Here is a 124,013-nt window from a genome sequence, read left to right on the forward strand (position 1 = left end):
GATAAATCCTAGTAACTGAACAGAGTGTGTACAGACAATGTTATTGTGTCATTCTGAGAGAGAGAGAGAGAGAGAGAGAGAGAGAGAGAGAGAGAGAGAGAGAGAGAGAGAGAGAGAGTCGCATTGAACTGAGGTATTTCTAGTTCTTTTGTACTTGCACTTAACAAGAGCAATAAACACCAAAAACAAAATACAATATTTATTTTTTTGCATTTGCGTTCTTGCATTACAGAAAGTCACTCCCACACAATCTGCAATATTCAACATCAATATTCTGCAATATTCAACATCAACCACATCTGAAAACTTCTGAAATTTTCATTTGACAAGCAGCTTGTCATACATTTGCTTAAGAGCACATTACCATAATACCGGTATACATGTACTCAATAAGAACCTTATCAAGCACTGATTACCACAACCATACACTTTAAACATTCCCGTGCAAAGTTTGAACTCCAGAATGAATACATATCGAACACAACTTACATACAAAACCTTAAGCCCCGCCCCTATCTCTAATTGGCGTTTCCACAAAAGAAAATAATTTTATTCTAATTCACCGAGTTCAACCGAAATAAATTATATTTGTACATGTATGTGCATATGGCCTACTAGTATATTGAAAAGTTAAACCAAAAATGGAAACTAATTAAAAATTTGCCAGCCATATGAATTGTCACATGGAAATGTATGGTTTTCAAAAAATGAGATTAGGTTTTGATTTTCATTAATTGACGTAATCGATAACATATTATTAAGTGTAATTATACAATAAAACGTTTAAATATTAGAAAAATTTCTTCATTAGCAAAACAGAATGCTGACTCGCTTATTATAGTTGAGCAAGGAAAGAATTTTTTGTCTGATGTAAGTTTTGTTTTGTTCTGATTTAAATCGTTGAAAATATTTAATGTCAATTTTGTTTATTTAATTTTTTTTCTGGTAAAAAATGTCAAAATTATACGATTTGATGATAAGTTTTTTTCCAAATGAATCGATCCTTAATTATTATTTTGAAAAACAAATGTTCTGTGTTGTTGGAGGCCTTTGGATTAGTTTGATGACCGGAAAAGGTTTCAGTCATTCAGGAATCTTTATACTATTAGACCACTCTTGCTTTTATTGCACTTGATACACCTCGAAAATACCAAAGATGATCGACTGTCTTATTTATACGTTGACAGAATATTTGGCACTTTTCGCATAATACAACACTTTTAGTTAATATTAACACCGACGATTGTTGCTTCCGATGATCGTTGAGCAAAGTCTAAACAATGAGGAAACATTCTTGGTTATAACTTATAAATTATTTTTTCAATTCTGCAATGACCAATAAGGAGTCATTTGATGTTGCCAAAGGTCATATTTAATAATATGTTTGTCCTGTCTGTTCTTCTGTCTGATATCCCTCGTCTGTCAGTTTGTCAGACAGAACCGTGCAGTCATGCCGCACTGTGTTGTTCGAAGCTTCGCACGATCTTTAATTGTCTGACAGAGCTACTTTGGGGGTTTCAACATCAAACGAGTTTCCTTATGGCCTAATTTTGTCATAATCTTGTAACAAATCTTACGGATAAGTTTGAGGTTAACCTGAAAACAACAGACAATTCCTTGTTTGGGCAAATTTACTAAAAATAGAGACAATCAAGGAATCCATTGAGGGAAATTTGCATTTCTTCCCCTAAGTAGGTCGGATTCGCATGCCATATCTTACTAGATGTATGTGGAGAAGTTTTGAAAGGAAGACTCAAAGGTCACCGATCCTCTGTAGTCATTACGGACGTCTGCTCCGATCGAGACGGACCTGGCTGCAGGTGTCCGTCCGTTGACAGTAACTCCGCAGAGGCTCTGCGCTAATGCTCTGCCAGTCTGATTCGGTCTGTGAAGGCGTTGTGCCCCTAGGAAGGTACTCTGTATGGTGTTCCGATGAGGCCACTTCGAACTTCGCACTTTCGCCTATAGGGCGAGAATGCAAAGTTGCGAAGGCGATGACGCGACGGCGAAGCGCGAAGATGCAAAGGCGAAAGTGAGAAGGTGCGATACTACAATCGCTCCCTCGCCTTCGCAGTCTCAGCTTCGCACTTTCGCCTTTTTAGTTTAAACAATATTTTATTGATATTTTACAAAAGCAGGTACATGTATTTGGCATAAAGTACAATACGATTGGGAAACATACAAATCCCTCTCTTAGATAAGAAAAAATATGAGAGGTGCAAATTACATGTATGTATGATTAAATAAACAATCAGAAAGCTTATATAAAAGAGGAGATGAAGACATCCAGTATATGTATCAATCAAGACTAGACATTTTGACATATGCATGAGTTTGAGAGTTGAAATTACAAGTGTATTTATTTTTAAACTAGTGACCTAATCGACCCACGAACGTATAACTTTATGTTATACTATAAGGAAAACAATACAATTATGTTCAGAACAATTTGAACAACACAAAGGAAATACATGTATGAAATACATCCCTGTATAAATATATCCTAGATGCTTTTACATACGGGTTTTCAACTTTTATGTAAATTGACGTATCATCAGCAAACAGTTTAATATTACAATCGATATTGACCACTAGGTCGTTCATGTAGATAAGAAAAAGGAGTGGACTTAAAATACTTCCTTGCGGAACACCAGCTTGCACGTTTTTCAGGTATGATTTGGTACCGTTAATAACGACACATTGTTTTCTATTATGAAGGTAACTATGAAACCATTTTAATAAATTGCCACATATTCCCAAATTACTAAGTTTATATAGGAGACCTTTATGCCATACCTTGTCGAACGCTTTGTTTATATCAAAAAACACTACCCTTATCTCTTTGCCTTGATCAATAGCTTGATAAAAATCACTAGATATACTAAGCAGTTGTTTGACAGTAGAATCATTAGGCCGGAAGCCGGTGTAATGAAGAATAATGACCTCCGTAGAATAATGACCGGGGGTCATTTTTCGACGTAGAATAATGACCCCCCTAGCTGAAGAATAATTGGATTTTTCTGTAGAAAAAAGACCCTGGGGTTATTTTTCTTCATGTTAAACATGAAGAAAAATGACCCCCCCCCCCCCCCTCCCATAAATAGAAATTGGTTACACCTTATCCGAGATATGACTTTGAAATTACTTAATTTTTCACTCTGTTCAACTGATTTTGAAGTTATAACACCGAATTTGTAAATACATCGCTGTATATAGTTTTTCATATCCGTAGCAGGCACACACATACATTGCCACAAATTGATTGTTAAACCTGGTTTTCCAACGGAAAAATCCGGTTATTAAAATGGTGAAAATGGCGGGCGGGCGGGCGGGCGGGCGGGCGGCTGCCAAAAGGGTATCCTCATTGTACGGATAACTCCTCCTACAGTTTTCAATATAGGAAGTTGTTCTTTTGCAGATCAATTATACATATATCAGAAGTGTGCATATTGCAAGGATTTTGAATTCTGATAATTTATCGAAAACATACCAGGTTTTGAACTTAGTCATTTTTTGGCAAAATTGTGCATATAGGATACCCTCATTGTACAGATAACTCCTCCTACAGTTTTTAAAATAGGAAGTTGTTCTTTTGCTGATCAATTGTACATATATCAGAGGTGTGCATATTGCTAGGATTTTGATTTCTGATAATTTATGAAAAAAATACCAGCTTTTGAACTTCGTCATTTTTTGGCAAAATATTGCATATAGGGTACCCTCATTGTACGGATAACTCCTCCTACAGTTCTCAATATACGAAGTTGTTCTTTTGCAGATCACTTGTACATATATTAAAGGTGTGCATATTGCTAGGATTTTGATTTCTGATAATTTATGAAAAAAATACCAGATTTTGAACTTAGTTATTTTGCAAAATTTTGCATATAGGGTACCCTCATTGTACAGATATCTCCTCCTACAGTTTTTAAAATAGGAAGTTGTTCTTTTGCTGATTAATTGTACATATATCAAAGGTGTGTATATTGCTAGGATTTTGATTTCTGATAATTTATGAAAAAAATACTAGCTTTTGAACTTAGTCATTTTTTGGCAAAATTGTGCATATAGGGTACCCTCATTGTACGGATAACTCCTCCTACAGTTCTCAAGATAGGAAGTTGTTCTTTTGCAGATCAATTGTTCATATATCAGAGGTGTGCATATTGCTAGAAGTTTGATTTCTGATAAATGAAAAAAATACTAGCTTTTGAACTTGGTCATTTTTTTGCAAAATGTTGCATATAGGGTACTCCATTTCACTGGATACGTGTTGACATGGATTATGGATACAGTTCACATAAAAGAAAACCCGGTTTGCTGTCACATTGACAGCTTTTCTCTTGTTAATAGTTACGTCACTTCTCTCATTGACATACGACGGGAAATGACGCAAATAAAGAAATATTCATACACAATGAGGATATTGTGTTATAATTAACAAACAATAATCATGAAAAAATAATTGTTGTAATAATATTAGCAATATTCATTGGTGTATGAATTGTCAATCTTAGAATGATACATGTATATATCTTTATGGAAAAAGACTAAGGGGACAGGTAACGTAAGAATATGAATTCTTATTTACATTTCTTGAGGAAAGTGATTTTTAAAATATCATTTTGCGTTAGTTTTTTTTCTTCTACGTAATACATGAACATCAATATTTTAAACATTTGTTGTAATGTTGTATTTGTAATCATGAATAGACTTTATTCTTTTAGAGCAAATGTGTGAAGAGTACCTGACTATAGTAAATCTTAATAGATGATAAACACTGATCGATTATAATAAGAAAAGATTGTTTCTAAAAGCGTTGATAAGAGGTTAGGGCCCATGTTAGGGGTTTATATCCCCCTTGATTTTGATCACACGATCTTTATTGTATCCAAAGTTATTAATGCTCATACAAACTATTGATGCATTATTCATCTTGATATTAACTAAACTTACTAAAGTATGCCGACGATAAAGTAAAGTATATTTTCTGTACGAGTACTCTCAGTACTTTGAAATATTCATTAAATTATTTCTTATTAATCTACTATCGCTTCTTCGCCTTTGCAACTTAACACTCTCGCCTTCGAATCTTCGCGCTTTCGCCTTTTTAGCTCACCGAGACGAAGTCAAGGGGAGCTTATGCTATACTCCCAGCGTCGGCGTCCGGAGCTGGTGAAAGTTTTTGGTGCAGATCACGTATCTAAGCTATTACTTGTCCTATCTTCACCAAACTTGCTAACTTCACCTAACCTGAATGGGTGATGAGTCTTATGATACAGATGCACCTGACAGGCATGGATGCTGAATCAGAGCCATAGGTTTGGGATGCTTGAGGAGGTAAAGATTTTAATTGCTGGTGCCCTCTCATGATGATATCTTACTAGTTATTACTGGTCCTAACTTCACCAAACTTGCATGGATGGTGCGTCTTATGATACAGGTGTACCTGACAGGCTTGAATGCTGAATCTGAGCCATAGGTTTTTGATGCTTGATGAGGTTTAGTTTTTCTGAACAGGTCACATGTTTTATAGATGATAGCTTGCATAGTTGATTTAACTATATTATAAATGAAACGCAGATGTTGCTTCAGCTGCAGAGCCTAATCTCCATTATCAAGGATGTTAAGAAATCTCCTACCTCACTCAAACCTGCTTGATAGATAGATGTTGTTGTTGTTAAATGATATAACACGATTCCTATGCAATATTATTGTATGCTATGAAACACTATTGTTTAATATGATACAATATAATACCATATGTTATATTGTAAAACATTATATGATTCGATATAATATTGCATCATTTTTTTTTATTTTATTAAAATTCGCCTCGCCATCTATGAGATTGATCAACCAAATATATTTCCGTAGTGAGTCAGTAACTAACCTAATAAGTAATAATATTGTTTATTCTATGATATTGTATCATACAGTATTGTATGATATACTGGTTTATAGGATATATTAGCATATCACATGAAATTGTATTTTATGATGTTGTAATATATATTATTGTATCATATGATACAATATGTATAATATAACTGTATTGTATAATATTTCATGTTATCCAATGATATTGTATCATTTGATATTATACAATGTTGTGTCAAATTATATTGTATCATATAATACAATATCATATTATTTATCAAATATGATAGAGTATCATACAATACAATATCATACTATATTATACAATATAATAACACATGTGTCAATGTTATGATGTATTATTGCAATATGATATTGTTTCATATAATACTATATTTTATTATGTTTAATGATATTGTATTATACGTTACAATATCATATCTCACAATTTTTGTACGGTATTTTATGGAATTATATAATATATATTGTAAGTATGTTAGGATGCAATTTTTAATTTTATATTATTGTATTGATTAACATATGATCATATGATTTTAATACAATTTTTAACAGATGATATACGATAATGTGTCAAAACAGAATCCATGAATATCCAAGATCATAAAGGATGGTTTTCATATAATATGATAAAGGTGGTCTCATAAAGGCGATGCCTTATAAAGGTGATGCCTCGTCTCGGTGAGCTTTTACTGCTTGAAATTATCAATATTGAATTTTCCCGGGGGACGGACCCCCTCTCCCCCCTCTAGATCCATGCATGAGCAAGAAGTGTCACATAATGAAATTAGAATGTTACTGTGCTTGGTCCACGGTAAACAGACGGCTGGTAAGTGACATGAGTCTGGATATGCATATGTACACATTATGGTGGACATTAAAGTTTGTGTGGAGTATATAATGATTAGGCATAGCCAGCACAGCGAGCTACAGCATATATGTCACATGTACACATTAAAATATTTATAAACATTCATAGTTAGCTCGATGGCCTAGCGTACCAATAATAACCTGGATTAATCGAAAACCTTGGCGAGTACGGTGCCTGCATTAAATTCTATGTAATCGACCGAGACTTGCTGAATGCAATCAAAAAAGGCGAAGGCGAAAGTGCAAAGATGCGAAGGCTAGAGTGCGAATTTGGGAAGGAGCGATAGTAGTATCGCTCCTTAGCCTTCGCACTTTAAGCATCACATCTTCGCCCTTCGTCGTCGCATCTTCGCACTTTTGCTCATTCGCCTTCGCACTATCGCCTTTGTAACTTCGCATTTTCGCCCTAAGGTCGGAGTGGCCCTATCGGAACACCATAGATATATGTAAATGTAATTGTTAAAGGGGCATGGTCACGATTTTGGTCAAATTCTATTTTTCTGTTTTCATTATTTACAGTGCTTAAGGAAAGCATTTCTACTGATCAAATGGAATTATTAAATGAAGTTATGAGCAAGATAATTCTTTGTCACGTAAACAAGGCTCGTGCCCTGTTGTTGTTTACATAGGTTTAATATACCAGTAAAAGATCTTTTTCAAGCTGATTTGTCTATCTTCTTATTCATTTTAAGCATAAATAAACAGTTTCTTATGTTTAACACATTCATTATGTCTAAAATTAGAATGTTCACTTCAACATTCAAAATGTAAACAAAGGCTTTGTTTACATAGCAAAGAATTGCAAGCTCTTTAATTTTAACTCAACGAGTAACACTCAAATTTTGGTTGCCTATTAAAAATGCCTTACTAAAGCATTGTGAACATTAAGATCGGAAAACATTTTTGGACAAAAATCGTGACCATGCCCCTTTAAGATGACAACCATACCCCTGTGCAATACGTCAGTGGAAGGATTTTTATTTTCTAAGCAATACCCCTTCTTTCACTTTAAGTTTATTTGAATATGAATTATCATTTCTGTTATTTTCTGTAAACTGCAGCAGTAAAAATTACAATAGTGTAAAGACTATTTCACATATACTAAAAATATACTGAAAAACTTTAATGTACAAGGGGGTCATTATTCTACAGGGGTCACTTTTCTTCATGTGGAGTGTGCTCATTTTTATGAAAATGACACTAATTCTTCAGGCAAAGGGGTCATTTTTCGACGTAGAATAATGACCGGGGGTCATTTTTCTGCGTAGACTAATGACCGAGGGTCATTATTCTACGTCGAAAAATGACCCCCGGTCATTATTCTACGGGGGTCATTATTCTTCATTACACCGGATTGAGATGGAGTTAATATGTTGTTTGAGTGGAGAAAATTGTATAGGTATTTAAAAATACATCTTTCCATACACTTCCCAAAACACTAAGCAGGGATATTATTGGTCTATAGTTGTTCACTGTGTATGCTGAGCCTTTCTTGTATACAGGAGTTACATTTGCGATTTTCCATTTATTAGGAGTCGAACTTTGCAGAGAAAGATTTAATAGTTTTGTTAGAGGGTAAGCAAGTTCTGATGAAGCTTGTTTGAGGAGCATAGGATTTAAATTATCGGGACCAGTAGCTTTATTAGTATTTAGGATTTGCAAGTTGTCTTTTACATCTTGAACAGAAATAATGATACTGTCTAGGTTACAATACGGGTCATTATTATCTTAGTTTACGGGTAAATCGATATTGTCATCATCTACTTGCGATTGTTGACAGAAGTAGTCATTGAATATTAGAATATATTTGCTTTCTCAAAGTTTTCTTTCACAAGTGTGCTGTTATCATTTAATTTAATTGGGCGATAAGTAGATTTATTACATTTTTTTTAAATTTGTAACTTTTTTCAACAATGACCACCATTCCTTTTGTGATAAATTGTTTGATTTTAGTTGATTAGCTAGTTTTAAGTAGAACGTTTGCTTTGCATTCCTTACTTTATTTACGCATTCATTTCTTGCCTTTCGATAATTAGCCCAGTCCACTGAGGATTGGGATTTTTTAGCCTTCGAGTGCAGACGTTTGCCTTGCCTTATAGCTCGGATGACAGCATTATGCATCCAAGGGGGATCATTAGGTCGAGAAGTGATGAACTTGTTTGGTATATTTTTGGTGGCAGCCTCTAATATTTTATTTGTAATTTCGTTACATGCTTGACTGATTTCATTAGAGATTTTCATATCCCGATTTTGTTTACGTAGGCAAATTTTATAATCATAAAAGTTGGTTTCCGAAAATGACCAAACTTTTCTAGTGAAAGTTCGAGCGTATAATTTGGGCAATTTTAGGACGCAGTAGATGGGACAGTGGTAGCGTGTGTTACTTGGAAGAATGTTGTCGCCCACCCCAGAAAAATCGATGTTTTCTATATTGTTTACTATTAACAAATCTAGTAATGTTTCAGAGTTTTCCGTAAAATGCGTAGGGTCTGTGATAAGTTGTGTCATTCCTAGATCTTTAATGATATCATTGATTTTGGAAGTTCTTAAATTGATAAGGTTGTCATTGAAATCCCCTGTAATAATAAAATTTGATATGTTTGTATCTTTAGCCTTCTCCATAGAATACGCTATTAAGTTCCATTTTCTGTTTCAGAATTAGGAGGGCGGTAGAACGTTCCAATAAGAAATTTCTTTTTATATATAATACATTCCACCCATATGCATTCTACCTGGGTAATTTCTAAGTCGGTTCTGCGCTTGCACACGATATTACTATTGACGTATATCATCACGCCCCCGTATCTATTGTCACCTCTATCGCGCCTCATTGGTTTTTGAAAACCCTGAATTATCAAATCTTCGGAGTCAGTATTGTGGTCCAGCCACGTTTCATTCAGTGTTATGAAGTCAACCCCCCCCCCCCCAGTTCTGCTTGAATAATATCAATTTTATTACTAACACTTTGGACATTGAGATGTACTAAAGTAATCGATTTCTCCAAAAATTGATCGAGTGAGTTTAGAGAACTTTCATGTAGGTCTTGATTAAGCGCCGCGCAATTATCATAAGGGCCTGGGTTTTGTTCTATATCGCCGCTTGATAAAAGAAGATGATGATTATCAATAGGATGATTGTTGTCATTACGTTAGCTATCGGGCGTACTAGTAGAGACGTATAAGTTGAGGACCATTGAGCATGTACTTTGTCCGTATAGTAGGTGTAATCTCTGTGTGGTGTAATTAATGTTTTAGGATTGCTTGATATTTTGGATGTATTTGTAGAAAAAAGTGAGATTAATATTAATAATGACAACGATTTTGGACCATAGTTAAGCAATAGGTTGACCATAAGTATAGTAAGAAGGTTTATGCAGCCTTTGCTTTTAAGAGAAACGTGGTGTAACCCTATCCGGATCCTGTGAGTCATATTACTCACTGGCATTGTTTAAGTTATTGGCGTGTGAAATAAGTACAAGAACATAAGGACAGGGTTACACAGGAACTTAAACAATAGTAAATAAAGATATAGTGGATTTGGAAAATACAAAAAATAAAATATTCTAAAAGTTCCGCTTTTCAAATTCTTTGGTTCCAGCTCAGTAGGTAAGGTAAAATGTGATGGTTGAACATACTGCAATGTCAAAAAGAACATATAGACAAAAATGAGTGAGATATACATTGTAATATTTGGAATGAGAGTATGAAGGGTTATTTTAGATAACCGATGGATACTTGATATTTTACAGTTTGTGTTTACTTACAAGCACCTTTTAATCAGTCGATAAGATGCCTTGGCGATGAGATCAATACTCGTGGACAAGTCCAGAAAAAAAATGGTCAAATGGTATTCAATAATGGTTCGCCTGTTTATGTTTGTGGAACTCTCTATCGTTTTAAGATAATTTTAGCTATATAAAATGACAAATGTGGCAGAGGACGAACTTTTAAGAATTTATTTTCAACAGTCTGCGCAGTTTCATAATTTTTTCGAGGAGAGGGATCCGAGGAATAATTGTATTTGCTTTGGGAAAGGGGAGGTTCTGAGGCATATTTTTGGTAATTTACAGTATGAAATTAATATTCAATTTTCCAGGGCGGCCCTGGCCCCCTCACCTCCTTTACTGTTTGAAATAAATTAATAATATTGAATTTACAAGACGCTGGGGGGAGGGGGTGCGGACCGCCTCTCATCCTCTAGATCCGTGAATGAACAGGGAAGGTCGCATACTGAAATTAAAATATTACAGTGGATTTTATTATGAATAGGCATAGCCAGCACTGGTAAACATATACAAGGTATGTCACATAACAAAGTAAATATAAATAAGCATTCATAGTAAGTACGATGGCCTAGCGCATGCGTACCAATAAGATCCGAGAGTGTTCTGTAAATATCGGGCTTGTACGTTACCTGCATCAATTTCTATATAATCGACCGATAAAGTGCGAATTTTCTATGTAATCAACCGAAACTTGTTATGCAATCAAAAAAGGCGAAGGCGATAAGCGCAAAGTTGCGAAGGCGAGAGCGCGAAGGCGAGGGAGCGATAGTAGTATGAATCTTGAGAGAGAGAGAGAGAGAGAGAGAGAGAAAGAGAGAATGTTCTTCCACTTCTAAATTGATGCATTAAAACGAGCTACGGGATCTTCAACCTAATAACAATTAGGTTTTCATTATTTTTACTTGAAGGGCATGGGAACAATTTGATATGAAATTAAAATTTTAATACTAGTATTTTCTTCTTTTTTGCATTGCTTTGATAAGGTATTTTTGTAAAGGTAAACCAAAAATTGAAATGCAGCTATTCTTGTTATGCAAGCAAACCTCGGCATATGTCTACATGTAAATCAATGTAAAAAAAATCTGCACTTGCATGATTAATGGGTAGAATAAAAAACGGAATACATATTCAAAGCAAAGCAACACGGATCTCTAGATAGATAGAGGTAGGATCAGGTGCCTAGGAGGAGTAAGCATCCTCTGTTGACAAAATATGTAAATTAACTAAATATGTACATGTAGTGCAATATTCTCACGCCAAGTTCCAAATAGATTAGATAAATAGTTCAAATAATTAATAAATGTGTGACAATTTTCTATTGCAGAGGCGTCAACATGTTTGTTTCTTTTTTACTTCATCAGTACTAGTAATATGCCTAATAGCCTCCTGAATGCTCAAATGAGCTTTTCTTATCATCTATGTCCGGCGTCCTTCTGTCTGTAAACTTTTCACATTTAACATTTTCTGAAGAACCACGAAGCCAATTTCGAACAAACTTAACACAAAAAGGGACAAGCTGTTTGTATTTGTAGAATTCTGTTTAAACAAGATCGTCTTTATTGGATTTTCCAGAATATATGAAGAATTCACGTACACTTTATTCATGAGCTAAATTCGACGTGACACTGTTCTCATTAATATTCATTTCTTCAAATTGTGTCTCTTACGAATGAATATTACAGACCTTAATTTTAATGTAATTTGCGTGATTACATCAAAACTTTCATTTTAAAAAAAATGAGAACTCGTGTTAGGGCAATGCATAGATTATCTGTGTATATTTTTGCAAGACAATCAGTGAATCACACTTCAAATTTACTTTAAATGCCTGCCTATTTAACCATAAGATTGTCTAAAAGTAGGACTATACCGGCTAATATGAGTAACTAAATAAAGAAACAGTTAAAAAAGTCAGCTTGGAATAAAATAGAATTATAACCTGAAAAATCTCATTCGATTTATAATGATAATTCTTATAGAAATATGCGATACTGATTCAATATAAAGCCTAATTGCCTAGTTGCACGTCACATAGCATACGGAAAAAATCTTGAAAAATGCTAAATTAAAAATTAAAAGGAACCGACAAGACTTTTTTAATTTGAGTCAAGATTTCTGATACAATTATTTTGCACTTAAAAAATTAATAAATATATGAAGAACAGCTTTACCTATAAATGGCATGTATTTTAAAAACAATTACAAAATTGATGACGTCTTTCATCAATAAAACACACATTATTCAAACAACGCCCCTGCTTCGATTTTTCAGATTCAAAAGAAACTGCCATCTTAACATCTCATGTAAACAAAACAAACACATTCCGATCCCGGAGGTAGTAAATGACAAAACCAAATGAGGCGAAAATATTTCCTAAATACTTTTTAAAAATTCATTATTTTTCTCATTCCTTTCTACATGACTGTATATATTCTATTTTACTGAAAATCGTCATTGTGATAACAATGTGGCCGCTTTGCTAATTAGTAAAATGTACATCATGTTTTTCATAATGTATTTTGTATTTGATAGCACTAGGCAAAGAACCTTATTCGATAAGGTCTAATGTCTGTCCCAATTTTTTTTTTCAAATTTGTTTAAAAAAAACCCCTTCATTTTGATAAGACATAAATAAACTGATTATGCTAGTTACTTATAAATTAATGCATATCTTCTTCTGCAGAAGAGAAACGATGGATATTCTTCTCTCTCTTTTTTCTCTCTCTTTTTCTCTCTTCAATCACTATTGTTTAGAATAGTCCACATATTATCATATCAAATATAAATTCTCCAATGGATCTAATGATACCTTGAATAATTGTTTTGGCGAAATCAATATTCATTTACATAATAACATTATTTTTTGCTGGCCTATGCGTTTATGAAGGTACACGTGGTTTTTATTGTAGATTATTGTAACCAAAAAAAATGTATGATCGCTGCCTTCAAAATTAAATCTGTATAAGACCACACTAACGTATATAACAGAAAATTTTATTTTAATGTTTTCACCTCCATGCCATTCTGCCTGAGTATTTTCTTAGTTTATAAGTATACTAGTAGGTTGAATATCCAATGGTCACAAATTGCTGCTTATTTTTCGTGAAATTAAAATGAAAGAAAGTTTTTAATTTTATGACATGTTTATAATAATCAATTGTGAAAGATATTGTTTTATCAACCAACCAAAATATTATTTACAGATGGAATTGACTTTTCTACTATTTATACTTCAATTTTTCATCATTTTCAAATTAATTGAAGGTAAGATAGATTTAACCATTAATAATTTAGAATTTCATAGTTGAGTTTAATACACAAATTATCAATTACAAGAAAGGTACATGTACAATCAAAGTACATGTAAGTGCATTGGTTTTTAAATCTAAAAAAAATGCATAACAATTTTATTTTAGCTTAAGTTTTACATAAACTATTTTTGTATGCATTTTCATGTCGTGTAAAACAAATTTATAAAAGGGATATTGTTTACAAATCGCATGTTTTTGCTGCTTTTTTTGAGTGTTTGATTTCTAATTAGGTCAATGTATTAGCAATGGGACATGTGTCTGTCACTGTGAAAACTGTACTAACGGATGTACCGCTTGTTTACCTGGATGGAGCGGATCTACAACAAATTATTGTCAAAAATGTAGGGTTCACTTATAAGATATAATAATATTATCAAATTCATAATATTGTGTATGTTGATAAATACTATGATTTAAAAATATGAGTATAAGTTTAATAACGAAAATGTCAAAAATATTTTTGTAAAATATTACGTTTTCTTTCAGCGAACACATTCTTTCAATTACTTGCAATGGATGAACTTTTCGACGGTGATTCAAAAACTTACAAAATGTTCAAAGGTCATGATCCATATGTTCGATTTCAATTTAATACTTCTGCAAAAATTGATCAACTTGACATAACCCTTGTGCTAGGTAGGTATGCATAAAATATTTATACTGAAGTGAATATTATTAGAAACCTAATCGCATTCTATTTAGTAAATGCAATTTACATATTTTGGTAGAATATGGGATAACCTACACAGTTTCTGTAAAACAAAATCCATATATATATCTTGAATCGGAGATTTGCGACGAATTCACACACAGCGATGTTAGTACCGAGAGAACTGTTACAGTGACATGTAACCGACCATTGCAAGGAACATACATTGAAATTGTTGCATCGAGTCCCTCAGAAACAACTCTAAAAGTGCTTGAAATTGAGCGGTTCGGTATGTTCACAACTTCTAATTTTTTTCGTTATATTTATGGTAAACTATACGATCCCTAATACCGTTTTATTTATAAATATCTGTATTTATAATTTTTAGATGTATTTTCATAAACATGAAAGATATATGTGATTTTATCAACATGAAAGATATATGGCTAAAGCACACTTACTTGGTTCATTTTAGTTTTTAGAACTCTAAGCATTTTTTATATGTTAATTTGTTATTTTTTCAATCGTAGAATGTTCAAATGGTACCTACGGAGAAAATTGCAGTAAAATTTGTCCAGACGGATGTAACAATCAGTGTGATAAAAATACGGGCGACTGTATTTGTAACAGCGGTCGTTGGGGAAACTCTTGTAATCAGACATGTCCTTCGTTCTGTGATAAAAATACATGTAATTCTATCACAGGCGATTGTTATAAATGTGTGATTGGATATTATGGAGGAAAATGTGACAAAGAATGTTCTTTTGGGTGTCAAAATATTTGTAACATGACATCGGGAATATGTTCATGTAAATCAGGGTTCTATTTGTCAAATTGTTCATTGACGTGTGCATCAAAGTGTTTAAATAATGAGTGTCATCAAGAAAAAGGAACTTGCCTGGCATGTCATAATGGAACATATGGCGATTTTTGCGACCTGAATTGTTTAGGTGATTGCAACGGTCAGTGTAATAAAGAAGGCATATGTGGAATCTGTGCTAACAATAAATATGGTACTTATTGTAATCAAACATGTCCTAAAAATTGTGAAGCAGGTGTTTGTAAAAGAGACACTGGTTATTGTGAAAATTGTAAGAAAGGTTATATGGGAGAAAAATGTGATAAAAGCTGTCCGGGACACTGTGAGGATTGCAGTCAAAACGGTTACGAATGCAAATTATGTGTTGATAAATGGTATGGTGTTAAATGTGAGTTAAAATGTCCCCCCGGTTGTGGTGAAAACGGGTCCTGTAATATTGAATCAGGTATATGCAATGGATGTCCTGCTGGATATTATGGGAATAAATGCACTCAGAAATGTAGTAATAATTGTGCCTCGAACAAAATTTGTGATCAGAGCACGGGGAACTGTCAAACCTGTAAAGCTGGTTGGTATGGACTGAACTGTTCAGAACACTGTAACAGTAATTGTATGAATTCAACATGTTTTAGCAATCAATCATGTGCGTTTGGTTGTAAAGATGGATGGTTTGGTGCACAGTGTGATTCTAAATGTGGCAGCGCTATTCGAAACTGTGGGCAATGTGATTTGATAGAAAATGTTCCGGTTTGTCGACATTGCAGCGATAGATGGTACCTGATGGAGACAAATTGTTTCGAATGTCCTGAAAATTGCTCATCTTGTATGTCAGATGAAGAATGCTTGGAGTGTAAAAACAATTTTTACCATGGCAAGACTTGCAACTCAACATGTAACAAAGCCTGTATAAATAAGACATGTGACATGACAGGGTATTGTAAAGAGGGATGTGAAGACGGTAGCTATGGCGTCAGATGTGACCAAAATTGTTTGGAACATTGTAAGACTTATCACAATTCAACAATGTGTTTGCAATGTGAAGATGGCTATTTTGGAGAATCGTGTCAAATGTGTCCTGAAAATTGTAATTGTGAAAATTATTTACCTTGCACCCAGTGTAAAAGCGGTAGGACTTATAATAATGGTAATGTTGAAGAAAACAATGCTGATGGAAGTAATTGTAATACTCAACGTACGTATCATATTTTGTGTTAAACATCTATCATGAGAAAATGAGTATTTATTTACTCTACTGAGATCAATATATCATTTTTATTCTAATTCATTTAAATTTATATTTCAGTGCAATCAACTACATTGATAGCTTCCGTTGTTCCGATTCTTTTAATGATTGTAATATTAAGTTCAGTGTTTGGCTTGATAGTTGGACAATTGAAGCAAAAATGGTACTTGTCATCACATTCATGAGTTTTTATCTTAGTTAATTATAGGTGTATTGTTGAAGATAGTTTATCAATGCTGATTTTATTTAGGAAAAACAGAAGAAGTTTAATACTCCAACACACAATAGAACCACTTCTTAAAAGAACAGGTAAAAAAAACGAAAACACAATTTAACAATTAAATTACACCAGAGATATAAATAACAGAGATTGGCAACTCCGCCATTAGGGTGTTTGTTGTTGAAAAATGTTACGGGACCAACCTTACTTTGAGAGCAACTTTTTAGTAAACCGGGAAAATGATTTTAAACCCAAAGTATACTGTTTTTCATGAAAAATAGGCATAGGTTTTAGATATTTTTAAAACAAAAATTTGAAAAATAAGATTAATATATAAAAAATATATTAGCCAGCTATAAAACATCAGCGAAATCTCGGACGACGGGTAGCCAACTGCCTCCTACAACTCCTCTTTTAATATTGTTTATATGACATCAACTCGATAATATATAATTTTTTGAATGTTTTGGTAATAGTTTTTAGCTGTTAATTATTCGATATAAATGTTTATTTGAAAGATATACTGATTTAAACTGGGAATACTTTACTATTGGGACCGCGAGATTTTGATCAGTTTTCAATCTGTGTTATTTATGTCTTTGATTACGCACTGACTTTATTTTCTAAAACCTGCATTTTTTTAATACTGAAGGACACTGTTATGAAAATGCTGGGATATCTGTTTATAACACTCGTGGATCGCAGGCACTTCTTGAAGAAATAGATCCTGATGAAAACTCTAACAACACTGACATAGATGAGTCATAACTACGTAAATGTGACCATGACACGCATTTCTGTACAACGTCTGTGGGAATACAAGTTGCAAAATACAGCAAACGATTCAATAAATACAGAATTTAACGTTCATTGAAATTGTGTATGCAGTTAGCAATTGTAACAACTGATGTAATACAAATGGCTTTTATTCTTTATTTTACGGTATTTCCTGAAAAAGTTTTTTTTTTATTCAGAATCAGCCAACAGGACTACTTTTGAAGTGTAAGGAAGCCAAGAAATCTGAAAACAAAAAAAGAAATAGATACAAATACGTATACCCCTGTAAGTACTGTTGTTCATTATAGTTTTCTTTTACAATATACTGTTACAAAGATTAATAGAAGCAAATGTAAAATAAATAACGCCTTGTACTTTTTTGTGTGGTAAGATGAGAGTAACCTTATTTAATTAATATATGCGCTTAAATTAAATTAATTTTTATTGATATAACATCTATTATAGACTGAAAGTTTTATCTTAATTATTAACTTCAAAATACTTGAACCAATATCATTCTAAAAAGCAGAAAAATATGCATTGTATCACCATACAAGGAGCTTCGAATTCTTTCTTGACGCTGTAGTTTAGGTCGTCATTAATTTGTATGATTAACAGTTTTTTAAAACCTCTCAAATAAACATTGAGAACTACAGAGATAAGATGCACACCGTTTTTTCAACTATTAAAATTTCAAGTAGAGGTACTAGAAACTATGCTTGTACGGTTAAACACGCTTATAACGAAGTGCTAGAGACGAGCGATTTTGCTTCGTTTTAAGCGTAATTCGTTATAGCCGCTAGTTTTAAACATGTTTAAAGCCCAGCAGGAATGAAAATCACTTCACTATAAGCATCAGTTTATTATAACTGTGTTTGCTATAAGCGTGGTTTATTGTATAATGAAAAGTAAACAGAGTAGTAAAACTGATTTACAAGTTGTTTCAATATTTAAGAAGGCTATGTCTCGTTTATTTATGAAGAGAGTCGGTAGACAAAGATTAAAACTAGAGTCTGATCGAAAAAGATTTCACTTAAAACGTCATTTGTGTTCTGTTTCAATAAATATCAATTGTTTTTCCGAAAATATCCTGATTGAGGAGGCCGGATGGTTAGCGAATTAACCATCAGTTCTGCCTAAAATTTTCAGAGAAGATTTGTTAAGCTATAAACTGTTCTGTAGTGAAGAATAATTGTATAGTTTTAGGTTTTATATTTAAGTATGTATATCTTTATACAGATCTCTTCCTCTAAAGGACATCAATACAATCTAACAATGGCCGGGACCAATCAGCCCTATTAAACATCTATACTAAATCTGTACTATTTTGAAATAATAGACTTAATAATATAATTTTTGGGCTTTAATACTGTGAAATCGGAAGAGTACTGACTTTTGTTTTTTATATTTTGAACATTATAAGTACTTGAAGATTACCAATTTGTTTTTATTTTTTTCTCAATCAAGCTTCGCTAATCATTAATCAATGAAAATTCCTTAGAAAAATCCGGAAATCATCTGGATTTTTTGGATTTTACAATCTTGCGCATGTGCATTACATTCACGCTAAAACACGGGAGGCTTTTCCACAATATCACATTTGCATAGATACTCAGAAACAATAATACAATACGTTTAAATTTTCATTGAAAATTTGCTATATTCCAAGAGTTCCGAATGTCAACAATATGAATTAAATTATTAGATGAAAGGTATTTACAGCCTCGGAATAGTTTGTTGTGAATTTGACTGTTATTTGCAATGCAGCTTCGATAATTTTCTCCAAAATCGTTTCGGAGCGATTCTGCAATTTTTTGCTACAGTACTGGTATATGAGAGGCATTTTACGTTTGTAACTGTGGTGAAGGCCTGTCTCGAGACACAATTAGATTATTCTAACTGAGCAGAGTGTAGTGACATTAATAGAATTATTGTAGGCTTAAAGCTTGGTTATGTAAATGTCAACAATACGGTGTGTCGATGTATCTATTTCGTGAATGTCCGATATCATATGCAATATGTCAACTTGTGCACGCACGGGTCAAAGTCTAGTATTTCTTATTTTTAATATTTTTTTTATAATATTACCCCATACATGTATATCCATGGATTTTCTGCACGAGTAGACGACTTTTTCTAACATTAGGTTAACCGTTGTTTCCACCAGGTGAAAAATGTAACAACAGCTATATCAATGCTAGTTACATAAATGTAAGTATGATTTATTTCTTCAATACTATTGTAAAAGTATGTGTATTCAATTTTTATAATAAGATACAATTTTAGAATACATTTATCTTAAAAACAATACTTTGTATAATTTTTATGAGCTGATTTTGTACAACATGGTACAAATACATGTATGTATTCAATATAGACAACGAATAGATATACATGTACAATGTGTTAGAGACAAAAAATATATTTTCAGGGATTTGAAGCCCTTAAAGAATATATAGCATCTCAAGGCAAGTTTATGTTTGAATAAAATTTATTTCATTTTCATACAATGCATAATGGGATATTTGTTGTTTGATCTTAGTGTTACTTATTTGTTTTGTTAAGAATCAATCAACATGCTTATAAGTGTATTTCGTTCTTCCTGCTAATTTGTATAAATAGTTTAGGTTAACCGATGTCACATTGGCACATTTTCCAAATAATATGTATTCCCTTGGGTATCAGAACCTCAATTTATAAAGAACTGTTTTAATATTGAAAATCGAAGTCCCGGTTTTATTGTGGTTCTGTCAGTGCGTATATATATATATATATATATATATATATATATATATATATATATATATATATATATATATATATATTTATATATATATATATATATATATATATATATATATATATATATATATATATATATATATATATATATATATATATATATGGACCTCATTTCTAACTGACAGGTCCATTTACTGATGAAACAGTTACGGATTTTTGGAGAATGGTTTGGAATGAGAACGTTAATACAATTGTTGTCCTGACTAATTTGGAAGAGAATGGTGTCGTAAGTACATTCATATCCCAAACGCAATAACTGGTGTCTATATGTTCCTTATTATGAACATTAATATAGTCATTTTTTTAAGAAAAAGTGTAGAAAGTACTGGCCAACTACTGAAACGATGTATGGAGACATACAAGTGAAGACATTATCCTCGGATTCCTCTTCTTGTTACAAAGTGCGTCGCTTCCAAATTACATTGGTAAGAATATACATTAAAATGAAATTTAATATACATAAAATGTAGTTATATTCAGTAGAATATTCTCACTATATAACTCTATATAGACGAATAGTCATTAATTGTAATATTAGCTCGTCCGAAAAATATTGACCAGTCAATATTTTTTTGATATTGACCGGCTAGGAATAATATCTAATAAACATTCCCTCTGTTTCAAATAATCGCCTCTGATTTGTTGATTTGTAAACGATGACGTAAATAACCTTTCGCGACTCCAAAACAAGGTGACGTCATAATAGAGAGTCAGTCAAGGCAAGTAAACAACGGACGCGCAATGCAACGGTTTGCTATCATAACGGATATAAGGATTTGCAAATTTCTGAGAAGGAAAATCAGGTAGAACATCTGTATGTTAATTCTTACAGTCGGCGGAATATCACTAGTCACCGTTTGATGCGGAGGATATTTTGAAAATGAACTTTGCACAAAATTGAATTCGTGAATTCTTTGTTGAGCTGAGAAAATTACGGCGATCTGTTTTCGATTACTTTCTTAAATTTTGATTTGTTTCTTCATATAACAAAACAAATACTGACTGTGTTTTCGGGCAACATTGATTATATTAGCCCCCGAGGGACGAAATATTGCCCGACGCGAAGCGTCGGGCAATATTTCGTCCCTCGGGGGCTAATATAATCAATGTTGCCCTCAACCCCAGTCAATATTTGTATAATAACAGTTCTTTGAGATTTAAAAAAGAAATAGTTTCACTTTTCACAAGTAAAGACAAAACTCTCTCTCTCTCTCTCTCTCTCTCTCTCTCTCTCTCTCTCTCTCAACTTAACATGTTTATTTTCGAACAGGACAATGAAGTTCGGACCGTAAAGCAGTTTCATTTTACTGCCTGGCCAGATAAAGGTGTGCCTAGTTCTGTCAATTGTATACTAGATTTCAGGAGAAAAATCAGACGCTAGGCAGACATAACAAGTCCTATTGTTGTACACTGCAGGTACATGTAGCTATCAATACTTTTGTGCATAAAGAGAAAAACGGAAAGGGTCCCCGTTTAGCTGATTTTTAAAAGTTGCTGAAATTTTCATTTTGATTCTGTGATTTTGTTTTTAACTCAAAGTTTTATTTCTGTCTGAACATCATTATGATTACAACTATATTAGTTGGAAATCTGACACTAACAAAGCTTCCCTGTGATATCACGCTCTACTCAGCTGAAAAAAAAAGTTGGCACGATACGGAAAGAGAAACATGAGTGTTTTTCCTTTTTCCTTTTTCCGAGCCAGCTTGTAACATGTATACGTCAATTGTATATGATACTTACTAACGCGCGTTATTCAATTTGTATGCACACACCGTTGCAGTTATGAGACTATATCTTTAAAAAAATAAGGATTCAATACTTAAATGATTTGCATCCCCTTTGACTAATGTAAGAAGAAATGTACGTTAACTAACGATGTACTTATATCCCAGGGATGGAGCTAAAAAAAGTGGGTTATTCTGTGTGTTGGCTAATCTAGTGGAACAATTACAACTCTCTGGTTCTGTGGACATTCTACAAACAGTGCTGAATGTTCGCCACCGGCGTCCGCAGATCGTCCCTTGTTTGGTAACTGAATGGTTATATTTCATGCTTAATATACATGTAAACGTGATGATGCAATCGGATATTAATATTTACCATTAATATCTCATGCTTATAATTTTAAGCAATTGTTTTAGAAGCCGATTCTACTGAAAAGTATACTCTTTTTCATAATTATGCATTTTCAGGAACAGCTGGAATATATTTACGATTTTATAAAGAAATATCTTGAGTCTGGAAACAAAGTTTAGACATCATATTTTTCTTTTTTCTTATTATATAGCATTTAAAAAGTTACATACAATAAATGTTTACGACACTTTTTGAGGTTTCTTACGTTTATGGCTTGTTTTGAGTCTTGAGATTTTTGTATTATTATTATGATGTTGAATTTTGTTTAATATTATGTCACTTATTTAGTTTGTCTCACATATACGTGTGTTCAGCTAAAAATGCAAAACAGTGATAATTTTATATTTTTATAACATTTTTATTTTTGTTTTCTATTAACTTGACAATGTATAGTGGGTGTCGTTTTTCATTTATCATTATTTCTGTAGTTACATAATGATATTAAAGTTTATGTTGCATAGGATTTTAGCTGGACAATACTCTTCTCAGTCATATAAAAATATTCCAGAAAATTAATTTAATTAATATATATAGATATTGTCATCCTCCTAACTCCTTGAGATCATAGTCCACCTCGTGACCATGAACGTCTCACGGCCACGAGAGTACTAAGGACGTCTGACGTTGTTAGGATATAATATCAGTAAAAAACGGGTAATCAAAATTAAGGAATATTATTACATTTTGACAAACCTTGTTGATTGTAAATGTGTTTTCACAATACCGGTAACTTTCTATCATAATGCTTGGTTATGTCATACATGTATGCATTCGAGACATTTCCTAAGCATGCCAATTCAACAAAAACAAATGAAGAATTATAATAGTTCCTTAACAAGCTTTTTTGAATTAGAGTTAACAATCTGTTTATTTATTAAGGAGTCTTGTAAGAAATTAATAATCTGAGACAATAATTTTTGTTAATATCCAATACACATTAATAGTTTTAATTTTTCTTCGTAAAGATAAACTAAATTTTATTTTTTTTCCATATGTCAAATGTACCTTAAGATGAAATTACACATCGTCACAAAATGGCTGACCTCTGATCGAAACGATATTTCGTTTCATTAAAATATTTTGATAGAAACATGTCACTTACTCCGAAGCCGAGTGGATAAAAACTCGGTCTTGTGATTTGTACATCCCGAGTTCGAATCCCTCAGGGCTTTTTGTTGTTATTTACTGAATTTATTTTATTAGATAATCATTTTTTTATCCCAGACTGCAATTTGTACGCTTATTTGACATATTTTTAGTTTATGTATCATTATATCTTTCATAATTAAAAAAATACTGTAAATATGAGTGATTTTTCTAGGTGTGTTATTCCACTTTAAGTTGAAAAAATTTAAAATTTCTGACGCAAAGTATGCACGTCGCCGCAAAATCAGCTTCATTTGCAAGAAGATGGATAACTCATACTTGGATTTTACTGGGTAATATGTCGGGATTATCTTAACTATGAAAAAAACTTTTAAACTGTACATACATGTTCATGTCATTAAGGATGCTGGTGGATAATGTTTATCTTTATTTTTTTATTTTTTTTTTTTTATTTTTTTTTTTTTTTTTTTACATATTTTGAATGTAAAATAACTATAATTACCCGGTGGAATTATGTGTCTGTTATCATTATTGTATTATTTTTTATAATATTATAATTATCATTGTTTTTATTACCATCATTAATAATATTATTATAATAACTTGATTTGATTCATTTTTGATAAGCATTGATTTCACAGAGACAAATTAGTTTTCTTTAACTTTACTGTGTGAACCGTTGGATTTAAATCAAAATCAAACATTTCTGAAAATGATAATCATATTTTGCTCTATATTTATGAAATATCACCCTTTTCTTTCACATTTCTATATGTTTAATACAGATTGTTTTTTATTTCATAAACGACATATTGAATTCCTACTTTTGTTGTTTATTTCTAGCTCAATCAGCTGTCTAGTGTTGGCTGTGGAATTGAAACCCGCCTGGGTGAAAATAGTATAGCCAACAGACTTAACAAAATTTGCACAATTATACTCTGTCCCGAGTTTTTGCTTCCACCACTTTTCTCTTGATGTTTAGATAATCATAAATACCTTTGTACTCAAACTACGTTCATCCACTATTATAAAAAAAGACCAGGCCCCGAGGTTATAAAACTTTTTTCATACTCGTACTCATACTCATACTCCGTACTCCGAGTATTTGCTCCACAGAGTACGACTTTAAAAACCGAGGTTATAAAAGTTTTGGAGTACGTTCTCCGCTGAGTACTATTTGGAGTATGCTCCAAAAGCCGATCGATTAAATTTTACGTCTCTGAAGAAAGACAGAGAACGGTAATTCATGTAAATAGTCCTGGCATGCAAACTGTACATGTATTCAGATTATTTATTTATCAACAAAATGTAACACATTATTTACATGTACATATTACCTTCTCCATCTGCAAGCATGGAGATGTGTCTGCATCTATAACTTATAAATTTTTGAGCAACAGAGACGATAAATCCAGTGTAATTGGTAAAATTATCAACAAATTGTGTTTATGTCAAATCTCTCTCTCTCTCTCTCTCTCTCTCTCTCTCTCTCTCATGAGAGTCAGATAGTGATTCATGCATGTGATGATTAAGTATAACTATGTTGTAAGGAACGATATGAATATAAAAGAAAGAAGAAAGAATTTACACGGATATGAAGAGAGTATTTCAACATAGAATTTAGTTCGATATATCTTAAGTTTTCCTGGCTTTTATACGATTTTGATATTTTACATGCCAGGAAAAGGTAAAAAACGACGCCAATACAAAACTGGAAAGTCACTGCCCCCAAGTGGGTATCTCTTAAGATATTTAGTGAGCAGTCCCTGTATTAGGGAAAACAGGGAAGAGTTTAATTCAAAAATAGAAACATATACTTGGGAAAATCACAAAAATACTGAGAAATCCGTTTATTTTCACACTCATATAGTATACACTAAGGAAATTATATGGGTATTCCAATTTAATTGCAACATACTTAGTACTATATTTGCCTTTTAAAATTCTTGTGAGAAAAAAACATCTAATATCTTGAAGGGGTGGGGTGGGGTTGGGTGTTGGAATTGCATCAATGAACATATGCCAAAAGCCAAGGACACACGTAAAGTTTTTCATTTTAATATTTTTGGGAATGTGCTTGAGAGTTTAAGAAAATTCACTAATTGAAATATTTTTGAAATTTCCAATTTGAGGACCACGTTAAACCGAAACAACGTTTTCAAGGAAACTGTGAACTAAAGTTGCTGTACCCCTTTTTGTGGGGTTTTATTGATGGTTCAAGTTTTTATCACTTAATTAGTCAAGGCTTGAAAATGTGTGTTTAGAATTTATATATATTTACATTAATGTACATATACATGTATAACTACGTACAAAATACTACCGTTGAATAGCTCGACTTTTTAAGAATTCTGTTTTTTGTCAAATACGACCCATACACCCCATCATTTAAAACACAGAAATCAATGTACATGTATCGTTATTAATCAATTTCAATCAGATGTACTTGCTGGGTCCATATTTTGATTATAGTGAAAATGTAGGTTAGTTCTAAACATTACAAAGGATGGGGGATGCATAAAAGTCTAACGCTTTCTATTACTTACTTATTAATCAATTATCATTTATGTTGCATGCCACAAAACTTGGAAAGGGAAACATTTTATAGAATAAGCGGTAAATCAGTGGCGGAGTAAAGGAGGTCGCACCCGGCATCCCCCCCCCCCCCAGCCCTAAAAAAAATTGTCCAAATAAAGTTAAATCATACTCCTTCTGGCAAAGAAAATGTACAACTTGCGAGTCTTAATTATCTTTTTTTTTTTACTTGGGGGATTTCTCTACATTAGACTGTTTCAATGGTGCAATATGAAGAAAACGCGTGTGTTCAATGGTGTAACTAATAAAACCCAGGAAAAAACATTTTGGTTACGCTGTCCTTGGGTTCAAATATGACCAGTCACCCATATACCCAAGTTTAAGTAATTGGTTATACTAACTAGTGTTTTAACGACTCTTCCATTGTTATTATAATATAAGCTGGTATATATAGTTATCTTTTATTAAAACTTCATTAATTTACATTGTCCCATTGAACTTGGTTTTTAAACTGATTAATTTACAGTCATTCGAAAGAAAAAAAATAAAAGGATATGTTTCTTGGATTTCTACAAGACAGAGGAATTTGATGACTGTAGGTCTTAAATCTACAAACCTTTAAAAATTGTAAAATTTTTTATTACTTTAAGTATACCGGTAATCACGAGAAGAAATATCTCAAACGTCTATATAAAGACTTCCTTTTTACCCTACAAAATCTCTAGAATCCTGGAGCTTCTGGGGCCGGCTTTGCCCCCTGGGTCACCAACAGGACTTTGCCCTGGACCATCTGGAGGCCACAAAGCGGCCTCTCCAGACTCCCTGTCTTATACTGACGCCCCCTCTAACTTCACATTCTGGATCTACCCCTGGAACTAAATATTTTTAAGAGTAGTTGGTGTTGGTGTGTGTGAGTGGGGGGGGGGCGTATCCTACTTCCTGTGGTTTATCTATACGATTGTTGGTGTTTTGTTACTGTCTGCATGTGGAAAATATTGGCTTATAAATCGCCTTTCCTCTGTAGTGTCAAAAACGCTGTGAAATTTAGAGTAATTTTGAACAAGGTTATTTCTTTTTATCTCGAAATATCCATAATAAAAACCTATTTTGAAAGTTAACAAAAAGCAATCTTACTTGGAAATATAGAAAGTAATCATGAATCAGCAGTAAGACAAGTACTTAGTAATTAAAACGCAGGTTAAAGGGCGTTAGATGTAAACATAAAGATAATATTTCGAATTTTTAAGTTTTGTATTGGCAATATTTTTAAAAATTATGACGTACATATTTGGCTTCCTAGGTGACCATACATACTACATGTAGCTGCAGAGATCTAGATGTGTTCTTTGTCTAATATAGGCCGCAACTTCTTTTTAATTTTACTGCGGGAAGGAAGAGTATCCATTCCGAACCATCTACCAGTATTTGATTTTTATTCTCCAAATATTAAAGAAATTTTACCATGGAACATCACCTACCTTACGATCTTTATTATTTATTTCGAATTAAAACATCGAGAGCATAGACATGTCTAAGTATACGTAAGGTGAAATGCATTGTTTGGTTTAACATTTGATTATAAACGCTCGAATATAAGGATGGTGGGTCCCGGTGACCCCATAGTCTTAAGTATTATATTAGTATCTTTCTACAAATAAAATTTGGTGTTATGACATCAAATTTTATTCTTAAATACACAGTTATGGAAAAACATTAAGTATGATCGACGTATATATTCTGCTTGAGAATTCGGGTAATTTACAGTTAATTAAAAGCTTGTTTATGTAAAAAAAAAAAAGAAAAAAAAAAAAAAGATAACACTTAAATTAATCATAACCCGCATGATAAAAGCTAGAATTTATGAGAGAGAGAGAGAGAGAGAGAGAGAGAGAGAGAGAGAGAGAGAGAGACAGAGATAGAGACAAAGACAGAGAGAGAGAGAGAGAGAGAGAGAGAGAAAGAGAGAGATTTGAAGGGGATTATTGTTATTCTATGCAATCGATTGAAAATACATGTACTACTTAAAATAGCTTCTTCGCATTTTCATGCGAGAGATTTTTCTCTATATAGCTTACTGTGGTTTCATCAATATTCGTTGAATACCAATTTTCGTTGATTTCGTTGTTAAGTTTATCCTTGAAATTAAATATTCATTGAACTGCAATTTCTACTAATATTTTGTATTAATAGGTTCATTGGCCACGAATTTACGTATCCTTGAAACTGTGATTTTCACTTTATACACGAAAATTGATACCCTTGAATATTAATGAAACCACAGTAGATAATTCATATAGCTATTCCTTTTTTATCTAAAGTAACCAAATATCTATGTCAAATGCATCAAAATTAACACATGTATTTCGAATTTTAAAGATGAATAGGAAAAGACTTGCTCAAAAATATCAATGGACGTTACTTAAGATTAAAAATGACACAGTATGTATATATAAATTCTAAACACACATTTTCAAGCCTTGACTAAGTAAGAAAACTTGAACCATAAATAAAACCCCACAAAAAGGGGTACAGCAACTTTAGTACACAGTTTCCTTCAACACGTTGTTTCGGTTTAACGTGGTCCTCAAATTGGAAATTTCAAAAATATTTCAATTAGTGAATTTTCTTAAACTCTCGTGCACATTCCCAAAAATATTAAAATGAGAAACTTTACGTGTGTCCTTGGCTTTTGGCATATGTTCATTGATGCAATTCCAACACCCACCCCCACCCCACCCCTTCAAGATATTAGATGTTTTTTTCTCACAAGAATTTTAAAAGGCAAATATAGTACTAAGTATGTTGCAATTAAATTGGAATACCCATATAATTTCCTTAGTGTATACTATATGAGTGTGAAAATAAACGGATTTCTCAGTATTTTTGTGATTTTCCCAAGTATATGTTTCTATTTTTGAATTAAACTCTTCCCTGTTTTCCCTAATACAGGGACTGCTCACTAAATATCTTAAGAGATATCCACTTGGGAGCAGTGACTTTCCAGTTTTGTATTGGCGTCGTTTCTGACCTTTTCCTGGCATGTAAAATATCAAAATCGTATAAAAGCCAGGAAAACTTAAGATATATCGAACTAAATTCTATGTTGAAATACTCTCTTCATATCCGTGTAAATTCTTACTTCTTTCTTTTATATTCATATCGTTCCTTACAGCATAATTATACTTAATCATCACATGCATGAATCACTATCTGAGTCTCATGAGAGAGAGAGAGAGAGAGAGAGAGAGAGAGAGAGAGAGAGAGAGATTTGACATAAACACAATTTGTTGATAATTTTACCAATTACACTGGATTTATCGTCTCTGTTGCTCAAAAATTCATAAGTTATAGATGCAGACACATCTCCATGCTTGCAGATGGAGAAGGTAATATGTACATGTAAATAATGTGTTACATTTTGTTGATAAATAATTTATCTGAATATATGTACAGTTTGCCTACATGCCAGGACTATTTACATGAATTACCGTTCTCTGTCTTTCTTCAGAGACGTAAAATTTCATCGATCGGCGGATCAGCGGAGAACGTACTCCAAAACTTTTATAACCTCGGTTTTTAAAGTCGTACTCAGTGGAGCACATACTCGGAGTACGGAGTACGAGTATGAGTACGAGTATGAAAAAAGTTATAAAATTTTTTGAGTACGATCTCATACTCCAAATCGTACTCCGTGCTCCAAATCGTACTCGTACTCAAGGTATCGAGGTTATAAAATGTTTTCACACTCGTACTCATACTCCGGCTGAGTACAAAACAGCGATTTTCTGAGTAAGCTATGGAGTTTTCTCAAAGTTGTACTCAAGACACTTAATCTAAATAAAATGTTGTGCAAACAAATAATATTGTTACATATTGTAATGCTGCTGTATTATACGCTATAATTTAATCATAATTACATGTACATATATAAATTAAAGTGGAAAGTTTTTACCATTTTATCAATGAAATATCTAGATATAATGGAGGTGAATTTAAGAGTAAGGGAAAGTGGCAACCAAGATTATCAAAATAACTTTTAGATAGTTTGCTTCATTAATGAATGTACATATACATGTACTTGTACATACAAAATAATGTCATTGAATAGCTCGACTTTTTCAGAATTCTGTATTTAGTCAAATACGACTCATACTCCCCACATTTAAAACCAAGAAATCAATGTACATGTATCGTTATTAATCAATATTAATCAGATGCACTTGAGGGGTTCCTTTTTTTTTTTATCATAGTGAGAATGTAGGTTAGTTCTGAACATTACAAAGGATGGCGGATGCATAAGTACAACACTTTCTATTACTTACTTATTATTCATTTATCATTTATATTACATGCCACAGACCTTTGACAGCTTGGGAAAATTTTTATAGAATGAGCGGTAAATCAATGGCGGATTCAAGGAGGGCGCACCCGACCGCCCCCTCTAGAATTGTCAAAATAAAGTTAAATCATACTCCTTCTAGCAAAACAAAATGTACGAATTGCGAGTCTTAATTATCTTTTTATTGGAAACTCGTGTGATTTTTCTCCATTGGTGTGGTATGAAGAAAACCCGTGCGTTCAGTGGTGTAACGTAGTAACGTACATAGAAAATCCATTTTGCATTTTGGTTACGCTGTCCTTGTGTTCAAATGTGACCAGATTTAACGAATCTTCCATGGCTTTTTTAATACTATCAGGCATATCTATCTTTTTTAAAAATTAATTTACATTGTCCCACCCATTAAACTTTATTTTTATAGTAATTCGAAAGAAAAACTATGAAAGGAAATGTTTCTTATATTTCTACAAGGCACAGGGATTTGATAACTGCAGTTAACTGGAGTACGAGTATGGAAAAAGTTTTATAACCTCGGGGCCAGATTAAATTATCTGTTTTATCCTCTACCGCTTCAGGCTTCAATACACAACTCAAAATAGAAAGTCTACGGGGATTTTGCATTGCATCAGCCATGAAATAGCCCGGATGATAACGTTGAAAAATTGTGCGATTTTTATGAATTTTTATGATTGAAAAATAATAAAATAAATGTGTCAATGAAGATATCTTGGATATTTTTCACTTTTATCGATTCCATTTGTATTTCTTTCACAGGTATGTGTATTTATTTTTTTTATTAAAAATCATCAAAAAGTGGTGGAAGCAATAACTTGGGAAAGACTATAAATGGTGTTATTTTTCATTTAGTTTGCAGACATCAAATATCTTTCCCCCCTCTGTTTTACGTGTGTTCAGGACTACAGATTAATTGATTTGGTCCTGATGTTGTGTTTTGTTTGAAAAAAATGATTTAATCAAAAATAGATGCATATAAATTTAAATTTGTTTTCCTTTGAACTAAAATATGATACTTTCATTGGTTTAAACATAGCACGTGACTGCCTGATATATATCTATGTCCGTTCATTGATAAATATATTCGGCAATATGGCCGTCAATGGCCAACGCTTCGCCTGCTCATTTCAACATTTCATATTATTTTAATTCAGAAACCGCATGACGTAAGTTTTAAATTATTTGGAGTAGTTGCCCTGTGAAATTCTTTAGTTGCCCTATGAATATTGACGTCACATTGTTGTGTCTGGAGCAAAACAAAATAGCAGAGTCGAAATTTGCGCAAATCTCTGCAGAGAAATCGTTATAAATTTAATAGCAACAAAACGTAACAAGTAAACATGGGTTAAGCGAAGATTTTCAAAGAGAATTTGAAAGGTGAGATTGATAATTATGAAGAGTTTAAATTAGACGAGAATGATGTTAGGCAACTTGTACATAGGGTTTGCTTCGCCTCGCCATCTATGAGATTGATCAACATGATATATTTCTGTAGTCAATCAGTAACAAACCTAATAAGACAATTTAGGAATAAATATAATGGGGAAAATATGTACAGACAATTGCGGTTACGCCGCTTTAGCTTTGTTGTATAATGGTTGTAAAAGAAGAAATATTTTCTGCATTTTTTTTACTGTATTCATTTCTTATTTTACATTATTTGGGTGTGGGTTCTTCCGTAGTTGTTCAAATTCAAGGACATACCATTTTTAAGGCACTTACTTGTCATTTTACAAATAAATACAAATAGTGTGTATTTGGTATGTCAAAACGGACAAACTTAAATGTTCAAAATTACACTTTTTCAAAGTACTAAACTTGCATATGATATCGGACATTTTCGAAATAGATACATCGACACACTGTATTATTGACATTTACATAACCAAGCTTTAAGTCTACAATAATGCTATTAATTTCACTACACTCTGCTTAGTTAGAATAATCTGTGTCTCGGGACAGGCCTTCACCATGGTTAAAACGCCTCTCATATACCCGTTATGTAGCAAAAATTTGCAGAATCGCTCCGACACGACTCTGCAGAAATGAAGCTGCACTGAAAATATATAACACTCAAATTATTCATAACAAACAATTTTAAGGCTGTGAATAGCTTTCATCTAAAAATTTAATTCATATTAATGAAGAATTCAACACTTCTTCACAAACGTTTTTTACTCGCTTCGAATTTACACACTAAGTTGACATTCGAAACTCTCGCGATTTTTCATATTACATTTTGTAAATGCACTAAGTTAAAGTTATCACGTGTGTTTCCTTTGATGAACAGAATATATGACAAATTTTCGATGAAAATTTACACGTATTTGTAATATCATTTCTGAGTTTGAGTTTATCCTACAAATATGATATTGTGGAAACATAAACTATAAAGCCTCCCGTGATTTAGCGTGAATGCAATGCGCATGCGCAAGATTGTAAAATAAAAAAAAATCCAGACGATTCCCGGATTTTGAAAATAAATATTCGTTGAATATTAATTAGCGAACCTTTATTGAGAAAAAATAAACACAAATTGGTAATCCTCAAGTACCAATGATGTTTAAAATATATGAAACAAAAGACAGTACTCTTCCGATTTCTCTGTATTGAAGCCCCAAAATTCGAGTCTATTATTTTAATAAAGTAGTTTAGAATTAGCAAACTGAGGTAAATAGCTATGTAAGTGTTTGATGATACACACAATACCGTTGTGTTAAATTCCTTAGAAACCGATGTCAATAAGAAGTTTTACTGAATAATTTAATTTTTACTTACATGTACAGATAGATCTATTATCCTCATCCTATCCTAATATATTTATACGGGTTTTTGGGGTTTTTTTTCTCATATCTCGAGTGTTAGATTAATATTACAAATATTAAAGCATTTTATTTGCAGTTTAATGCATGATATGCCCTGTTTCAAAGCATGATTTCTGTACTACAAAATGAAATGGTCATGGTATTTTTAAAGATTTCAATTCGCAGAGTTAAAAATCATATTCAAAATGCAATGTCGTTAACCATGCTATCATTACGGTTTGAACGCATCTCATGGAACAAAAGAGATTCAAAAAAAATATTTTTTTCGGCAAAAACTCGAAACAAAGAAACGGAAACAATGTTATAGCTATAATGATTATTCTATCTAAAGTGGGCATTTGTTTTAAAACATTATTGATAATTAAATGTGACATGTACCTAAGCCTGTGTACTTGTTATGGTTTTATCATCTGTTGCATTTAAAGTACATAAATTATTAATGAATCCGGGGCATACGTAAAACATTAGAAGTTGGAATTGCCAAGAGCCATTCAAATTATTTATCAACTGTGTAAGTTGGTATGTCCATCATTCTGTACATTTCTCTCTCTCTCTCTCTCTCTCTCTCTCTCTCTCTCTCTCTCTCTCTCTCTCCTTTTCTCTCTCTCGATATCTATTGTTAAAAGAACTATGTGCGGTTTTATGAATTTTTTGCCCCCAAAATCAAAGTTTTAGAAAGAGCTTTAATAATAATGTGAAAGATAGTTAAAATCATATTGAAAATAAAGGTGAAAAAGTTATCACCACAGTGACGTCATAATATAGAAATGACGTCATGATGATTGCATTATTTTGATAAATTGATGTTTTGTAGCGAAATATGGGTGTTTTCCGATAGTTTTTCGACTGGGAAACATCGAGCGCAGGCTTGCTCAAGTACCATATTTTAGCATAATGTGTATAACTATCTGAAGAAAAACATATGTTAAAATCGCACGTGAGCAGACCTGCGCTCTGTACTTCCGAATGCAAAATATATAGCAAAAATGAGAATATTTTCATTTGTCTGCGCGGGATTTGGGCCATTTAGGTGACATCATAGATACAAAGCGAATGAGCAATGATGACTAAAATCATTATAAGAGTTATAGGCATCCTCTATACAATGATTTCTGAAGATTTAATTTTTATGCGATACTATTTAAAAATTGATTGAAATCGGGAGCAGATATTTGACCATACGGCACATAGTCCTTTCTTTATTAAAATCAAATTATGAGTGAAGATGCAATGTGCAAAATGTGAAATATTTTCATAACTATTTTGCAGGTTGAAAAAACACACTGTAAACGTTATCGACAACAATTGTACAGAACATTTACAAGCCCCTTCAGTGGGCAATTTCTTTGAAAGTTACGTTTGACTTAGGCTTTCGATTATTCAAAACGTTTAAGAGACAAACTGAAAACTTTTCTTATTGCAAATTAAAGAGCACTGGTTTCTTCTTTTTTTTCCCTGCGTGTAGATCCTACAGATCAATACATGTGCATGAATTGTCCTTGCATCTTTATTATAACCAATAAGTAGTAGTGATTCCTTTTCATATTGCTGCCTAAGTGCACATATCTAATGAATGTGGTCATATTTACACCAGATAGGGTTAAATCAATGTCATGATGAAGCTGAGTATTGTCTAAATAATGACATACCATCATATTTTAGTTGATGCTAAAGTTTACAGTTCATTTCAATAATACATATGGAAGAGATAAATAAATGAAGTAAACATTTTAATTTCTGAATTCAATGCAATTAATAGTTTTTGTTAAATAACTTTTTGATTAAAATAGATTTCATTTTAATTGGTACAGATAGAAAATGAATGCTATGCTCAGAATTATAAGACTTGCTTTGTTCTTGGTCCGTTTTCTTGCCTGACGTTGTGTGCAGATTTTATGGGGAAAATGTTGGGTTTGTATATATATAACCCAAACTATGAATCAAACACAGAGCAAACATTATTGGTGGATAGTGTAAGGAAAGTGAACACAACCATAAATAGATTCCATTGTTCTATTCATACGTAGAATGTAACTGAAATATTGTATTATTGTACTAAATATATAAATCACATTCGCTATCGGTGCGAGTTTTTCACGCCTGATACTACAGATAAAGGCTTCGATACAGAGAATTTATTATTCGCGATATATAAATAGTACTCGATTTTATTTACAAATTTATCAGAATATTTATAATTATGACGTTGCCTAACCTGCCGTATATGTGTTTCTACGTTATTTTTGTTATATGAAGCATGTTAAACAGTCTTGATTTCCTCAAAGGTTTAAATGAATATCTTTTAAATGTTTTTGTTTAATAAATGTATGCTGTTTTTATTACGCTTTTGACTGAACAACATCGTTCGAGGGGTGATATATGATTGATTCCTGCATTAGGCAAAATTTCCAGTTTTGATATCGATATCTACCATTTCCAGGTATTTTACTCCATGCATTCACCACTTGTCATTCAACAGAAATATTTCAAGTACATTAGTGTGTATGTGTCGAATGAATAAATTGATTAAATTTTGCCTATAATGGTTGAGATTTTGCATAAATTTATAAATTGTAGATTGCAATAAGCATATGTTAACATGAGAAAGATTTTATAGTCCAAACTGCTGTTGTTCACTAAGTGTAGAGGACTGTTATCACAGACAGCATTGACATAGAAATAATGATGGGATTAATGTGTCCACAACATACACGTCAAATTATTAAGACGATTCGTTTACATCGATTTCCATCATTTGTACTGAAGGACAATACACTACTTCCTGTTAATGTCAGAGGCATACATATACATAGTTTGATACTACCAAGGCTCTATTCAAAAATCTTATTTGTTTGATTCTTTCCTCAACTGTATTGGCGGCGTTCAAAGAAAAGGTTGATTTTAGTGGACCTATTAGTGTTCTTAATAAGTAAGTATTACATCAATCCGATTGTTATATAAATATACCATGAGCTCAACTTATATTTTGCTTCATTCCGTTTTTATCGAATTCTAAAGTTCATTTAAGGCATTTATGACTTTTAATTATTTTCTAATAAAACACATTTTCTACAAAGTGAAGAATAACATATGGTTGCAAGGGATTGGTAGTTTCCATTACAATTTCACATACTTTAACGCAATATTAAAAAGCATGTTACAAAATTAATCATTTGACATTGTTATGTTTGTTACATGCCAACTATATTTCTTGCTGTATTTTAGTAAGAAACCCCCAAATAACATAAGATTACGTCAAGGTTGTTCAGAATCTTCATGTAAAATCTTTGAACTCTAGTTCGGGTCGTGTTTTATTACTACTGAAGTTGATAATGTTATATACGAAAGCCGAGATGGATCATTCGAGATTCGAAATTCAAAATACGAGATTCGAAATACGAGATTCAAGATTCGAAATTCGAGATTCAATATCCAAATTAACCAATCAAATCAAGGATCTGAAAATATGTGTCCTAGCGACATCAAACTGTTCTAAATAAAGATCATCCGTACATGCTCTTATATACAAATACATGCTATGTTCACTTCTCCCTACCTAACTAAATAATTATTTGTATTTACTTTTACACAGAATATCTAAGTAGATTAGAAATAATGCAGTATGCTTCGCGGATCTGAGTGATTTTGTTTGTCCTGGTGCATTTCCACCTAATGCGTTTGAACCCTGGGGTATTTCACTACCAGTAATAGTTTAAACCCCGGGTTTATTCACCCCTTTTGTGTACGAATGCGGTTATGGTAGAGAACTTCATAAGCGTAGCTAATTTTTTTCTGTAGGGGGGCCTAGGCCAATTTTAACTAATTTTACTATGTAAATTTAATAAGCTCCAATTTTCCGAGGAGGGGGTCCAAATCCCCTGACCCCCTCCTTTCTAGATCCGCGCATGAAGATTAGTACATGTATCTAAATAATCTAAATATAAATAATCAGTCCGGTTTCACCAATAAATATAAGCATTACTTATCGTTTTTATGTATGCACACAGCCATACACTAGTAATATAATTATAAACAAATCATTGAGATATTATGACATCATACAGAATTATTAATTAATACAATTTCTTTTTCCTTTTCCTCAGTAAACAACTTATTACGAGTCTTACTTTTGGAATTGTTTTCAATACTCTCTACAATTAAAGGTAGGAATGATAGGGTGCCAATTTGTTCACATTGCCGATTTCTTGTGCAGAGAACAGTAAAAGTAACTTTTTAAAAATTTGATTTTGCATGAATATTTCAAAATTAATTGTTGTATTTTGTTATAATTCATTCATTAATATATCAACAAGAAAGAATAAAAGGTATAGACAAGCCAAGTTAAGTTTCTCTGTAGTTTCCTTACCCCCCCCCCCCCGCACCAAAATTGACAATAATTACATATAAATCATACAAATGTTTACTTTGTATGTAAGTAAATCTCTAAAGATGTAAATAAGCACTGCAAACAAAGATGTGTATTTAATATACTACTACACTTAGCCAGATAAAATGTAATCAGGGTGAAGCTACAAGGGGCGAATGGTGCAAATTTACCAATTTGTCGCCATACACACAGAACACCAAATAAAGAAACTGTGAGTGGTGTGTGGAATGCATACAAGATGGCGGCAAATTATCTCAAAAAATCAGTGAAAAAACCAACAAATAGGCTGTTATTTATTACATATCCTGCAAAAACATCGATAAAAAATGTTATCGTCACATAATATAGCCGATTAAGTTAATGTGTACATATGGTCAACGTACATGTAATTCTAATATACAAGAAGGCGGACGTATCAGGCGGGGATCCAGAAAAAAATAAATTTCAAAAATGATCGGTTGAATTATATTAAATGCTTTGAAAATTGTTTTAAAATATTGTACGGGTCAAAATGCATGATAGAAGCTATATACAGTGTAATTGGAAACTTTCATTTTATATCAATATGTAGAATTACCTATTATAACAAATGAGAGTATACAAATGTAGCAAAACTGCCACAAGCAATACATGTCCTTTACCGGCACCACCTCCCTCCCCATAAAAAAATGAAACAATTGTCGTTTTATTTGCTAAAATGTGTGTTGTTCAAGATTTTTCTAGAGGACATACCCAATTAGAATTGAAAAATGAGTCGTACGTTTAAAACTAATTTTGTCAAAGTTTTTAGATTCATTTGGTTATGATTTGCTCCATTTGGGTAAATAGATGCACCAGCGCAGCTCTAATTTATATATAATCAGGCCATAAATTCAAAATATTTTCAAAAATTAATAGCTTTAAATCCAGTGGATAAAAAAAGGAAAGCAAGTCGAACTCGATGAGCGCTAATACCTGTAATGAATGAATGGTGCAGTAGGATATGGGCAAAAGAGTCCCGTCTATTCTTTCCTACCCTTTATTTATTGGAATATTGAATCCGATTATAAGAGTCAAATTAAAATTCAAGTACGGATATGTACCTGTTTATCAAAAGTAAAACTACTCATAATTTATCTACAGTGCATCGTTATGGAGCTACACAGAAAGTTTTATATTAATTTGCCGAGCCAAAAAAAAAGCCTGGAAAACGAAGGCAAAACAAAGTGGGGACAGAAAACTGACAAATTAATTAGGACTATATAGCCCCCCCCCCCCCCTTGAAATGTATATACTGAAAACAGATTATTGAGTACAACATCCGCACACAATTTCAAGAAAATTTCATGTGTTTTTATCATTTTCGCTAGCTAATGTAAGACATCACAAATACCCCAAACCCCCTCGCGGAAAAGAAATGCTAGGTGATGAGAGAGAGAGAGAGAGAGAGAGAGAGAGAGAGAGAGAGAGAGAGAGAGAGAGAGAGAGAGAGAGGGAGTCGATGTAAATCACAGTGCGCTAACACCGTAAAAATAAACTTGCTAGTTGGTCTGCCCTACCCTAGCTACCTCCTCTCTTTTCTCCTTTTAGAGGCCTAATTATTGTCTATATATGCTTGTATCAAATCAAATCAATTTCAAATTCTAAATCAAAATTGAATTTGACACTACAAAACTTTCTCTCTCTCTCTCTCTCTCTCTCTCTCTCTCTTTCTCTCTGTCTGTCTCTTTCTCTCTGTCTCTCTCATATCGACAATGGCATTGCCATACCCTACAATACACTATTCCTATCTGGATTGTTGTCTTTGAGGTTGAATTTCGTTTCATAGCTAAAACCACACTCAGTTTTAATTATTTACATGTAGATTAAACAGATCTTTCTTTGCGAGCCGATTTTTACACAGTTGGGGCGAATACACTTCGGGTTAAAATTGTTCGGGGGGGAAAACATACAGGGCAAACAAAACCACTTAGATTCGCAAAGCCAACAGTGTTATTACTAATTTAATTGTTTATACTGTGTGGGGTTAATTTATCAATGTTAATTTAACCATTTTATAACCACTATATAAGAGCTATTAAGACATTTATTTGTAGGAAAGAGCATGTACGAATGATCTTTATTTAGAGCAGTTTGATGTTGCTAGGATACAGGTTTCAGATCCATGATTTGATTGGTTAATTTAGATATTGAATCTCGAATTTCGAATCTTGAATCTCGTATATCGAATCTCGTATTTTGAATCTCGAATCTCGAATGATCCTTCTCGGCTTCCGTAGTTATATCATATTAATAAGTTTTATAGTTTTTCGGTTTTGTAAATGAGTGGTCCCAAATGACCTCGATTTATATGTCTCACTAAATATCAAGTTTTCACTGGCAAATTTATGCAATTATACTGAGGCTTTAAAGGGCTTGCGAATATGTCTTCTACAAAAAATTTCCCTTTTATTTTTTTCCCGCATTCCATGCTCGATTACTTTTATTGGAATATCATACAAGATTTTATGGGACAAGAAAACAGGGATATCGGTATATTGATTCTTGCACACCCAATGAAACAACAAATTACCTAAACATAGTTTGTGTTCGTTGCATTAGAAACCACACGTTGATTAACAATAATTGATTAATTAATATTTTGATACTGAGGAATTTCTTCGTCTTGACCTACTTTCATATGATTGTCACATTCCACATTTGTTGAAGCTGGAAAAAACACTTTCATAATCGGAAAAATACAATGCGTTATAGGGTATGGGAATATTTTTGTCTCATTTGAATATGATTTTATGTAGAACAATGAATTCTTTCCATCAACACATTTACCCATTATATCGATGTAAGATTAATCAGATTTTATATTTTAAAATTGGTCCATGTTTTAATTTTTAGGACAAAATTGAATCCATTTCAAAAAAGTTTCTTTTATCAATCCAATGATTACCGTCTGAGGACATGATACAGTTTGAAAGTGTTAAAAGGGCACGGCAATCGGTTTTTAGAACGCAGTTCGCAGTTTGCAGTTCGCAATTGAATAGTGAACTGCGTTCTATAGAACGCAGTTCGCAATTCAAAATTTAGTGCGATTGAATAGTGAACTGCGTTCTATCTAGAACGCAGTTCGCAATTCAAAATTTAGAATTCATATTTTGGGCCCGCTTGCCTTATATGTAATTGAATAGTGAACTGCGTTCTATCTAGAACGCAGTTCGCAATTCAAATTGTTGATTAGTGAACTGCGTTCTATCTAAAACGCAGTTCGCAATTCAAAATTTAGAATTCATATTTGAGGCCCGCTTGCCTTATATGCAATTGAATAGTGAACTGCGTTCTATCTAGAACGCAGTTCGCAATTCAAATTTAGAATTCATATTTGGATAGTTTTTAGCTCACCGAAACTAAGTCGGGGGGAGCTTATGCTATACCCTCGGCGTCGGCGTCGGAACCTGGTTAAAGTTTTTGTTGCAGGTCCTGTATCTAAGTTATTACTTGTCCTATCTTCACCAAACTTGCATGGATGATGCATCTTGACCTACTCATGGACTTGAAAGACCTGAATGCTGAATCAGGGCCATGAGTTTCAGATGCTGGAGGAGGTTAAGGTTTTTGGAGCAAGTTAAAGTTTTTGGTGCAGGTGCCCTTTGATAGCAATTTATAGGTTACTACTGGTCCTAACTTTACCAAACTTGCATGGATGGTGCATCTTATGATACTGATGCATCAGACATGCTTTAATGCTGAATCTAAGCCTTAGGTTTCAGATGCTGGATGAGGTTAAGGTTTTTAGAGCTGGTTAAAGTTTTTGGAGCAGGTGCCCTTTGATGATTATATCTTAGTTATTACTGGTCCTAACATCACTAAATTTGCATAGATGGTGCGTCTTATGATACTGATATACCTGGCAGGTGTGACGGGGGTCCTCCCAGTCACCGGCACTGATTGATAACTATTGTTTATATTTACAAGTTTATTTACATATTTACAACAAACACGAATTACACAATATATAGGAAACACAGGTTATATCACAAATGCGTCCTCACTCTTTAACATCCAAACTCATTCTATCTTGTCTCCCCTGTGTTCCCTGGGTATGGCCATACCAATTATCTCTCACTCCTCAGACTCACCCATAACTCAATCAACTGCTCACTTTCATCTCTCAGAACTTGTTCATGCACAATAAACAAATGACAACTACAGATATTAAATCAGAAATTATAGACTCATGTTCGCTCTCTCTCACTTGCCTAACGAGCTAAAATGATACTCTTGGGAAACAGGGCTACAACGCCTGCGTCGCGCACCTGCAACCTTATCAAACCTTTCATATGACATTTTTCATCCGTCACTTATTAAAGATAATTAACCCAAGGGGATGGCCCTGTAACATACCTCCCCTCCTAAGTGTGGCATCCCGACACACTATAATAATTAGCCGACAGACTTTCATTATACATGTAACTAAATAAAATAATTGCATTACACATACGTAGCACAAACAATAATACAATACTTTTTACGTGCACTTTACAACTTTCCTTTTTTTTTCTTTTTTTTTTTATATCTTTAATTTTTTTTTTCGTCATTTTTTTTATGTAAGTTTTCTCCTGCTACATATATACACGCGTTTGTTTCTTATATATATACACACGTTTATTTCTTAGATTTAATAAAGTCTTCTATAATTTTAAAATTCCCAATTTCTTTTTTGTTGATCCACTGGGTTTTGCCGTTTTTAAATTGGACTAAGTAAAATTTCTCTAATCGCCTGGAGTCGTTTCTTTGTCTCATTAGATCCAGAATTTTTACTATTTCTTGATCATCACCGGTTTCTAACTGTGACGGCGTTTGATCGGGGTCATCATTGTGGTCGTCCGGGCGATCGTTCGGATTGACGTAACTTTTCATCCTGTTTACATGCGACGTTAAAGTCTTTGATTTGTTGTCTGGGTCTTGCAGCTTGTACGTCACATCGGACAATTTCGTTAGAACTTTGTATGGCCCGTGCCAGTGATGTGTTAATTTCGCGGACAGTCCTGGTTTGGTTACCAGAGTGTATAACCAGATTTTGTCCCCTTCGGTGTAATGGGTTTCTTTAGAGGCATCGTCGTAATGTTCTTTTTGCTTTTGTTGGTTCTTTTGTAAATTTTCATTCACTAAGGTATATGCCTCTTGAAGACGGACTTTGGCTTCTTCCTTATAGTCGTCTGCTATGGCATAGGAGAATGTCGGCGGGCAAAGTGCAGCTTCAATAGGTAAAACAGCATCTCGTAGGTGCATAAGGTAAAATGGTGATTCTTTTGTAGACTCGTGGATGGCGGTCCTATATGCAAACAGGATGTACGGTATGAACGTGTCCCAGTCACGTTGATGACCTGACACATACATTGACAACATCGTTGTGAGGGTGCCGTTAAAGCGTTCAACCAAGCCGTTGGTTTCTGGGTGATAAGCAGTAGTAAATGTTTTCTTGGTGTTTGTCAACTTGCAGATTTCCTTCATCAGATTTGATCTGAAGTTTTTACCATTATCTGATAGTAGCTCACGAGGTGCTCCGTGACGACACACTATTTCCTCCACAAAAAGTCGCGCAGTAGTTTCTGCGTCTGCATTGTTTACTGCGAAGACCTCAGGCCAAGGGGTTAAGTAGTCACTAAACACAATAATATACTTATTTGACTTGTAAGTCGTGGGAAATGGCCCAATGACATCTACAGCTACTCTGTCAAATGGTCCATTAACGGTTGGTAGCGGGTTCAGTGGAAACTTTGGCCTGTTCTTTGGTGACTTCTTGGTCGCACAATCTACACATGATTAACACCAGAATTCTATATCCGAGTACATTCCTTTCCAATAGAATCTTTCTTGAACTTTATCATAGGTTTTTTGGAATGAAAGGTGACCTGCTATCGTCATGACAAGCGTACATCACTTCATCAATGAGGCTCCTTGGAATAGCAATTTGGCGTCTAATTGCTTGGCGTCGTCTGTGAGATCCGGGCTGCCAAAGATGGTACAGCAGACCATCATGTCCGAGTTCATAATCACCAGATAAGATAACTGTTTCACGAGCTTTTGAAGACAGTTCAGGTAATTCCCCTAGCTCTAAGTATTGGATGATAGCTGCAAGAGAAGGGTCGTTTTTCTGACGGTCGCGAATGTCCTGATACGACCTCTTTGGTATGATATCTGTTTCAGCTTTCGCACAGGTGGTCGCCACTGAAGGTTCTGCAGGAATTCGAGATAGAGCATCTGCGTTTTGATGAGCTTTTCCCGGACGGTGTTTAATGGTTATGTCATACTCTTGAAGAGTTAATGACCAGCGTGCGAGACGACCAGCGGGATTCTTGATGTCCATAAGCCACCGTAATGGATTATGGTCAGTAATCACAGTGAATATACGGCCAAATAGATAGTGTCTAAAGTATTTCACACCCCACACAATCGCAAGCGCCTCCTTTTCGATTACTGCATAATTCTGCTCGTTTGGTTTTAAACTCTTACTTGCGTAGGCTATAGTCCTCTCGCCATCGGGTCCATCTTGCGCTAGCACTGCACCAATACCGGTGTCGCACGCATCAGTGTACAGAACAAATGGAAGCGAGAAATCGGGGTATCTTAATATAGGATAGCTGGTCAAGGCCTCCTTGAATGTTTTGAATGCACTTTCACAGTTACTATCCCATATAAATTCAACTCCTTTTCTTAAAAGTTTGTGTAAGGGTGCAGCCTTACTAGCAAAGTCTTTTACAAACTTCCGGTAGTAAGAAATAAGCCCAAGGAAGCTTCTGAGTTCACTAACATTTGAAGGTTCGGGAAAGTTGTGAATTGATTTTACCTTGTCTGTGTCCGGCGATATTCCCGTTGCTGAGATCTTATGTCCAAGGAACGCAACTTCGGTTTTCCCGAATGAGCATTTCTGGGCTTTAAGCTTTAACCCCGAGTCCTCAAATCTCTTTAGCACTTCCTCGAGTCTTTTGACGTGGTCACTGATGGTTTCAGAGAAAACGATTACATCGTCTATGTACACAAGGCACGTGTTCCACAGTAATCCTGAAAGTACAGAGTCCATAAGTCTCTGGAAAGTAGGAGCACTGTTGCACAGCCCGAATGGCATATAATTATATTCGTAATGCCCTCCGAAAAAGGAAAACGCAGTCTTTTCTTTGTCGCTCTCCTTAATTGGAACTTGGTGGTATCCTTGACACAGATCTAAGACACTGAAGTACTTAGAATTGTTAAGCTCATCTAACATATCGTCTATCCTCGGAAGAGGGTATACATCCTTTTTGGTGACCTCATTTAGTTTACGAAAGTCGATGCACATGCGAACTTTGCCATCTTTCTTCGGCACTAGGACGATTGGAGCTGAATACGGGCTCTTGGACGGTCGTACGATTCCGTTAGCACACATTGTTTCTATCTGAGACTCCAGTAATTTTCGCTGGCTGTGGGGAATTCTGTACGGCCGCAAGTGGATGGGTTTGCAGTCCCCTGTATATATCGAATGGTCAACTAAATTGGTCCTGCCTAATTCGTTGTCATTAAATGCAAAAACTTTTCGGAACTTATTTAACACCTTCATAATTGACTCACGCTCCGTTTGATCTAAATTTTCTGTTACATAGAGATCGTTAACTGTAATATCTTTCTCGCCAGGCTTCACACACTCACTGACTTCAATTCCGTTTAAACTTTCACCCTGATATGCACCTTCCAAACTCTCACTGACTAGATTCGCACCAGAACTGAATGAAACGCGGTCACCATTTATATACAAAGAATCATTTGCAACATCAATATAACATGCACAATCTTTGAGAATATCTAGTCCTTAAATACAGTTATATGGGAAATTCTTAGCAACAAATGCATTGTAAACAATGTCAGTCTTTTTGCCAATTCTAATTCGAAAGTCACATTTTCCAATTATATCGACTCGGTTGCCCGTAGCCGATGTAATGCTCACCCCTCCAGCCGGCGCCATGGTACCCTGGTCTGCGAATTCTTCACTCACAATTGTGACACTGGATCCGGTGTCGATCAACATTGAAGCACTTTTATCATTCACATCTCCTAAAATTTTGGCGGTACCAAATTTAGGGTTCAACTGACATGATACAATATTTTCACATACATATTTCACAATTATATTATTTCCACTATTCCCGGAGGAATCGAATTCTTTCACTTCGCGCAACCGGCTCTCTTTCGGAGGATGTTTAACTTCCGCTAATCCTTTACCTCCACACAAAGGGGCGGTCTTTAGTTTCCCGAATTGGTGGTTCTTTGTTCCTTACATCGAGCTGCGATATGTCCTACCCGCTGACAGTTGTTGCAGATTGGCCTTCCATCCGTTGTCCTAAGGTTCCGGTCAGACCTGGGCTGAAGTTCACGGCCTCTTCCTCGCCAGGATCCTCGGAAGTTCTGTCCCCGGGTATTTGAGGCATATTGTCGCTGGGAAGAAATGCGCCCTATCTCGGTAGCCATCACTGATACTTGGGCTGTGAGGTCTGCGATGGATTTTTCCAGCTCATCTGTTCTCTTAGGTTCGTGTGACATAGCTGCCACTCTTGTCCTCGAGTTGTCCACAAGAGAGTTGTTACATTCCTCTCTTTTCGCATGACGAAAAGCTTCCTCAAAAGTCTTTGGGTTTGAAAGTAAAACAAACCTTTTTATTTCAGGTCTTAACCCTTGAATGAAATGTTCTTTGGTAAGAGTTTCTTTTTGTCGTCTTGGCATGTCCATGTACGCACGTGTGGCTAGCTTTGTTATATTTGCGGCATAGTCGTCAACAGTTTGGATCTCTGCTTGTCTGTATCCAAAGAGGTTTGAGTAATACAATGACTGTAGCTCTTTTGGGATGAACCTTTCCCGGAGAGAGTCACAAACAGAGCGATAATCATCTTTTAAATCATCGTCTAACGATTCGTAATAATCTGCTGCCTGGTCTCGGAAGCGCCGGTATTGTGACACACTTCCTGCCGTCACTCCAGAAATTTGCTCTGGAGGTCCGGTCAAAGTCTTTTATCCAAGAATCTTCGTCTAACTTTCCGTAAAAAGGAACGGGCCTAACTAGAGTCGCTGACTTCGGCTCTGGTGTAACTTCATTCACAATTATTTCTTCGATAGGCTCTTGCCTCTTTTTCTTTGGCATTTTGTTCCTTTGTCCTTTAGTTATCCCACCGCTGCCACCATAATATGTGACGGGGGTCCTCCCTGTCACCGGCACTGATTGATAACTATTGTTTATATTTACAAGTTTATTTACATATTTACAACAAACACGAATTACACAATATATAGGAAACACAGGTTATATCACAAATGCGTCCTCACTCTTTAACATCCAAACTCATTCTATCTTGTCTCCCCTGTGTTCCCTGGGTATAGCCATACCAATTATCTCTCACTCCTCAGACTCACCCATAACTCAATCAACTGCTCACTTTCATCTCTCAGAACTTTATCATGCACAATAAACAAATGACAACTACAGATATTAACTCAGAAATTATAGACTCATGTTCGCTCTCTCTCACTTGCCTAACGAGCTAAAATGATACTCTTGGGAAACAGGGCTACAACGCCTGCGTCGCGCACCTGCAACCTTATCAAACCTTTCATATGACATTTTTCATCCGACACTTATTAAAGATAATTAACCCAAGGGGATGGCCCTGTAACACAGGCTTGAATGCTGAATCTGAGCCATAGGTTTCAGATGCTGGATGAGGTTAAGGTTTTTAGAGCTGGTTAAAGTTTTTGGAGCAGGTGCCCTTTGATGATTATATCTTAGTTATTACTGGTCCTAACTTCACCAAACTTGCTTAGATGGTGTGTCGTATGATACTGATGCCTCTGACACGAAGGAATGCCGAATCTGAGCCATAGGTTTCGGATGCTGGATGAGGTTAAGGTTTATAGAGCTGGTTAAAGTTTTTGGAGCAGGTGCCCTTTGATGATTTTAACTTAGTTATCACTAGTCTTAACTTCACCAAACTTATATGGATGGTGCGTCTTATAATACTGATGCACCTGACAGGCATGAATACTGAATCTGAGCCATAGGTTTCGGATGCTGAAGGAGGTTAAGGTTTTAAGAGTTTGTTAAAGTTTTTGGAGCAGGTGCCCTCTGATGATTATATCTTAGTTATTACTGGTCCTAACTTCATAAAACTTGCATGGATGATACGCCTTATGATACTGATGCACCTGGCAGGCTTGAATGCTGAATCTGAGGCGTATGTTTCTGATGCTGGATGAGATTTGTTTTTTTGGAACAGGTCACATATTTTTTATAGATAATAGCTTGCATAGTTGATTTAACTATAATATTAATGAACTGCAGAGGTAGCTTCAGATGCAGATCTCCATTATCAAGGATGCTAAAAAAATTATCCTATCTAAAACCTGCTTGATAGATGTGTTCGTTGTTAAATGATATAATATTATTCCTATGATATAGTATTGAATGATATGATACACTATTGTTTTATATGATACAATATTATATCATATATTATATTGTAAAAAATTATATGATACGATATGATATTGTATCATTTTTTTGTACATTATGATATGATATTGTATTGTGATATTGTTATGTATAGTATTGTTTAATATGATACAATATTGTATAATATGATATTGTATAATATCACATATATTATATTTTATCACATGCTATTTCATATGATATTGCAACATAATATAGTATCATATGATATGATATTGCATAATATATATCATATCATATCATATCATATGATACGATATTGTATTAAATGAGATTGGTTTATATAATATATTATTATATCAATATATGAAAATGTATTATATGATATTGTATAATGTGATATTGTATCATATAATACAATAAAGTATACTATGATATTGTATGATATAATTTAGTACTATATCACATGATATTGTTTCAATTGATATGATACAATGTTGTAGCTAATTTTATTGTATCATATGATACAATATCCTACATTGTATCAAATATGATACAATATCATATAATGCAATATCATGCTATAATATTATACAGTATAACATTGTGATGCATTATGTGATATGATATTGTATCATATATTATTATAATGTATCATATCATATCATTATCATAATATATTATGATATTGTATTATGTGATCAAATACAATAATGTATAACAAGATACAATGTCATATCATATGTTACAATATCATATTTCATCGTTATTTATTACAGTATTTTATTGTAATATATGATATATATTGTACTGGTATCATAGGATGCAATATAGTATTTTATATTATCGTATTGATAAACATTGAATCATATAATACCCTATGAAATGAACATATGATTATTATACAATTTTTATTATATGATATTGTTATACGATATTTTGTCAAAACAGTATCCATGTATATCCAAGATCATTAACTATGATTTTCAAATAATATGATAAAGGTGGTCTCATAAAGGTGATTCCTCAAAAAGGTGATCCCTCGTCTCGGTGAGCTTTGTAATTTGTTATTGTCTATGTTTAAGAATCGGGCTTATATGCAATTGAATAGTGAACTGCGTTCTATCTAGAAAGCAATTCGCAATTCAAAATTTAAAATTCATATTTGGGACCTGAATTTATCAGGGGCATCTACTAGTGGTATTTCACTACCACTGTGAAAATATGGTGATGCAGTTATCTATAGTTTCTGAGAATCGGGCTTATATGCAATTGAATACTGTGGTTTCATTAATATTCAAGGGCATCAATTTTCGTGGATAAAGTGAAAATCACAATATGAAGTATACGTAAATTAGTGGCCAATGAACCTATCAATACAAAATGTTAATTAAAATTGCACTTCAATGAATATTTAATTTCGTGGATCAACTAAACAATGATCCACGAAATTCATATCCTTATCTAGTGACACACTAGTAACTATATTTTTATTCATATGCACTGATAATAAATGAAAATAATATATATATTTCAAAGTACATTTTATTTATTTTTTATCCATGCTTGAGTGCATGCATATTTCAGCATGCGCAGTCTAATATTTCCGGACACGACTTCCTACTAGACTGTGAAACTTGCAAAGTTGCGTTAGCGCGACGGCGTGTTGTGCAAAGTTGTGTTAGCGCGACGGCGTGTTGTGCAAAGTTGCGTTAGCGCGACGGTGTGTTGTGTACATGTGTTAGCGCAATGTCTCATTTATCTGAACGCGATGTCGCGCTAATGCAAATGGCCCTATCCGGACACCATACAGATCTCAAAAACTATAGATTACTGCATCACCAAATTTCACAGTGGTAGTGAAATACCACTAGTAGATGCCCCTGAAAATTTCGGGCCCCAAAAATGAATCGCGAACTGCGTTCTAGAACGCAGTTCACTATTCAATTGCATAAAGGCAATCGGGCCCCAAATATAAATTCTAAATTTTGAATCGCGAACTGCATTCTAGATAGAACGCAGTTCACTATTCGATTGCATATAAGGCAATCGGGCCCCAAATATGAATTCTAGATTTTGAATTGCGAACTGCGTTCTAGATAGAACGCAGTTCACTATTCAATTGCATATAAGGCAAGCGGGCCCCAAATATGAATTATAAATTTTGAATTGCGAACTGCGTTCTAGATAGAACGCAGTTCACTATTCAATCGCACTAAATTTTGAATTGCGAACTGCGTTCTATAGAACGCAGTTCACTATTCAATTGCGAACTGCGAACTGCGTTCTAAAAAACCGATTGCCCCATACGTGAAGTGTTAAAACAAGTTATACATGTACATGTATTACATGCACAATACTATTAAAATTATTATAACTTTAGAGATATTCAACAATCGCGAGTGCATATTCCTGCAAAAAAGTATACCATGTATCGTAGGGCAAAATCCCAAGGCTGACATGACAAGGGGATGTATTAAATTGAAAATTAAAATTGAAGTGGGGACAATATATTTGATGTTAAAATAGTTTCACTCTTCCAAAAGGAGTTTAGCTCTACTGGAAAATTTAGGTCTGTCAAACCGAATTCTCATGTTGAGGTACAGATCCGAGCTAACGTTCATATTAAATTAATACCCCACCCAACTCTCAATCAATGTTAGATGCATGGATACGAGTATTTTGAATACATTTTTTCAGATTACCATGTCTAAATTTTAGATAATCCACAATAACGCTATGAAACATCCATATTTCCATCATTCAGTAATTTCGTTTAATTGCATGATTAGTAAATTGCAATGCTGTGGATATTTTACGGTTATATCATTCTCAGGTGACCATTAAGGCATTTGGGCCTCTTGTTAAAAGAATGGTTTTAATATTCAAACTGTTGATTTTCTTTCCTCTGTTTTCATGCACCGCCTGACTAAACAATATAGGGCACTCACATTATTCTCCTTTGAGATTATCTCGTTGTTTTATTATTCGGAGACTGTGCTTTCGTGTCAAGCTTAATACTATATTGAGTAATTGGCTGAACAAAATATGCCCGTCATATACAAAATTCTTAATGAACTAACTGATTGTGCATTAAATCTAAAACGGGGCTCATTATTTTAATAGCTTATACCCACTAACCTCTCAACTGCTAGGCGCTTCTTTGGTGTTGCTAAAAAATACATTGTGCTCATTTAATAGCAGTGATTAAGCAACCTACAGCATCTCTAGGATAGAACACATCTTTCATGTCCAGAATTGCTTCCTCGTACTTTTTTCTATCCACCCTTTTCTCGTCATTTTTAATAACCTTGTTCGATTCTCTGATTATAAAATAATAAATCATATGGTCGAATTAGAAAAATCAACGGAGAGTTCAAATAATTACTTTAGAATAGGGCACAGGTTGTCAGACGTAAAGAACAATACAAAGTAAGTACATGTTTATAATTAGGAATATTTTTTTTCAATGATATACAAGTATGACATCTTTTTTTATAAAATGTTTTGCAATATATGATGCGTAAGCATGTTTCTCGTGTGACATATGTAAAACCTAAATAAATAATCTACATACTGAACAATCTTAAATCAGGCAAACATCAGGATAAAGATTATGATATTGCATATTATGAACGTCTTCTTTTTAAATAAAGTCGAGCTTCAGCAGAAGCACGTGTATGAATGCATTTATAAAAAAAGTATTTTTATAAGTCGTCGTCCTATACGCGAAATATTTTGGATGGTCGTCTTACATTGCAGATCCTTGGGGGAAAAATCATTAAAAAGTCGAGAGTCCCTGACACAGATGTTGACAAACTTTGAATATTCATTGTGTCCTAAACTTAGAACGGATCTATGGTGGATCCCTACTTTTCTATACTGGAAAGCTTTAAGCAGTTGACTTAAAAACTAATACGTTTCCTTAGGCATTCCCTAGACACATCATAGTCCTAAGATAGTTTCCTTTACATGTCCACAGGTCCCGCTTGCGGTCAAATGATAGACAGTAAGTCAATTGAATCAAACTCTAAGTTCATGACATGGAGCGGGTCTAGCTACTGTAAGAGTTAATAAACATTGCTGACCAATATTATCAGTGATTGGGAATTATTTTCTTTCTGTAGATAGGGCATGCCGCCGTAAAATGTCCAATTTTTTGTTATAATCACAAAAATTGAATATAAATAGACAAAAGGATGTGCTTTGAAGCATGTTATTTAGAGGTTATTGATCAGAAAAGAAGTCTTAAGACTACGAGGCTGGCAACGTGATGTAGATTTCGTTGCAACCTGTGGTTCCATGAAATGATATTTGATCAGACAGAACAGTTTGTTCATTTCTGAGCTGCAACTATTATTTATAAACCATATTTATTGCTTGTTTTTATATAGAAATTTATCACATTTCTTTCAGATGAAATACCAATTTTTTTTCACTTATTGCATAAGACATCAATGAAGTTGGTTAGATATTATTAAATGCGTCTTGCTCATTATATGCACTGTGAATCTTTATATTTCACTCCAAGTGTTTCTGAAATTGAATTGCTGCATTTGGCAAAAACTTTTATTGATATTGCAAAAAAAGTTAACTTTTGCCAGGCTACTACAATAATCAATTTGTGAAAATAAACCCATAAGGAACCGCGTTGAAACTGAAATAATACATCATAGCACCCGATCGCGACAGAGTATAATTTGATTCGATTGAGGTTTCATGGTCCTTTACATTGCCGTGAATTCAAATCAATATTCGTCAGTCAATAAAAATAACGGTAACTGTCAAAGACGATTGACAGAATAAGGTTGAAGTTATTATAGTGTTATAAAGGGTTGTCAAATCTGAATCGTTTGTGGATAAACAGCCCCATTTAAAAATTCATGTTCAAATGATATGAATGTTTCATTCCAAACATCTTTTTTTTTTTTTTTTTATCTTTGGAGGAGTTTATAACGAGTCAACCCTTTAATACAATCATAGAAAATTCTATTGAAATATTACAAATATCATCAACCAAATGTTTGCTTAACTTTTAACCTTAGATTCCATTTGAACAAAATTATATTGCATATACATATGTAACGTCCACGATTTTGATTTTTGGTATTGTTCACAGGGGCCGAGCCCGTTTTAACATTAATTTCAATGTAACCATAGATAAAGAAAGGGGTCGAACTCCGGATCCGACCCAGATAAAAAACGACAATAAGTACCAGCTCGCTCCAAAAGCCTAATAAATCAATTAATTTATATAAAATTTGCAATATGCATACAGTTTTAAGAAAAGTGATGTCTGAGATACACTCATATCGAGTTTCAAGTTGATGGCTCTTAAAAAAGCTGGGATATACGTCATTATTCTCTCGAAGTCGCCGGTTTTTTTTTACTCGGACATTTACCGGTCCAGGGCAAAACATATGTATTATTAATCTTATTTAGCTACTTGTTTGGAATCACATTTTCAATATCATAAACGGTGTTTATAATTAGGCCCGGTAGGTTCTTTTTGTATCATTTTCATTATTTAATCAAATCGTGTATGAACATACTATATGTGCTATGTTGCAGCAGTGCTATCATAAATTCATGTCCTATATATTGCTTTGATACAAGGAAATTGTTATTCACAATAAGTGTAGGAATGAGGAAATTTCTATGTGCATAATTCCTAATAAACGTGTCATTTACTTCCTTTTCAACAGAATCCCTCAACAAACAAAAATTAATTTAAAACTTCAAGCACATTACAAATTTCAATCCGTAACATGTGATGTGTAGAATCTGAATGCTAAAATTTTTAAAATTTAAATTAAAGGGATTATGGAATGTATTTGTATTATATTATACAACTAATAAACTACTTTTCCAATGTTTGAATAAGCGCGTGCCTCTTGATTCTAGTTGTTAGATATTCTAATTCCCAAACATACACTTAAGGACAAAGTTAGGAAAAAAATTTCACCTATCTACTTCACAAGTTAAAATACATTAAATTTGTACTAGCGACATCTCTCATGTGTACACCCTATGGACCTAACCAGTCATATAAATATAACTTAAAATAGTTTATGTTTTCTCATGCTGCACAACCTCACCGCAGCTCCGTTTTTGCGGTCTGATAAATGAACTCAACACTTGTGCATGATGAAATATGTCATTTATTAAAAACGACGAAAGTAAAGAAAAATATAAACAACATAGTAGGGGATCAGACCGTAAACTGTTCACACAAAATGTTAAATGACTTATCAATATGCTGATCCCCTTAAACTGTATCAAAACATTACTCGTGCTAACACTCTCAGAGATGAAGACAGAATGACCCTACTCTCACTGGTCAGATACTGACCGCATCAAACCACGTGACCGTATCGCTTAATTTGATTGGCTATTAAATTAAATTTGGGGAGAAATACACCATGGAACTTTTAACAATTACATAATAGGTCACTGGGAGGTTTTTAGATTAGGAATTTGGGCTAAAAATAGACATGGACAGTGACCACTGCAGGGAAATTACATAATATGGCCAACGACCTCTACAAGGCCTGGGAAAGAAATGCAACTTATCTAATCAAACATAAACATGAAAAAATACAATAAACAAGCAAATAAAATTATAGCATTCAACACATAAATACAATTATTAACATAATTGTTGTTTGACTACAGATTCAATGGTCAGATATAATGTTATTTAACTTCAACTTTATCGTTTATTAGCACAACAATTCCGAGAATACAAATGTGAAACACCAAGATTAATTTGAGCCGCTCCATTTATTTTCGTTGTTAGTCTCTAAAAGTTTGTTTGGTACCTTCCGCCTTATACAAGTAGAAATTGTAAATGATATTAACGCTGACAATTGTTGCATCCAAATTCTAAACAATGAGGAAATATTTTTGTTTATAACTAATGTATTACATTTTTTTTTAAAATTTGCACTGTCCATGAACGAATTATTTAATATTACCAAAGATCAAGGATAGTAAGGATAAACACAGGATGAAGCTCTGCCATTCAGTCAACTGAATGTTAACTGAATGGTCTGGAAAGGTGACTGAATGGCATAGCTATGCCATTCAGCCACCTTTCAGTTACCTTTCAGTCACCTTTTAGTTGACTGAATGGCAGAGCTTCATCCTCTGAAAAAAAAAATACAAACGTAGAACATTAAAAGAAGAATAATTTAGATATTGAATCCATATTTATTCTAACTTGTTGTATTACAAAGTTTTGCTACCTACCATGTTAGAATAATAACATTTGCATATGGAATGTTTTAATGTGAAATGCAAATTTTTATCTTAGTATGCAAGGAGAGTCTATATCCATATTTTAACATCTTTGAAACAAATGGTATACGTATGATAAATAATAAGTAATGGTTTTTTTGGGGATTCATTTGGAGTTAAAGAATAAAAAGCGCACCAGGAAAAAACTTTGAAAAAAATATCGAGGGTTGGTATATTTTAATTCATCACGGAAGTGTATTTTTCCAAGTGTTTTCAACAATTGTAATTTGATAATACGTTATTCAATGTTACATAGAAACTTCTTCATTTTCACCACAGAAAGGGAAAAGTGCTGACACGCGCAATATTTTTCGCAGGAAATAGAAAACAGTTCATAAAGTAAGTTGTCCTACAATAACATTTAAAAGTTTTTAAAAGAAATGCACTACGCAAATCACTGTACATGTTTCTTTCAAATCTAGTTTTCTGGAAATAGTCTGATTAAATACAAAAGATGATCTGAAAACTTTTGTGATTATTAAAATAGAAAATTAAGATAATCATGTATAAAAAAATTATGTATTAGTGTTTTCATCCATCAGAAAGATCTTTGAATTGTTTTTGTCAGAAAGAAAGATCTGCAGTTTAACTGAAATTATATTTCTCTGGTTTAAGAATTTTTCTTCAATAATCAAATTTTTTTTTTGAAACGTAGTAATACTTATGAACATCTCGTTTTCTTCATTTGCTCTCGCCAGCATCGCACTGTAAACATTTGCTAATCGACAGTCATGTTTATCTGCGGGGACAATTAAGGATATACTTTAAAAGAAACAAAAATATTTCATGAAAAGTTGTAAAAGAAAAAAAAAACCAAATGTGAAATGAAAATATATGTTTGGAATTACCTAATGTGGACATCAGAAAACTAACAGAGAAAGAAAAAAAGTATAGAAAGACCTATAATGGAAACTGAAGCTTGAGTTTTCCAAAAAAAAATTCTGGTCTGGTTTGAATTACTACGTTACTCAAGCAATTGATACATCGTATGAAATTGGCAAATTGCCTCCAACTAATAAGTTCGGAATAATTACTTGTATTCCAGAGCAGTGTCCTTTACACAAAATTTAGATTATTGATAATCAAAATTTGTTGTCATGTACAAATTTTGATTATCAATAATCTAAATTTTTGTAAAGTACAATAGACCTACACAGTTTGAAAAATTGGCGTCCTATAACTTTATGTGAGGTAGATATGCTGTCTTAGCGCTGTTTTGGCTATGTTGGAAATTCCACTCAAACCTTGTCAGTGTGATGATCTGTATTAAAAAAAAACTATCGTGGTGAATGCGCAAGATTATTTATTGGCCTTACATGTATTTGAATATTCTGTTTTTTTATGTAAGGAAAAATTTAAGTGTTCTTATACATACGAGGGTTATTAGAAAAGTTCGCGGACAAGTTCGATTGTGAGTGGAGTATTCGCATGATACCAGCGAAACTTTTCAGTCTTAAACTTGACGTTTCTAATAAATATGTTAAGATTTGTTTTTATAAAATGCAACATAAAAATAAACAGCTTACTTATTATGATAAGATTTGCTTCACGGAGCGTATTTTGATATTTTTATATTTTGTACGCATTTCTACTTATTAATAAAATGTACCGTTTAAACTAATAAACATAAACGATATTTCATATGACGTTAAAATAGCTTATGAAGGACTTTTCGTGAAAGTTTCAATTAAACTGAAAAACTTCTGACCATTTCATCGCCGAATATGGACGACCTGCGCATGAAAATTGAGTCAAAAACGTTAAATTAATGTTAATGGACACCTTGGAGCACCGGGCCTACATTAAATGTTGTATCAATGCAGGAAAATATCCGATGAGACCAAAAGGTTCTCAGATGCTGCTAGAGATGGCCCACATATGTCTAGGACAATGGTTTACAAATAGAAACCGGTGTTTAAAGGTGGAAGGACTGATATTTTGAGCTCTTGCTACAACCCCCCCCCTCCCAATACAACCCAGATCTTGCCCCTATGCATTGTGACAGGTTAGCCTTTCAGTTGTTTGACGTTACATGACGTCGTGGGAATATGAAATGGTGCTCCGTAAATCTAATTCATACATAGAAAAAATCGCTGCGTATTTTGAATGAATTATCAGTCATATGTTTTTTTGCTTGACTAACCGGTAAGTCCACAGTAATTTTTCAGTAAATCGCTTAATTGTACGCGAACTTTTCTAACAACCCTCGTATTTATAAACGATTCACGTAAGTGTTTATCTGCGCATGGCCGCGTGGGGTGAGAGGAATGAGAGCGAGCTTGTTTACAAAATTAAATAGTTAAGAATACGTCTTTGACGTTGAAAAAAAAATTCCTTCAAAATATTTGTTACGAAAGAATAACTTTCATTAATAAACCTACAGACCGCCAATTTAATTCATTCCTAATTAGAGAAAAAATAAAACAGAACGTCAGTATTAACACTTTCGGGGTCCCTCGACTCAAAACATCAGTGTCTCTGTTTTTCTTTCTGTTGTCTACGAATGCGTCAGCCTGATAAAATCATGCTAACCACGTTCTCGTGTCGACTTCTTGTTTACATAAATTATACTGAATTGAGACATCACGTGATCAGGTGTAATGAATATTTAAAACTGGGGCATTTATTAAATAAATAAATTAATTGGAAATTAGTTTCAATATTTTTAAATGCGTCCGATGTATATTGTTTAAATTGCATAAAGTTTCTAGTTTAAAGTTCTAGATCATTACACTGACAAAGTTTTGGTGGGGTTACAAACATACCAGAAAAAGGGTTAAACACGCAGATGATACTTTATTAATGAATCACAGACGACTCCCCAAATCAATCACGATTTAATCTCTTGGGTATATTTTTTTCAGTAAATCTGAAAGATATGATAGAAAGAAATGACCGGTAATGGAAAAAGATGATAAATTCTTATTCAGACGGAATACTACAAATCTTACACCGATAGGAAAAATAACAGTTACATGTAGTAAAACACTCGTAATCCTAAAAAATAATCATTTAGTCCTAACTCTACCACACCCAACACTAGAATTGATCTGAAGTTTTGAATTTAGTTGTTTTTTTTTAGTTTAAACAATATTTTATTGATAATTTACAATAGCAGGTACATGTATTTGGCATAAAGTACAATAAGATTGGGAAACAAGCCAAAAGGCTTATACAAATCCCTTTCTTAGATAAGAAAAAATATGAGAGGTGCAAATTACATGTATGTATGATTAAATAAAGAACCAGAAAGCTTATATAAAAGAGGAGATAAAGACATCCAATATATGTATCAATCAAGACTAGACATTTTGACATATGCATGAGTTTGTGAGTTGGAATCACAAGTGAATTTATTTTCAAACTAGTGAGCTAATCGACCCACGAACGTATAACTTCATGTTATACTATAAGGAAAACAATACAATTATGTTCAGAACAATTTGAAGTAAAACACCAAAGGAAATACATGTATGAAATACATCCCTGTATAAATATATCCTAGACGCTATTTACATATTTAGAGAATATAATTAAGTAAAAAAAAAGTGTCGAGGTTACACTAGGTACCCTGAAATCGTTTACTGTCGATGATAAATTTTTGGACCATATAAAAAATGTATTTATTATCATTATCGCTAAGATTGGGAGACCCAAAGAGTAATATGTTTACATTTGTTGAATCTCGAAGTTTGTTAATTGTTTCACTACGTATTACATTATAATTTGGGCAATATAAAAGATAGTGGTCATTACTTTCAATTGAACCACATGTGCATAAGGGGGAGGGGCAGAGGTTTCTGCGGAACATATAAAGTTTCAGAGCGCTGCACTCTAATCTTAACTGGGAATGTAGAATTTGTCCTTTTCTGAATCCAAAATTATAATAATCGGGAATGTTTATGTTGCTACGATTTAAATATTTTTTGAAACTGTTTAAAGAAGGGTTGTTTTGTATTTCATTAGGTAGTGTATTCCAGAGCCTTATTGTACTTGGAAAGAATGACTCATAATATAGCTTTGTTCGTGCGAAAATTTCTCGTATGGAATTATTACTCCTGGTTTTATGTGTTCCATCTTTAGAAGTTTGTGTTTCTAAAATATTAGAAAGATATTCTGGAGTTTTGCAATGGAACATTTTAAAGAACTGAACGAGTCGATGGTTTTCCCTACGCTTTGAAAGTAACACCCAACCTGTTTCTCTGTATAAAAATGCAATGGACGCCATTCTATTACCCCCCCCCCCCCCCCGTCACTATTCGTGCCGCTTTTAACCAAATATTTTCTATTTTTCGACTAAGATATTCCGGTAAATTATCCCATATTATATCAGCGTATTCTAAGGCTGGTCTAATAAAAGAGAAGTATATTTTTTGTAAGCAGTTTCTATCTAGTAAAAATTTAACTTTGCGCATTTGTCCCAATCTTGCATAAGCCTTGGATATCATTTCATCTATATGTTGGTTCCACGATAAGTTACTACTAAAAATTACACCAAGGTGTTTATGCGATTCAACTTCTTTGAGGTGGACATCATCAAATATGAGTGAGGGATGAAAAGGCTTCTTAATTTTATTGGAAATGGTCATGCATTCAGTTTTGGAAGGATACAAGCCATTTTTTAGACCAGTCGTTAATTTTCTCAAGATCGGAGCTAAGTAGAGCTGCAGAGCTGAACGGGTTTTCAACTGTTATGTAAATTGACGTATCATCAGCAAACAATTTAATATTACAATCGATATTGACCACTAGGTCGTTTATGTAAATAAGAAAAAGGAGTGGACCTAAAATACTTCCTTGCGGAACACCAGCTTGCACGTTTTTCAGGTATGATTTGGTACCTTTAATAACGACACATTGTTTTCTATTATGAAGGTAACTATGGAACCATTTTAATAAATTGCCACGTATTCCCAAATTACTAAGTTTATATAGGAGACCTTTATGCCGTACCTTGTCGAACGCTTTGCTTATATCAAAAAACACTACCCTTATCTCTTTGCCTTGATCACTAGCTCGATAAAAATCACTAGATATACTAAGCAGTTGATTGACAGTAGAATCATTAGGACGGAAGCCGGATTGAGATGGAGTTAATATGTTATTTGAGTGGAGAAAATTGTATAGGTATTTAAAAATGCATCTTTCTATACACTTCCCAAGGACACTAAGCAGGGATATTGGTCTATAGTTGCTCACTGTGTTTGCTGAGCCTTTCTTGTATACAGGAGTTACATTTGCGATTTTCCATTGATTAGGAACAGTTGAACTTTGCAGAGAAAGATTGAATAGTTTTGTTAGAGGATAAGCAAGTTCTGATGAAGCTTGTTTGAGGAGCATAGGATTTAAATTATCAGGACCAGTAGCTTTATTACTATTTAGGATTTGCAAGTTGTCTTTTACATCTTGAACAGAAATAATAATATTGTCTAGGTTACAATACGGGTCATTATTATCGTAGTTTACGGGTAAATCGATATTGTCATCATCTACTTTCGATTGTTGACAGAAGTAGTCATTGAATATATTTGCTTTCTCAAAGTTTTCGTTCACAAGTGTGCTGTTATCATTTAATTTAATTGGGGGATAAGTAGATATATTACATTTTTTTAAATTTGTAACTTTTTTCAACAATGACCACCATTCCTTTTGTGAGTTTTCCGTAAAATGCGTAGCGTCTGTGATAAGTTGTGTCATTCCTAGATCTTTAATGATATCATTGATTTTGGAAGTTCTTAAATTGTTAAGGTTGTCATTGAAATCCCCTGTAATAATAATATTTGATATGTTTGTATCTTTAGCCTTCTCCATAGAATACGCTATTAAGTTCCATTTTCCTGTTTCAGAATTAGGAGGGCGGTAGAACGTTCCAATAAGAAATTTCTTTTTATATATAATACATTCCACCCATATGCATTCTACCTGGGTAACTTCTAAGTCGGTTCTGCGCTTGCACACGATATTACTATTGACGTATATCATCACGCCCCCGTATCTATTGTCAGCTCTATCGCGCCTCATTGGTTCTTGAAAACCCTGAATTATCAAATCTTCGGAGTCAGTATTGTGGTCCAGCCACGTTTCATTTAATGTTATGATGTCAAACCCCCCGAATTCTGCTTGAATAATATCAATTTTATTACTAACACTTTGGACATTGAGATGTACTAAAGTAATCGACTTCTCCAAAAATTGATCGAGTGAGTTTAGAGAACTTTCATGTAGGTCTTGATTAAGCGCCGCGCAATTATCATAAGGGCCTGGGTTTTGTTCTATATCACCGCTTGATAAAAGAAGATGATGATTATCAATAGGATGATTGTTGTCATTACGTTAGCTATCGGGCGTACTAGTAGAGACGTATAAGTTGAGGACCATTGAGCATGTACTTTGTCCGTATAGTAGGTGTAATCTCTGTGTGGTGTAATTAATGTTTTAGGATTGCTTGATATTTTGGATGTATTTGTAGAAAAAAGTGAGATTAATATTAATAATGACAACGATTTTGGACCATAGTTAAGCAATAGGTTGACCATAAGTATAGTAAGAAGGTTTATGCAGCCTTTGCTTTTAAGAGAAACGTGGTGTAACCCTATCCGGATCCTGTGAGTCATATTACTCACTGGCATTGTTTAAGTTATTGGCGTGTGAAATAAGTACAAGAACATAAGGACAGGGTTACACAGGAACTTAAACAATAGTAAATAAAGATATAGTGGATTTGGAAAATATAAAAAGTAAAATATTCTAAAAGTTCCGCTTTTCAAATTCTTTGGTTCTAGCTCAGTAGGTAAGGTAAAATGTGATGGTTGAACATACTGTAATGTCAAAAAGAACATATAGACAAAAATGAGTGAGATATACATTGTAATATTTGGAACGAGAGTATGAAGTGTTATTTTAGATAACCGATGGATACATGATATTTTACAGTTTGTGTTTACTTACAAGCACCTGTTAATCAGTTGATAAGATGCCTTGGCGATGAGATCAATACTCGTGGACAAGTCCAGAAAAAAAATGGTCAAATGGTATTCAATAATGGTTCGCCTTTTTATGTTTGTGGAACTCTCTATCGTTTTAAGATAATTTTAGTTGTATAAAATGACAAATGCGGCAGAGGACGAACTTTTAAGAATTTATTTTAAACAGCCTGCGCAGTTTCATAATTTTTTCGAGGAGAGGGATCCGAGGAATAATTGTATTTGCTTTGGGAAAGGGGAGGTTCTGAGGCATATATTTGGTAATTTACAGTATGAAATAAATATTCAATTTTCCAGGGCGGCCCTGGCCCCCTCACCTCCTTTACTGTTTGAAATAAATTAATAATATTGAATTTACAAGACGCTGGGGGGAGGGGGTGCGAACCGCCTCTCATCCTCTAGATCCGTGAATGAACAGGGAAGGTCGCATACTGAAATTAAAATATTACAGTGGATTATATTATGAATAGGCATAGCCAGCACTGGTAAACATATACAAGGTATGTCACATAACAAAGTAAATATAAATAAGCATTCATAGTAAGTACGATGGCCTAGCGCATGCGTACCAATAAGATCCGAGAGTGTTCTGTAAATATCGGGCTTGTACGTTACCTGCATCAATTTCTATATAATCGACCGAGAAAAGGCGGATGCGAAAGTGCGAATTTTCTATGTAATCAACCGAAACTTGTTATGCAATCAAAAAAGGCGAAGGCGATAAGCGCAAAGTTGCGAAGGCGAGGGAGCGATAGTAGTATGATTTTGAGAGAGAGAGAGAGAGAGAGAGAGAGATAGAGAGAGAGATAATTTTCTTCCACTTCTAAATTGATGCATTAAAACGAGCTACGGGATCTTCAACCTAATAACAATTAGGTTTTCATTATTTTTACTTGAAGGGCATGGGAACAATTTGAGATGAAATTAAAATTTTAATACTAGTATTTTCTTCTTTTTTGCATTGCTTTGATAAGGTATTTTTGTAAAGGTAAACCAAAAATTGAAATGCAGCTATTCTTGTTATGCAAACAAACCTCGGCATATGTCTGCATGTAAATCAATGTAAAAAAAAATCTGCACTTGCATGATTAATGGGTAGAATAAAAAACGAAATACATATTCAAAGCAAAGCAACACGGATCTCTAGATAGATAGAGGTAGGATCAGGTGCCTAGGAGGAGTAAGCATCCTCTGTTGACAAAATATGTAAATTAACTAAATATGTACATGTAGTGCAATATTCTCACGCCAAGTTCCAAATAGATTATATAAATAGTTCAAATAATTAATAAATGTGTGACAATTTTCTATTGCAGAGGCGTCAACATGTTTGTTTCTTTTTTACTTCATCAGTACTAGTAATATGCCTAATAGCCTCCTGAATGCTCAAATGAGCTTTTCTTATCATCTATGTCCGGCGTCCTTCTGTCTGTAAACTTTTCACATTTAACATTTTCTGAAGAACCACGAAGCCAATTTCGAACAAACTTAACACAAAAAAGGGACAAGCTGTTTGTATTTGTAGAATTCTGTTTAAACAAGATCGTCTTTATTAGATTTTCCAGAATATATGAAGAATTCACGTACACTTTATTCATGAGCTAAATTCGACGTGACACTGTTCTCATTAATATTCATTTCTTCAAATTGTGTCTCTTACGAATGAATATTACAGACCTTAATTTTAATGTAATTTGCGTGATTACATCAAAACTTTCATTTTTAAAAAAAATGAGAACTCGTGTTTGGGCAATGCATAGATTATCTGTGTATATTTTTGCAAGACAATCAGTGAATCACACTTCAAATTTACTTTAAATGCCTGCCTATTTAACCATAAGATTGTCTAAAAGTAGGACTATACCGGCTAATATGAGTAACTAAATAAAGAAACAGTTAAAAAAGTCAGCTTGGAATAAAATAGAATTATAACCTGAAAAATCTCATTCGATTTATAATGATAATTCTTATAGAAATATGCGATACTGATTCAATATAAAGCCTAATTGCCTAGTTGCACGTCACATAGCATACGGAAAAAATCTTGAAAAATGCTAAATTAAAAATTAAAAGGAACCGACAAGACTTTTTTAATTTGAGTCAAGATTTCTGATACAATTATTTTGCACTTAAAAAATTAATAAATATATGAAGAACAGCTTTACCTATAAATGGCATGTATTTTAAAAACAATTACAAAATTGATGACGTCTTTCATCAATAAAACACACATTATTCCCACAACGCCCCGCTTCGATTTTTCAGATTCAAAAGAAACTGCCATCTTAACATCTCATGTAAACAAAAAAAAACACATTCCGATCCCGGAGGTAGTAAATGACAAAACCAAATGAGGCGAAAATATTTCCTAAATACTTTTTTAAAATTCATTATTTTTCTCATTCCTTTCTACATGACTGTATATATTCTATTTTACTGAAAATCGTCATTGTGATAACAATGTGGCCGCTTTGCTAATTAGTAAAATGTTTTCCATAATGTATTTTGTATTTGATAGCACTAGGCAAAGAACCTTATTCGATAAGGTCTAATGTCTGTCCCAATTTTTTTTTTCAAATTTGTTAAAAAAAAAAAAAACCCTTCATTTTGATAAGACATAAATAAACTGATTATGCTAGTTACTTATAAATTAATGCATATCTTCTTCTGCAGAAGAGAGACGATGGATATTCTTCTCTCTCTTTTTTCTCTCTCTTTTTCTCTCTTCAATCACTATTGTTTAGAATAGTCCACATATTATCATATCAAATATAAATTCTCCAATGGATCTAATGATACCTTGAATAATTGTTTTGGCGAAATCAATATTCATTTACATAATAACATTATTTTTTGCTGGCCTATGCGTTTATGAAGGTACACGTGGTTTTTATTGTAGATTATTGTAACCAAAAAAAATGTATGATCGCTGCCTTCAAAATTAAATCTGTATAAGACCACACTAACGTATATAACAGAAAATTTTATTTTAATGTTTTCACCTCCATGCCATTCTGCCTGAGTATTTTCTTAGTTTATAAGTATACTAGTAGGTTGAATATCCAATGGTCACAAATTGCTGCTTATTTTTCGTGAAATTAAAATGAAAGAAAGTTTTTAATTTTATGACATGTTTATAATAATCAACTGTGAAAGATATTGTTTTATCAACCAACCAAAATATTATTTACAGATGGAATTGACTTTTCTACTATTTATACTTCAATTTTTCATCATTTTCAAATTAATTGAAGGTAAGATAGATTTAACCATTAGTAATTTAGAATTTCATAGTTGAGTTTAATACACAAATTATCAATTACAAGAAAGGTACATGTACAATCAAAGTACATGTAAGTGCATTGGTTTTTAAATCTAAAAAAAATGCATAACAATTTTATTTTAGCTTAAGTTTTACATAAACTATTTTTGTATGCATTTTCATGTCGTGTAAGGCAAATTTATAAAAGGGATATTGTTTACAAATCGCATGTTTTTGCTGCTTTTTTTGAGTGTTTGATTTCTAAATAGGTCAATGTATTAGCAATGGGACATGTGTCTGTCACTGTGAAAACTGTACTAACGGATGTACCGCTTGTTTACCTGGATGGAGCGGATCTACAACAAATTATTGTCAAAAATGTAGGGTTTACTTATAAGATATAATAATATTATCAAATTCATAATATTGTGTATGTTGATAAATACTATGATTTAAAAATATGAGTTTAAGTTTAATAACGAAAATGTCAAAAATATTTTTGTAAAATATTACATTTTCTTTCAGCGAACACTTTCTTTCAATTACTTGCAATGGATGAACTTTTCGACGGTGATTCAAAAACTTACAAAATGTTCAAAGGTCATGATCCATATGTTCGATTTCAATTTAATACTTCTGCAAAAATTGATCAACTTGACATAACCCTTGTGCTAGGTAGGTATGCATAAAATATTCATACTGAAGTGAATATTATTAGAAACCTAATCGCATTCTATTTAGTAAATGCAATTTACATATTTTGGTAGAATATGGGATAACCTACACAGTTTTTATAAAACAAAATCCATATATATATCTTGAATCGGAGATTTGCGACGAATTCACACACAGCGATGTTAGTACCGAGATAACTGTTACAGTGACATGTTACCGACAACTGCAAGGAAAATACATTGAAATTGTTGCCTCGAGTCCCTCAGAAACAACTCTAAAAGTGTTTGAAATTGAGCGGTTCGGTATGTTCACAACTTCTAATTTTTTTTCGTTGGATTGATGGTAAACTATTTGATCCCTATTACCGTTTTGATTTATAAATATCTGTATTAATAATTTTTAATGTATTTTCATAAACATGAAAGATATATGTATTTTATTAACATGAAAGATACATGGCTAAATCATCCTTACTTGGTTCATTTTAGTTTTTAGAACTCTAAGCAATTTTTTTTGAATAATTTGTTAATTTTTAGTTAATTTGTTATTCATTCCAATCGTAGAATGTTCAAATGGCACTTTCGGGGAAAATTGCAGTAAAATTTGCCCAGACGGATGTAACAAACAGTGTGATAAAAATACAGGTGACTGTATTTGTATTAGCGGTCGCTGGGGAAACTCTTGTAATCAGACATGTCCTTCGTTTTGTGATAAAAATACGTGTAATTCTACCACAGGCGATTGTAATGATTGTGTTCTTGGATATTATGGAGTGAAATGTGACAAAGAATGTTCTTTTGGGTGTCAAAATATTTGTAACAAGAAATCGGGAATATGTTCATGTAAATCAGGATTCTATTTGTCAAATTGTTCATTGACGTGTCCATCAAAGTGTTTAAATAATGAGTGTCATCAAGAAAAAGGAACTTGCCTGGCATGTCATAATGGAACATATGGCGACTTTTGCAACCTGAATTGTTTGGGTGATTGCAACGGTCAGTGTAATAAAGAAGGCATATGTGGAACCTGTGCTAACAATAAATATGGTACTTATTGTAATCAAACATGTCCTGAAAATTGTGAAGCAGGGGTTTGTAAAAGAGGCACTGGTTATTGTGAAAATTGTAAGATAGGTTATATGGGAGAAAAATGTGATAAAAGCTGTCCGGAACACTGTGAGATTTGCAGTCAAAACGGTTACGAATGCAAACGATGTGTTGATAAATGGTTTGGTGTTAAATGTGAGTTAAAATGTCCCACCGGTTGTGGTGAAAATGGGTCCTGTGATATTGAATCAGGTATGTGCAATGAGTGTCCTGCTGGATATTATGGGAATAAATGCACTCGGCAATGTAGTAATAATTGTGCCTCGAACAAAATTTGTGATCAGAGCACGGGGAACTGTCCAAGCTGTAAAGCTGGTTGGTATGGACTGAACTGTTCAGAACACTGTAACAGTAATTGTATGAATTCAACATGTATTAGCAATCAGTCATGTACGTTTGGTTGTAAAGATGGATGGTATGGTGCACAATGTGATTATAAATGTGGCCGCGCTATTCGAAACTGTGGGCAATGTGATTTGATAGAAAATGTTCCGGTTTGTCGACAATGCAGCGATAGATGGTACCTGATGGAGACAGATTGTTTCGAATGTCCTAAAAATTGCTCTTCTTGTATATCAGATGAAGAATGCTTGGAGTGTAAAAACAATTTTTACCATGGCAAGACTTGCAACTCAACATGTAACACAGCCTGTATAAATAAGACATGTGACATGACAGGGTATTGTAAAGAGGGATGTGAAGACGGTAGATATGGCGTCAGATGTGACCAAAATTGTTTGGAACATTGTAAGACTTGTCACAATTCAACAATGTGTTTGCAATGTGAAGATGGATATTTTGGAGTATCGTGTCAAATGTGTCCAAAAAATTATGAAAAATGTGAAAATTATTCAAGATGTCCGATTGGCTGCAAAATGTGTACCAATCTCACAGTATGTTTAAGAAGTAAGTATATTTAATTTCTTCATAACTTATCTGGCCAGAATATTCATAATTTGTCGTAAAATCGTAATGTCAAATTTACTTTATTCAAACGAGTTGAAAATGAATTTAAAGGGTCATAATACATATTAAATTCAGACTTTTTCAGTTTATACTCTGTCCCGAGTTTTTGCATCCACCACTTTTTGCTTGATATTTCGATAATCATAAATACCTCTTTTTTCTAACTACGTTCATCCACTAATATTAAAAATGTCCAGATTATCTGTTTTGAAACGCCCCCTTTACCGCTTCATGTTTCAATACACATCCCAAAATAGAAAATCTAACGGGATTTTGCATTGCATCAGTCATTAAAAAGCCCGAATGATAACGTTGAAAAATTGCGCGAGGCATCCTGAGTACTTCCGAATGGAGAAAAGATGTAAACATCTCCCATAATAAATCTCCGTAAAAAAAATTTTTTCGTTCCTGTGAACTTTTATGAGTGAAAAATGATAATTGTTCAATGAAGATATCTTGGATATAGATTTCAACTGTATTTCTTTCACAGGTATGTGTATTTTTATTAAAAATCATCAAAAAGCGATGGAAGCAAAAACTTGGGACAGACTATAGTTAAAACAATATTGAACTGATCGGAAAACGAAGTCTGATATTTAAGGTGTCAATATTGGGTTGAATCGGACTCCTAAATATATATATATAAACAGCATGTTAAACCGTTTAAAAAACACATGGCTTGACAAAATCATGTTAAGTGACAAGCACGATGCCCCTTTTTGGTAGTGATACTCAAACAATCGAAATAGTTCTATTACTTGGCTAGCAAAATGACTACATGCTGTATTATGCATTTTCGCCCCTAAATGTAAAGTTCTAAAGAGACCTTTAAAAATATGGTTAATAATACATATTTACATATATCAAGTATTATTCCTTCTATATACATAGCTATTTCTTACGGAAACTTATAGTTATAATTCGTAGCTCTATAGAAACAGACAGACTGAAATCTATACGTTACGTTTATCGATCGGTCTAAATGAACACCGGCTGAAACTGACAAGAAAGTGACAGGACTGAAATTGACACGCCCTGTTATCGATTGGTCGAGACCTACATTTAACTAAGAAAAATCACGGACTGCACGAAATAATCATGATGGTGTCTGAGACTCAAAGTCTCACAGAAGACGATTTGGCTGTTTCTTTTAGCTATCGTACTTATGTACATTAACAGTAATTTACATACATGTGTAGTGAGTTTTACTTACTTTTTACGCTCAAATAATTAATTAGTTAAAATAAAGATGTTAATGTAAACAATAGCGATCATTGCAGAAAAAAAATTACATAACCCACCAACACGGGTTATGTATTTTTTCTGCATCGTCGCTACATTCTTATCCCGAATAAATCACCAAAGAAAGCATTTTATTGTTTAATTGAAATTATATTCAAAAGAAAAGTATATTACCCTAATGGCGTCATCACGTAGAAATCATTATGACGATAAATAGATCATCTTATTTTTAATGTTTTAAAATAATGTTTTTGAGGGAAAATGTGTGCTTTGTGACGTTGTATCGATTAGGAAACATTAAGTCCATGTTTGTACCATTTTTCTTCTACGATCGGTATAATTATATGAACAAAAACATGTAAAATCGGTACCTGAGTAGACCTGCACTCTGTACTTGCAAAGGCAAAATACGGAGACAATAAGACTTTATTTATATATTCATGGTATGCAAATTCTGGGAAATGGTCCATTTAAGCGACGTCATAGATGGACAATTTTTGGACGATGATAACTAGTATCAAAATGATTGTGACAGACATGTTCTGTTTCATGTTTGGTAATGTATCATTTTGACATGATACTACCTAAAAATTGATAAAAATATATAATGGGAGAGAGGCTCTTCGCTAGCCAAAGTTTTCTTACCCGCACCGCTTCTCACAAACGCTTGGCATATCGTGCTACATGTATCAGAAGTCGTGATTTTTCCCTGGATTTTGATTGGGGTTTACTAAAGCCGTTCGACCAATTAAAAAAAAGCAAAGCATATCTGATTTAATCAACAATATTTATTCACGAGTGTCTCTAACACGAATAGCTCAAAACCCTTATTTTTTTAGTCTTTCTGTTTGAGCCCACTCGGCACACCTCGGCCGATTCGTATCTCATCTAGGATGTAGGTTACGGAATCGGCCGAGGTTTGCCGAATGGTTTGAGCCTTCATATGCATGATGCATGTATCATACGATATGATACAATATGATACTGCTCATTTGATGAAATATCATAAGAATAGGAATATGACATATTATAACAATCTCTCATTTATCAAACAAGTTCTGTTGAGTAGGACCAAGTTTTCTTAGTATTCTTGGTTTGGCGATAGGGTTTCGTACCTGAAACTGGCCTTTTGTTTTAAATCTAAAGTTTAATGAACCATAAACATTAGTCAAAATGGCATTCTTTACCAACATTTAAATCTGCTGTTAACTACAAAAAAACGTATACCTGCTACAGCATCCATATAATGAAGATTAAGTTCTTTATCTCAAGCAACCTTTATATTACACATCAATATTTATTTTAAGTGTGCATATTGGGTATGAATACAATTTACTTCAAAATGTTACAAATGTACCAGCCCCAAGACCCTAACAAATTAGAATCATTTTAAAATTTAAAACCTGCATTCGTATCTGGATGATTGAGATCATTATCAGTATCTGAAGCGGTTCGTTTACAAATAAGTCGGTACTATAACTTACCTAAACATTCGACCTGCTCCAAAAACCCTAATCTCCTGTAGCATCTGAAATCTATGATTTATATTCATCATTCAAGCCCGTCCAGTAAATCTTCAATGCAAGTTAAATAGAGTAAGAGAACCATTAATAACTTAGATATCAACCTCATAGGGCACCCGTTCGAAAACTTTTCACCCGCTCTAAAACGTTAACTCCACCCTCCTCCGGCATCCAGAACCTATGGCTCAGATTCAGCATCCACCCATCGAGTGCACAAGTATCACAATATGCATCCATTTAAGTTTGGTAAAGATAGAGCTAACAAGTAATAGCTTTCCAAAAAGCTTGCCTGACTAAACAAAATTATTCAGTGAAATTATGCATGTATCAATTAAGCTATCAGAAATGAATTTTAAATATCGCTGCTGGACATAAATTCATAAACGGAACGTGCAAATATAAGACGAAATGTCAGTCTTCTCTTCGAACTAGAACATGTACATATATATCACTTGAAATTCATTTATTTTATTAGCTCAATTTTTTTTAGGACACTTAACATATAAGTGCATGTTTTTTGTTTTGTTTTGAACATATTTTATTGAATAAACAAAAGGATCAGAAACAAGTTCTAACAACTTACAAGTTCCTCTCCTTAAATATAACAATAGTTGTCATGCATATGAGTATAGAACAAAAGAATATAATATTGATATACACAAAGAAATATTATTTAAATCTCAAGGATTCGTCTATAAACTTTTGTACAGAAGCAAAAATGCTTTTGTTGATATGTAAAGGAAGGTTATTGTTGCCATATAAAAGTAAATCAGTATCAATATTGACTAAATCTAACATAAACAATTGATCAAACATGTTGTTTCTCGCTCTAGAGTATTTTTTACAAGAAAAAAAGAAATGATACACATCTTCTGTTTTACCACATAAACACAACGGATTATTTATAATATTACGTTTACAAAGATCATAGTTTAATACACAGTTATGTCTCAGCTTTGTATGAATAATGTTGGTACAGCGTTTACCAAAAGAAAAATAAATAGGGGGTTTCGTAACTTTAGGCATATGTTTGCAAAACAAATTGATTGAGGTGGCTGTTCTGGCTTCTATATTGAGTGAATTCCATTGATTGACAGCATTGGGTACAAATGATTCTTTAAGTAAATCTAACCTGCACTTAGGTACATTAAACTGATCCTTGTTTCGTGTGTTGTATCGCGATATATTTTCCCTCTTATTAGGAATAATATCACATAAATAATCAGGGAGACTCCCCATGTTAAATTTGAACATAGTTTTCATCTTGGCGATGTATCGTCTGGTTCGTTAAATTTCCCACCCTGTTTTTAAGTAAAGCGCTTCCCTTGGTACAAAAATTGGCAACCCAGTGACTATTCGTGCAGAACACAATTGAGCCTTTTCAAGTTTGTCTGCATCATGCACAGAACAGCCATCCCACACAATCGAAGCATATTCAAGGGTAGGTCTAATGAATGAAATGTATAATTTAGAGAGATGCTCTCTACCCAATTTATACTTAAGTTTTTTTAAGAGTCCTAATTTTTTGTATGCAGAGTTTATAATACCATCAATGTATTCAGACCACCTGAGATTTTGCGATAATAAAAGTCCTAAATGGCGATGGGTCGAGACAAACTCTAGTCTATCGCCTTCAAAAAATATTTTAGGTAAAACAGAGTTATGCTTCTTAGTAAAAAAAACAACCTTAGTTTTTGATGAATTGAATTTAAGAAGCCACTTTTTGGACCACGATTCCAAAATTTTTAAATCATGATTTAAAATATATTCAATGTTAAGTATGTTGTTTGAAGAGTATTGAAGCGAACTGTCATCAGCAAATAATCTACACAATGATAACATATTAATCGCCACATCATTGACATATATCAAATATGAAAGAGGTCCTAATACAGATCCCTGGGGTACACCTGCTGAAATTTCTGATGTGCTTGACAAAAGATCTTTATACATAACTTTTTGGGACCTTTGACTTAAGTAACTAGAAAACCACTTAAGAAGATCACCACATACTCCATAGGTTTGTAACTTGAATAATAGGCCGCTATGCCATACTCTGTCAAATGCCTTTGACAGATCACAAAAAATCATACATGAAAATTTACCTTCATCAATATTTTGAACAATGCTGTGATACGTTTCTAATAGTTGATAAACAGTGGAATGACCTGGTAAAAAACCGGCTTGATATCGATAAAATAAATTGTTCCTATGAAAATAGTTGTACACATGTTTAAAAACGATTCTTTCCATAATTTTACTAACACATGATAACAAAGATACCGGTCTATAATTAGAAACCAATGACGGATCATCTTTTTTGAATAGAGGAATAACGTGAGCAATTTTCCAAAAACATGGAAAAGTATTATCAACAAGTGATCTATTAAATACCAATGTAAGTGGTTTTACAATAGTAAAAAGGGTTGCCTTCAACATTTTGTGGCTAACCAAATCAGGACCAATTGCTTTATTAACAGGTAATATTGAAATAATGTCTAACACTTCTTGTTCATTTATAAAAATATTACAAAGTGTTTCTCTTTATAAACTATACATATTAGGTAAAGCCGCATTCTTATTGTCTACAGAAGAAATAGAAGAAAAATATGTATTAAGAGATTCGATCTTCCCAAAATCTGAATAAACAAACTTGGTTGTACCGTTTACATTAGAAATTTGAATAGGTGGTAATTCCGTTGAAAGCTTCATATGAAATGAGTCTTTCATCAGCTTCCAGTATAACTTAGTATTATTTTTGCTTGAATCATCTAAATACGTTTCTATATTGTCATAATAATTTGAGATAGCGTGTTTTTTCATATTGTTAACTGAATTTCGGACCTTTCTATACGCAGACCAAACAGAATCTTTATTCGTTTCAATTGCTTTGTTACGCAGTCGGTCTCTAACTCTGATCGTTCTCCGTAATACAGAGTCAAACCATGGCTTGTCACGAGGCCGAATGGTTATTGTTTGTTCCGGTATACATTCCCTAACAAACGAAAGAAATTTTGTGGTAAAATTATCAACTGCTATATTAACATTGTCAGCTTCCGTAATAATGTTTGTCCAATCGCAATGTTGAATTAAGGAATTTAGTTTATCGAAGTCAGCATCTTTGTAGATCCATACCTTACGTTTGTAAGAACGATTATAGTTTAGACTTGACGGAAGTGCAATGTATGTCGCTTTGTGATCGCTAACGGACGAGTCCATTACTAGTGTACCCGATTCGTAAACTTGGATATCTGTAGTAGTGAAAATTGGGTCAAGAAGTGTGTTCGACGTGTGTGAAATTCTGGTCGGTTCATGGATATTGTTAACAAGGTTGTACGTAGAAGAAATTTCAAGGATAATGTGCGTACGTGGAACAGTAAGGAGATCTACACTGATATCACCAGCAATTATTATTTTATCTGAGTGCTCGCCTACTTGGTCTATGCTCCAGGAGAGTTTAGTCCAAAAACTGCTATCGGAATTTGGTGGGCGATATAGACAGCAAAGAAAATATTTAAAGGTATGGTTGTCTATTTCTACCCATATACATTCAACGTCAGCGGGTTCAAATTCCGGACGTCTAGTAGCACGTATTTGATCCGAAAGGTAAATCATTACACCACCACCAAAACAGTTTCTATCTTTACGCAATATTTGACTGAAACCGTCTAAAATAATGTTATCGTTACTCACACTGGGATCTAAGTGGGTTTCGGTGAAACATAGTATATCAAAGTCGTGAATAAAGTAGTTTAAATGACCTAACTTGTGTCTGATACTGCGGATATTGAGATGTAGAATATTCAGAATATTTACAACAGAAGGACCTGGATTAAGTTCAATATCTCCGCACAGTAGTAAAAGGATAAACATAAAAAATTGGGGAAAAAAATTAATATGCACAGAAATTTGCATTATGCTTAACAATAGGTGGCTAAATGAGTTACATAGATAATAAAAAAGAAACAGAAAATTTGCAAGTGGGGAATTCAGAAATAAATAAACTTTTGATACACCTCTACATCTAAAATAAAACAAGCCGATTGCAGCTCGATACTGCTCGACCGAGTTACCCATTATCTATCTTGTGATAGACTGAACATGAAAAAAACGGGCTGCAATCGAAAGAAATATTTGCTTCTAAATAAATTGCAAAATCAGGAGTGTGTGTAAAGTTATTAGCATGACAGAGAAAATGTTCAAAAAGTATATAACATATAATACAAAAAAAAGGAAAACAAGACATAGAAACAAAAATTAGTGTAGTACATGTATAAGATGTATATACATGTACATGTATATTAATATAACATGCAAAAAAATATGAAAGAAAATAAATACAATAGAATATAAATACAAAAAAATGAGCCGCTTTTTCCGAGAGTTTTGAGTAAAGCAAACTCAGCACAAACAGAATAGACAACACAAAGTAAATAGTAAGAAACGAAACACAGTTATTGAAGACAAAAGCTGTGTTTTGCATGTAGTAAATATTTACAGAATATTTGTACACCCAACGTTGAGTGTCGAGCGTGTGAACGTGAGTCAACAAAACTGCACATAACAATATGCCGATCATTGGTTACACAAATATACACGTGTGGAAGGTAGCTGTAATACACATGGTGATGTTTAATCAGAGTTTATCACGTGACCGAATTGAATTAGATCTTAAGTGCATGTAAACTTGAAAGCTGGAGAGTAAATAGTCGTTTGTTTTTAAAATTGTCTTTGTTATATTAAGATGCAAAATCAACTGAAAGGCATTTAAAAAAAAATTTCAAACCATATGAAATATGAAAGGGTATACAAACACGTATTGCTTTTGAATTTGTGTGGGCAGCTTCATCAAACTCATCTTGACAAGCAATTAAAAAGGGTGAATTCTCAAATTCATGAAAAAAAAACCCTAACTGTAACTTCAATTCAATTAGAATTCCTTATTTGCAGTGTCATTTATTGCATGCTCCTACAAAAGTGGAGGGGGGGGGGGCAAATCCAGGATATTTCCATTTATCATATAAAGTTAAGAAAAGTGCCAGCTGCCAAAAAAGTAGGAAGGGGGAAGCAGCCCCCCTCACCCCAACCCCCGATGCTACGTGCTTGTGACGTAAACACATGGTGTGCTCTGGGGTTTTCGCATGATCCCAACGGACTCGTCAACTAATCGGTGCGCAAAACCTATGAATGAGACATTATGGCGCAAAATCCTGCTATTACCGTTCACGCAACGAATGAACTCATCCATTGGCAGACTGAGAGATCCATGGAGAAGGGGTCAGATGAATTTTTTGACATTTGTTTTGTAACAGCTACATACATGTATATTATACTTTGGATCGGATGTTTTGGAAGAAATCTAACGATTTAAGAAACACACTTGATTAGGAATTGTTAAATGTAGTGATGTACATTTAGTACGACACGCGAGTTATGATCCCTTTTTAAACGAAAATCGGGTCACACCCCGCTTCGGCGATTTAGTTCCTCCAGTAAACATTCCAGCTGTATAAATATATATTTGTTTTAATCCAAACTGATGACTCTCTTGTAATAATGATAATCCAACACCAATTGTAAATTAAATTTCATATTGAAAATGATTTGTAGCTAAGATCTGGCGATTTATAGTTTGCTCTATGAGAAAATTTGAGTTAACATGATTGTCGTATTTTTAACCCCAATATTTTAAGAGGAGTAACGCATGCGATTAACATGCAATGAATTCCCGATTCGACATTCGTAAAAGTATCTACAGCGATTAACATGAAATGAATTCCCGAGACGATATTCGTAAAAATTTCTTTTGAATTATATACCTGTTTTTCTCTATGTAATTTGTTTAATACAGCCCGAAATTCGGTTCAGACGGCTGCTTGATATGATTAAATGAGGGTAAACTTAATTTTCTGCTTGCTTCAGTTTTTCAATTTGGACATCCTTCCAATTCCCCATTTCTAAACACGTTTGCTTCTTTCCTTTACAGGGTGTACTTCTTACAAAATATTACGTTTTATGGTTCGAAATGTTTATTTCACGAACCGAAAGTCGTATACAAAATTTCTGAGTGTTGTAATTTTAACGATATCTTTAAAAATATAATTCTAAAAAACAAAGCTCATATTGCTTTAATTTGTTGCCTTTCTGGTTTCTGATTGAGAGGATGATTATTAGCTATACATGAATCACTTTCAGAGTTTTTAGACCTACATGTACATGTACTCTAATTTTTTAACGTACTTATTTTGATAATCTTTTTATTATTTTAAATTCACAATTTTCTCAATATCTTTATAATCCAACGATTCTACATGTTCTTGTTCAAATACTCTATAAGAATGTCTTGTATTTTCTCACTAGTTTGTTTTTGGGGAGGTTTATATAGGCATTTATATGCTTATATTGAATTTACTTCAATTTGACAGTGTTTCATTTTAAATTGAATGCTATATATAAATTCTTCGTCCATTACTTTCTTTACTATGTAAAGATCGGTAAATTGTAGCTGTGATTTTCAGAAGACATAATTTATCTGTGTGTCATTTTTTCATGCTGGTAAAACAGGGAAATAGTTATAAACTTATTTTCAATTTTAATTAAAGAAAATGTTGTTGAAAAAAATGATTTTTGGTAAAATATCAGCGTTTTATATCTCATTAAAGATCAGCAAATGCAGCTGTACTTTTTATCACACTTAGTTGAGCTGTATATTACTAGTAGATTTATCTGATGGTGGTCAAACAGGAAAACTGATTGGTTCTTTTTTCAAAGGAAATGTTTTAAAAGAAAATGATTTTGGTTAAATGTCAGCGTAAATAAAATTTATTATGAAACCGGACCAAACAGCTTTCAGCTCAAAATATGTGAGGATATGTCAGGTGTCTTTGGACTAAAAAGCTTTATTATGAGACAGCATTTGTCATCAATAATATTTTAATTTCATGATATGCCGAGAGATTATTCAATTAAACTTAATTTGATTTCAACATTACTCAACTATGTCTATCTTTGCAGAGTCTGGATTGCTAATTACGTAACACATGAGAAACTGGGGCCGGTCCCTTATCTCCTTATTGGGGCTGCTGAGCAAAATAAATTTTGAAGGTTGCATATTGTTAAGTACACCATTTTGAGCATCTTTCTTCTATTCTGCATTATTTTCAAAATAGTTTTCCTTTTTGAGATATATGTGATCAAAGTTTTGGACTTTTGATCCCTTAATCCCAAAATAACGTAACACATGAGAAAATCATTATACTGTTAGGCTACATAATTGTAAGATAAACATATTTGCTTCTATAATCTGTTACAAAATATCCTTCAGTAAAGGGTTATAGATAAAAGACTTTAGAGCTCTCTAGTTCCCAAATTTGAGGTGTCAGCCCCTTTTTGGAGAAAGGTCAAGTTCAAGTTCAAGTTCTTTATTCTGAGAGACAAATATCTCATAGGTTATACATATGAGCATATACATATTAAATAAACAGTAAGAAAAACAAAGTGTACATGATCAATTTGGATAATTCACATAAAGAGTTTGTTGCTTGTTTGCATAATATAAATATTTACCTAAATAACACAGTTCTTTAGTATTAGAGGTAGTAAATAAATGTATAACTTTATAGACACTTGGTTTTCGGGAGTAGTATTTTTTGGAGAAAGGTCAAATGAAAGGTCATTCAATTTTTTAAGACATTTTGTTTAAGAACTGTTTAGAAATTCGTTTCTGTTCTTGAGATATCCGAGAAAGAACGTATTAAGGGACGGTCAATTATTTTATTATTGGGGCAGCTAAACAAAATTTTGAAGGTCGCTTAATGTTAAGTACATCATTTTGAGCAATCTTCTTCTATACTGCATTTCAAAATATTTTTCCTTTTCGAGAAATAGGTGATCAAAGTTTTAGACTGTTTACCCCAAATAACTTCTAATTACGTAACACAAGAGAAAATCATTATACTGTTAGGCTACATAATTGTAAGATAAACATATTTGTTTCAATATCCCTCGTTACAGATAAAAGACGTCAGAGCCCTCTTGGTCCTTAATTTGAGGGGCCATCCCGTTTTTTCTTGGTATCAAATGAAAGGTCTTGTAAATTTAAACTTTTTTCAATTGCATGTTCTATCAAAATAGTTTCCGGAAAAGAGATAAACGAAGAAAAGAACGAAAACTCACGACGCTTTTGATAATTCAATTATTGAATTAAATTACCGAGCTTTGGCGGGTGTCCCACATAGCTAAAATATTTTATGGGTGACTGATTTTAGCTAAGTGGAAATGGTGCACAGGTAAGTGTGTCGAAGAACAAAGGAAATTAATTGCAAGTGAATTATAGTCTGTTCAGTTATTGACCTTAAGTAAATGTTTAGTTAAAAAAATAACAGACAATTATTTTAAGATTGTGTTTTAAAAAATTGATTATATTAAATATAAGTAAATTTTCAGAATTATAAAAGGTTTGTTCTATGATTGATCGTAGTTAAATTTTATTTTATGTAAAATTATGTGATATTTATTCTTCTAAGGAGAAGGAAAACAGACATATTTGCATTAAAGTTTAGTTTAAATGCAATCATACTCAATAACAACTCTATAGTTAATGTACAAAAATATTTTAGCATGATAGTTTGATATAATTTACATTTTAGTGCAAATATCCTTGGGTGTATTGAAGCTTATTTACCGATAGACAATTAACAAAGAGTGAAAGGTTTTTCATCTACTTATAAAACTATACATGCTACGATGATTGTTATTAATTAGAAAATCTTAAATGTTTATGTATATCATAGTCCCTTAATACCATTGTAAAGTGGTTTCGAGATTGAAAATGAATCTGGGATACAATGTACCACAAGGGTCAGTATCAGTGCTTGACCCTTTTTGGTTTTGATATATATTAACGATACTGCTGATAGCATATAAAATTACATTAGATCATTTGCTGATGATACAATACCCCTGTTTTCTATTTTTGATAATAAAATTATTACCCCTTCTATGCCCTTATTGAGGATCTTGAAAAAATAAAAATTATATGGTCCAAATTTTGGCTGTTGATGAAATGCTCATGTACATGTGTCACAATCATATCCAATTGATGTAGTGTAAGTTGTTTTTATATAAAGTGGATTTATCCCGTACTGAACCCCAGTGTTTTGATAAACATTTTATTTTTATCCTGTATGGAGCCTCATGTTTTTCATTTTGGCATTGGTCAGCATAATAGACTCAACCTTGGTTATTCTACCCGCATTGTTAGGGCTTTATAAGGTTTGAGTTTTGCAGTTCTGAACAGAGCGCACGATTTCCCCACACGGATCTGACCACGTATATTTAGTATTGAAATTGCCTGGTAACTAAATATCCAAGTTTGTTGCAAGTAAGTTTGCTTTTATTCATTTCATTTTCATTTCTGTTAATCTTAAAGCTTATAAGTGCTACTTTATTTTACTATAAATAGCGGACAAGAGTTGCTACCTGAATGTTACCTTAGCGTTGGATGTTTAACAGTGCCACGTGTATGCCACGTATATATCGCAATATTTGTGCATTATAGTCTCATAGTGTCAGGTTTTGTTTAGATATTTAGTATATAGTGTAGTTTAACTACCTGTGCCGTTCGCTACGTTGTGTAAACATATGTGTAACTCTGTTTAAATGTATTATACGGAGACCGGTTTTGGTCATCAATACATTGTACTTATGTAAGCATTATGATTAAAGGTTCCCAGGGTTAGTCACATTCTATGCATGGACGAGGTTCTGTGTATTGGCCTGAGAGGTTCTGATGATGACTGACGGCCTATGATGGACGACCGCAAGAGTTTTCGGATGTTGATTACCTGGAGCAGGTGAAGTGGTGAACTGGTGGACACGGTGGACACAATAGAAAATGGTTCAGGGTAGCATGGTGATTCGCGGAGACAGATGATTGGAGCCTAGGGACCGTCTCGCGTCGTATATTGCTGACATTTATTGTATATTTGTAAATATTGTTTATAAATATTTTAGTGTATATTGTATTGTTGTTGTTACTGATCAGAGGCTCGGTCAAGGTGACAACATGTAGGAGTTCATTTTCAGGTTGATGGAACTTGAACTGAAAAGACATGTAAGAGGCTGAATATACTTAGATTACTGAAACATGTCATAGATTGAAATTCCTTTATGAAAATCTATTTTGCTTTAATGCTTCAAAAAGGCACAGGTAGAAACTGCAAGAATTATTACTGGGCCTAGAGTTATCTTATCTAGATCATGATTGTAGGATGGACTGGGCCGGAAACCTTTCGTCTTAAAAGAACACAACATTAACTACATTTAATGTAGATGTATAAAAGAGTTAATGGTATAGCATTTACTAAAATTTATATAGTTTGATTGAAGTTTCATATGATCTAATTAAGCCATCAATTTCTGTGGTGTGTTGTTTATTAAAGCAATTGTTTGCCAGGCCTAATAAATTTTAAATTATTTAATTATTTTATTTTTGCTTAAATTTTATTTAATTTATTCAATTTATACATATAAAAACCTTTCAATAATTGATAGAACTTAAATCTAAATTTGTAAAACACTGTATTGTCATATTGTCAAGAATATATACATGTTAATATATATCAAAGGTGATTTCTATACACTCGGGTAGTTCACACCTAAAACAGACTATACTCAATGCTCACTCAGGTGTGAAATCACAATTTTAGCTAGGTGGGAATAAGAATTTCAGAATTTCAGAAGCTACATGGGAATAAACCCTTTGTCGCATTTACTGCTAGGTATATAAAATATATTAAGCAAAGAAATTTGAGCTCAATATTTCTTATAGTCTAGGAGAATTTCAGCAGACAAAAACCCATATAAAAATTGGAAAAATCTCAATATCTTAAAAAGGATTTGACGTAATCAATGCAAAAAATTTGCTAATAGGCTCATACCAATGAATATCACATATGAAAATTTGTTAGACATCGACCGAGCCGTGTCTGAGGAATCCCGTGCACAAAAATCGGAAGAATAAAATAATAACCAGACACGATCTCGTTGCGAGCAACGAGGAGGTCTTCTTTCCAACTTTAGAAGATGAGATACATGTTTTACCTTTATTTTGCTATTTTTAAACTGCTAAAAATGATTTGGAAATAGAAGAAAAGATCCTTTGATGTTAAACAGATTCTTTTCTTCTATTTTTATGTCCTGTTTCATTTTTTTTTTTAATAAATAAATTATAAATGTACATGTATTAGACTTCTAACCCTTGGCTTTTTTTTAGATACATGCATAAGAGCTTTGAGTGGAAACATTTATGGCCCCTAATTTGAGGGGCCAGCCCTTTTTCCTTGATATTAATGAAAGGTCTTTTAATATTAAACACATTTTGTTCAACAAGTGTTTAAAAAATCGTTACCGTTTTTGAGATACATGTATTTGGGAAAGATTGTTTTAGGGGCCGACCCTTAACTCCTTATAAGAGCCATTTAACGAAACTTTGGTGGTTAAATATTATTACGAGCATAAATCTGAGCATCTTCTATTCTACATGCATAATGTATTTTTTTTAAAGTAGTCCGAGTATCGCACTACGTCATAATACGGATTTAACAATACTGGTTCGACTTTTACAAAGCGTTTTGGATACCCGGTGTTGATTTTGCTCTACATCGCTGTTGTAAACAATGGCAGTTATAAGCAATTAGAACGGTAATATATGTATTCTATGAGAGATAGAAATGATTAATGCTGAGAAACTCGATTCTGTTAAAGTAAAATGAAAAACGAAGTTTCTGATTAACCAGGATCTCAGGTATGCTTATATCTTCTTTGTTTTGACCCCCCCCCCCCCATTTTTTTTTTTTTTTTTTACTAAAACCGGTTTCAATTTGGAGACAGAAGCTATTTCGAATTTAATCAATCGTCAATTAATTAATGTTTAAATGATATCTTACATTGTTGATAGATCAGGCAGAAAACTGTAGCAAAATGTGATTTTTACGGAATTTTTCGTCAGTGTCTACTTGGTTTATAGCTTATAGCTTGAAAAGTAATCCGTCAACATATGATTTATTTTACCAAATCTTTTTTCTTAGATGTCAATCTATAGAATAAACACCATGAATTTAAGTTTGAGTCCATTAAATAGTAAAAAAATTACCAAACGCGATACTAGCATTGCATTTTTGTATTCTATTTTGATACATCAGGTCCATAAAGCGTACTTACTTACAAACATTTGCGCAAAATTATTGATGAGATATGGCTTAAATAAATATTTATACTCTATTTTGTATGTTCAGTTCTAATTTTCCCAAAATTGGTAATATTTTTAGGAAAAACGGACGTCTGGCAAATGTTATAATTGACAATAATTTTCGCAAGGGGGTACACCCGCCTGAGAGGTGATAACAAACAAACTAGCATGTAAACATACATATTTTCTTTTGTATATGTATTGCTAGAATGTATATTTATCATTTAAAGCTAAGCTTTTAATGATTGAGCCCATTAAGTGCCGAGTATAGGACTACCTTAAATATTTCTTTCTTAAGATATAAATGATAAAAATATTGGACTTCTATAGCCCCTAATTAGGTAACATATCAGAAAACTTGTTACATGCATAGAAAATTACTCGCGGATTAAATTTTTTACTTTTCTCCGCTGAAGACGGAATACCTTAATAATAGGGGAAAAGAAACAGAATAATAACACTAAGGTCTTCCGTTTGAAACGGAGCACCTTAATTACCTCAATTGGTCTCATAGGTATAATTTAGAGTTATCGTTCCTGGTTAATCGCGCAATCGTTCCTGCGCAAAAACCAGTTTCTTTACTTGTTTTTCGCTTAAAACACCAGTTCGATCCCTCAGAAATCCAGGGACGTATATACTAACAGGATTGGCAACTGTATGCTTTTCTATAGGATTCTGGGCGAAGTCTCGCACCTCGCGAGACTTTTCAATTTTAATCGGCGCCATTTTGAATTTAAACGAGAGTGTGATTCTGACTGATATTTTCAGGAAATAAAGCCATTAATTGATGGTATTGAAGACCGAGAAGTTCTTAGCGAGATGGTAAGTTATAATACGCTTGCATCTATCAAATTTTGTGAGGCCTGTAGACTAGTGTTTTGATAGTAATTTGTTATCAGTCACGATTGATTGCCCAAGCGTAATGACGATTGGCAATGTTTACACAACACAGCTGAAGATTGGGGCGTCCTACGGGTTTAATTCACACAATGTCCACCGACTAGTTGTTGAGACAAAATCGTATCATTTAAAGAAAAAATGGCATTTTTATTTTTTCAAAATTCTCTTAAATTAATGAATCAAAACCGGTATTTTTTGTATTACATGAGAGATCTAAGTTATGAAAAGGGCAAGTTTTATATATCATATGGATGCTTATTGTAGAATTTTTTCTATTGTACTTCAAAATACAGTAATATTTTATTTTAATGAAAAAAACATGGCATTTATTTTTCAAAATTCTCTTAAAATAATGAATCAAAACCGATATTTTTGTATTAAATGATAGATCTAAGTTATGAAAAGGGTAAGATTTATATATAATACAGAAAATTATTGTAGAATTTTTTTTTCATAAACCGAAACTTGCACATATGTTGTTGCATGTGAATCAAACTTTTCTGCAAAATGATTTACACCATTGAATATAAATTTGATTGACAATGCTTGAATATATTTTTAAATTGTATCTGTGGTGGCTGTTTATGCCATTAGTGATGTTTGTTTTAGAAAAATAACGGACAATATTACTCATTATGCCGACATGTTTGTTATTTTATCTGAAGAATGTAATGCATGCAATTTAAGATGTAATGAAAAAAGTAAAGATGCACATATATGTGTTTGATAAAAATTTGTTTTTCAAATTTTTAATATGGATATTATTTATTGCAGAGAAATGCCTCGTCTCAAACGTAGAAGTGGTTCCATTGGTCAAAGAAAAAAGTACCATTCCAAGAGACATCAAAGTCAAAGCGTGTCCGATAATTGCGACTCCATATTCTCTGAGAGTACTACAGCAGAACCTCATGTGGACCATGACTATTTATCTCAAGCAGCCCAACCCTCAGACCATGATTATAGTGCACTCTCAGCCCAACCTCTGGACCAAGACTATTCATCCCAGACCATGGACCACTGTTGTTCTACAGGACAGATCACCACTGACATTATTTTGTCAACTGAAACTGTGCCTGTTGAGAATGTGACTGCTGATTTTCTTGTGTCTGAAAGTTTGATTGTATCTGCAGAGGAAAGTAAAACCCCCCTAATCAAACTTCAAGAAAATCTAGCTTCTCTTGTGTGCTCACCATATACTTTGACGTAAAAGCAAAAACATGCCATAGAGATTGTGGAGTTTTACCAACATGAAGGAGTAACCCCCTCGGTGAAGCAGTTTGTTGTGATAAAGAGTGACTTTCAAGTGGACATATATGTGCACAGAACTTTAGTCCCACAGTCAAATGAATTTTGAAGTGGACTTCCTCGACAGATCAGCTCAGCAGAAGATATTTGCAACTTGCTTGCAAAACTTGAAACGTATGGTGTATGTGTTGGGAATCCTGATGAAGAGTTTAATGAATTCACACCTATAGGATGCGGATTGTCTCACTCGGCATCACAAGAAATCTCTGCATTTCGAGAAGGAGACTTTGATGCTGTTCAGGGAAATCTTGTTTATAATTCAACAATACGCTCAGCAAAATGTGACTTTCTAGTTCTTGGTGCCAGATGTGTAAATTGTTCTGGATTGAGACGCCTTCTCAAAAAAAGGAAATATCGCAGAGATGAACAGAAGAAAAGAGAAGTCGCCATGAGCAGCACCTACAAGCAATCAGTATGACAAGGGAAATGCTTTGTAAGAAGTTGTCAACGCAGAAAGCCCACATAAAGACATTACAGACTGAAGTAGAGCGCCTGAAGAGAGAGATGAATGCAACTATTGAGAAAGGCATCAAACTTGATGACGCGCAGAACCATGAGATGAAGGACCTGATGGCCGCCTGCCAGGATGACATGGAACAAGAATATCCAGACCCTGGTTGTTATCAAAGACTTTTTGGGAGCAACAGAAGAAATAAGAAACAGGGGAAACATGGTATGCGGTGGCATCCAATGATGATAAAGTTGTGCCTGTACTTAAGACAGAAATCTTCAAAAGCCTATGAGGCCCTAAGGGACTCCGGTTTTGTGCAATTACCAAGCATGCGGACCTTGGATGATTACTCCCTCTACATCGAGAGCAGGTTGGGGTTTCAGCCAGACGTTGCAAAAATGCTTAAAGAAGAGTGTACGAAAAAAGACATGTATACAGTGGAGCACAGAAGTTTTGTTGGAGTACTGTTCGACGAAGTGAAGATTAAAGAAGATCTTGTGTACGACAAACATTCAGGTGAAATTGTTGTTTATGTGAACGTGGGTGAGATCAGCAATCAACTATATGAACTGGAGAAAGTTATACAGAAAAAAACACCAGCTGTTGCAAAGTGCATTCTTGTGATCATGGTGAGAGGGGTTACAAGCGATCTGAAATTCCCATTTGCAGCCTTTGCAACAGTTGGAATTACTGCAGATTTCCTATACCCAATTATTTGGAAGGCCATCTCCATACTGGAAGTGACACTTTAACTAAAAGTGCTTTTTTGTACCTGTGATGGAGCATCACCCAACATAAGATTTTTCAAACTTCATGCCACAGACGGGGATCCATTTACTCACAAAACAGTTAATCCATATTACCCAACACGACACACCTATTTTATATCGGATGTGCCACATTTGGTAAAGACAGCCAGGAACTGTTTCAGCAAATCCTACTCACACACAAAGTCAAGGTCCTTGTGGAAGGATAGAAAGGACATCTCATGGATGCACATAGTCAGACTGTATGAGGAGCATTGCGAGCAAAACCTGTACACCCCCTGTCCAAAACTGACCCGTGGACACATAGACTTAACTGCCTTCAGCAGGATGAAAGTCAGCTTTGCTGCTCAAGTGTTCAGTGCAACTATTGCAAATTCACTTGAAATGATATATGACGAATCAGTGGAGGAGACGGTGAAGTTTGTTCGAACCATGAACAAATTTTTTGACTGCTTAAATGTTAGAAACCCCTATGAAGGAAGGAACAAACGAAATCCAGATTTGAATGCGCATACAAATCCAGAAGATGAAATATTGCATTGGCTAGTGAATGATTTCTTAGAGTATTTTGCACAATGGAAAAAAACTGTGGATGACAGAGGAGAGTTCAGTTAAGCCCAGAAAGCTACAATGCAACATAGTCATCAAACACTGACCGGCCTGAAAATGTATGCACTCTCTATCACTGCCTGTGTCAGGTTTATGTTGGAAAGAGGTTCCCAGTACATCTTAACCAGTTTCTTTTAATCAGGATCCTCTGGAACAACATTTTGGACATTACAGACATCAAAATTGGAAGTACATGTAACAATAATCCTACAGTGTACGAAGTGAAAAACATTCTGACCCAGATAAGAACTGTTGGCGCACAAGCACTGCCCTCTGTCCGTGAAAACTGCAAGAGAGACGAAAACAGACGACCTCGAACACTGGACCACACTGCAGTTCCGAGGAGAAAACCAAAGAAATAAATTCTTTTCTGACATTTAGTGACATGGATTAATGTAACATTTGCCATCTAGTCACATTTTAAAGTGTTTAAGTTTTGTGTGTACTTTGTGTTCATGTTTTTCATGTGTTTAGTAATTAGTTCATCGAATACTTTTTAATTTGGAACCTGACTTGGTTTTTTTGTTGAATAATTGTGTGCATTTATTTTTCTCTTTTCATTCAAAAAGGAGGATTTTAGATGAGATAATTTTGATAGATTTTTAAAGCAAGAAATCAGCAGCAACTGTATGGCCCAAGAATCATTGAGCAGACTTTAACTCAATTCAAAATTTGTAGTCGTCCAAGTGTTATAAAGTTAAAAAACAACTTTTTTCAGACTTTAATATTCATATATATGCCATTGAATGCTGCATTTGCATGGTTTTGATGATTAAAATCATTAGTGAATGACTGTCTGCTTTATGATTCTTGAACATGCTTAACCTTACTTTTTCACCTTTATTGAATAACGTCTGGAATCACAAAAGACATTTTATAAAATTGCTGCCCTCTGTCAGTTTGGTGTCGAGATACTGTGTAGTAGGTAAGCAAATTCAAGCCTGGCTTAAAAAAGGCATTCCTTTTTGAAAATAATTAAAATTAAATAGAATGGAAATTAAATAGAAAACTTGATATATGCAGTTTCTTCTTTAAATAACCCATTGAATGTGGGGATTAAATGAGTTTGGTAAATTCTCATCACTAGTTTGGGATAGGGCATGCAATTAATTTCTGAAAGATGGCTCAATGATTACATATTGGTGCATGATCTTTATTAAGATCTCCTTTATTTGCTGGCACACACAAAGACACTATCTCCCCTTAAGAGGGCTGAATGGTTGCGGCCATTTTTAGACTCTAAAGATCTCCTTGAGAGAAGAGTTCTGTGTACAGATAAAGAAAAATGTTTAAATTTTATTGATAAAGTATATAATTAAAAACTGGCCACAATCATTGAGCCCTCTTAAATGGTAGATCTGATGGATAATTTGTCGACCAATGAACTCAGTTCAGTGTAATATACATTTCCAGTACTTTTCAACATGAATTAATGCAGATAATTACTATTATAGTCAAGTTGAAAAGCTTAGTGAATTGAATGAACCAATTTCTGTTGTCTTTTAAAGAAATTAAGACCTGTATATAACTTCAACTTTTTATTAATCAAATGACAAGAATTGTTATAAGCATGAAAAACAACTTAATTATTCTCAATCCATAGAAATGATTATCAAGTGGTTTATGTATCACATATCTTGAGCAGTTCAAATATGAGAACATGAAATGCAGCACCATAAGAGAAATATTAAATAGTAACATTTGATAAATAAATTATTTAAAACTAGTGTGACACATTTCAACAACACAGTCAGCAAGCACTGTATATGGGATTCAGTTGTTGTTCTTTGACTTCAGTGCCTGGCGTAGACTGTCACTCTGTTTGCTGGTCCTTCCACTAAGTTTGTTGCGAAGAACTCGTGCAGTGGCAAATACTTGAAAAGTCAGAAATACACATATACTGTCCTCTAAAAGTGGTGACAGGTCTCTCTCTGAATTTTCACCGAATAGTTGCTTCAAATAATGATTCACCATGAAAGACTCCATCATGGACTCCTTAACTTTGCAACTGATGTGGCTGTGGCTATAGTCCGGAATTTTTCTGATGATGATTTCCAGCTCCCGCACAAGCAAATAGAAACTGTCAGTTGGTCTCAATAGGCCCCCGCGACTGTTTTTCCTTTACCATGCATCAAACTTGGTCACAAAACTTGAATTATCTGCTTTACAGGACAGTTTTTCCAATAGCTGAAGTCTCCCCTCTCGATATGCTGAAGTCATTTGCTGGCACTTTTTCTTTAGATTGGCCACGATGAATCCTGAGATGTAGTAGAGGATTTGCTGGTCCATGGTCGAAATCTGGTCAGCATGTGTGTTGGATGTTGTCCTGTTTTCTTGCAGAGGACGTCCAAGAATTTCGGATGGTAACTCAAGGAGAAACTCTTGGAAGAAGTGGATGTCTTCTCTCTTCTCCCCACATCCATTCAGAATGAACAATGAAACACACTCTGTCTGAACACATTTGGATAGCCTCAATAAATGAAACTTGGTAAAGAACAGTTCCCTTGAATGAGGATCACACAAATTCGAGCTGAAGATGTCTTTCATGTGTCCCACTAAAGGTTGCTGCAAGAACTGGGCCTTGCTGCAAAACCTGGCCAACCTCACGATTACACTTTCCCCGAACAAGTTGTGCATATGACATTATTCTAATCTTGTCAGCGTTTGAAGATTTTTGTGATTTCAAATCACGAGGCTATATAAAAATCAGATAAATACCTTTTGTTCTGCTTTTCTTGTGCTGCCTGGCCATGTGTCCCCGAAAACCAGATATGGATTTCAAGATCTTCTTACAGTCAGGGCACTGGTAACTGTTCTTCTTTTGGTGGCTGGTCACCAGACTTCTCTTCATGGTCTGTATGCTCCCCTAAAAGTTCATCCAAATCAATGTCATTGTCCAAACACAAAAAATCTTCCTTAGACATTGCACTTATCAATATTTAACACAGGTTGGCAGGTGGAATGGTGCTTGTAAAATGGTGTATAATACTGTATTTTTAATGGGATGCCCCATTACTTACAATTACCCCCCCCCCCTTTTTAAATTAAGGACGTCCCATTATACCCCAGTACACCGTCATTGTATACCCCAGTACCCTCACATCTTCATGTGCTCATCATTAAATGTTATCAAAACAATAGAAAGGTGTGAAAACGACGTACAGTACCAGGTGCCTACCTACATTGTAACAACAAACACCAGTAGTTTATAAAATCAAGATAATGTTTATTATCTATGTCCTGTTAAAAACATAATTAAAACTTAAAAGTATCCTACAATGAATGATTTGGTCATTACAATAATTATCATTTTGAACCGTTCGTAGGACATATGTACATTCAAAATTGATATTTAATCTGTTTAAGTATATAGCCGACTTTCAAAAATATAAAAATATTCAACTTACTTGCAGAAACCGGCGTGTCAAAGTTTTGACATCTTTTGTTTACATCGCTGAATCGGCCATTTTACATCTCGCGAGATTTAAATTTCGTATGAATAGGTTTGTGCGAGAAATCGCGAGACTTCTGGTAGTTGCCAATCCCGTTAGTATATACGTCCCTGTTAAATCTAAACAACTACCAGCAAAATTCGAAAGTTAATTTTGTAGGATACATACCGGTGAGTATTCTTTTCAATTTTATTTTCGCCATTAATGTGCATTTATGCAAAATTAAAATTACTACAAAAAACCACGTGTCGCCATGCTCGTACGATGGTTTAAAATCAAAACTAATATGATCACATCTAAACAACAAACTATTTCCGAGTAGCTCATATTAATCATTCATTTGTCCTCTGTAAACATGATTGTTAAACATTAGCGTTTTACTTCACGTTCTATTTTTGTAATCGAGTCTCTCTTAAGGTTTCTTAAAACTTTATCTTATTACTGCTTACAATCTAAAGGCAATCTTCCCTATATGCTGCGTCCAATTTAGTAGTCTACAGATTAGAACGTGGTCCGAGAAGACAGCTGCAACCCCAACCTGCTTCGTCCACCCCCGATGCTCCTGTACAATCCATAAAAATGTCGATGCCAGACGTCACCATCCCTACACCTGCCAATCAACAAATTCCAGTACCCAAAAACTTCAGGTACTGTTTTATCTGCAAGCAGCATGTTGTCAATTGCTATTGCAACAAAACCAACGCCCCTTATCAGCGTTTCAGACAATCTTGGCATTCGTGTTCCCTAATCCATTACAGAAAACAGTTGGTCTTATGATTATGTTGATCTAGCCAAACTTTTGCATTTCCTTCGGGATATTGACAAGCCAGACCACGAATTTTCCATTACAAATTGGCAGTTAATTATGTCTCCAAAAACTACTCTAAATAAAATTACAACAGTCGATTCTTGGACTAATGCATTTATCGAGCTAGCGGAAATCTAAATGCAAGTTGGTTGGAATAACACTCAAGCAAACTTAAAATGCTACGACTTTAATTTCATTGGCTTTTGTAGCAGAGAATCTTGTCCCTACCAACATTTGTTCATGTATTGCCATAACAAAAATTCATCTAACGCATACATTGCTAGTCACCACAATCAACCAACACTTGTCATAACCCCTCTCAATGAAACCAACCAAACAACACTCCTTTTCATCTCAACTTGCACCAGCTCCCTCTCCGCCCTCGCCAAACATTTCAAGCCAAACAAAGGATTATGGTACATAGGAATAACTGTAGTTAAGATCGAAATTTGCAGAATTATTTGGATAATAACCCTAATAAAGAAACTGTTCAATAGTTATCACTTGGTTTTCGTACTGGTTTTTATTTAAATTACGCTAGTTTAAGGCTTCTTCTTAATCCCAAGAAATCAGCCAAGGTTCATATTTGCAGTTATCAATAAGGAAATAAGACTTAGTTGCATGGCAGGACCTTTCAACAATGAACCAATGTTCAATCTTATATGTAATCATGTTGGAAATCTCCGTAAAAATGGATGAGGATTGGAGATTAATAACAAACCTCTCTGTCGCTACTGGTAACCAGTGTCATGATGCATTATCTTCAGTTTCGTATGCATTCTTCGATCAAGCAATCACAAAGACCAGTGTTGCAACCACTATTGAAATAAAACCACTTTTGAAATAAATTATTTCAATAGTGGTTGGGAATGCATTTCATCAGAAAAATCATTTTGCAACGACTATTGAAATAAAACCACTATTGAAATAATTTATTTTAATAGTGGTTGGGAAAGTATTTCATATGAAAAATCACTTTGCAACCACTATTGAAATGCAACCACTATTGAAATTAATTATCTAAATAGTGTTCCGGGATGTATTCCATTTTGAAAATCAATTCACAGACACTGTTCAAGTACAACTACTATTAAAATTATTTCTTCAATCGTAGCTTAGAATGAATTTTTTATAATAATAACTTTGAAAATTTATTTTGTTTCTTTACATTTCTCTTTCTACAGACATGTCATGTCCTATGAATATTGTATATTTTTTGCACAATAGTGAACATCTTGTTAATTGCCAGAACTTCTATTCAGACCCTGTATATTGAATAATTATTTATTGAGAAATATTATTATAAATATCACTATTGAGATAAATTATTTCAATAGTGGTTGGGGGTGTAGTTCATTACGACCACTATTAAAATATATTATTTCAATAGTGGTTAAGGATGCGTTTCATTCAACCACTATTGAAATAAATTTTTTCAATAGTGGCTAGGGATACCTTTTATTTCAATCACTATTGAAAAAAAGTATTTCAATAGTGGTTGATGATGCATTTCAGTTTTATGTCTATTATTATGTCTGTTTGTAACATTTTCCTTTCTGCTAGGGGAGTTTCTTAAGAAAGTACGTCCATCTGTTACATTTGACCACAAAAATGTAAACATTTCTTAAAACTCACTTATTTCTGCCCAAAACTGTTGTCAAAATATAAAAAAGAGATAAATATGATGTTGTACATGTTGTTTAGTATGAAAATTACGCATACAAAAACAGTCCAATGCCGTTTGTAATCCATTAGAACTGCGCAGGTGCAGAGTTACATTAAAGATTTAGAATTCCGAAATCAAAATGAAAGAAGGTCATTGGTCTCCACTCTACAACCATTTGTTTATTCAAATTTAGGTCTCGCTTGCCCATCTAAGTTCTAGCTTTCTCTCAAGGAATGGTACGATGTTTTTAAAAGGGTCTCAAAAATAATATTTTGCGCAATATATATTTGTCCGTGTCTGTTGAGGTACATTGATGATATATTTATTTAAAATGTTTGTACTTTTTTCTTTATTTAAAACAATTTTTTTACCCCTACCCTAATTCATAAATGATTTTACTTTCATTTATACATATTGAACTAAAAAACAAACTCGTGGCTTGTATAGAGATGTCTGTCACATTCTAAACATATTGTTTTTAATGAGATAATAACGTCAGTGTAGCCCCATAGACACAGAAATTCTATTTATAGACGATATTTTTTCTTCTAAAAATACCAATTGATAAGAATAGGGTAACCTATTTTGAGACAATGCTATGACATGATTGAGCAAGATTCAACTTGTTCTCAACAAATGACTGTAGAGTGGCTCTAATGACCATGTTTTTAGATATTCAACTCTTTAATTTAAGGTATCAGATGTACAAAAAAATGGTGCCTTGTAAGGTATACATTCTTTATACATGTACTCATTCGATAGGTATGGATAGTTTATAAAAAGGAATTGTTCAGTACTTGTTTAAAAAAATATAACACGTATAACCTTACATGTATTGCCTTTGTTTCTTTTGACAGCAGTTTTTGTCGGTGTTGACATAAACAAGTCGGTATGCGAAGTGTTTACATTTTAGTCCACATGTACAAAAGTTGGTTGTACATCCCCCTTAAGCAAACCCAGATCAGGAAGTTTGGAATTTGATAGGAAGTTGATGCTTAAAACATTTAAAAGGGTTTCCCTTTAATGCAAACTTGTGATTTTTTCATACTTTTTTTAGTAGTTGTGGTAGTCGATTTTGACAATTACACATTTACATGTACCCAATACTTTGGAGAGATCAGTAAAGTAACTTGCACTTCAAAGGTAAGCAATTATTTGTTCAAGTACCTGTTACGCGCAAGGTTGACTCCCCAAGATTAGTGATGTGCAAAATAATTTTAGGTCATGTTTCTTTACGACAGTACTGTAAAAATCCTTTGACCTAAAATCACTGAAATAATACCCTTGGAAAGAAAGGGTTTTTTTTTTAAATCATAGTATATGTTTATGTCTCGGCTTGTCTGTACAGATAATTTTGTCCGAACCCTTCCAGCATTCATGTCTAGACCATAACTTTTAGGTAAAAAGAAATACAGGGAGATATATTGCAAAGAATTCAATATTTAGTTGGTATAATTTGATGTCAAAAATGATTTTAAGAGAAATAAAAAATACTATTGGCACTGTGAAGAAAACTATCCTGATAGAAGATTGCCCAGGGGTTATTGTAGGTATAGAATTTTTTCAATGAATTTATTTATATAATATCACTGACATGTATGATAAAAAGGCAAAACATTATTATGTCTTAACAGGTTTTTTTCTGACCAATATAATAATAATTGAATACACCCGTTTTCATAACACTTTTCAGCAAAATTCAGTTTATGCAGTTCTTAATAATTGATTAAGCAAAGCAAGATTTAAGTTTATATTTTTATATCAGGTATAATTACTAGTGTGTAAAGGACACATTATAGTTGTTTTTTTTAAATGATATAAAAGTGTTAAGAAAATATTTTAGGGAAAGAATACAAAATAGAGAAATTAAATACATTGAATATCTTCAAGTTTTTTAAATATAATTTCATGGTTACTTAAATTATTTTTCTTTTGAACCAGTTTCACTTTTTCTGTATACAAAAATCCAGTATCTGTCCACTTATTTATTGAACATATTGATTCTTTTTTGTTATTGATAAGTACACAGTACATATACTTACATTCCTTGCTTTGTTTGTAAAATAAAATACCAATAGAATTTGGAATAAATCTTACCTTATTCTTATTTGAGGCTTCCAATCTCTCAAGAATGACCTCTTTCAGACCAATATATTCTTTTTAAAAAAGTGGTTTTAGCATTTCATTTTCTGAGAGTTTCAAGGCTTACAAATTTACCTTTGTTGAAATACCTTTTTATAAAAATTTGTGTGTTATTATTCTTAATGTAAGGATTAAACCATATAGGTCCATTAGGCACTTTTATGTTATGTTGGCTATAAGACTAAACAGTTTTAACCCAATCCAATAGAACCTCTTTCAAAAACCTCTTACTTATATTATTACAAATATCGGTAATAAAATTTTAACCTTTTTTCCCATAGAGTTTTTATTCTTAATCCCAGTCACTGGCGGATTTAAGGGGGGGGGGGCGTGGAGGGCGCACGCCCCCCCCCCCCCCTAAAATTTCCAAAGTATGCATGACTGTAGATGATTTGATTTTTACATAGAAAAGTTAGCATTTTGTTTTTCACTTTATTTATAATTATGCCTGACTCAATATTACACCTCATTGATACAATAGCCGTGCTTTGCTGACTGTAATTCTGCTGCTCTATAAACATCTATAAACATCTAATCCTAATGCATGTTGACAGGTTCTTATAACAAACCAATTAAACTGTTTTTAAAACAAGCAGTGTTGGTAATTTTATAATGGTGGCTGCATCAAATTCCCCAGGGCCCTGGACTTGGGGCTTCGACCATGAATCGACTGGAAATCCCAGCAGTTTTGTTTCAAGTGTAGACTGCGCTGTCATTTCCATATTGCGATGCAAGCAGAAATTTCTGAAAATATTTAAGATTTGATGCATCAGATATTTCTAACAGCTAATAGGGGGTTTGATACCGTAACGTCATTAGAATGTTGTAACTTTGATAACCTGGTTAATTTTGGGAGTTCATAAATGCCTAAAATATTTTGTTTTTAATCCAATACATGTATTAGGTATAAGTAACAATATGTGTCAAATTGTTATATACTTTTGTGTAAAGTGTACATAACTGAAAAAACCCCACTATTTTGAGCCTGGTTTTACCTTCAAAATACACGAAAACCCAGGAGCTTCAGGGGGCTTCGCCCCCTGGGCCCCCACAAGGGCTTTGCCCTGGACCCACGGGGGGCCTCAAGACGGCCCCCAGACCCCCTGCCTCAAAAATTTTATCCACGCCCCCCCCCCCCCCCCAACTACGAATCCTGTATCCGCCCCTGCCAGTTCTGATTCAAAAAGTTTCACCCACTTGTATTAAAGGTGATTAAAATTTGTATCAATGTTGATTTCATTGCACAAACAAATTCCATATAGTCTATCATTCTAAACCTCCCATGATCATCTAAAATCTTGAATTGTAATGGGTTTTTTTACCTCATGGACCTTGCCTCCCCATAAAAACCTGTAAATTTCTCTCAAACTGTTGCAGGTACTCTACACTAGGGTCTGGTATAGTTAATGTTAAGTGGTTAAGTTTTGGTATTATCAATGATTTAATCATTAATAATCTTCCCACTGTTGTGCGATATTTTAATTTCCTTTGCTTTATTAAATAGCTTATTTCCAAAAATGTTGATGGGTAATTTAGTTCAACCATTTAATTCACATTGAAAGATAAACCAGAAGGAGCAACTCTAAAAAATCAAATACAGTAATACACGCTAATAACAAAGTGCCATGGACGGGCGATATTGCTTCGTTATCAGCGTAATTCGTTATATTTGTCAAATTTACAACATGTTAAGTCAAGATTAATAAAAATCACTTCGCTGTTCAATTCGTTTTAAGCGTGTTCGCTATAGCCATATTTTACTGTAGCTATGAACAGACCAAGGCAAATCAGAAAAAAAATCGTCTCGAACTAATTGTGTTGCAAAAGTGAAGCAAACTATATTAACGATACCAAAATAGTCAGTTGTTCCTGGTATTGGCGTTGAAATACTTAAAAACCAAACGATTTGTCACATTTTTTTTTTAATACCTCTATTAATTAAGCCACAAATAATTAAGAACGGACGATTCCGGAAAATGTTCATTTAGTGTATATAAAATGAGAAAAAATGTAGAATATGTACAAAAACAATTATTCGGCGAGTTAAGGCTGGTGGAGTATACTCAGTAGGTGAACTACCGTATTTATACTATCTGAAAGTACACCTTTTCAATTTAAAAAAAAAAATAATGATAAGTGCTACATCGACTAAAGCATGAAAGCAAAATATAAGTAAAGTGATCTAAAGGTTTGTTACGCAACAACACAAATAAATGTTTAAATTTGACGATTTTGCCTAATTTCCTATAGATTAACCAACAGTGATTCTTTGGTGTAATAAAAAATCTAATGTTACATAAGTCTTCCTGGCTTACTGGATAAATCATTGGTCCCAGCGGGCAGGGTTCAATCCCCAGTGGATTCTTGATTTGCTTTTTAAAGCGCTAAGCATAGCTGCAGCGCTTTTTTGTCGCCAGATTTCTAAACCTACTTCCACTTTCGTTTTCGCGTTTCCTATATACCGCCACCTACTGGCGGATGCTGGAGAAGTCGTATCATGGAGAAGTCGTACTCTGTAAAAATCATAACTATGCAGTAGGGGGAACTTAATTATCTTCAAGTTATCCTGCATGCAGATGCATTTGTTCCTCCAGTATTAAATTAACAATAAGTTTCATTTAAATGTAATTATTATAATTATATCGGATACGGGTGCTCCAAAAGCCATGTCATAATGATTTATTTCGAGAAAAAATGGATGTTATATGCATTAAATTTTGTTTTATGAATTTAGTAATAATTGGAATAATTGTACAATATCAAGGTTTTGAGTGTTTTTAAATGTAATGTGTTACAGTTATGAACACCATGTTTTATATAAAAATGTAGAATTTATATATATAAAATTTTTCAATTAACACCGGGCCCTTTTCACGATAATTTGTGCTGCTTTTTATAAACATTATTTTAGGCTTTGTTTCCTGTATGCAATATTTCAGAAATATTTTTCTTTCAATTTGCATTGATATGTAATTTTATAATTATCCAAAACCAATGATTTGATTATTATTTATGAAAAAAATAAAACTGTCGAGTTACTTGAAATACTACAGTAAATATATGTAATAATCTTTATAAAATGATACCAGCTTACCTCATTTAATTTGCAAATATGATTTTATTAATGATTTAATTTATGTGCAGTATGGACAAATTACGCATTAATAAAAACACTTAGTAACAGTAAAAATGTGTAAGATTCAACATTGCTATGAATTAAATATAACTTTTAGATATTTAAATGAATTCGCTTATTATGTGATACCCATTATATTGGTATATATGAAATAAAACTTCTTGCCAATTTAATATTGCTGGATACCGTCGAAAATATACTAAAAGTTTTCTATCTGAGTTCAATTTTTCTAAAAGAACCCGTACCCTATTACATGGCTACGGGTTTTCTTTAATACGACCTTTGTTACGCTGGTGAAAACAGTTCCTCCATCCAATGGCAACTTCTCGGGCCTTTCCGGCAGACCTTGTATGTATTGCAGGTGTCACTACAGTATTAAAGTTTACTATATATCCCTACCATAAATGCGCATCTTTAGATACAAGTTAAAAATTCAAAACAAACTTCTGCGAAAATATTTTTGATATTTTTTAAAACAACACTTCTTCTCCAATTTAGTATCAAAAACACAAGCAAGACACGAGAGTTTTTTTTACGGCGAAGTTACACGTGTGCTTGAAAAGCACAAGACAACAAGCCAAGAACTTATCACCCCTCTTCCCATAAAAAACAACACACATCACAAAAAATGACCTAGCTCGCATTGTTACAAAACGTGAATAGTCAGACATCTTACACATTATTTTTTTTCATCCATAAAAAGGTAGCCCCTGTTGCAGGCGGAAACGGCCCAAATTCGAAGGAGAATTCGGGAATGGTTTTGCCTCAGCTAGGTTTAGACGTGAACCTAGTACGGTGAAATACTGTTGTGACATCTGCATAGGCGTCCATGACAACATCCTTTTAATAAAACTTGTTAAAAACACGATACTTTTTACGTCTGATGAGATGTGAGCTAGACTTCATCAAATTCAATGATATACCCTAAAATATACCTCAGAAGAGACCGTCTAGTTGATGCTTAAATGAAAAGAAGCGACTCCATTTTGATATTCTAACATCAGGTAATGTGAATACATTAGGGGTCTTTGCATGGTGTATTGTAAAAAAGGGCTGGAAATATTGTTCAAATACCAAATCTTATATTTTGAAGAATAAGTAGCATTCCCTGCAAGGCAGATCTGTCTTTATTTTCTTCACAAGAAGCACGCACTCTGCAGCTCTGCTAAACAGTTGCAAAATCTGTTTAAAACTAACAAGCAATATCATTATAAAATTACTACAAATGATATCGATTTCCAGAAATTGCTAAAATTTTAAAATCAAGCATTTTTTCAACATGACTTAAGGCAGATTGTTATACTGTAAATTGTAAATTTTGACTTTACAGTCAAATGGATAACCATTTATGCTTACATTTATTGCGAAATGCTTTTATTATGATTTTTTAAAAAGTCTGTCATCAGTATTTTGTTTTCATGTAACACGACAACATGCATTAATCATTAAAAAGAATTATGCATTCTATAACTGAGACACATCCAAATTCTACATCATTTCTGAATTCTGAGTAAGTGCATTTTTCTCAATAACGAGCAATATGATTCTTTACATGTATTTTAATATCAATCGATATATTTTTAACACTTTCTTCCCGACTTAGCGCTTTTCAGTACTTTCAGTACTTTGATTATTTCACATTTTAAACTCATATATAAAATATTTACCCCAAAAATCATCTTTAGGTAAATTCGTCATCTCACACATCTCACTACAGACTTTCTACCGTGTTTAGTAAGCCACGTTTTGTTTCCAATTTTTCTAACTTGTTCGAAATAGTAAATTCATGTTTCGTCGCGAGTAACAATATTTTGTAAATTGTCTTCGATATGTCAACAGCTTTGGAAACATTACGAATCGTGTATCTGTCATCACTTCAATTATTTCCATGAATTTTGAGACATTTTGATCTGACTGGTACAGATACAAGTCGGTCCGATTTTGCTTTTCAATATTTTTTTTCGTCCTGATCTTTACAACAGTGGTTAACGACTGGCTCTATTGAAGTGACTATTAGTTTAAAACTACGTTGAACTGAACGCTCGTGTTTATACTGTTTACAAGGAATTTATTAAAGCTATAAACTATCAAAATACTTTGACTGTGCACAGAACCTAAAACCTTACTCAAACATAACAATAATTGCGGAAAGGTTAAACATATCACAAGAAGCATCAACTAAGTTTTGTAAGGTTATTTAATGATAAAAAAAATTCTCATCACAAACTGTCATTAACATAACTTGTTTGAATTGTTTCCAAAGAACCAAAATAAGGGAGTTATTATTTAACAGGGTTCATTTTTCTTCACATAGGATGTGCCGATTTTGATTGAAGTGACAATTTTTCCTTAGCCAATAGGGTCATTTTTCTACGTCGAATCGGTCATTATTCTTCTTAACACCGCCAGACAATTTATACACAGTAGTAACCACTGTTGTTTTTTGTCATTAAAACAGAAAAAAAAATCAGTTTATGTTAATAAAAGATTGTAAAGCAATTAAATATGTTATTAATTACAGATGGATTCCGTTGTTATGCTATTTGTCCTTTATTTGTTGAACTTATTGAATATAACTCAAGGTAAGTCCAATTGAGGTAGGTCTTGTCGCGTGTTTAAATATCTAAAAGATTGTTTAATAAACAAGCAATCATGCAATTGACTTTGCTAGAAATAATATTATTAAGACAGTATTTTTTTTCAAATAAATAAAACATTTCTCATAAAACATTTCTGAGAAATGTTTACTTAAAATGAGTTTGTTTACAAAATAAGTGTTTTGGCTGAATTGTTGGGCTTTTAATTTCTATTTAGGTCAATGTATTAGCAATGGTACATGTGTCTGTCACTGTGAAAACTGTACTAACGGATGTACCGCTTGTTTACCTGGATGGAGCGGATCAACAACAAATTATTGTCAAAAATGTAGGGTTTGCATATAAGATATATCAAAGCAATAAAATTGTATATGGTGATAAATATTATGGTTTAAACATATTTGTATACGTTTAACAACGAAAACACGGCGGCGTAGAAGGGCCAGATGAGAAAATAATAAATCTTATTTGTTCGGATGAATAAGTTATTTGTTCGGACAAATAAGTTATTTGTTCGGACAAATAAGTTATTTGTTCGGACGAATAAGCTATTTGTTCGGACGAATTAAGATTTGTTTGGACGAATTAGGATTTGTTCGCACGAAGAAATTTTTTGTTCGGATGAATTAGCTATTTGTTCGGACAAATATGTTATTTGTTCGGACGAATTACGATTTGTTCGGACGAAATAATATTTGTTCGGACAAATTAAGTATTTTTCGGACGAATTAGGATTGTTCGGACAAATAAGTTATTTGTTCGGACGAATTAGCTATTTATTCTGACGAATTCGGATTTGTTCAGAGGACTTTGCTATTTTACTATTTGTTGGAACAAATAAGAGAGAGAGAGAGAGAGAGAGAGAGAGAGAGAGAGAGAGAGAGAGAGAGAGAGAGAGAGAGAGAGAGAGAAATCTCATAATCATGTATTTGCAGATGTGAAAAATTTAAATCAGTTTACGAGATCATGCGCAGATCCAGGAAAATTTCCCCGTCAGGGTTTGGAGGGATTAAAGATAATTTTGCCCCCCCCCCCCCTCCACTTCCCTTGAGATCTCGAGATACATCCCCTGGAGATGCCCATTCTAGGCAGCGCATATTTTTATTATTGTAACTAACAAAAAACAATTCGCGCTATGCCATAACAAATAATATTACTCCCGCCATTATATTTATCGACATGCAAAATTTTTACAGATTTTAAGACTACAGCTTATATTCTGGCAACAATATATGACAGATTTTGTATAAATATAGGGGCATAGAAAGATGTTTCATACTGTGGCAGCGAAATTGGTCAATAAATGGGGGGGGGGGGGGGGGGTTGAAACAGATTTAAGTTGTTATTCTACAGTGTGTCAAGTTATTCTTGAATTTGATATATCATTGGGTCCCTTATTTGATGACACTATATAAGAAACCAAGCAAAGTTGTACTTTATCCTTATTTCTTACCTTTGACGACATGATATGTGTATCTAATCAAGATAACGCAACTCACATTTATATTAAAGAAGTTTATGTGCATCAACCGTATCCCTTAGAAAATTCAATTTTTTTTAAATTCACATGGTAAAGTTACCCAAAATAGGCCCAGCCCCCCCCCCCCCCCCCGGTAAACATAGATATCCCATAGAACCCCCCCCCCCCCTCCGAAACATTTTCTGGATCCGCGCATGTGCATGTATGACAGTATAAGCACCATGTCCACGTAAATTTGATTCAACTTATCAATCTCTGTTGATATTCAAAGACGTTCAAAATCCTTTAATGGTTTTCCTTGAATCGTGTGCTTACATGTACATATTATATGTTTCTAAGTTACAACTTGTAATTGATCATCAAAGCTGAAGAACAGTTTTTATTCAATGTCGAACCTATGTAACTAATGCACTGCTGATTCTCAAAATACGCCAGAAAACATGTATATTTACCCCATTTTTGACCGTGTAAACAATAAAGTTAACACTTCGCCTCTCCATTGAACAAAAATCGCCATTATCATCGCCGCTCCAATGAATATAGATCACCGTTATCAGATTTCGATTCAGTCTTAATTTTTCAAATTCATTTTTTGGCAAAATTATTGGGGCGGGTACCGCCTTTGCCGCCCCTATTCAAACATCCTTAAAATACCAGTGACTAGTGCATGTATAACATGTAGGTGCTATCATTTGAAGGAATAACAACATTCAAGGAAAGGCTCGGGGTGTCTTGATCACAGACCCTCTCCCCCTTCATCCTCTTCAATATTGCCAGATCAGATAGTCTTGTAAATTACTCAAAAAATTCTGTTTTTATATACAAACATAATGTATTCGTCCGAAAAAATAGCTAATTCGTCCGAACAAATCCTAATTTGTCTGAACAAATCTTAATTCGTCCGAACAAATAACTTATTTGTCCGAACAAATAGTTTATTCGTCCGAACATATCCTAATTCGTCCGAGCCAATAATTTTATTTTTTTCATTTGGCACTTCCACCGTACGAAAATGTACAACATATTTTATAAAATATTACGTTTTCTTTCAGCGAACACTTTCTTTCAATTACTTGCAATGGATGAACTCTTTGACGGTGATTCAAAAACTTCCAAAATATTCAAAGGTCATGACCCATATATTCTATTTCAATTTAATACTTCTGCAAAAATTGATCAACTAGACATAACCCTTTTGCTAGGTAGGTATGCATAAAGTATTTATACTAAAGTGAATTTTATTAGATACCTCCTCACATCTTATTAAGTAAATGTAATTTACATATTTTGGTAGAATATGGGATAAACTACACAGTTTCTGTACAGCAAATTCCATATAAATTTCTTGAATCGGAGATTTGCGACAAATTCACACACAGCGATGTTAGTACCGAGAGAACTGTTACAGTGACATGTAACCGACCACTTCATGGAAAATACATTGAAATTGTTGCCTCGAGTCCCTTAGAAACAACTCTACAAGTGTTTGAAATTGAGCGGTTCGGTATGTTCACAACTTCTAATAATTTTTTCGTTATATTGATGATAAACTATACGATCCCTAATACCGTTTTGATTTATTATCACATGTTTATCTCAATATACGGCGGATATCACTCATGAGATAAAAATAGAGGATATCTATATTTTGCTTTATCCAACAAGTTGAAATGGTGTATATATTCGCGAGGCTTGCCGAGCGAATATAACATTTTAACGAGTTGGATAAAGCACAATTATTGATGTTCTATTTATCTCATACAGTCAGATTTATATTATGAGCTTTTGAGACAGCCCCTGATATGACCCGAATTGATTTTTTCCAAACATTAAACGGTGTTGCAACGTTGTGTCAAGCGGTTATTGTGACCTTGCGCAATTCAATTTAGTACGTCATTTCGAAGATAAATCGACCATTTTAATGTAAAGTAAAAACTTGAATATGAAATATAAGCTATATTTGGACGAGGGTAAGAAAACGTGACAAAGCTAGGGCGAGGATTACCGAACCTTCTTAACGTTTTCGACCCGAGCCTAAATATCGCTGATATTTCAAGAAATTTATCGTGTGTTTTGTTTACCCTGCAATATAATATATACAGTTGTTATTCATTCCAATCGTAGAATGTTCAAATGGCACTTTCGGGGAAAATTGCAGTAAAATTTGCCCAGACGGATGTAACAAACAGTGTGATAAAAATACTGGTGACTGTATTTGTATTAGCGGTCGCTGGGGAAACTCTTGTAATCAGACATGTCCTTCGTTTTGTGATAAAAATACGTGTAATTCTACCACAGGCGATTGTAATGATTGTGTTCTTGGATATTATGGAGTGAAATGTGACAAAGAATGTTCTTTTGGGTGTCAAAATATTTGTAACAAGAAATCGGGAATATGTTCATGTAAATCAGGATTCTATTTGTCAAATTGTTCATTGACGTGTCCATCAAAGTGTTTAAATAATGAGTGTCATCAAGAAAAAGGAACTTGCCTGGCATGTCATAATGGAACATATGGCGACTTTTGCAACCTGAATTGTTTGGGTGATTGCAACGGTCAGTGTAATAAAGAAGGCATATGTGGAACCTGTGCTAACAATAAATATGGTACTTATTGTAATCAAACATGTCCTGAAAATTGTGAAGCAGGGGTTTGTAAAAGAGGCACTGGTTATTGTGAAAATTGTAAGATAGGTTATATGGGAGAAAAATGTGATAAAAGCTGTCCGGAACACTGTGAGATTTGCAGTCAAAACGGTTACGAATGCAAACGATGTGTTGATAAATGGTTTGGTGTTAAATGTGAGTTAAAATGTCCCACCGGTTGTGGTGAAAATGGGTCCTGTGATATTGAATCAGGTATGTGCAATGAGTGTCCTGCTGGATATTATGGGAATAAATGCACTCGGCAATGTAGTAATAATTGTGCCTCGAACAAAATTTGTGATCAGAGCACGGGGAACTGTCCAAGCTGTAAAGCTGGTTGGTATGGACTGAACTGTTCAGAACACTGTAACAGTAATTGTATGAATTCAACATGTATTAGCAATCAGTCATGTACGTTTGGTTGTAAAGATGGATGGTATGGTGCACAATGTGATTATAAATGTGGCCGCGCTATTCGAAACTGTGGGCAATGTGATTTGATAGAAAATGTTCCGGTTTGTCGACATTGCAGCGATAGATGGTACCTGATGGAGACAAATTGTTTCGAATGTCCTGAAAATTGCTCTTCTTGTATGTCAGATGAAGAATGCTTGGAGTGTAAAAACAATTTTTACCATGGCAAGACTTGCAACTCAACATGTAACACAGCCTGTATAAATAAGACATGTGACATGACAGGGTATTGTAAAGAGGGATGTGAAGACGGTAGATATGGCGTCAGATGTGACCAAAATTGTTTGGAACATTGTAAGACTTGTCACAATTTAACAATGTGTTTGCAATGTGAAGATGGATATTTTGGGGAATCGTGTCAAATGTGTCCTAAAAATTGTAAAAAATGTGAAAATTATTCAACTTGCACACAGTGTAAAACCGGAAGGACTCATAATAATGGTAGTGTTGAAGAAAACGATCCTGATGGCAGTAATTGTAATAATCAACGTACGTACCATTTTTTGTGTTATACTTTTATCGTGAGAAAATGATTATTTATTTACTCTACTGAGATCAATATAGCATTTTAATTCTAATTCATTTAAATTTATATTTCAGTGCCATCAACTACACATACATTGATAGCTTCCGTCGTTCCAATTCTTTTAATGATTGTAATATTAAGTTCAGTGTTTTGCTTGATAGTTGGACAATTGAAGCAAAAATGGTACTTGTCATCACATTCATGATATTTTAACTTCGTTAATTATATGTGTATTGTTGAAGATATTTTATCAATGCTGATTTGATTTAGGAAAAACAGAAAAAGTTTGATAGTCCAACACACAATACAACCACTTCTAAAAAGAACAGGTAAAAAACGAAAACACAACTTAACAATTAAATTACACCAGAGACATAAATAACAGAGATTGGCAACTCCGCTATTAGGGTGTTTGTTGTTGAAAAATGTTACGGGACCAACCTTACTTTGAGAGCAACTTTTTAGTAAACCGAGAAAATGATTTTAAACCCAAAGTATACTGTTTTTATGAAAAATAGGCATAGGTTTTAGACAATTTTAAAACAAAAAATTGAAAAATAAGATTATTATATAAAAAGTATATTAGCCAGCAATAAAACATCGGCGAAATCTCGGACGACGGGTAGGCAACTGCCTCCTAAAACTCCTCTTTTAATATTGTTTATATGACATAAACTCAAGAATATATAATATTTTTAATGTTTTGGTAATAGGTTTTCGCTGTTTATTATTCGATATAAATGTTTATTTGAAAGATATACTGATTTAAACTGGGAATACTTTACAATAGGGACCGTGATATTTTGATCACTTGCCAATCTCTGTTATTTATGTCTCTGATTACACACTGACTACATTTTCTAAAACCTGCATTTTTTTTAATACTGAAGGACACTGTTATGAAAATGCTGGGATATCTGTTTATAACACTCGTGGATCGCAGGCACTTCTTGAAGAAATAGATCCTGATGAAAACTCTAACAACACCGACATAGATGAGTTTGAAAGTCATAACTACGTAAATGTGACCATGACACGCATTTCTGTACAACGTCTGTGGGAATACAAGTTGCAAAATACAGCAAACGATTCAATAAATACAGAATTTAAGGTTCATTGAAATTGTGTATGCAGTTAGCGATTGTAACAACTGATGTAATACAAATGTCTATTATTCTTTATTTTGCAAGTATTACGGTATTTCCTGAAAAGGTTTTTTTTAATTCAGAATCAGCCAACAGGACTACTTTTGAAGTGTAAGGAAGCCAAGAAATCTGAAAACAAAAAAAGAAATAGATACAAATACGTATACCCCTGTAAGTACTGTTGTTCATTATAGTTTTCTTTTACAATATATTGTTACAAAGATTAATAGAAGCAAATGTAAAATAAATAATGCCTTGTACTTTTTTGTGCGGTAAGATGAGAGTAACCTTATTTAATTAAGATATGCGCTTAAATTAAATTAATTTTTATTGATATAACATCTATTATAGGCTGAAAGTTTTATCTTAATTATTAACTTCAAAATACTTGAACCAATATCATTCTAAAAAGCAGAAAAATATGCATTGTATCACCATACAAGGAGCTTCGAATTCTTTCTTGACGCTGTAGTTTAGGTCGTCATTACTTTGTATGATTAACAGTTTTTAAAACCTCTCAAATAAACATTGAGAACTACAGAGATAAGATGCACACCGTTTTTTCAACTATTAAAATTTCAAGTAGAGGTACTAGAAACTATGCTTATACAGTTAAACACGCTTATAACGAAGTGCTAGAGACGGGCGATTTTGCTTCGTTTTAAGCGTAATTCGTTATAGCCGCATGTTTAAAGCCCAGCAGGAATGAAAATCACTTCACTATAAGCATCAGTTTATTGTAAGTGTGTTTACTATAAGCGTGTTTTACTGTATAATGAAAAGTAAACAGAGTAGTAAAACTGATTTACAAGTTGTTTCAATATTTAAGAAGGCTATGTCTCGTTTATTTATGAAGAGAGTCGGTAGACAAAGATTAAAACTAGAGTCTGATCGAAAAAGATTTCACTTAAAACGTCATTTGTGTTCTGTTTCAATAAATATCAATTGTTTTTCCGAAAATATCCTGATTGAGGAGACCGGATGGTTAGCAAATTAACCATCAGTTCTGCCTAAAATTTTCAGAGAAGATTTGTTAAGCTATAAACTGTTCTGTAGTGAAGAATAATTGTATAGTTTTAGGTTTTATTTTTGAGTATGTATATCTTTATACAGATCTCTTCCTCTAAAGGACATCAATACAATCTAACAATGGCCGGGACCAATCAGCCCTATTAAACATCTATACTAAATCTGTATTATTTTAAAATAATAGACTTAATAATAGAATTTTTGGGCTTAATACTGTGAAATCGGAAGAGTACTGACTTTTGTTTTTTTATATTTTGAACATTATTAGTACTTGAAGATTACCAATTTGTTTTTATTTTTTTCTCAATCAAGCTTCGCTAATTATTAATCAATGAAAATTCCTTAGAAAAATCCGGAAATCATCTGGATTTTTTGGATTTTACAATCTTGCGCATGTGCATTACATTCACGCTAAATCACGGGAGGCTTTTCCACAATATCACATTTGCATGGATACTCAGAAACGATAATACAATACGTTTATATTTTCATTGAAAATTTGCTATATTCCAAGAGTTCCGAATGTCAACAATATGAATTAAATTATTAGATGAAAGGTATTTACAGCCTCGGAATGGTTTGTTATGAATTTGACTGTTATTTGCAATGCAGCTTCGATAATTTTCTCCAAAATCGTTTCGGAGCGATTCTGCAATTTTTTGCTACATAACGGGTATATGAGAGGCATTTTACGTTTGTAACTGTGGTGAAAGCCTGTCTCGAGACACAATTAGATTATTCTAACTGAGCAGAGTGTAGTGAAATTAATAGCAGTATTGTAGGCTTAAAGCTTGGTTATGTGAATGTCAACAATACGGTGTGTCGATGTATCTATTTCGTGAATGTCCGATATCATATGCAATATATCAACTTGTGCACGCACGGGTCAAAGTCTAGTATTTCTTATTTTTAACATTTTTTTATAATATTACCCCATACATGTATATCCATGGATTTTCTGCACGAGTAGACGACTTTTTCTAACATTAGGTTAACCGTTTTATTTTAATTCTGTTTAACAGATGACGCAAACAGAGTTATGCTTCCACCAGGTGAAAAATGTAACAACAGCTATATCAATGCTAGTTACATAAATGTAAGTATGATTTATTTCTTCAATACTATTGTAAAAGTAGGTGTATTCAATTTTTATAATAAGATACAATTTTAGAATACATTTATCTTAAAAATAATACTTTGTATAATTTTTATGAGTTGATTTTGTACAACATGGTACAAATACATGTATGTATTCATTATCGACAACGAATAGATATACATGTACAATGTGTTAGAGACAAAAAAATATATTTTCAGGGATTTGAAGCCCTTAAAGAATATATAGCATCTCAAGGCAAGTTTATGTTTGAATAAAATTTATTTCATTTTCATACAATGCATAATGGGATATTTGTTGTTTGATCTTAGTGTTTACTTATTTGTTTTGTTAAGAATCAATCAACATGCTTATAAGTGTATTTCGTTCCTCTATAAATAAATAGTTTAGGTTAACCGATGTCACACTGGCACATTTTCCAAAAAATATGTATTCCCTTGGGTATCAGAACCTCAATTTATAAAGAACTGTTTTAATATTGAAAATCGTAGTCCCGGTTTTATTGTGGTTCTGTCAGTGCGTGTATATATATATATATATATATATATATATATATATATATATATATATATATATATATATGGACCTCATTTCTAACTGACAGGTCCATTTACTGATGAAACAGTTACGGATTTTTGGAGAATGGTTTGGAATGAGAACGTTAATACAATTGTTGTCCTGACTAATTTGGAAGAGAATGGTGTCGTAAGTACATTCATATCCCAAACGCAATAACTGGTGTCTATATGTTCCTTATTATGAACATTAATATAGTCATTTTTTTTTTAAGAAAAAGTGTAGAAAGTACTGGCCAACTACTGAAACGATGTATGGAGACATACAAGTGAAGACATTATCCTCGGATTCCTCTTCTTGTTACAAAGTGCGTCGCTTCCAAATTACATTGGTAAGAATATAGATTAAAATGAAATTTAATATACATAAAATGTAATAACAGTTCTTTGAGATTTAAAAAAGAAATAGAGTTTCACTTTTCACAAATAAAGACAAATCTCTCTCTCTCTCTCTCTCTCTCTCTCTCTCTCTCTCTCTCTCTCTCTCTCTCTCTCTCAACTTAACATGTTTATTTTCCAACAGGAAAATGAAGTTCGGACCGTTAAGCAGTTTCATTTTACTGCCTGGCCAGATAAAGGTGTGCCTAGTTCTGTCAATTCTATACTAGATTTCAGGAGAAAAATCAGACGCAAGGCAGACATAACAAGTCCTATTGTTGTACACTGCAGGTACATGTAGCTATCAATACTTTTGTGCATAAAGAGAAAAAAGGAAAGGGTCCCCGTTTAGCTGATTTTTAAAAGTTGCTGAAATTTTCATTTTGATTCTGTGATTTTGTTTTTAACTCAAAAATTTATTTCTGTCTGAACATCATTATGATTACAACTATATTAGTTTGAAATACTAAATTTAGAGTCAGATATAAATCTGACACTAACAAAGCTTCCCTGTGATATCACGCTCTACTCAGCTGAAAAAAAAAGTTTGCACGATACGGAAAGAGAAACATGAGTGTTTTTCCTTTTTCCTTTTTCCGAGCCAGCTTGTAACATGTATACGTCAATTGTATATGATACTTATCATAACCTAAACAGCTGTGAAGTACTTGTGACATCCTCGAACATGAAAGTTGTGCAAAAGTTACTTAAAAACACTTCTGAAATAATTTGTCTATTCTAACTCTTCTAGCAATCGGATTTCGTAAAAAAGTATGGGTATTTTTACACTGCCGTGAGTTTCCTTGATAGGGGCTTTTCTTTACACATGAAACTGAAAGATAATTAATAGTAACTAATACATTTTCAACAACCGCGCGTGTATGAAACAGGATATCTACTCATTTGCATAAGGTGCCAATTAAACCACTGAAACTTGCAAATTTCCTCAAATATGATGGGTTAAACTCTGTCCGTGTGATCATCAATAATTGTCAATTTGCACTCTACATCATCGTATTGTATGAAATGTCATTCTGAGAAATATTTTGTGTTCGGTTTCTCACACTATAACGAACTTTTATAATAAATTCTCAATAAAATACTTTATAAATCAATAACGACTGTTTTAAAAGCTGGAATTGGTAGATGTAACTTACATGTATCTTGTGCACATTATTATCATAACATTCTGTTTTTATGCCGTAAAAAAAGCATCTGTTGATAATAACTTTTAAACAGCCCATAAGCTACGTTAATAAATAAAATTATACGAGATATATTTGATTGATAAAATGTTATTTAGTATATTATTTGTTACAAAACAATAACTATTTGCACTAACGATATTTAATAATTCTCGGTCAATCTGATCAACGATGAAAAATTTCTTAGTTTGATACCCAGTGTGACGTTAAATAGATAGGGAACATTTACTTTTAACTCATCAGTGAGGTTTTTGTGTAAAATAATTGCATGTTAAGAATAAACCAGGTTTTTTTTATAGCAGCTTTTCCTCATTTGTAACACCCCCAACACCGGGAAAATGTTTTAAAGTTGACCATAAATGAGTTTACTCTGGTCTCGTCATCATCTGAATTATATCTAACAACAAGGTAACAAGAGGCCCAAGGGCCACACCGCTTACCTGAGGAACAGTGGGTATGATGACTCTTAAAAATAGCTTTATGGAGTCATAACACAAACTATCTGGACAATGTAGTATAATACATGTAGATCCTGTATACCCTGTAAATGAAAATAAATCTATTCCCCCCCCCCCCCCCCTCTTGATATTCCTATTTTTATAATCATTAGCCCCTTTTCTAACAGGATGATTTTATAGTCATAACACATGTTAAGCATTGCAATTCTTAAAAGAAAATTCCAAGCAATTGTTTATATATGTGATATAAACCTACATCAAAATCTGAACCCCTTGTGAGGCCCAAGAATCGCCAAGGAGCCAAAATCCCAGCAAATTTAAAGAATCACCAGGCTAATTAGTTTCTAAGAAGAAGATTTTTAAAGATTTACTCTATATATTCCTATGTAAAAACTCGACTCCACCCCATTGTGGCCCCATCCTACCCCCGGAGGTCAGGATTTTCACAACTTTGAATCTACACTACCTGAAGATGCTTCCACACAAGTTCTTGGCCCAATGGTTCTTCTTTGAAAATGTCAAAAAAAATTCAATAATCCCTAATTAACTCCCCTTGAAAAAGGACTTGGTCCTTAATTTTCACAACTTTGAATTCTCGTTGCCTATGGGTGCTTTGTGTCAAGTTTGGTTAAAATTGGACAAGTAGTTCTTGAGAAGATATCGAAAATGTGAAAAGCTTACGGACAGACAGACGACAGACAACATGTGATCAGAAGAGCTCACGAGCTTTTAAATCAGGTGAGCTAAAAATGACTCGACATATATATTTCCTTTGTTTAGCGATGCACAGGCTTTGTATTGAATATAAAGCGAGACTACTCGAAATATCAACAACAACTCTACCTAGATCACGAAAATTGTTGACCTTTATACTAGTGTTATCAATATTTTTGTTATGTTTTAATGATATAAATATCTGAACGTTATGTATTGCAAAATATGTGTTGATACTCTGTTCCTTTACCGTCGAATTGGACATAGAATGCGTGTTATCTTTTTTTAACAAACTATCAGCGATGTGTAAAGTGACGAACAATGGCCGTTAAGAAGCAGTCTTATTATGGTTTTATTCAACACATTAGACTCTGATCCTACAGTAATTCATTACAAGCTTTTCGATTCTTAAAAGCATGTGTTTTGTTATTTCCGGGGACTCTAAGTATTCAATCATCTCGCGGTGTCCTTTTTCAACAACTTTCACTTCGAGTTACGATTTTAGCATTACTCCGGTCTTCAGTATTTAAAAACTTTACCTCGCAGTTTTTGCTGTTTATTCCGATCATCTTTCCAGTTTTATACATGTAAAATCCAACATCTGACATCTGTATGACGACTTGTTTCTGCCTTCCAATATTTTTTCTCCGGTTCAGTGCCATGTTGGTTTGCAGACGATAAATGTTTACCAAAGGAGAATAACTCCAAAATTAACATCGGCGAAGGCAAAATAAAAAGTCGGAGAATCATCGGAAGATTTTTAAATTCTCGTTATCGTAAACAAATAGGCTTTACTTTCTTTTCAGAAAAAAGGATGTTGCGATGGCCATTTTTGCGAACTCATTTATTGCACGCGACTGTAGATTTCCCCCAAAATGGGATATCACCATCACTTTGGGGGGGGGGGGGGGGGGGGTAGGGGGGGTAACGATTTCAGAAAAATGATTATGAACAAGATGGAGTTAAAATGATTTTTTTTAGCACTTACAGGTTACATAAATTATACTTGCTTAACACTGCACACAAAAGTGTATCCAATTTGTAAATATCTGACAGCAACTGGTATAGAATATGCTTGCTGTCTCGTCCATTAATGCTTTTCCTACAAAAATGTTTAATCTAATGACATTGTCTGTCTGTTTTTGAAGCCTTGTATGGGCTTTTTTATATAATTTTAAGTACGTATTTATACTAAGATTGTCACAACAGAATGTTGGGTCAATAAAAACTTGAATCATCTCCATCGAAGCTAGATGATAAGTTAAATTTCAAGGTATATTTTTACCGCTAGATACACAACATTATGATAAAATATGAAAGGGCTTGTGAATGAATCATTGGATACAATGTAAATAGATTTAACCTGTGCTCGCACATGCTGATCGAGTAATATAAACAAACCTTGAAAACGAAGATATTACAAGTTTTGCTACAACCAGACCCTTTAAACAACCCCTTTCTCAAAGATTTTTCCAATAGGGAGTACATGGACAAAGACCATGAAAGAGAGTACACCTCCCCTGGGTTGAATGGTCTTCACTCTCTACCCCATTCCCGGGTATTCTTTTCATATGCATTAAAATAATAAGTGAGAATAATGCAATAATAGACATTTCTCTTTTTTTGACCGCTTGTCGTCACAAATCAACACACAATGTTTCAAACTAAAATATGATCCAAATACATGTCATAGCCCGATGTGACTACGCCACTGCAAGTAGTTATTTCGATAAAAAAAAAAAGGGGGGGTGTGAAGAAATTAATTTTATGTTTTGAATGTTTATTTCACTATTTGTGTATATTTTATGAAAAACTTCCTCCATGTTATGACTCTAACTAAACCTACACGACCCAACCGCGAAATACAAGCTTATTTATAAATTTTAAGAAATTGCTGTCGCATTGTCGTAGCTATAATTCTAGTCATAGTTAAAACTTTAATAATGATCAAATAATAGTAGATTGTTGCCATCATAAAATAACTTGGTATTCACATTTGTTTTAAACATTCAAATTTAAAAATGACTACCTATTGATCAAATAGTGTTGTAACTGTAGTTAAAAAAACCGATGATTAAGAAATGAAAGATATTGGAAGGCCTTATTGTTTTCTTCTGTTCATCATTTTATGATTGAAGCAAGGTGATACTGTAGATTGCTTAATTTTTTTTTAAAAACCTGTATCCAGTTAATATTTGTTTAATTTTTTTAACTTAATGTAAGATATTTTTCTGTTTTAGTGCTGGTATTGGCAGAACAGGAACATTCATTGCCCTCGACGTCTTAATTAACCAAGGACAAAAGGAAGGGAGTGTGGATGTTGTCAGTTGTGTAACCAACTTGAGGTACCAAAGAACACATCTCGTACAGACCGTGGTAAGGAACCCATTCTCACTACGGATCTTTCAGGCACTTTAATAGAACGAGAGAGAGAAAGAGAGAGAGAAAAGATACTATAGAAATATCTAAAGATATGTATTTCTTACATCTTCTTAGGAGCAGTATAACTACCTGTACGGTGCTGTAACAAAAGAACTAACTGGAAAAGAGAGTGGAATACAGGAAAAAGAATTCATGACATATTACAGTCAGATGAAACGCATAAATCAGTCCACAGAAACAACGTTCATTGAAGAGGAATTTAATGTAAAGTTTAAGCCAAACAAAACTTTTTCCATCTGATTATTAATCAAGCTTTCAGTGATTTGAGGTTTAAGTAGAAAAATTTAGAATTTGCATTGCATAAATTCTTTGCAGCTGATCTCGGGGAAATTTTTTCATGAATGAATTATTTTGTCATTTTCAAAGTTGATTGAGAAGTTGGCTCCAGACATAGATGAGAATCGGTATCAAACTGCAAAGGCTGTGAATAACAGACATAAAAACAGGCACAGTAACATCCTAGCAGGTAAAGTATTTCCAATCAACATCTAACTATCGTTTGCAAAGGGTTATTTCCCTAAACAATATCAGCTGCCCTTTTTATACTTCGAATTATAGAAAAAATCGATCATGATTATAATTAAAAAAAGTGGAAAAAGTGACACTTTTTAATTAATAGTCTGTCCAGGTCACTACCTTTCTCACTTTTCGACGAATTTTTACGAAATTACACAAACCTTTTAAAGACATACAATTGAAATCGATATAATAAGGGAGGTGGGAATCCAAGATTTCTTCATTGACACTTCATCTAATTTTACCCAGATAAATTAACATAAACGATAACACATTTCGTACAGAGATTTATAATGGGAAATGTTTACATCATTTCTCCATTCGGAATTACTCAAAACACCATGCTAAATTTTTCAACGTTATTATCAGGATATTTTCATGTCTTCTGCAATGCACAATCCCTATATACTTTCTATTTTTGATAGTCTTTTAACAGTGTTTATTTGATATATTTTAGATGACAATTTTAGAATATATATTAATAGACGAGACGGTGACTACATAAATGCCATTTCGCTCCCAGTAAGCACCAATTTTTTAACAAATTGTTATAATATCTTTGCCACTCATATTAAATTAATTGCAATTGTGTTAGAAAATCGAAAAATACTAGCGTTTATATTGGCTATATTTCGGACTTTGTAGAGCGCTCAGCAAAACTTTGCTTACATAATTACTCATACGCCATTACCAGAAACTGTTGATGATTTCTTTTCAATGATGGCTGACCACGAAGTCCTTACCATCGTGCAATTAGATAATGACGCTGACGAGGTAAGTAAACATTTATTTGTTTAGTTTCACTCTATTTTTTAACTTATTTTGTAGCGCGACCAAGCGTGCGGTCTTGATTTTCCATAATTGTCTATAAATTTTAATTCTTCGTTAATTTCCTTCTTTTGTATCGTTAAATAAAAGTCCAATTATCTTTTTACAAATTTATTCCGTTCGTACATATTAACGATTTACACAAACACATATCAGGTCACTTTCTAACTCTGACTCTCGAGCTACCGTTTTTCATTAACGCTTTCACCCATATATATATACATAACGCGGGCAGCTCCACCGGAACTGCTAGTACCCGGCAGCTGCCGAGGAGCTGTCGGTCAGTGATTCCATAATATAATTATACATGTACATGTTTTTATGACAAGCAAATCACTTTCTACATTTTCTTTTCCCAAGATATCGCTGTATATGCATTCTATGCATGATTTTTTATGTATTCTTTGATCAACCTTATCCTGGAATGTTATTTTATTGTTTATGTTTATGATACTATTCTTACATACTGTTTATGTAGATGACATCTATGCATGTATGCATGGTTAGAATCCGTTCCCATTGATGTATCGGATGTTTATACCTCTATGATATCTCTAGGTAATGAATGAACATATGCATTAAAACTTGTTATTGTTTTCTATGGATTTATTCTCTATATAAAATCTAAGCTACCTTGTCTTTAGCTATCTTTTTGCTAACTGGGACTCTTAAGCAAGATTTAAATAATCAAATTGTTTAATTTCTATTAATGACACTTTTTATTACCAATAACAGTAGTCATTTTATTAGACCATCAATTTCACAGATAGTTACAATTCTTTAACATACTAGTTAACTTTAACTGTTTAGATGAACGTGAACGAAAAATTAATTAAGTATTGATACAAATTAAGTAAACTATTAATATTCATCAAAGTACTGAAGTACTGAAATCCAGGCTCTTTTGGTGTGTCTTTATGCATATTGTGTAGTAAAAACTTAAAATCAAAATCTCTCTCTCTCTCTCTCTCTCTCTCTCTCTCTCTCTCTCTCTCTCTCTCTCTCAGAGAGCGACCCAATTTTGTAAGCGGCTATAAACAAAAATATGTCTGTCTAGTAGAAAAAAGTTCAACAGTTGCTGCCTTGAATTTTGCAATAAGCGTTATATTTTCAATCCCCATTTCTTCAACGCACAGCAAGGTACATGTTGTTCATAGAAATTTATGCGCATTGTATATGACTGTCCAAAATGCATAGTCTTGTTTTTAAAACACGTTACTAATAAGTTGTTAATAACCAAAAAAATTATAAACAATTCTCTCGAAATTAAAAAAAAAAGAAGCAGAATGCCAACACTTTTTACAAAACGTGGCTCCATGTGTAACTATTTGGTATAGGGAAGGCTTTTACTTTGTTTTGTTTACTTTTGAAGTTGTGCTATTTATAGTAACATTGGTGATTTGCCTGCCTACAGGCAGGACTCTGTTTTCAGCAGAGCCCGGCTAATAAAAATTGATACATTAATTCAATTGTGTAGAAAATTGTAAATGAATTTATACAATGTTTTTGAAAGAAATGAAATAAATTTTGTAATTCAAGATGTATTTAAATCTTATAAATTTTATTTAGGTCTTTGGAAATCGTTGTCAGAGTAAAGATGAAACGTTTATTCAAAATTCGTTTGAACTGAACCCGCAAGAAAAAACCACATTCGGCAACTTTGAACTGTTGGCCTGCCACTTTCAGGATGATCACGTATATTTTTTGTTATATAAAAATCACAATTCTTTTTATTTAGATCTTGATAAAAAAAAATATGTAAGGTAAATTTCTTTTAAGGCCTTAGTCTCAAGACATGTGAAGCTGTATCGAGGACGCTTCTGGAAAGGTAGCCATGTTGTTCCTAACGATTTACAACCAATGATTTCTCTCGTCGAGACGATTCTAAACCGACGTAGAGAACAAATGGAAAATCCAGTGGTTGTTGTGTGCAGGTATTTTATTCCAATTTGTCATCCAAAGACTAACCTCTCTTTATCTCTTTACTCTCATTGAAATTCAAAATAATAATAATGAAAATTGATATAGTTTTCGTGTTTTATTTTTTGACAATAAAGACAATTGCTACATGTATGTGTCATAATGATATGATTTGCATCCCCTTTGACTTATGTAAGACGAAATGTACGTTAACTAACGATGTACTTATATCCCAGGGATGGAGCTCAAAGAAGTGGGTTATTCTGTGTGTTGGCTAATCTAGTAGAACAATTACAACTCTCTGGTTCTGTGGACATTCTACAAACAGTGCTGAATGTACGCCACCGGCGTCCACAGATCATTCCGTGTTTGGTAATTGAATGGTTATATTTCATGCTTAACATACATGTAATCGTAATGATGCAATCGGATGTTAATATTTACCGTAAATATCTCATGCTTATAATTTTAAGCAATTGTTTTTAGAAGCCGATTCTACTGAAAAGTATACTTTTTTTTTTAATTTCAAAATTATCTTTTTATGTTTCATAATAATGCATTTTCAGGAACAGCTGGATTATATTTACGACTTTATAAAGAAATATCTTGAGTCTGGAAACAAAGTTTAGTCATCATATTTTTCTTTTTTCTTATTATATAGCATAAAAAAAGTTACATACAATAAATGTTTACCACACTTTTTGAGGTTTCTTACGTTTATGGCTTGTTTTGAGTCTTGAGATTTTTGTATTATTATTATAATGTTGAATTTTGTTTAATATTATGTCACTTATTTAGTTTGTCTCACATATACGTGTTCAGCTAAAACTGCAAAACAGTGATAAATTTATATATTTATAACATGTTTATTTTTGTTTTCTACTTACTTGACAATGTATAATAGGTGTCGTTTTTCATTTATCATTATTTCTGTAGTTACTTAAAGATATTAAAGTTTATCTTGCATAGGATTTTAGCTGGACAATACTCTTCTCAGAGCCATATAAAATTAATCCAGAAAATTAATTTAATTAATATATATAAATATTGTCATCCTTACAACTCCAGGGGTTCATAGTCCACTCGTGACCATGAACGTCTCACGGCCACGAGAGTACTAAGGACGTCTGACGTTGTTGGGATATAATATCAATAACAAAAGGATAATCAAAACTAAGTGATATTATTACATTTTGATAAACCTGTGTTGATTGTAAATGTGTTCTCACAATACCGGTAACTTTCTATCATAATGCTTAGTTATGTCATATGCATTCGAAATATTTCCTTAGCATGCCAATTTAACAACAACAAATAAAGAATTATAATAGTTCTCTATTAAGGAGTCTTGTAAGAAATGAATAATCTGAGACAATAATTGTTGTTAATATCCAATACACATTAATAGTTTTAATTTTTCTTCGTAAAGATAAACTAAATTTTATTTTTTTCCATATATCAAATGTACTTTAAGTTGAAAAAAATTTAAATTTCTGACACTTAAAAAAAATAAAGTCCTTAAACTACAGATCATATTACATACAATGTTTTTTGCGATATTATGATCATGCAGCAAAGTTTGCAAGTCGCTGCAAAATCAGCTTCATATGCATGAAGATGGATAACTCATACTTGGATTTTACTGAGTAGTACATGTATGTCGGGATTATCTTAACTATGAAAAAAACCAGTTAAACAAATAAGGATGCTGGTGGATAATGTTTATTTTTTTATTTTTTATTTTTTTTTTTACATAATTTGAATGTGAAATAACTTTTACAACCCGGTGAAATAATGTGTCTGCTCTCATTATTGTATTATTTTTTATTATTATATTTATCACTGCTTTATTACCATCATTCATAATATTATTAACTTGATTTGATTCATTTTTGATAAGCATTGAAGGACTTATGTGCGGTATGGTCAAATATCTGCCCCCGATTTCAACCAATTTTTAAATAGTATCGTATAAAAATAAAATCTTCACAAATCATTGTATAAAGGATGCCTATAACTTTAATTTTGATTTTAGTCATTATTGCTCATTCGCTGTTTATCTATGACGTCACCAAAAATGACCTAATTCCCGCAAATTTGCAAACAAATGAAAATAAAATATTCTCATTTTTGCTCTTTATTTAGCATTCGGCGCAGGTCTGCTCGAGTATGATTTTATATATGATTTTCTTCAGATAGTTATACACATTGTACTAAAACATGGTACTTAAGCAAGCCTGCGCTCGATGTTTCCAAGTCGAAAAACCATCGGAAAACACCCATAATTTGCTACAGAACATCAATTTATCAGAATAATGCAATCTTCATGACGTCATTTCTACATTATGACGTCACTGTGGTGATAACCTTTCACACCTTTATTTCCATTATGATTTTAACTATCTTTCACCTTATTTTTAAAGCTCTTTCTAAAACTTTGATTCTAGGGGCAAAAAATGCATAATACCGCACATAGTCCTTCTTTTCTTTAACTTAACTGTGCGAACCGCTAGATTTAAACCAAAATCAAACATTTCTGAAAATGATAATCATATTTTGCGTTATATTTATGAAATATTTGCTGAAAATTCCCCGTCATCTTTTTTTTCACATTTTTATACATTTTATACAGATTGTTATTTATTCAATAAACAACATATTAAATTCCTACTTTTGTTGTTTATTTCTAGCTGTCTAGTGTTGGCTGTGGAATTGAAATCCGCTTTACGTCTGGTGTAAATAGTATAGCCAACAGACTTAACCAAAGTTGCACAAAATTAACTTCCTAATTATACTTTGTCCCGAGTTTTCGCTTCCACCACTTTTCGCCTAATGTTTCGATAATCATAAATAAAAATAGTTCAGATTATCTGTTTTATCTTCTATCGCTTCAGGCTTTAATACACAACTCAAAATAGTAAGTCTACGGGGATTTTGCATTGCATCAACAATGAAATAGCCCAGATAAAATCGTTGAAAAATTGTGCGATTCTTATGAACTTTTATGATCGAAAAATGATAATGTGTCAATTAATGAGGATATCATGGATATTTTCTCTTTTATCGATTCCATTTGAATTTCTTTCACAGATATGTGTATTTTTTTTAATTAAAAATTATCAAAAAGTGGCGGAAGCAATAACTTGGGAAAGACTATAAATGATATTACTTGTCATTTAGTTTGCAGACGTATGTTCATCAAATATCTCTTTTTTTCTTTATTTTACGTGTGTTTACAGTTTAATTGATTTGGTCCTGATGTTGTGTTTTGTTTTTAAAAAATGATTTAATCTAAAATAGATGCTTAGAATTTTAATTTAGTTTTCTCTCAGACTAAAATGGAATACTTTCATTGGTTTAAACATAGCACGAGTCTGATATAATATAATATATATATATATATATATATATATATATATATATATATATATATATATATATATATATTTATATATATATATGTCTTTTCGGTGAGAATTAATATTCGGCAATATTTACATTCCACATATATTTTGCATGTAAAGCTATTGCAGATATAGCACCATAACACAGACAGGGTATTAATAGGTTAAATCAGGAGTTTTAATTGTGACGTCACAAACGTTTAACGCTGATAAATACAACGTCACAAGCGAAAATCAAAGATCACGCTTGTGGCTGTTACTGTGACTATTCCATTAATTTGAACTTACCCATAGGATAGTACGGTAATTTTGAGGTATAATTCGCATTTGCGTACAAGACAAGAAGGTAAAAAAATTGTAAATATAAGCATTGAATCCTTGTTTTTTGAAAGATATAGTCTCATAACTGCAACAGTGTTTGCAAACAAATTTTCATAACGCGTTAACGCGCGTTATTCAATTTGTATCCACACACCGTTGCAGTTATGAGACTATATCTTTCAAAAAACAAGGATTCAATACTTAAATATGGCCGTCATTGGCCGAAGCTTTGCCTACTCATTTCAACATTTCATATTATTTAATACAAAAACCGCATGTCGTTAGTTTTTTAATTATTTGGAGTAGATGCCCTTTGAAATTCTTTAAAAGTAGAGTAGTTGCCCTATGAAAATTGACGTCACATTGTTGTGTCTGGAGCAGAACAAAATGACAGAGTCGAGATTTGCACAAATCTCTGCAGAGAAAAGGGAAATTGGTTATGAATTGACTATCAACAAAACAGATTAAAGCAATATGAGCTGCATTTTTCATGTTGAAATTTTTTTTGAAGAAAATGTTATTTTCTACTAGCTCTGTTTTTGTGGGAAAAGCCATTAAGAAGCCTTAATTTGGGCAAAATTGAATTATTGTCGTCCTGTGCAAAAATTGATCTGCTATATATTCCTTATCAGTGAAATCTTTCTCCTGTCAAAAATTAATGATTTTTTTCAAATCATATTTATCATAAAAGTTTAAGTTACAGGCAAACTTAGTATACTAGCAGATTTTTGCAGCAAAATAAAATTCTAAAAAATACAGCTCATAAACATGGGTTAAGCGAAGATTTTCAAAGAGTATTTGAAAGGTGAGGTTGATAATTATGAAGAGTTTAAATTAGACGAAAATGATGTTAAGCAATTTGAACATAGGTTTGCTTCACTTTGCCATCTATGAGATTGATCAACTTGATATATTTCTGTAGTCAGTCAGTACATGTAACAAACCTAATAAGACAATTTAGGAATAAATATAATGGGGAAAATATGTACAGACAATTGCAGTTACGCCGCTTTAGCTTTGCTGTATTATGATTGTAAAAGAAGAAATATTTTCTGCTATTTTTTTTACTGTATTCTTTTCTTAGGTTGAATGATTTGGGTGCGGATTCTTCCGTAGTTGTTTAAATTCAAAGACATACCATTTAAGTCACTTACTTGTCATTTTACAAATAACTTCAAATAATGTGTTTTGGTATGTCAAAACGGATAAACTTCAATGTTCAAAATTACACTTTGGCAAAGTATCTAGCAAACTGGGGTAAATAACTATGTAAGTGCTTGATGGTACATACAATACCGTTATGTTAAATTCCCTATAAACCGATGTCAATAAGAAGTGAATAATTATATGTTTACTTACTTGTACAGATAGATCTATTGTCCTCAAACTATCCTAATTTATTTATGCGTTGTTTTTTGTTTTTGGTTTTTTTTTTCTCATATCGTAATTGAACGCTCGTCTCAAAATACCGAAACATTTCTTTGCCATTGTTCCTTTCTGAAAAAAGGACGCCGAACTCTTATGATT

General features: G+C 33.2%; 3 protein-coding genes, 1 long non-coding RNA gene and 2 pseudogenes across 6 annotated transcripts; 5 read left to right on the top strand and 1 right to left on the bottom strand.

Moving 5' to 3' along the window:
- The first annotated feature begins 13,756 nt into the window (after positions 1 to 13,756).
- LOC128164981 (multiple epidermal growth factor-like domains protein 11) lies at positions 13,757 to 18,043 on the top strand (annotated as a pseudogene).
- A 2,451-nt stretch (positions 18,044 to 20,494) lies between these two features.
- On the top strand, positions 20,495 to 24,432 carry LOC128164941 (uncharacterized). The gene is made up of 5 exons (XR_008241007.1): positions 20,495 to 20,601; positions 20,684 to 20,800; positions 21,646 to 21,791; positions 22,271 to 22,406; positions 22,571 to 24,432. It is a non-coding gene; the product is annotated as an uncharacterized LOC128164941 (long non-coding RNA).
- Positions 24,433 to 65,986: 41,554 nt separating this feature from the next.
- Positions 65,987 to 68,563, top strand: LOC128165333 (multiple epidermal growth factor-like domains protein 10). Its single transcript, XM_052829752.1, has 4 exons — positions 65,987 to 66,093; positions 66,239 to 66,388; positions 66,481 to 66,690; positions 66,952 to 68,563. Exons 2-4 carry the CDS (start codon positions 66,265 to 66,267, stop codon positions 68,412 to 68,414), a joined length of 1,797 nt encoding a protein of 598 aa, XP_052685712.1. The 5' UTR covers positions 65,987 to 66,093; positions 66,239 to 66,264; the 3' UTR covers positions 68,415 to 68,563.
- Positions 68,564 to 85,153: 16,590 nt separating this feature from the next.
- Positions 85,154 to 86,098, top strand: LOC128164984 (uncharacterized). Its single transcript, XM_052829119.1, has 2 exons — positions 85,154 to 85,555; positions 85,748 to 86,098. Exons 1-2 carry the CDS (start codon positions 85,154 to 85,156, stop codon positions 86,096 to 86,098), a joined length of 753 nt encoding a protein of 250 aa, XP_052685079.1.
- Positions 86,099 to 89,167: 3,069 nt separating this feature from the next.
- Positions 89,168 to 90,431, bottom strand: LOC128165334 (uncharacterized; annotated as a pseudogene).
- Positions 90,432 to 94,456: 4,025 nt separating this feature from the next.
- Positions 94,457 to 121,429, top strand: LOC128165326 (uncharacterized). 3 transcript variants are annotated; one of them, XM_052829744.1, is made up of 24 exons: positions 94,560 to 94,576; positions 101,233 to 101,293; positions 101,526 to 101,636; positions 103,841 to 103,990; positions 104,083 to 104,292; positions 104,913 to 106,397; positions 106,509 to 106,617; positions 106,705 to 106,763; positions 107,325 to 107,545; positions 107,663 to 107,750; positions 109,631 to 109,704; positions 109,926 to 109,962; positions 110,330 to 110,430; positions 110,516 to 110,632; positions 110,824 to 110,969; positions 115,296 to 115,431; positions 115,552 to 115,701; positions 115,864 to 115,963; positions 116,471 to 116,535; positions 116,659 to 116,787; positions 118,411 to 118,536; positions 118,621 to 118,775; positions 118,998 to 119,133; positions 119,328 to 121,429. In XM_052829744.1, exons 2-24 carry the CDS (start codon positions 101,233 to 101,235, stop codon positions 119,388 to 119,390), a joined length of 4,029 nt encoding a protein of 1,342 aa, XP_052685704.1. In that variant the 5' UTR covers positions 94,560 to 94,576; the 3' UTR covers positions 119,391 to 121,429. The 3 variants fall into 3 exon arrangements, 2 of the variants coding, with proteins under 2 accessions (XP_052685702.1, XP_052685704.1); XM_052829742.1 differs by lacking the exon at positions 119,328 to 121,429 and having other exon boundaries at positions 94,557 to 94,576; positions 118,998 to 119,319; XR_008241046.1 differs by lacking the exons at positions 116,471 to 116,535; positions 118,621 to 118,775; positions 118,998 to 119,133; positions 119,328 to 121,429 and having other exon boundaries at positions 94,457 to 94,576.
- The last annotated feature ends 2,584 nt before the right edge of the window (positions 121,430 to 124,013 follow it).

The sequence above is a fragment of the Crassostrea angulata genome, chromosome 10 (genome assembly GCF_025612915.1).
Source record: "Crassostrea angulata isolate pt1a10 chromosome 10, ASM2561291v2, whole genome shotgun sequence".
Classification (NCBI taxonomy): domain Eukaryota; kingdom Metazoa; phylum Mollusca; class Bivalvia; order Ostreida; family Ostreidae; genus Magallana; species Magallana angulata.

Coding starts and splice junctions, on each gene's coding strand:
- LOC128165333 (XM_052829752.1), top strand. CDS start 66,265: ATGGATGAACTTTTCGACGGTGATTCAAAAACTTACAAAATGTTCAAA. Junction 66,389..66,480: donor TGACATAACCCTTGTGCTAG/GTAGGTATGCAT, acceptor ATATTTTGGTAG/AATATGGGATAACCTACACA. Junction 66,691..66,951: donor GTTTGAAATTGAGCGGTTCG/GTATGTTCACAA, acceptor TTCCAATCGTAG/AATGTTCAAATGGCACTTTC.
- LOC128165326 (XM_052829742.1), top strand. CDS start 101,233: ATGGATTCCGTTGTTATGCTATTTGTCCTTTATTTGTTGAACTTATTG. Junction 107,751..109,630: donor ATACAAATACGTATACCCCT/GTAAGTACTGTT, acceptor TCTGTTTAACAG/ATGACGCAAACAGAGTTATG. Junction 115,432..115,551: donor CACATCTCGTACAGACCGTG/GTAAGGAACCCA, acceptor ACATCTTCTTAG/GAGCAGTATAACTACCTGTA.
- LOC128164984 (XM_052829119.1), top strand. CDS start 85,154: ATGCCTCGTCTCAAACGTAGAAGTGGTTCCATTGGTCAAAGAAAAAAG. Junction 85,556..85,747: donor AAGAAAATCTAGCTTCTCTT/GTGTGCTCACCA, acceptor CTTCCTCGACAG/ATCAGCTCAGCAGAAGATAT.